General features: G+C 36.3%; 1 protein-coding gene, 1 long non-coding RNA gene and 1 other non-coding gene across 4 annotated transcripts; 2 read left to right on the plus strand and 1 right to left on the minus strand.

Annotated features, from left to right (window-relative positions):
- Window positions 1-16,038: 16,038 nt before the first annotated feature.
- AHR (aryl hydrocarbon receptor) lies at window positions 16,039-64,282 on the minus strand. Its single transcript, XM_077122347.1, has 11 exons — window positions 64,003-64,282; window positions 52,646-52,833; window positions 35,981-36,084; window positions 31,763-31,852; window positions 29,564-29,687; window positions 27,985-28,115; window positions 26,360-26,562; window positions 25,441-25,550; window positions 24,637-24,778; window positions 20,651-21,887; window positions 16,039-18,160 (listed from the first exon to the last, which is right to left on the minus strand). Exons 1-11 carry the CDS (start codon window positions 64,065-64,067, stop codon window positions 18,017-18,019), a joined length of 2,538 nt encoding a protein of 845 aa, XP_076978462.1. The 5' UTR covers window positions 64,068-64,282; the 3' UTR covers window positions 16,039-18,016.
- On the plus strand, window positions 19,526-51,764 carry LOC143651557 (uncharacterized). Of its 2 annotated transcripts, none has more exons than XR_013160039.1 (5): window positions 19,526-19,613; window positions 31,965-32,045; window positions 32,543-32,629; window positions 33,455-33,533; window positions 51,512-51,764. It is a non-coding gene; the product is annotated as an uncharacterized LOC143651557 (long non-coding RNA). The 2 variants fall into 2 exon arrangements; XR_013160040.1 differs by lacking the exon at window positions 51,512-51,764 and adding an exon at window positions 49,405-49,583.
- A 10,272-nt stretch (window positions 64,283-74,554) lies between the features above and the next one.
- On the plus strand, window positions 74,555-74,687 carry LOC143653750 (U11 spliceosomal RNA). Its single transcript, XR_013161515.1, has one exon. It is a non-coding gene; the product is annotated as a U11 spliceosomal RNA (small nuclear RNA).
- The last annotated feature ends 69,492 nt before the right edge of the window (window positions 74,688-144,179 follow it).

Raw genomic sequence — 144,179 nt, forward strand, 5'->3', positions numbered from 1 at the left:
GATGGTGACTTTTCAGATGAAATATATTTCTCTTGTTACTCAGGCTTCCAGAGGAAGGAGGAATGCTCTTAGCCTCTTGTTTTGCTCCCCATGGTAGCAAGCAATGTTAGTGACAGGTAGAGTCTACACTGCTCAAACATGTGGACACATCTGTCAATGGTCCTAGGTAGGCTGAATTTTGGTCCCTTTGTTACTTTTTCTCTATCTGGAACCATAGGAGACAGTGACCTGGAGAAGTGGGATGGCTCTTCCCTCTCGAACTTCCCCAGAAGAGGCTATTCTGAGGTCTAAACTGGAGACTGGAGGAATACAGTGGGCAAGACCAATTTGGCTCTTATACTAAGCTATAGTCTCCAATAATGATATGTGTTTTTCCTCTATTTGCTTATACTTTTGTCTTATTTCTCAACAGCACCAAAATTCAGGTGACAAAGAGAAAACATTCCCCATGCTCTTTCTCTTTGACAGCACTCACAGTTATTTGTAATATCCATATAATTCTTAGTTTTCTTGGCCTCTATAATATTTCCAATCACAGTTTCCTACAGCTGCTACTATTTCCTATCTTATATATTTTTCTATTTCTTTTACTTTTTTATTGGGCCCTTTTAGCTGTTTACCAAAATCTTTCTTCTTTTTTTCCATAGAGTTAGAATGTGGCTGGACATGAAGTGGCCCAGGTAGAGCTCAGCTCCCAGACTTCCTTGTGGTTAGGTGTGACCACGTGACTAAGCTCATGGCTGCAGAATGTGAGCAAAAGCGATATGTCAATTTATGGTTTAACACTCAAAGATCCTTGGCCTGGATATGCTCCTCCCTTTCCTTCCTCTTGGTTGGAAAGGGCAGTGTTGGGAACATATGAAGTTAAAAGAGTGACCCTACTAGCCTGGGCACCTTTGAGGAGCAGCACCCACTTAAATGGCACAAATCAACTTCTGTCTTCTTTGAAACACTGCATTGTGGTCTCTTTATTACAGCAGCTTAATCTTATCCTAATACAGACTCCACAAATAATAAGAGTTAACAATTCTTTAGCACTTATTATTTGCCAATCACTGTGCTGAGCATTTTACATGCATTATCTCATCTGGTTTTCATATAGACCCTAATTGGTAGGGTCATTATATTGTCTTCTTTTCATAGAGGATAAAGAGGCACAAAGGTCAGATACCCTCCCCAATCCACACATCTATTAAGGGAGCAGAGCCAGAATTCAAACTCAGTGAATTGTACCCTGTATCTTATATACCATGCCATATTCCCTTTAATAAAACGTGGAACAGAGTGTTAAGCCAGAATTTCAGAGATATTTCCACAAGAATGAGATAAAATTCTTCATCCCTGAATTATATTACCAGGTTCACTATACTCTCCCTTGCAAGTTGTTCTGGTCATCAAGAAGAGGGAGGCAGTCAAGAGAGGGATAAAGGCTGGCAATTTGAGATGAGAGAGTTGTAATAAGTGCTGGAAGACAATTTTCCATGTGTCTCTTGTGTTTCTGCACATTTTGCAAAGGCATTGCCACATTTGTTCTGAACTGTTTTTTTCCAGGATGCTTGAGTGGTGACCAGCAGCCTTAGAAGACAGAGCTAGTGCCTCCCTTCAGTGCGAGGGTCAGGTATGTTTACTGCCTGTGTTTGCCAGGGCTGCTATGACAAATATCACATAATGAGTTGGCTTAAGCAATGGGAATTTATTGGCTCACAGTTCTGGAGGCTAGAGGTCTAAAATCAATATCTGGCCCAGACTTTTCTCGGAGTCTGTGGCATTCTGATGTTTACTTGATGTAATCCTTCAGGTTCCTTGCCGTCCATCTCTGCCTCTGTCATGTGGTACTCTATTTCACTTTCTGGCTCCTTCTGACTTCTAGCTTCTACTGACTATGTCCACATTTCCTCTGCCTTATACGGACTCCAGTAATATGGGTCAAGTCCTACCTAATTCAGTTTGGCCTCACCTAAATAGGATCTTCAAAGTTCATACCTTAACTATCATAACATCTCCAAGGTCCTATTTTACAAAAGAGTTCATGTCCACAGGAATGCAGAATAAGAGTTGAATATGATTTTTGTGGGAGACATGATTCAATCCCCTACCCTGCCCATTATAAAATCTTTGGGTTCCTCGAGCTCAGGGTTCCTGCCCTATAACTGCATATGCAGATATCACCTGGTGCTCTTTGCGATCTGGTGGAGAACCAACAAAAATGCTGGTGCTCTGCCAACTGCTACTGCTATCAGTTAAAAACTGCACTTTGTCTCTGACTAAAGAGTCTCTTATCTTTGCCAACATCCATGAAATTATGGCAGGCTAAGTTCTTAGCTTGAAAGCAGGGTAAAATCTTAGACTCTTCACAGTTTCTTTCATTTAAACAAGCAAACAAACATAAGATTGGGTCACTTTATTATCTCTGCATTAGTGCACTGAGTTTTGGTGATAAGGTGCAAATCTGGTTCGTTATAATTCTGTGACTTCTTTTGCTAATGGATTTCTTTAAAAATCAATTTCTAAAATGGATATATTTTAAAGATGAAAGTGGTAAATTGCACTTAAAAAATTGGAAAGATGCATTTTCAATGACGTTTTCTAACTGTTATTTGGTAAAAAAAAAATTGTTCATTTTTGAAAGTAAGCAATACTCCCCCTTTGTGCACATATTCAACCCATATTTGAAAAAAACCAGGTGATTATCTTTTGACCTAATTGTAAAATATTAAAGAAATGCAATTTCTACAAATTAAAGATAATCTGAATAGAGGAGAGGTAAATGGTACTCCCTCACAGCTTTATTCATCTGCAAAAATTGGCCACTCATGATACATTTTCCAGAAAATCCACTGTATCCTATGAATACCTTTGCTATTTCAAAAAATGCTAATATTCGAAGCTTTAAAAGTGGATTATTATAACTAGCTCTGTCACTTAGTAAATATGTTGACTTCAAAACTTCTTTTAGATAAATTTAGTTAACTCCTATTATTTTGTGCTTGCTCAGTTTTTTTAAGGAACTGAATTTTTAATTTTTATATCTTATACGATAAGTTGTGAGTTTGCAGAAAAAGCATGCATAAAGTACAGGGTTCCCCTATACTACATTGTATTAACACTTTGCATTAGCATGGAATAGGTGTTACAATTGATAGAGCACATTTTTATAACTGCACTATTAATTATGGCCTATGGTTTATCTTAAGGTTCACTATGTTCTACAGTCGCATGGATTTTTTTGAATTTATTTTAGTAACAAACATACAACCTAATATTTCCCCTTTTAAACCACATTCAAATATGTAACAGTCCTGTTAATTAGATTCACAATGTTGTGCTACCATCACCACCATCAATTACCAAAACATTTCCATCATCACAAACAGAAATTCTGTACAATTTAAGCATTAACTCTCTATTCCCTACCACCACCCTATATCCCCTGGTAACCTGTATTCTAGATTCTAACCCTATGAATTTGCTTATTTTAATTAATTCGTATCAGTAAGATCATACAATATTTGTCCTTTTGTGTTTGGCTTATTTCATTCTACATGATGTCTTCAAGATTCACCCATAGTTTTGTATGTATCAGAACTTCATTCCTTTTTATGACTAAATAATATTCCATTGTGTATATCTACCACATTTTGATTTTCCATTCATCAGCTGATGGGTACTTGAATTGCTTCCATCTTTTGGGGATTGAGAATGATGCTGCTATGAACATAGGTGTGCAAATGTCTGTTCAAGTCCCTGCTTTCAATTACTATGACATCATGATATACTTAGAGTGGGTTTGTCAGGTCATGTGGTCATTCCATACTAAACTTCTGAGGAATTGGAAAACTGCCTTCCAAGTGCCTATACCACTTTACATTTCCACTAATAGTGAACCAGTGTTCCTTTATCATTATATCCTCTCCAACAACGGGAATTTTCTGTTTTTTGAATTGTAGCCATTTGAGTGGGTGCACAATGATGTTTTGACTTGCATTTCCCTGTTTGTATATATTCTTTGGAGAAATGGCTATTCAAGTCTTTTGCCCATTTTAAAATTAGGCTGTTTGTGTATTTTGTTGTTGAGTTATAGGATTTCTTTATATCTTCCAGATATTAAACCCAGGTATGTGATTTCCAAATATTTTCTCCCATTCTATAGGGTGCCACTTTACTTTTGTGATAAAGTTCTTTGTTCAAAAGAATTTAATTTTGATGAGGGCCATTTATCTATTTTTTTCTTTTGTTGTTTGTGCTTTGTGAGTAAAATCTAAGAAGTAATTGCCTAACACAAGGGACTGAAGATGCTTTCCTATGTTTTCTTTTCTAGGAGTTTTATAGTCCTGGTTCTTACATTTAGATCTTTGATCCATTTTGAGTTAATTTTTGTATATTGTGTGAGGTAGGTTTCCGCCGTTCTTTTGCATATGGGCATTCAGTTTTCTCAGCAGCGTTTTTTGTAGAGACTATTCTTTCCCAGCTGAGTGGACCTGGCAACCTTTTCAAAAATCAATTGCCCATAAATGTGAGGATTGATTTTTGTACATATAATTTGATGCCATTGATCGATATGTTAGTCCTTGTGCCAGTACCATGATGTTTTGATTACTGTGGCTTTATAATAAGTTTTAAGATCAGAAAGTATGAGTCCTCCAACTTAATTCTTCTTTTTGAGATGGCTTTGGCTCTGTAAGGGTGCCTTACCCTTCCATATACGTTTGATGATTCATTCTTACATTCAGCAAAGAAAGGTTTTGGAATTTTGATTAGGGTTGCATTGAATCTATAAATTGCCTTGGGTAGAACTGACATCTTCGTATTTAATCTTCTATTCCATGAACACGGAACATTCTTTCATTTATTTAGGTCTTATTTCATTTTTTTTAGCAATTTTTTATACTTTCTGTGTGCAAGTTCTTTATATTCTAGATTAGATTTATTCCTAGATATTTGGTTCTTTTAGTTGCCATTGTAAAGGGAATTTTTCGCTTGATTTCTTTTTCTGATTGTTCATTACTAGTGTATGGAAATACTACTGATGTTTTGGTGTTAATCTTGTATTCTGCCACTTTGCTGAATATGTTTCTTAGCTCTAGGAGCTTTATTGTGGATGTTTGAGGATTTTCTGCGTATAGGATCATGTCATCTGCAAATATGGAAAGTTTTACTTCTTCCTTTCCAGTTTGGGCGCCCTTTATTTCTTTTTCTTGGCTAATTGCTCTGGCTAGAACTTCTAGTACAAAGCTGAATAAGAGTGGTGACAATGTGCATCCTTGTCTTGTTCCAGATCTTAGAGGGAAAGCTTTCAGTCTTTCCCCATTGAGGATGATGCTAGCTATGGGTTTTTTATATATACTCTTTATCATGTTGAGGAAGTTTCCTTCTGTTCCTAGTTTTCTAAGTGTTTCTATCAAGAAGAGGTGCTGGATTTTGTTATATGCTGTCTCTGCATCAATAGAGATGATCATGTGGGTTTTCTTGTTGAACTTGTTAATGTGCTGTATTACATTAATTTATTTTCTGGTGTTGAGCAATGCTGGAATACCTAGGATAACTCCCACTTGATATGGTGTATAATCTTTTAATGTGCTGTTGGATTCAATTCGCTAGGATTTTATTGAGGATTTTTGCATCTATATTCATAGGAGATACTTGTGTGCAATTTTATTTTCTGTTGTATCTTTGTGTCTTTGGTATGACGGTTATGTTCACCTCATGGAATGAATTAGGGAGTATTGCCTTCACAAATTTTGGAAAAGTTTAGCAGGATTGAGGTTAAGTCTTCTCGGAATGTTTGTTAAAATTCTCTTTGTAGCCATCTGGTCCTGGCTTTTCTTTTTTGAGAGGTTTTTGAGTACTGATTCCATTTCTTTACTAGTTATTGTTTTTATCATATCTAATATTTCTTCTTAAGTCAGTAGATAGTTCATTCCTAGGGATTTCTCCATTCCATGTAGCTTATCTAATTTGTTGGCATATGGTTTTTCATGGTCTTATAGTTCCTTTTACTTCTGTAGGGTTGTAGTAACGTCCCTCTCTTCACTTGTTATTTTGGTTATTTGCATTCTTTCTGTTTTTTCTCAGTCTGGCGAAAGGTTTTACAATTTCATTGAAAACCAATTTTTGGTTTTGTTAGTTCTCTCTAATTTTTAATCCTCTATTTCATTTATATCCACTCTAATCTTTGTTTCCTTCCTTCTGACTGTTTTGGGTTTAGTTTGTTTTTCTTTTTCTAGGTCCTCCAGTTTTGCGGTCAAGTCTCTGATTTGAAATCTTTCTTCTTTTTAATGTAAGCATTTACAGCCATAAATTTTCCTATCAGCACTGCCTTTGCTGTATCCCATAAATTTTGGTACGTTGTGTTTTCATTTTCGTTTACTTCAAGATTATTTCTAATTTCCCTTGTGATTTCCTCTTTAACCCATTGTTTGCTTAAGTGTATGTGGCTTGGATGTACATATTCTTGTCTTTTACAATGTTTGGAAGGTTTTCTGTCATTACTTCTTTGAATGATCTTGAAGTAAATGAAAATGAAAGAGGCAGAATGAATAAGATATAATTTGTAGCAAATACAAAAGCGGTGGGGGCAGAGAGGCCTCTTGCCTTCTTGCTGGTGGCCTAGGTGTTCCACTGTGCACAGGAATTTGAATGTCCCCTTTACTTCCCTGGAAACAGACCTGTTTTCTTTCCCTGGTGTTCCCCTGGAGGACTTAAAATAGGTAAGCCTTTGCCTAGGTGGCCTGACCCAAGCGTTGCTTCCTCTGCCTTCCTATCTCAGGGTGCTGTTTCCTGAGGGGCAAATTCTGGGAGGAATTTCCTAGCTGGAAGCAAGCCAGGGACCCAAAAGGGAGCACAACACAGCCCCGAATTGCTCTGGGGAGGAGCTGACGGTGGGACCAGGAAAGCTACCAGGAGCTTCCCCCGTGTTTCTGCATAGCTGCACTTTCTTGTCTTGGCACCTGTCCTGCAAATGCAGCCCTTCAACTGTCCTCATGGTTTGAGGAAACATACCATTTGTAAATCTCTTCCACCTTTTGGAGAGGGTTGGAACAATGACCACCCTCAGAGTCTGGCCCCAATGATCTCAAGTAGCTAATCCAAAGCAGTGATCAATTCCATAACCTTGGGATTCTTGCAAGTAGGTCTCCATATCTGACTTTAGCACCAGCAACCTATGCCAGTGCTTTGGTGCTATCTGCTCTGAGGCTGGGGCTGGGCAATGGTTATTGCTGCATGGAGAGAGTGCAGTTTCGTGGTATTTACTGAATTTATCAGCCTCTTCCTCTTGCTCTTCACTTGATGCTGCACAGTGTTTACTGGACTCTGGCATTGCAAGGTGGTTGATTCAGTGGGTTCCTGACTGTTTAATAGTAGCTCTGGTAGAGGGACTGATTCCTGGAGCTCCCTACTCTGCCATCTTCCCGTATTCCTCCCCCACTGTTCTTGATAAGGTCATTTCTATTGTCTTTTTAATGCAATGAATCACACACAATTCAAAATAGCTAATCTGGATTTCCTAAGTGTTAGCTGATTCAAGTATCTTCAAAGATATTTGAAATGAATACATTTCAAAACAGATATGCATTTAGTCAGAATTTAAGTTAACCTAGTTCTGAAGCACAAGTTTTAGTGTCAGTTCCAAATCTTTATGCCAAATCTCTAAATTGGATAAACTTCAAGGCCTCAAAAAAGTCTAGAACCATGTATTTAAAAATTTTTAAAGAGCATAAACTTCCTTTTATTAGAAAACATTAAGTAACCAAACAGCACTGTAAGGAGATGGAATTGAAAATAAATGTGAAGACTTTCTACAAGCATTGGAGTGTCCCTTTGTATATGAAAGAGGGGTGTAGTAATAATTCTGAATAAAATGAAAACAAAAATGTCATTTATCAAGTTTAGAAAATAAAACTGAGTATTTTGTTTTCCCAAAGAGAAAAATATAGCCAACTTCTTGGTTTTGGGAATGAATACTGGACGAAAACTCAGGATGCGTGAGATCATTTAATCACTAACTCTGAGGCTTTTAGAGGACATTTTCTAGGCCTTTGTTTATTTTCAAACATAAAACAGGGGCCTGAAATATATCATCTCAAAGACCACATCTAACATGGATGTTAGTGGAATTATAGACACAAGTGGGTGGAAACTTTGTACAAAATTCAGCACACCTCAGAATTTTGAATTTTCTTAGAATATATTCAATGTGGTAATTTGTAGAGACAGGAAGATAATTATATCTCAAAGGAGCCTATTAAATTTTCAGGCATCTCTCAATAATAGAGTCTTCTTTATATTAGTATAAAATCTGTTAACTTACAACTTTTATCATTGAACCTACCCTAAATACTGGGCTGTAAATAAGAAATCTTTCTTTTTCATGCTAATGATGAGTTCCTTGGAGGGGGTAAACATATCTACCATTTTTTAATTTTCTAAGTTATTAATCCCTACTTCCTATAAATTCTTCTAGGTATGAGACTGTGCTCCCTAACAACTCTGGCTATTCTCTCGTGAGCTGTTTCAGGCACAACTATACACTCAGATATCAGAGTTCTGTCCATCCCAATTCCTGGAAAAGTCTGCTGGAGGGGAGGAGCTGAAGTCAGAAACTGAGCCCCAGGGGCTGTGCATCTCATTTAACATGGGGAGAGCCTGAGTGGGGTGGGAAGTGGGTGTGACAGGTGCTACATGGGGTAGAGGTTTAAAAGTCGAAACCCACCAGCACTGGTTGCTATCTAAGTCAATATTCCATTCACTACTTAAAGTGGTTTTCTTCGCAGGTGGGAGTAAGAGAGCACATCAGGGTCACGGGTTGAGCAGGCCAGGAGTGGGGGAAGGCCCTTGAGTCTAATAAGTATGCCATAATTGTTTTTTAATTTTAATGTACAGAAAACCAGCAGAGCAGCTTATTAAACATAATATTGTTAGGCCTACCCATTTTGATTCAGTGAACATGGGTGTCTGAAGGAATCTAATTTTTAATAGTCCTCCCCAGATGATCTAGATGCAGATGGTTCATGAAACACAGTGAGAAACACTGTTTCTGGTTCCTTTCAGAGGTTGGAGATGTGAGGTGACCAGCCAGGGACACAGGCCGGCTCCACCAGGAGGGAGTCAGGTAGAAGCCGTTCAGCAGGACACTTGAACTTGAGCCTAGAACTGTTCCCCTGCAGGACTGGTTAGCTGAATGTTTGTAGAATGAACGACTCCCTGCTTCCCCTTTTTAACTCTCTGACATCACTGCTTGCTAAAACCATGTTTGTTTTAACTTTGAAACTTCTCTCAATCCCTTCAACTGTGACTTTTCAACAAGTTCCTGTCCTATCTCCTATCGCTGCCTTTTCTTGCTGTAAGCAGGCAGACCAGTCTAGCTGAGTTCCTAATTATAACTTCATTCTAAAATTTCTCGGGCTGTAAATACAGAAAAAAAATGATTCTTCATTGTCCAGGGGAATGGACCATAGTGGTAATGGAGAGGGACAGATGTGAGGATTTTGATTTGGGCCACTGGAGCCTGGAGGTGAAGGAGTTGAAAACAAGAGAAGAATCACTAGACTTGGGGAGGAAATGATTTTGTTCCATGACAATTTAAGGTGCTGTTGGACTTTAAAAAGAGATGAACATTAGTAAATATTCTACAAAATATTTGAAAATCTGAGCCAAGAAGTATAGATTAGATACCAAGTTACACATAGAGGCAGGATTGGGTGTGATTATTAAGTGGCAGAGAAACAGAGACGAAAGGTAAGGCAATGCAAAATCTTTAAAATGTCTATTCATAGAGTTATAAAAGAAAGATGAGGGCCTAAGTAATAAAAAAATCAGGAAAATGATTAAAAGAGTACAATGTGATGATAGCCATGGTAGAAACAAATCCAGGAAGGAAGATTTCAAGACTTTATAGACCATTTATATGCAAGATTCACAACAGTGAAAATACAACAAGTCTTGACCAGCTGCTTTATTTAAAGAATGAGAGGAGAAAGACTGAATTGGTAGTTTGATTTATTTCTCTTTTAAAAGAAAATTAATTACGTTACGTCGAAGAAACCAATATATTCAATAATTAAAGATGCGAGAATAAGATGGGCTTAAGGCAGCTAGCTGCTTTGGAAGCAGTTTGGCAGTTTCTCGGGAAGCTGAGTATAGAACTGCCATGTGATCTGACAATCCCACCACTAGGTATTTACACAGAAGAACTGAAAGCCTGGATGTGAACAGACATCTGTACGCTGATGTTCACAGTTGCAGTATTCACAATTGTCAAAAGATGGAAATAAGCCAAGTGTCCATCAACAGACAAATGGATAAACAAAATGTAGTGTATACATACACTCATATTACTCAGCAGTAAGAAGGCACGAAGTCCTGAAGCATGTGACAACACGGATAAACCTTTAGTTATGAGTCATTATGAGTGAAATAAGTCAGACACAAAAGGACAAATATTTTATGATCTGACTGATACGAGCTAATTATAATAAATAAATTCATAGAGTTGAAATCTAAAATATAGGTTACCAGGAAATAGAATGAGGGCAGAGGATGGGGAGTGGATACTTATTGAGTGCAGAATTTTTAACTAGATTGAATGGAAATGCTTGGATATAGACAGAGGTGATGGTGGTGCCATACACTGAGTGTGAGAGAAGCACTGAATTATGTGTGTGATTGTAATTGAAAGGGGAGGATTAAAGTTAGGCCAGTAGAAGGAAAGCTAGAGGATAAAACAGGACTTTGTTATACAATGAACCCCATGGTGAACAATGACTGTGATTAATGGCACAAATATAAAAATGCTCCTTCATGAACTAGAACAAATGTATGTTTTATTATAAGGAGTTAATAATAGTGGTAAATGGGGAAAATGCACTTATTGCATGTACCTACTATAGCTAACAGTAGTTTTAAAATATTTTTTCACCATCAGCAACAGATGTACCACACCAATGCTAAAGGTTAATAATAGTGGATGTTTTAGTCTGCCAAAGCTGCCAGACAGAATGCAACACACCAGAGATGGATTGGGTTTTTTTTTTTTGCATGGGCAGGCACCAGGAAACAAATGGATTGGCTTTTAATAAAAGGGGATTTATTTAAAAATGTATAGTTCTCAGAGCAAAAGCAGCTCACTTTCAACCAGGGTTCTTTCTTATATGGGAAGGCATGGGGTGATCTCTGCTGGCCTTCTCTTCAGGCCTCTGGGTTCCAACAACTTTCCCCTGTGTGATTCCTTTCTGCATATCCAAAGGCCTAGGCTGAACTGCAAGTGCTGAGATGAGGTATGCTGAGCTGCTTGGGCTGTGCTATGTTGAACTCTCTCATTTAAGCACCAGCTAATTAAATCAAATATCATTTATTGCAGCAGATATGCCTCCTAGCACTGTGGATGTAATCATGACAGATGAGCTTCACATGCCACTGGCTCATGTCCACAGCAACAGAACTAGGCAGCCTCACCTGCCCAAGTTGATGCCTGACCCTAACTACCCCAGTGGAGGATAAGGGATTTGGAGTGGGTTTTTTTTTTTTTAATAGTGATGAATGCGCAACTATGTGATGATACTGTGAACCACTGATTGCACAGTTTGGATGGATTGTGTGATATGTGAAGATATTTCAAAAAATTGTAACCTCAAGAAACATTGGGGTTATAGAAAACCTAAGGATAGTTGATAGGAAAAAATGCCACAGTAAAAAAATGCAAAATTGGAGAAAATTGTCAGACTGTCTGTTTTCAGTCAAGATGGAGATTATGTCACTGAAGAGAATGAGAAGATGAGGATATTGTGGGGTGGCAGTGAAGAGAAAGTGGGTTAAACAGACCTCTATTTATCTCATATAAAAGAGGCTCAGTGCAGGTGGACCAGAGTTCCTTTTTGTTTCACCTTTCTAATTCATGACTTCTACGTTCATGGCCCAAGACAGCTTCTGGATCTCTACCCATAATATCCACATGTGCTGAGGAGAAAGAGAGAAAGCAGAAGGACAAACAAGGTTGCTTCCAAGTTAGGTCTTCTTGAGCAACTTTCCTGGAAGCATCACCCACAACTTTTGCTTTCATATAAATGGCCAGAGCTTACTTAAATAGCTACACCTATCCACAAAGGAGGTTTGAAAATGTACTTTTTTTTTTTTTCTCTTCCTACACTTCAAAATGACCAGTGAAAAGTCAGGTTCTGTCACTAGTGAGGAAGGTATTGGTGATATTGAAGGCAACTGTCAGTCTCTGCCATAGACAGATGGTTAAAGTTTATGGTGAGGTCAATTATTTGTTTTGTGATTTTCTCCAGTAAGACTGGATATTAGGCAAAGAAAATGTTCTGGTTAGGGCTGTGGATTGGAGTGGCAGTTGCCAATAAGTAAGTGAGCAAATCCAGGATACATGCAAGAATGCTGCATAGGGGCCGGCCACGGCGGCTCAGCAGGCAAGAATGCTCGCCTGCCATGCCAGAGGACCCCAGGTTCGATTCCCGGTACCTGCCCATGTAAAAAAAAAGAAAAAAAAAAAGAATGCTGCGTAGATCCTGATGATAAAGTCCAGGCTGATGGATTGATTAGCAACAAGGTGGGCTGAAGGGTCTATAGATCACGAGGGTCAACAGCTAGTTGAACAAAGAATAAAGTACTGGGAAAGGTAGAAACAGGAGGCTGTGATTAGAAGAGAAAACTTCAGATTGACAGAGGTCAGGCGGTTACAAATGCCGAGTCTGAGGTGTGGTTATACCTGGACAGCTGAAGAGGAAAATGTATAGCTAATGCGTGCGATCGCTTAAACCACAGTTAGAGGGGTCACTGATAAGGATGATGTCAGGCATTAAATTGGAAAGAACAGTGACCTGGAGACTAAAACCCAAGATACTCACCAAATAAAAAAATCAGCAGAATAAGGATTGGTGTCCATGTACAGATTCAACTCCAAGTAACGAGATAATATAGGGAACAAGTAATGGCTGACATTTACTGAGAACTTGCTGTATGGCAAGCAACAAAATAGGTGGCTTTTCTTTTTATGAAAATGTTTTCAAATAAAATTTTAATTTTACTTTTAGATTTATAGAGAAGTTGAAAAGATAGTAAAGAGAGTCCCTTTATACCCTTAATTCAGGTTTCTCTAAGCAATATCTTTTATCACCATGAGGCACTGATCAAAACTAAGTTAACATGGGTATGGTACTGTAACTAAATTATTTTTCCACTAATGCCTTTTTTTTTTTTTATTGCAAGACCCCACCAAGATACCACACTGTATTTAGTCCTTCTGCGTACTTGGTCTTATCTGCGACAGTTTCATGGTCCCTTTGTTTTTCATGACTTGACACTTTCAAAGAATACTAGTATTTTGAGGAATGTCCTAAAAGAAACTCCAGTTTGCATGTGTCTGATGTTTTCTCATGATTATACTGGGGAATGGATTTGGAGGAAGAATACTAAAGAGCTGAAATGCGCTTCTCATTCTGTCATTTCAGGAAATACATGCTATGAATAAGACTAACCAACAACCTGATCACTTAGGATAGTGTTCCCCAGGTTTCTCCAGTGTGAAGTTACTATTTTTAGCTTTCCATACTCTGGTTTTTAGAAGCAGGTCATTGAAGCAGCTCGCAGTGGGAGGGGAATCAAATTCCATTTATTGGAGGGTTTAGTATTGACAAATATTTGAGATTCTTCTAGAAGGATGATTTGTCCCTTCTCTCCCATTTATCTGCTCATTCAGTCACTTATTTAGGTCAGGATGTACTCACATATTTCTTTTATTCTGGTGGATTGTAATCCAATGCCAGTATAATTTTTCATTGCTCAAATTGTTTGATTTTGGCCACTGAGAACTTAGTGTTTTTCTATGAATTAACTTATTAAATTCGCCAAATACAAGCATATTAGGTATTACTGTTATCCCTATTTTTTAGAAAAGGAAACTCAGGCTCAGATAAGATTAAATCCTCCCAGTAATTCATTGGGAAGTGAAGCCAGAATTTATGCTTACTAGTCTGACTCCAGAGCCTCTGGGCTTAGCTTTGCTATGCTGTTGCTCAAGGGAAAGAATACCCTACAAATGTCAATTGGTGGTAAGGCATCTAATCAACTCTTCTTAGAGGTGAGGTTACATGCATCAGAAAGGTAGTAGTTACAGACTACAAGAGCTTCCAAAAGACGAAAATAGAAAGAAAAAAAAACACACACACAGATAGTAAGAAGTAAGCCTGTGACTAGGTGGGAAAATGTTGAAGAAAGAGAAGGAATGACAGAAGCATAGGACAACTAATGTCATGGAAGATAATGGAAGAAGAAAGTTTACTGAGAGTGAAGTTGATTTGGTTGGAGAATCTTAAGAGAGAATTAGTCTCTGATAAGAGGGGAGTTGTCAAGGTAATCTTAGCAAAGCAGTATTTTGGAAGGGTGGGAAACAAACCAAATTTCAAGAGTTCAAAATGTGACAGGAAGTATGGAAGTGATTTGATATCTAACAGGTATACTGGATCAAATGATTTTATTTTCTTTCCAGGATACAGGGAGTCCTGTGCATAGGGAAGCCTATGGAAAAGGAGAGAAAAGACTCTAGAATCGGGAAATGTAGAAGTGATGTGTGTAAGTTGGGAGAGAAACGGTGTAAACTTCAGAGAGTAGAGGAACCTCTCCTTCTCAAATACTGGAAGTAAGCCAGAGACCAAGGCAGGTACAACTGTTGAGTTAAATTAGACATTTAGGATGTGTTACAAGTTTTTGATGGGTCAATTTTTAGTAAAAGCTGGGAGAAATATCAACTGCAGAAAGTGGGAGAATTGTAAAGCTATCATCCAATCCTGTAAGTAAGCTAATATGCCTGGGTCAGTGATTGGCAGGGTTGGTGCAAAGGGGTGAGCTGAAGTCATTCATGGGATGCTGACAGAAGCCAGCAGACTGAATGCAAGCAGAGATCAGGAAAAAGATTAGATTCTTATTTTTTTCAGATCAAAAAGCTAAAACTGAGTATTTTGTGTAATTCTTAAACAAAAGACTCAGAATTGGTCTGTCAGATGTTCAGAATTAAGTGCTAACTTGCTTTTTTTGTAGCAGGTTGTTGAGAAAAATATCTGACAGTTGTAGAAGACAAACATAAAACTAATATAAAAGTGATTGCTACAAGAATGAAAACTTTGTTTTCCTTAGGAATTTTTCTTTAAACAATCCTAACTGGAGAACTACTGGTGAATACTGAAACTTAAGAATTTAAGACTAAAGGGTTAAAGAAATGTAATAATGTAATATTTCTTTAACACTATGGACAATATTGTTAGGACAATAAGTTTTCTAATCTAAGCAAAAAAATTGACAGATCTGGGTTCTTTTCAAAATTCCTCACAAATATTCTTAAAATATTAGTCTATTAAAGTGGTCATGATTGAAGATACTAATGCCACTAAATTTATAATACAGATGATACAAGATGTAAAAGACCAGCCCATTTCAGAAACATTTTGGTCTATTGTACCTGAAGTTTTTATACTCAGGTAACAGTCAAGATATGTAGGAGCAGAACTGTTACAAGAAGCTGATAAATTATTGACTTAATGTATCATCTTAAATATTACAGATTGTCTTCAACATAGTTATTATTACACTGTGCTCTAAATGGGCATTTCCTTTGTATGGACCAGAAAGAATTTACATTAAAATAGTATTCACTTGGTGATTATTTTATTACCGTATATTATTGTATACAATTTCATTTGATAATAAGGACATTATATTTTAAACAAAAATGTATGCATAGCATATATAGGTAGTAACATTTTGAAGGAAAGAGATAAACCATGAAAACATTTTACCTAACATTTAGCAATACTGCAAAACACTAGTTTGTGCATAGTAACCAATTAAATGCTTCATAATAAATTGGAGCAATGGTTAACGTTCAGGTACTGTAAGAACAATCTGGTATAGGAAAAGTTCTAATGAAACATGCCCACATCCTTAGAAGGGCTCATCATCTAAAAATAAACCCCCCAGTACAGCAGTACACAAAGCATGATTTCTTTGGCACTTAGCAATACAGACAAAGGTGTATTCGGCTTAATGTGATTTTTATTATTCAGGTAAATCCTAGTTATTTTATATAAAAATAAACAATATTGCTTTAAAAACTTAATTTTAGAAGTGTGTAATTCATATTTGTCATCTACAATTTAAAAAGCTTATGTTTTTTCATAAACCAATTCATCCAATAACATGCAGAAGAGACTAACAAGAATGGTTTATATGGATAGGTTTATATGAAGATTTGTTTAAACGTTAAAATGGAATATTAATCTAAAGCTTTAGTGATACCTCCATATGCTGGAAACAAATTGTGAAATGTTTTAGACAATTTTTTTCTTCAATACTTGATTCTGTATCTTGATAATTTTGACTAAAAAAGGCATAGTTCTGGCATAGCTATTTTGTCTGAAGCCACCTGGCTCTGTATTAATATACTAAAAAGAAAACTAAATGAAAAACATTTTTCTACTACAACTCAGTTTGGAAGTCCATCAGATTTTTTTAATAATACATGCAAAACAGGTTTATGCCCTTCAGAGGTTATATTTAAATAAAAGAATGGCAGATGGTGGCATTTTTCTGTTACATAACTGGAGGCTACTAAAATTGGTATAGTGATTAATTTGCCTTATTGATAAGAAAGGTCATTATATCATGGAAACAACCTACCATTTGAAGTTAAAGGAAATGTGTGGCTGTCTTTTTCAACTTGGAGTAGGTGGATTTATTTGATTTCTTAAAAAGACACTGATAAAATATGTAAAACTCAAACATTATTTATATGCATATATAAGGTATGACTATTTTTAAATGCAAGACTCAAAATATTTTATAAATAATTTTGTTCATTACAAACCATACAATGCACCATCCATTTCACTCAAAAAACAATACTTTGCACAAAAGGTTGGTATGTTCAATCTTAACACTTCTCAAATAAGAGAAGAGGTTTCCTCAGAAGTGAAATTTAGAAGGTCACCAAATATCTCAAGTAAAAGATCTACAACAGTTTTTAAAGACAATTTATATACATTGAAATAGGTGCTTTAATTTAATTAAAAACATAGAAACAAAGTTGCTTCTCTTCATTGCAATTTAATAAACATGGTTCCATTTAACAGATTTTTCACACTGTAAAATCGAACTATCATTCTGGAGATTTCATTAAAGGTAAGCAGTGCTATATCTCCTTCTGAAAATACTGATGAAATTTAAGTGCTACTGTCTTATTATTTAAATAATTACCTAGAAATAATTTGGAAAGACATTTTAGTTTGATTTTTTTAATATAAGGCACACAGCAACATTCTAGAAGCAACAAGATTATGTAATATCTTTTAAATCATTTATCATTTACTTGAAAAAAAATGGGTGAGTAGTGCAGTTAAAACATGCCTGAATTAATAAAAAGTAACTGGATTTAGGAAATACAAATAATATTTGTGTATAGAAAGAATGTTATTAATTTAATTAAAAAAGAAAAGTATACTTTTATAAAATATACATCTTACAGTGTTATATGTAGAAAAAATTGTGAGGCACTTAATCTTTTTGTAGAAACACCAAACCACTTATTTGAACATCCAAGATAAAAACAGAAGCTAAAAATATAGAGAAATGGTTTAGTTTTGTCATTTTTTGTATTCGCTATTTTAAAGAATTCAGAAGTTCAAAAATCAAAATATTTCATTTTTATTCTGACACAAATCAAATAGAGAAAAGCTGTATTCCTTATTTTAAAAAGTGTTTAAAGTTCCCTTGCATAAGGTTTTGTATATTTTGTGGTGTTCAGAATGATGTGGTAAGATATCACATTATTGTGGCAGCAGTTTCTATTTTGATAGAACTCTTCCCAAAAACACATTGAAATTTTGCATGGCAGGACAGTGTGAAGGATGTGCATCCATGCCTCCGTGTCACGTGCTGGGGTCCGAGACTCTGCGATCCTTTACAAACTAACTTAAGCAGCACCCCACACACACCAAGGGGAAAACTGGGCTTGAAATTACAGGAAGCCTTGGGACGTCCAATCCGGGAAAGGGCTGGCTTCTGAGGGATGGTGAAGGGGCTGCAGATGAGTGGCAGTCTCGGTGTTCTTTATGTTACTTAATTCAACTGGGTATGTTTCATTTAAAATTCCATTTGGAAACTGAAAAATTAAAAATAGAATTTATCAGCATAGGTCTTTCAAAGATCTGAAGTCATAATATAATTAAAATATAACTTTACCAGTAAAATATAACCAATAAAATATAACTTGTTAGTAAGATTTACTAATAATCTTAGTTCTATACATTGTTAAACTTCAAATTCCTTCACTGCTGCTAAATTTTAAATCTTATTGAGAATCTATGATGTATTTAACTGCCTTTATATTTATAACCTTGTGGTTTATCCAAAAAGGAAAAGAACTCTCGTAGATGATACAGATAACTGATAAACTGTTTCACTGCAGATGTGGCACTCCACATGCTGGAATAGTATTTGAATGAGTTGTCTTTGGGACAAATAGGCACCGATGGGTCAAAGAGTCCCAGACACAAATCCTGTCAAAAGCCGGTTTGCTTTGATCAGAACTCATCTTAGTCAAGTTCTGAGCACTGATGAATTGATTATGTTCAAGATTATTACAGGCTTGGTATAGAAGCCAACTTTCCAAACTCACCCTAACATGCGGAACCTAAAACTACAGCCTGATAAAATGCATAGACCACAATGGACAACCTGGGACTTTTCTAAGAGCCCAGTTTTCTTAGTGTTTCTGAAATATTACACCATGGATATGATTTCCTTAATCAATTTCTTACTTGCAATAAACTGTTAGTTAATGCATACCACTAAAAATATTGTTCTAATTGCAGAATCAAATCCCCAAGAGAAAGTGTTCTTTCTTGCCTTCCTATACTGCAAATAGTCTGATTTCTTCTATAAATGCTGTTTAAAAAAAGCAATAGAAGGACATAGTGATACACGACAGTCACTGAAGTACAAAATTCTGTAGGCGTTTATAGATTTTAGTATTTAGTGTGTTTTAAATAGATTAAAGTCATACCCTTAACTGCTTCAGATAAAATCTACCTTTCTAAGTCTATGTAACATTAGGCTTCAATAATCACTGCATGACCCAGTCATAATATAATATAAAAATGTTAGATTTTTTCAAATACATTGTTTACAGCAGTGCTGTCTGATAAAAAAAAGTAATATGTAATGTGCATATGGCTCACATTATATTTCTAAGTGTGGTTACTATAAAATTTAAAACAGGTGGAATTTTAATAATTAATTTAACTTAATATAGTCAAACTATCATTTTTACATATAAAAATTTAAAAAATTAGTTTCCAGTCTTTGGAAAAATAAGGACTAGAAACTAAGTCTTCAAAACCCAATGTGTCGTTTTAAGCACATCTCAACTGAGGTGAGCCCTATTTCTAGTGCATATGTGGCTACCCTAGTGGAATGTACACATCTACAGAATTCTTAATTATTATTCACAAAGAATGGGGGGGAGTGAAGCCACTGTCCAGAATTCATGTGGTACTGGTGTTAAATCTCACACTCAAGCGATGCTAGGAAACAGACTGAAACTGAATGTAAATGTGAGTATTACTGAAGGATGCCGGAAATGTAAATAAGAAAAACTGTCACCATCATTTTCTATTAAAAAGCTCATAAATAATCAGATAACCCAAACTAGAAAAAGCCAGAAAAAATTAGGAATTAAGAGTTAAGTCACATTATTAATTGCTATACTCTAATATAGAGTAAACAGACAACTATTAATTTAATTTTAATCAGGATATGCTTCACAAGTAAATTTAAATATACTCTAAAATGAACAGCATTTTCCAATGAAAAACCATAAAAGCAAGCATAACATTCCTAGAAGGCTATGGAAAGCTTTCTTTATATTAACTCTCTTTAAAATATGTTTTTAGATTTAAAGTGTGCTCCTATTAGAAAGATCCTGATACATTCAAACAATATCAAGCTTGAGTGACATGAAAGAAAGTCAGCGGAGTTCCCTTTTTCAAAGAATGACTCCCATCCCCAAAATATTCCACCTTAAAGAATAAAATGAGGATCTGAGAGATATACCATGGAGAGAATTCAAGAGAACACTAAGGAGCACATGACTGAACTCCAGGGATAACCTAGGACAAAGGCATTCTGAAAAAAGATTATCTACATTTTATTTTAATCCAACTTTGCACACACATAAAAAACTGAACTTTAAAAAATACATTTGTTTTTAAAATCAATTTCTTTAAAGTATGAAAAGGCCATATAGTTTTTAAAGCATCAAGAAAGAGAAACCAATTTCTCTATTCTAAGTAAGATACTTTTTCACTAATTTCATTGGTAACTTAGGTCATTTTACATTAAGGACATTTTCGTGTGGCTTTAACACTTGATTTCTTTCTCCTTTTATGGTTTAGGTAAATATGATATATTAACACTGGACAAAGTACTGGCTTATCAAAAAAAAGCCACAGACAATTAGAAATGTTCTATCACAGAAATGTCAGGGATAACAGATTAAAATCTAGCCACCAACAAATGATTTATAACTGTCTATTTATAAGGCAGAAAGAATCACCAAAAGAGTTTATTCAGGTCTATAAAAGGCCCTTACCTTGTTAGGAAATACGTGCGGGCCTGGAACTGAAGGTTGGTACTGCATCGGCTCCGCAGGGCGGGGCTGGGTTTCCAGCTGGCACTGGTACATTGCTACAGCTCCAGCATAACACGTCTGAGGAGTCAGTGTACCTGGCTGTGGACTTACTCCATGCTTTTGGTTTTCAGGAACTTGTAAACAACTGACAAAGTCTAAATTCGAAGTAGGAGGGTATAGGGATGGTTCAAAACTCTCTATGGGAAAGTCCGACTGAGCACACGTGGAATGTTGTGGAAACACATACTGATGACAGGGAATAAAGCTCTGTGTGTAAGGCATATTATTAATCTCGGGTTTGTAGGGGAACCCTTGAGTGGTTCCAGGTAAGTCTGAAAAGATGTTATACTGCTGCAGGTCTTGCTGAGGACAGCTCAAAGGCACAGATGGGTTAGAGTTCCAGTTCGCAAACATGCTGTTCACTTGCATATGCTTCATCTTCTGACACAGCTGCTGCTGCTGCTCCACTGCCTGCTTCTGACAGTGCTGCAGCTGGTGGTGTTCTAGGTGCAGGTGTTTCTGGGCCAAGCAGCTTGGGTTCAGAGCCACAGACTGCTGCTGCGGGTAATCTGAACACACTAAGGTAGACTTATTTAAAGAATCCTGGACAAACGTCAGGATTTCATCAGTTATGTCAATGTCTCTGAAGTCATCCTCGCCAGAAAGGTCAGTTTTGAAAAATTCCTCATTCTGCTGCATGTGTTTGATATCTTCGAAATCGATTCCTAGGTTTTTCATAATGTTGTACAAGTCACTATTTTTAGTATCTGGAGCAAGCCCTGCATAACCTCCTGAGAGTGTCATGTTCATTTCCTGAGACTGACCAACTTGATCATGTTTCAGGATATTATCATTTCCCATTGGTGCAGAATTATCTTGCCAATTTCTGCATCCATTCCCAGATTCATGAAAAAAATTTCTTTCAAAGGGTACAGTATTTGAAGCTGGATAGAGATAAATAGATTCATCTTGTTGTGCCAGAGCAGCCAGGAGGGAGCTGGGGTTGAGAGAATCCTTATTTAGAGTTGATTTGGCAGCAGCATCTGTCCCACTCGCATGGCTTTTACTCCCTGTGGGTACGGCGTCCATCACAGGAAGATAGGGGCTGACCATCTCATATAGCACAGCTTCCCCAGTGGTAAACATAAAAGGCAATTTCGTACTTCGTTTTCGTAAATGCTCTGTTCCTTCTTCATCTCTAAAATTGTGTAGAAGAGAGTATGCATATATTAGGAAGAATTCTATCATTTTAAAATAAAATATTAAAAAAAATCACAAGCAAGAATACAATGTAATTCAGCTGCCTTGGCAGTACATGGAGGCATTTTATTTTTACCTAAATTATTACTCTGATGACTGCTATAATTGTTTTTCTTTTAAACAACAACACAAAACACAGACCAAATTTAAATGGTTAAGAACCTGTCCAAAGCTTAGCAGTTAATTCCACACTCAGGTTACATCCCTACATGATCTAAGTTAAAAAAGAAAGCTATAAAAACTTAGGACTCTGAACAAAAGAGGCATATCTAAATAAAATATAAAACCCAAAACTCTAAAGGAATAACTGACAATATGAAAAGTGAACTTTTGCACAACATAAGAGCTCATAAATCAAGTTAGACATGGAGAAAATAAAGCACATATACAATTTCGTATCTATAACAGAGAGGCACACAACTAAAATAATTGAAACAAAATATGTCCTGCCTCATTAATAAGAAAATGTAAACATTTCAACTCCCTCAGTAACTGACAGAACAAGCATACACAAACATCAAAGGCATAAGGATATGAACAACACACTTACCAAACTGGACTACTGATATATAATGAACATCACAAACTTATAAACATTGACCTTATATTAAATCATAAAAGAACCTACTGCAACCTTTCTAAGACTGAAATTAATCAGTGCATGTTTTCTGACTACAGAAGGATTTAGCTAAAAATAAAAACACACATGCTCCCTAATATTAGAAAGTTGTGACATTATATTTCTAAATAATCCATGGATTAAGTAATTCAACATGAAAACTGGCAAACATTTTAAACTGAATGATAAAAAAGCTATAAAGAAAAAAAAGCTACGAGGAATCTGAAAAATCTTGTATGTACACAATTAATTGAATCCATAATAATTCAAAAAGGATCATAAATTTCCTGGCTTGTAGTTTCACTGGGGAATTTTTCTAAACATTTTTATAAGCAATGACACCAATTTCAGATAAAACCTTCAGAAACATATGAGCGAATGAATTCTTCCCCAAATTGTTCTATGAGGCTAGGACATTAATGCCAAAACCTGAGAAGGACATTATAAGAAAGGAAAACAACAGGCCAAACATTTTTATGAACATAACACAAATATCCCACATAAATATTAGCAAAATGAATACAATAAATAAAAATCACAAGCTTTAGGAAGTTTAACATTTGAAAACAAATCTATATAATTTACCATATTAACAAAAAAAAATCATTTCAAATGCAAAGCAAGGATGAGATAAAACTCACCCATACATGATAACTTTTAGTAAACCATTATAAAGCTCTACATACAAACATCATACTTAATGGTAAAATATCTAAGGTTTTCCCCTAAGACTGGGAACAAGACAATGAAGCCTAAAATCATCATTTCTGTTACACTGTATGTGGTTTTAGCCTGTCTAGTAAAGCAAGAAGAAAGAACTAAAGAATTCAGGACTGAAAGGAAGAAAAATCATCCAAACATCCAAAATTTCCTACATCTAAATAGCTTAGATGTAGGAAATTTTGAGGAATTCATAGATATATTACTAGAATTAAGGTCACTAGATACAAGTCAATATTAAAAAAACAACTCTTTCTATACCAGCAAAAAATAACTAGAAATGAAAAATACATACCATTTAAAAGACCATCAAAAACATCAAATACCTAGGAGTAAATTTAATGAAAGATGTACAAAACTCAGATAAGAAAAAAATACAACCAATTATTTATTTATTTATTTTTAACATGGGCAGGCACTGGAAATCGAACCCAGGTCCTCTGGCATGGCAGGCAAGCATTCTTGCCTGCTGAGCCACCGTGGCCTGCCCTACAACCAATTATTGAGTGATATTAAGGAAACTCAAGTACTCATATGTATGTAAGTTTCCACTTGGCACAGTCTCACTAAAATAAAAATTAAAAAATTATCAAATCTAAAAAGTCAAGTGTCAATCTTAATGGAGAACAGCAGCAAAAAAAGCTAAACAAACAAAACAGAGGACGTATCTTCAGATATCAAGACACTGTAAAGCTAGAGTAACCAGAACAATGTGACACTGGTGCAAGAATGGACAGCTAGACCAGTGTAATGTAACAAAGTCCAGAAAGAGGCGCAGAGACACAACCCCTGATCAAAATGCAGTGCAGTAGTGGGGGGAAATGGCTTTTTCTTTACAGTTACTGGTCAACTGGACCTCCAGAGAAAGCGAAAAGATCCATCATGATCTTTACTCTCTAGCCATATATAAAAAGTAGTTCTCGAGAGTGGAAGAATACTTGCAATACAAATATTTGACAAAGGATTCATTTCTAGAACATATAAGAAGCTCTTACATATCACTGTTGTGCTTAAAATATATATTCTACAAAAAACATTTATATTTTACACACAGCATTAGCTTTTCATCTTTCTTTCATATACCAAGATAAAACCCTGGTGAGGACTTTGCTTATTTTACTCCGTAGCTCTGCATATTTAGTTGCTCAATAAAGTCTTGTCAATTTTATCTTCTCAGTGTCTCTCATCTATGGCCTCTCCTTTCTATACATATTATCTTAAATGTTGAAATTCTATTTCCAGAATAAATTCTCATAGAATATATTTTGTTTTCATTAAGACAGATTTATAAATCAAACTATTATTAAAAAAAATGAAAATCTGAAACATTTTAAGTCTTTATGCTTACGTTAAAGGTCTTTGAGTTGCAATGATATAATCTGGTCTTCCATTTTTAAAAACTAAGCGTGCATTAGACTGAACCCAGGCCCATCGGTTTCCTTTGGTAAGAAGTCTGAACACTATCATGCCACTCTCTCCAGTCTTAATCACTAAAATAAAAAATACATGTCAAGTGAAAATCAAAATATTGAAGAAAACTCTAAAACAAAGCTTCTGACATATTCCTGGATATATTTCATTTATCACTGAAAAAGATAAATAACTTGACAACTTTTAACCATAGTACATTAAAATACATGGAAACAGTTCTAAAAAGTTGATTTTTTTTCCTATTTTAGACTAAATTTGTTACTTAAAAGATTAAAAAGACGATAAGTACCACTCAGACAATTTTAGTAACACATAAGAAACTATCAAGAGGGTAAATGTTTGGGGGGGGAGATGTTTTCTCATTTTAAACAGAGAACTTTTCCTACAGCCTAATATTTTAGCATAAAATTTTAAAGATTAAATCTATGGTAATGTAGACTTATGTAATATTCTACAGTAGTATTGCCATGAAAAAATACCAGAGCAAAAACTAAAGCTTCATGGCCCAAAATAGTCATTTTCAGAGTAAATAAGCTACTATCTTCCTGTTTGGCACCTGTAAAACAGCATAGAATAAAAAAGCCTAACTCTGGCTTGATGATGCTAAGCAAGTTTATCCAAGTAGATTCCTTAAACACATTACCAAATGTTATCATTTGAAACGTACTAGAGTATATGCTCTTTTTTCTGGCAGGTTTGTTCATAAGGGACTACAACTTACTCCGAATATGGTACTCAGCACAGTAAAGTATGTCAGCAGCATGAATAAATTGATATCCTGTTCCTCTTTGGCACAGCTCTGCTTCAGTGTATCCTAAAACAATTCTTCCTCTGTTTAATTAAAAAAAAAAAAAGGTAGACTAGGAATGAAATTAAAGTTTAACATCAATAAAGTAACCAGAATGAATCCTTTGGTTATATGTTACCGCACTGCTTTACTTGACATTCCCATTAGTAGGTAGAAAAGATTTAACCACATCTATGTAAACTGCTCTCTTTTGCTTATGGCTGCAAATTATAGTTTTAGCCTATTTTTTTCTCCTGAATAAAGGCCATGAAAAAAATGAATCTAACAAATATCTTTTAATACAAATTCATAATGATTATACCCCATTTAGTTTGGGGACAGGGCTTTTTCAAAAACCTCTGGGCATTCCCATATTAGAAAGGAGAAGAACACTGGTATGTTTTAATATATTATAAATGTTTAACATCAGGCTCTACACTTCACACTTTTCCAAAAGTGACCAAACTTCTAAAGCTCAAAATAAAATAAAGTTCATACAATTAAAAAATGTGACACAAACAATAAGTATCAACTGGAGACCAAATTTTACTGACCGTATAAGAAAACTCTGGAAAATATTATAAAAAATTACAAAAATAATATGATTTGTGAGTGTGACAAAATTATTTTACTTTAAATTATATACAGTATATAGTAGTACATATAGTAAAATATATTATACTGTATATACTGTATATTTATGTATAAAAGTACAAAAAATATTATCCTGGAAGAAAAGGAACAATAGTAATATAACAATAACCAATAACATAATCTATATACTATATGTTTTATACACTAAGAGAGCCTTACTGGGACAAAACATATATATGATTAAATAAGTTTCACTTACTTGGCATCACAAGCAGTAGGTGTAAAATCTAGTTTGTGTTTAGTTCTAAAGATGAAATTTTTGGTTCGAATTTCAAGAATGGATGGTGGCTGAAGCGGAGTCGCTACTGCAAACAAGGCCAACTGTGGTGGAAGTATTGATCCATCTTTCCCTTTCTTGTTCTGTCCATGAAGATACTTTAATCTGCCTTGGAAATTCATTGCCTTAAAAAAATAAAAACCATTCATTACAATTTATATTTAAAAATAGTTCCTCCTTAAAAGGATCAATCATGGCCATTTCCAAGGTTCTTGATAATTCCATGAAAAGTCCCTGAGGCTGACAAACTGCTACATTCTTTCATTCCTCACCCCACAGCAAGTCCATGAAAACTACCTGAAAAGGTAGTATGAGAAAGACCCTAAAGACATTGAAAAGAAATGAGAACTATTTCTTGCTTCTCTTCGATACCGTCATAACAGGAATACTAGTTTCCTTTTGTGAGCCTGCAGTTGACCTATTGTTAATACCTGGCCTTGCACACTGTGCACACTCTATATTTCCTAAATGAATGATTTCTGATAAAGTCATCAAATAAATATTAACCTTCAAATATGAGATATCTGTGTGCCAATCTTTCATACAGAAACAAAATACAATTTTATTAAAAGACCAAAATCAGTCTTATGAAATCACATAAAGAATGCAGAATTCTATTAGAGTAAAAGTAAAATCTAACTTTAGAAGACAGAGGATATGAAGACAATTCATAGATAACCACAATCATTTTAACTGGTTAAAACAGCAGTAATCAGGCCAAGGGATGTTTCTGACATTAATTTGATAGCAGCACAAGGAGGTAAAAATCCAACTACATGCAGAAATTCCATCTCAGAAATCCATTAATAACTGATCACCAGTATTAGGAAAACTCTTAATTCTACCTCTGCGTCAGCAAAATTAACTTCAGAAAACAAATAAATTCATTGTTTGCTAATTTTAAGATTTAATTATCCATTTCAAATTTCTGATAATCCACAAAAAAATATGAAACAAGCTTTGTATTTTCCTCTCCTATAACTGGTGGGTGATATCATCAAGATACAGACAACTGAGAGGACAAACAACCTACACTTGGCGTTTCCTGTCCAAGCCACTCCCTACATTATTCCACCAAGTAGCTCAGATTACACAACAGGAAACAGTATATCATAACCTGGTAATTCTGCAACCATGGATATAAACCAGTTCTATACAGCAGTTATTTCGGAAATATGGGAAAGGGCATGGTAACTTTTCTGTCCAGTGGGTATTACATCCCAAATATATACACATCTTGCTATCACAGAAGATTAGGTTATTCTCGTGTATCTAAAAAGTCCTTAAAATAGGCAAAATAAAAGAGTCCCTGTTAGTTCACTCAGTCTTTGTTATGCATCTTAAAGCACAGGGTTTTTGAGTGATGGAAGATTTTCAAAAATCTTTCTGAAATGACAAAGTTATTCCCAATTATTGAATTATTTAATAGTGAATTTTTAAATCTGAACTCAAATATAACCAAAGAAAACTGGAGTCATGAGTTCACTTAACTTTTCTTTTTTGTTTTCTATAATTCTAATGCCAATACCATAAGAGTTGCAACTTACCAGAAAACCAGAGGAATTATCCAGTAAACACCTTAGCCGACATACGAAGGACCTCTCCAGAAAAGAAGAGTTTTCTGGAGGAAGCTGGTCTGGGTTATAATAGACTGTGGGCTGTAAGAGCCCATTAGTTTCTGTAGAAATAACAGCAACACAAATTTATTTTTCATTTCGCTTTAAAATTGAGTGCCTGAATGGCTGAAATTGCTCTTAATTCCTAAACCAGAGCCTGTATTCTGAATATATATAAAAAAAAAAAATTTTCAGAAGAGGAGCTAGTAATGAAAAGAAATGAAAACTTAATGAATATCACTTTTGCCACATATAATTTTACCTAGTTTTTATTTTTATTTTATTTTTTACTGAATACTGTATGGTGGGATCACATTTCATTATTTTTCCATGTGAGTATCCAGTTACTGCAGCATCATTTGGTGAATTTTTGTTTGCTTTTTGGGACGTGCATGGACCGGGAATCAAACCCAGGTCTCCGCATGGCAGGCAAGAATTCTACCACTGAACTACCCTTGCACCTCCTATTCTATTAGAGTAAAAGTAAAGCCTAACATTTATCACTGTTAACTTCCATCTTTTTTTTTTTTTACTTTTTTACAGTGTACTGTAAACACATTGATTTGCACACATGCCAGTATTAACCTTCGTGCTGGTTTGAATCTGTTGTATACTCTAGAAGAACCAAGGTCTTTAATCCTCATTCAATACTGCCTAGTAGGAGCTTTTTGATTATTTCCTTGGAGATGTGACCCACACAATTATAGATGGATTGTGGATGGTAACTTTTGATTAGAGGTTTCCACGGAGATGTGTCTCCACCCATTCAAGGTGGGGTTGCTTACTGGAACCCTTTAAAAGGTAGCCATTTAGGAAAAAGCTGTTGGAAATGAAGAAAGAAAACGCCCCGCCCTAGGGAAGCCGCTGGAGAAACCTGGAGAGAAAGCTAGTAAATATTGCCATGTGCCTTTTCAATTGAGAGAGAAACCTTGAACATCATCAGCCTTCTCGAATCAAGGTATCTTTTCCTGGTTGCCTTAATTTAGACACTCTCACATCCTTGCCTTAATTTGGACATTTTCATGGCCTTAGAACTGCAAACTTGCAACTTATTAAATTCCCCCTTTTAAAAGTCATTCTGTTTCTGGTATATCGCATTCTAGCAGCTTTCAAACTAGAACAAACTTATACATTCCTTCCATCTTTGACAGTGGTACCAGTCAAAAAGTAAAATGTACAACTGCTTATGGCAACACTCGTTTGAAATGCATCAATGGCTTGCATTTGCTAAACATTTCTTAGCTCATCGGGCTCTTTCAGCTCTGGCCTAAGCTTCAGACTTCTATCTCTGCTTTTTCCTTACTTTTACCATGGATTTTTATGACCTTAAAGGTTTACAGCCTCCCTTCAAAGAACCATGTTAAAAAAAATCACCAACACTATCTGTTTTTTTTTTGCATGGGCAGACACTGGGAATCAAACCTGGGTCTCCCACATGGCAGGCAAGAACTCTGCCTCCTGAGCCACTGCGGACCGCCCACCAACACCACCTTTTGATAAATATTCTTACCGTCAATCCTTTGTCCAGAGTCTGCACACTGTGCAGGGTCAAATGCCCAGTGTAGCTGATGCTGGAACTCAGCTCGGTCTTCAGTATGGATAAGTTCATATACACTCTGATGAATGACATCAGACTAAAGAAAGAAGATGAAAGGAAAGAAAATTAAAGTACTGATACATTAAAAAAAAAAAAAAACTTACCAAAGTAACTTCAAAAAACCTGTCTAGATTAACAGGTACCATTAATAGGTACCATTAACAGATGATGAATATAAATAGAATGACTGTAAAATTCTCCCATAATCCAACACAAGAAAACCTAGAGAGACTAGCACTATAATTGATAAGCCAAATGTTATTTGTCATTTCCCAACATAAATGCTTTTGTTTAGCCAAATAAGTCACTTCTCTATTCCCTAAATGCAGCATACTAAGTTCTGCTTAAGTTTTTATCCATTTCCATGAAACCCTCCCCAAATACCCACCCTCTTTGACTTCTCTAAGCTCAACAGTATTCATTATGCATTTCACTGTTCTGTGATTTTCCTTTTATTAAATTTTCAGTCCAAATAGACTTCATAAGGAATCAAGTCTTTATGATGTCAGAAACCCTCCCTCTATCTTGCCTCTCCAAATTCATGACAGTGCTCAGTCCTCAGACGTACACGAGTGTTTTCCTAACCTTTTTTTTTCAATTGCAATGCATGCTAAGGAGTGCATTTCCCATCCATCACAGGTGTGTGCACGCACGCGCGCGCACACACACACACAGAAACGTTTTACAAAATTTCAGAACTTCATGATGGGTGATGATGATATTGTGTACATTATTTTATTTTATACTAGCCTAAGTAACTAAAAAAAAATGCTTGATATAGTGATGATGATATACTATATCAAATTCATTACCTACTAAGGGGTCATAAGTTGCAGTTTTAAAATGATGCCTTAAACTACAATTTTTTTCTTGAAAGATATCCAGGCTATATGTTGTGTATATGCAAGGAAAAAGATAAACTAGACAGTGTTAATCTCTGTATTTTCGTAACCAATTTGAATCACAATATCAAATCAGGATTAATATAGTTGTATAATTCATTAAGTTTCAAATAAGCTTTTCTAAGGTCATGAATATGTTTAATTTAAAATGCAAGAACACCAAACTTTAGGCTCCATAGCCAGATTCCTGTCAGTCTAGTTATTTAGACTTAAATTTCCTTAACAACTCAATCTTTCAGCATGAAACTTATCTATTCCATTCATTACACAACTGTCAAAATTAGCATATGGCATTCCCTTTTACAAAACTTTCAGAGGTTTCCATTATTTTAATAGAGTCTAAACTTCAGTCTATTTAGGAGTGTTGTACAGAGAGTACTATTCAAGTGAGCCATGCTGGCACCTGCTGTGAATTTGTTAGAAATCAAATTCATGGGCCCACTTGGCCTACTTATCAGAATCTCTGGGAATGGGTCCAGCAATTTATCAAGGCCCATCAAGTGATCTCAAATCTCATCAGATGTTCTTGTCCCTCAAATATGCCAAACCTTGACAACTCCATTTATTCAGTAACATTAAATAGGCCAACATATATGCATTCTTCCACTTCCAGTCTACTGCTGTAGGACTTGCATTTTCCCTCCCTCTGTTCCCTGCACAAATGTCCACCCATCTGAATCCTACTCTCTCATAAGGTCAGCTCAAATACCATTTTCGTCAAGACATGTTCCTTATTCCATTGAATTCAGAATTAAAAGTATAAGGGGTAGGATTTTGCTTGTATCTTTACATAGCACCTCATTCATTTTATAGTTGCCACATGTCCGCCATTGTACATATTTTATTTGATGGCAAATATTCTTTTTTCTCCCCCCAATCCTAAGGCCCTTTGCCTAAAGTTTCTTTATATATATATATATATATATATATATATATATAAACATAAGACCCTTAAATAAGGAAAGGAGAAACACAATATTCATGAATCATATAAACATTTAAAGAAATCATAGTGCAGAAAATTATAAATACTAGTTAAAAATAGTTTATGAAATTAAGAATGTGATTTCTCTTATAAAGCATATATTTTAATTGATACTTCATATATTGAAAATTGTCAACTGTGTCCCTAAGGTAAAAAATACATAAAAATGAGAAAGTTCATATCCTACAAAATTATTTTTTAATGATGTAAGAAAAGTATATTTACCTGCTGAAACCCCAGGTAATCTTGTATAGTAGAAGAAGCATAAAAAACCAAAGCATCTGTAGTGACAACTAATACAAAGCCATTCAGAGCCTATGGTAAAAAAGTTATAAAATTAGTAATGTGATTTGACAACAATATTGCTACTTGTAAGTACTGGCTGTCAGTTATTTTTTTTTCCCCTCTAAAAAATATTCTTTTACAGATGGTTGAAATTATACTGCACAGAGACACTATACACCACTGAAGTGAGAAGAATCTATTCATACCTTTTGATTTGGTTAAGGTAAAACTTAACCTAAAATTTAATGCTGAGTCATAATAATTTTAATGGGATATTTTATTCCTTCTCCTCATGCTTCAGATTTTCCCTTTTAAATATATTATACACATTTTTTAGACGTAAACTGCAAAGACATCACTTACTGTAATGTGCCAGAATGCTATTTAGAAAATGATAATGTGTCAAGATGCTGGTTAGATCCTTAGGAAAGGGAATTCAGATGGGAGAAAATCCTTTTGTACAAAGACATTTAAGCACTGATGCAATTTGAAGTTTGGCTACTCTTAAAATAAGAAACATTTAAATGGAAATTATAATATACATATATGTAACTCACATAACCACATATTATATGTGATACAAATACGACAATAAAACAAACATAAATAAAATTTTGTCTATTTAAATTTAATATAACTATTACATTTAGGTTTAAATCTATTTAACAGCTAGACTTTACTATCTCTGTGGCTTTAGTTATTTATCCCTTAATGCTTTAGTGTCATCATTTGAAAAACAAGTACTATGAGCAGACAGGATGGCCGCAACTCATCTAATTCAATGTCTGGCACAGAAATGGCATGCAGGTAATGTAAGGTGTATTTATTGTAATGTAAAGATTGTAGAAATAAACAAATAAGGATTTATGTGAACATGCTTTGAGAACAATAAAGAGTTATATAAATGGTAGTAATTAGTTTATTCAACATTTAATAAACTATTACATGTCATATTGGACATATGCTAAATATTTGGGATTAAGAGTTAACAAGATATTTTTCCTGTATAGTCTAGTGAATACTCTTATTTTCACATGAAGTAAATTAAAAAGAGTGACTGTCTCCCTTTTCACTCCAATTCTTTTCACTTTCAAGATCCCTGGTCTTTGTTATACTTCGGAAAACTTGATTTTAAAAACTACAGCACTTACTATATTTAACTGCCACTTTCATTATGTCTTTATATATTCAAGTGGGTTAATTCTTACAACAACCTACAGATGCCTTATACAGTTTTACAGTCAAGGAAATTGAGGTTAAGAACTATAAGGTAACTTGCTCAAGGTCATACATCAAGAAAAAACCTGAGCCAGGAGGTAAACTCATTATGGCCCCAAAGCCTGACCACTTAAACTATCACAATATGTTGCCTTTACATGTTAGTGATTGCCAATTGAATTAAAATCCTTAATTGCAGAGATTATACATTATATGTCACTGGTAATTTCCCTGGGACCAAAAATATTGATGATAACTACCAAGAACTTAAACATTTAATGATTATATCATACCATCACAATAAAATGTTCTTAAAAATTTTAGTTGTCAGTAACATCATTCCATTTTTACATCCTGAAAATATTTTCTTTCGAGAGAATACTATCTATTGATCATATCTGTATTATTTTGCAGTGGACCAAGTTTTTTCCAACAGTGAAACAAACTTAGTGCATGCCAATAAGCTCAACTGGTACATACCAGAAGATACAAGGTAATCAAAGATACAATGTCTCACCTCTTTAGACAAGTGCTAATTGTCAGAAATGCAGTCAAAAGCTAAAAATATTACAGATTTTTTTTATATACCTCAAACAACCTTAAACACCGTGGGGAAGAAGGTTATTACTTATTTTGAACTATCATGGTAAATTAACAGAAGGCATTAATATGGTAACTATATATATTAACAAAAGAGATTATTACCCTTTAGTCTCAGTTACATGGTTGGCATGACCTGTATTAAACCATGTTGCAGTTCACTTAGTATTTAATATAAGTAAACTGCTGTTAACCAAAATAAAGCTGCAGCATTGTAATAAGCACAATATTAAATTGCACCAGAGAGAACATGTTTCAAAAATGAAAATAAACATCTCAAGTAAATAGTTGAAAATGAAAAGATACAATTTTTAATTTCATGTTTATTCCTTAAAAGTAGCTATAAATTTAAGATAATCCAGAAAGTCTAACTATTCTAAATTTTTGCTAATAAAATATTTTTTTAAATCTTATGTGCTTCCTTTATTAAAACTAAAGGGGAAAAAAAACTAAAGGAAATGCTTTCTCATCAAAAGTTGTTAAGACATATGGTATATGCACCTCCAGAAATATTCTTAATTACTACATTTCCATGGTAACTGCTTAATAACTGTATCTTGAAAGTTTAGTCAGATGATATTATGGCAAGTATATCATGAAATAGGTCATTTTCACATTTCTATAATATTTTTAATCATCTTTCATGAAGAGAAAAGAGACAAGCATAGTCCTAAGCAAATCATACAGTATGTGTGATCCTTCCTATTGGAGAGTAATCCACAATTAGTATACAATGTAATCCCTAACAGCTGGTTCATTTTGATTACCTAAAAGTTTCCAAGTTTCAGATAATTTAACAAAAATAGAACACTGGTTTTGCATTAATTTTATTCTTACTATGTCCTTGATGCAGTATATGTTCATTATTTGACTAAACATTATAAGGGGGAAAAAAAAACAATGGCCAATAATTTTTAACTAATTTACCAAGTGTCACATCAATTAGTCCGTATTTGTTTATTTCCACTTGAAGGAAAAGAATCTCTTTATCACCATGCACCATAACCCAAGATGTGTGCTTAATCACATTAAGCAGTCATTTTTAGAAAGTTATCCTATGGCTTGATCAGGAAATCTTTATGTTTCATCTAATATATGCATAAAGATCCTCAGCCAAGGCTAGGGGAAGGACGCATGCTTGAATATATTCAATTTATTTAACATAATGGAAGTAAAAGATAATTTTTACTATCCAGCATTTGTACATGACTACAGGTTTTATAATACAAAGTAGGGGCAAAAGAATGCTATGAATTTGGCTGCACTTAAGTATTTACTAAATGAAATCATGGCATCATTAAAACTTATGGCTCCTTTTTGTTACAATGACAAACTAACTTCTTCCACTCAGTCTGTTCACTAAATAGCAATGAAATAATCATGTAATTGTGATAGCACAGATTATAACACACATCTTCATTCTATATTTTTTCAACAAAATAAATATCTGAAAATTTTAACTGAGAATGAAGTACAGTACCAGTTCCAAAAAAAAGATAAATGATAAATAATCTAAAATGCTATTACAGACAAATCTATTAGAAGTTTTCCAAGTTGAAAAACATAAAATGGGGTTTACAATTGTTGCGAAAATCTATAGTACATTGACAAATCACAAAAGCTGCTAAAGTAAAATATAAGTTACAAGATAACATTTTAAAAAAAGTAAAATTCAGGTTAAAAATCTGTTAAAGAAATGCAGTTGTAACTTACTTTAATAGGGCTATAATACTGATAATGTATATATATACATATATATGTATATGTATATATGTATATATCTGATGTCTTAAATGAGAACCTTCAAAATAATCTAGGAGTTCTTGCTATTTGAAAAAAAAACAAAAAGGGGAATTCTTCTTAAGTAATTACTTCACAGAATTACATTTTTTCACTTACTAGTGTTATATCACTATTGCAGTTTGGATAAATAATGTATGAAATGCTGGGTGAGTCCTAAATAAACTGGAGATAATTACTAGATTTATTAATTTTCCACTTGCAATTAAGCAATACCAATATAAGAGATCCAAACGAAATACTTTCCCTTATCAGAAGTTGTAAATAGTTCAGGATTCAAACACAATTAACTCTGTAATAAAAAAGACTATGGACTTCAAATGGTGAACTAAGAAGGTATGTAATTGTTATTGTACTTTTTCATATTCTTCAAATTTTCTAAAAAAAAGATTAATTTAATGAAGATTAATTAAAAAACAAAGTAATCAATGATTTGAAGAAACTGACAACTATGACACTATAATTAGGAATAGAAAAAAAATCTGATGTGTCAAATATATTTCTCCTTATTACAAGAACTATATATTTACTAAAATTTACTTGTAGTAAGAATTCTCCTTCTTCCAAGTTCAGGCCGTCTCTGAGCTTTGTTCTACAGCTATCTTGGCCTCCACTTCTGTCAGCTGAGGAGGATTTTAATGCAACTGTAGGAAAAAAGAGAAAAAAAAACCCTACAGTAAGTAGTTTTTAAGATAAGCAATTCTAAAAGATTATAACGAAAAGCCTCCATACACTAAATAAAGAGACAATGTGAAATACTGATATCAGCTTGTACTATAATGACTATGTAAATAACCCTTCTGCCAAATGTGTGGCTCCACACTCTATGTAAAAGCTAGAATGAAGAAGGACCTAATTGAGTTATCAACTGACAGCTTGTTAAAAGTAATTTTTGGTAACAGTTCACTATATGATTTTCTTTTTTTTTTCTGCATGGGCAGGAATGGGAAAGAACCCGGGTCTCCAGCATGGCAGGCGAGAACTCTGCCTGCTAAACTACCGTGGCCCACCCTACTGTATGATTTTTAACATAAGTGTGTCAAAGAATTGTATGACAGTGCCATAAACATCCTCCCATTCCTATCTACTTATTTATGAGAGTAAGGCTCCTCACAACCTACATTTAAAAAATGATTTTAAATCAATATCTATTTATCTAAATATCAATGAACAAGTAGGAGCAAGGGAAAGGGAAAGAACCAACAATATGTCTTATTAATAGATATATTTACAGTACATTTAGAATCCTCTTGTCTAGTTTTAGAGAAAAATGGTGGGTTTTTTATTAGGATCATACTAAATTTATGAATCAACTCAGGAATAACTGACATCTTTACAATGTTGAATTGTCCCATCCCAAAACATTTATGTCTTTCCATTTGTTCAAGTCTTTTCTTTTCCCTCTTTCGGTCACAGTAGTGTTCTAAAGTTGTCTGCAAAAAAGATTTGCACATTTTCATTAATGTTTTTTCCTATTCTTAAAGGTGGCCTCTCCAGCATGTTCTAATTGCTTGTGCAATATATATCTGAAAAAAAAAAATCTGATGGGATGGTAGGATGCTTCTGTTAGCTTTTTTTTATGCTTACAATTGGAAGCAGCATGCTGAAAGCAACAGACTGACCAACATACAGCCTAGGATGTAGCAGAGTTGAAGGGAAAAAATAAAAATAGCTACCATTTATTTGGCATTTTATAAATCACCAACAAATAATAGCTCACTTAAAATCATGTGGATATTAGATTTGACAGAATTGGGTCCAAATCTCAGTTCTGCCATTTAATAAATGTGTGCATGGTGAGCTCTTTGAGCGTGTTTCCTAATAATGTGAAGATTTAAGGGGGAAAAAGCCCATTCTGCAGGGTTGTGTTATTCATGTAGAGTAAGAATATATGTGAAGTTTGTGACACACAGCAGCTCCAAAGTTTGAAAAATGGTAGCAGTATTATTAGCACTATATCCCAGAGGGTATATTGGAATATAACTGCCTTGTCATAAAGACAAATCCTTCTAGATACTGTTGCAAAATCTTTCCATTTTTCTGATCCCTTTCTACCTGTGATGTTTACATAAGAGCCATCCTTAAACAAACCTCATTTTAGCATTCCTTTTAAGACTCCTTATTTCTTTTTCTTTTAAATTTTTATTAATTAAAAAAATTACAACAAACACAAACATTCCCAACACACACTCAGCAATTCACAATATCATCACATAGTTGCATATTCATCATCATGATCATTTCCCAGACATTAGCATCAATTCAGAAAAATAAATAAAAAGACTACAGAAAAATATAACAAACAGAAAAAAAAATTTTACAGGCCATACCCCTTACTGATCCCTTTCATTTCAAACTAAATCTAATTTTAACATTTGTTCCCCCTATTATTTATTTTTATTCCATATATTTCTCTCATCTGTTGACAAGGTAGATAAAAGGAGCATCAGACACAAGGTTTTCACCATCACACAGTCACATTGTGAAAGCTATATCATTACACAATCATCATCAAGAAACATGGCTACTGGAACACAGCTCTACATTTTCAGGCAGTTCCCTCCAGCCTCTCCATTACATCTTGGATAACAAGGTGATACCTACTTAATGCGTAAGAATAACTTCCAGGATAAGACTCCTTATTTCTTTATATATTTTTTTGTGCCAAAGTTAATCTGATTCAGTGAATAGCCACAGATTTAATAACCAGATATTCTTTCAGTTCGAACAAAGCACCATATAAAAACTGCTTAACGTTTGCTGTGTATTCGCTAGCAAATCATCAGAGTTTTCCCAACGTAGGGAGTGAAATTCAGAATGTGCTAAACAACTAGAACATTATGCCAAGTTTTTGCCTTTACAGAACTGGAAACCTATCACTTTGAAAGAAGCGGCCAAAAGCCTGACCTCTAAATATAACAATTTTAAAAGGCCAGAGAACAGATTTCCTAATGCCAAAAAATAGTTTGGGCTAAATTAATTGATCTAATAGTTTAATCAAGTCCAAAGGAAATGCTTAGTCTCTTCTTGTTGAAAGATAAAAGAGAGAAAGCCCTTTTCTCCCTTTCTATTTAGGTTTTTTTGTTGTGACTGTTGTTTCTTGCCTTGTAATGGCCGAATTTGCTAAAATATACTAAAGTCCCACAAAATCAGAGTTAATGATACTCTGCTACCTTCCCAAAAGCTACAGTATGAAGCACAATTTGAGTTATTCCAAATATCAATCAGATTTGCTATTGAAAAAAAAAAAACCAAATCCTTACATAATGAAAAAAGCAATGTGAGCCTAAAAAAAAATTTTTTTTTCTGTTTGTTGTATTTTTCTGTTGTCTTTTTATTTCTTTTTCTGAATTGATGCTAATGTTCTGGGAAATGATCATGATGATGAATATGCAACTATGTGATGATATTGTGAATTGCTGAGTGTGTGTTGGGAATGTTTGTGTTTCTTGTAATTTTTTTAATTAATAAAAAATTAAAAAAAAAAGAAATAAGGAGCCTTAAAAGGAATGCTAAAATGAGGTTTGTTTAAGGATGGCTCTTATGTAAACGTCACAGGTAGAAAGGGATCAGAAAAATGGAAAGATTTTGCAACAGTATCTAGAAGGATTTGTCTTTATGACAAGGCAGTTATATTCCAATATAGGTATTTAGGCTGGTAGGTAATTAACTGTTGAATTTAAAATTTCTATTTTATATTTTAAAATTAATTTTTAACCAGGGGGATTGATGTCCATTCCAACTGGAATAACTGGTAAGAGAAAAACACAGATAAACATTAAGAAAGAACTGTCTGACCAGTGTAAAGATGAATAAGAAATGAAAGAGACCACTCATCTCAGAATGATTCAGGATTTGTCCCTGGGCTTATATTGGGGGTATTAGACAATGATATTAGACAGGAGACAGACCCTGCCTTTGAGTAGGGCATATAAGATAGGGAAATAAAGAACTAGAAAAGAACGTCAAAAACAATTAAGTACTAAATTGGGATTTCATTAAGTATTATGGAAATCTAAAGGGGAGGAAAAATAAAAAGCATAAATTGTCTATAAACAATGCTTATATAACTCTAAATGTTGGAAGGACAATATTTAATAAATGTAACTATTGCCTAAGTAGGAAAAATGGCAAGTGCTTTTTGGGGAATGATCACTGGAGGGTTCTACTGACATTAAACTACAAATATTCCTGTTATTCTTCTATTTAAGATTAAAGATAATCAGTAGTAAAAGATTTAAGTAATTATCCTGCAAAGGAAGTATGCATTTCTTTCCCATCTCCACTGGAAAAATACTAATACTAATGTGACTTTTTATAAAACTTATTTTATGTCCTGACCTCTACTCAATGTTTGTGATTCTCACCTATCAATGAAGCTTTTCCTCTATTTCTTTATCTCATACCTACCACCTCTTCCTTGTTCTTAAAATTACCGGAAGCTGTGTTAATTAGTACTACTTGGCATTCATGTATACATTGCTTGTCTTGACCAGGAAGCAATGTAAGAAGTGAGTAAAAAGGTGACGGAATACTGTCACAAGCACTACTTCCTACCATCTGAGTGGTCCTGAATAAGTTACTTAGTAATAAAATATGCTACCAACTGAGCACACACTGTATGTCAAACACTTTCCATGTATTTTATCTTATTTAATCTTCACAATAGACCTGTGAGACTGGCATTATTGACCTTTTAATAGATTAGGAAACTGAGACTTAGGGAAGTCCAGAAACTTTCCCAAGTGGTAGCGCCTCAATTAAAAAGGCAGGCAGTCTGACCCCAGAGTAAGAGCTATTATTACTAACCACCTCTTAGACCTCTACCACTGTTAACCACCTTTGGCCTTTAATTACCTTATATGTAAAATGAGGACAATAATACCTATTGAGACAAGTTCTTATGAGAATTACTATAATAACATGCAGGGTAATATGGGCAATACTTGGAGTTTATCACTGAGCAAAGACAGATATAAGGAGCTAGACCCTGAGTTTACATCTGCCCAAACCATTAGGGAAAGTTTACATAAAAGTGCACACAAGGGTTAACTGAGTGTGTTCTCACCTCTGTATGCCTGAAGAATGACTATCTAGCAAACTGCTATGATGACTCTATTGGCAAAGCTCTGAAAGTACCTCAAAACTGTGAATTGTTATATAAATTACATGCATAATCATATACATAGGCCATCAGAAATATTACATCACAGAATTAAATAGGATAGTTCACACAAAAGAGACTCCTACCTGAAAATAAGTTTCCAGCTAACTCTGCTACTTGGGGAGCATCTGCTATGACAGACCTTGGGTTAAAATCCTCCCCCATCTGTTGAATTCACCAGAACTCCAAAAGTGTAAGCATCTGGCTTTGAGCATCACATGGACTATTAAACCATCACAATATTTCAACTATTTCTCATTAAAAGATCCATGAAGAAATTATTCAGTAAGAAAGAAATTAAATTAATGATGGAGTTTAGAGTGTAAATATATAATGGCATAAACAAATTGTAATATTCAAAAAAAGATTTGAGTCTTATTTCCACATGAATTTAACCATATTCATGTTTCCTAACATGATACATTCCTTCCTTAAACATCTGAGCCCAGATTTCCATTTCTCCTTACAATTTAAGTATTTTCTCTTCAAAAAGCATGCTCTGAATTGTCCGAGAGACAATTCAGGAGGAAGAAATATTGGCACGTGAGAAATTATATTTTGTGTATTTTTAAATAAAAAAAAATTCTAGTAATACATATAGAACCTAAGATTTCCCCCTTTTAACCACATTCAACGTTTCAGTGCTATTATGTTCACAATGTTACACAACCATCACAATCCAATACCAAAATTTTTCCATCATCCCAAATAGAAACTGTACAATTTAAGCGTCAATTTCCCATTTCACACCCACTCCTCGGCCCCAAATAATCTATGTTAGTTTCTGACTCGATGAATTTTCTTGTTCTAATTATTTCCTATGTGAGCTCATAAAATATTTGTCTGACTTATTTCATTAAATACAACGTCTTCTAAGTTCATCCAAGTTGTTGCATGTGTCACAACTAAATTCCTCTCATGACTGACTAACATTCTGATGTGTGTATATACCACATTTTGCCTATCCAGTCATCAACTGATGGATATTTGGGTTGCTTCCATCTTTTGGCTATTGTGAATAGTGCCACTACGACCACGGGTGTGCAAATATCAGCTTGAGTACCCAATTTCAATTCTTTGGAGTATATACCTAGAACGGACTGCCAGGTCATATGGTGGTTATGTATTGAATTTTTTGAGGAACTGCCAAACTGTTTGCCACAACAGTTGACTTGAAACTCTAGTTATTTACAATTAGAAAACTACTTGCTACTCTCGAAGAATGTTCATTAAGATTAAGATTTGATACAGACTGAAGAAGGCTGCTTTATTAAATAACTCACATATCTTTGTAATATGCTATTATCCTAAAAGAAATGTATATAGTTGCCATGGGCAGGCTCTGGGAATTGAATCTGGCTCTCCAGCACAAAGAATTACATTCTTTTTTTTCCTTTTAGTATTTTTATTGAAAAATCTTCACATACATAGAGTCCATACACAGTGTATAACCAATGGCTCACAATATCATCACATAGTTGTGTATTCATCACCATGATCATTTTTAGAACATTTGCATCACTCCAGAAATAGAAATATAAACTTGTACATCCTATACCCCTTACCCCTCCCCCTCTCATCAACCACTAGTATTTCCATCTACCCAACTTATCTTACCACTTATTTATTTTTTATCCATTTTTTTTTACTCATCTGTCCATACCCTAGATAAAAGGAGCTTCAGAGACAAAGTTTTCACAATCACACAGTCACATTGTAAAAGTTATCTCTTTATGCAATCATCTTCAAGAATCAAGGCTATAGGAACACAGCTCAATAGTTTCAGGTACTTCCCTCCAGCCACTCCAATGCATCATAAACTAAACAGATATCTATGTAATGCATAAGGATAACCTCCAGAATAACTTCTCAACTCTGTTTGAAATCTCTCAGCCACTGAAACTTTATATTTTCTCATTTCTCTCTTCCCCCTTTTGGCCAAAAAAACTTTCTCAATCCCATGATGCTGGGTCCTGGTGAATCCTGGAAGTTCTGTCCTATGTTGCCAGGGAGATTTACACCCCTGGGAGTCATGTCACACATAGAAGGGGGGAAGGGCAGCGAGTTCACCTGCTGAGTTGGCTTAGAGAGAGACCACATCTGGGCAACAAAAGAGGTTCTCCGGGAGTGATTCTTAGGCATAATTTTAAGTAGGCTTAACCTGTCCTTTGCATGAATAAATTTCACAAGGGCAAATCCCAATTGAGGGCTCAGACTATTGATTTGATTGTCCCACTGCTTGCAAAAGTATCAGAAATTCTCCAAACAGGGAAACTGAGTATTTCCTCCTTTCTCCCCAGTTCCCCAAGGGGACTTTGCAGATAATTTTTTAATCTCTGGGAAGAATCAGGGCATCACACTAACCTGGACAAATCAACAAGATCTCCCACACTATTCAAGATTCCATGGGGTACTGCTAACATTCATTCACCATTCTCTCTTCATAGTAAAGGCTACAGGTTATACTCTAATAAATCAAAGAACTTGAAACTCTAGTTACTTACAATTAGAAAACTACTTGCTACTCTAGAAGAATGTTAAGATTAAAATTTGATAGAGACTGATGAGGGCTGCTTTATTAAGTAACTCACATATCTTTGTAATATGCTATGATCCTAAAAGAAAACTATAATCCATCCTAAATAAATTGATAATGCCATAGGTTTAGTATCATCTGGTATTATTCAGGATTGCTGTCATTACCTGATCATTATAAACTCTGCCACTACCTAGACGCTTCATTAGAAGAATAATCCTTTATTTAGTTAATGTTCCGGACTTTCTCTTTTTACAGGAAGAAAACTATGACTAGTGTCTGAAAGCGAATATCAGATTATCACACTCTAGATAGTTGCAACAATAGCTCTCCAAAAACCAGTTAAACAATACATTTTCTTACTCCCTTTAAAATAGTAAAGTCAAATGAAAATGGTTAATACAAAATCTATACATGCAAAGAAAAGGAGTGTTTGTAAGTAATTAATAATGCATGTATCTACTAGTCAAGAGAAATTCTGAGTCAGAGGTTTTGTGAGAATGGATGCATCTTTTATTGCTTACTTCTTAAAAGCCTATAATGGCTTAAGTTTGTAAATACCTAGTCATACATAACATGTCTAAATTGTTCAATTACTATGTCTTAATGAAAAGAATGGCAGTGGGGAATACACTGCATTTCTGCTTCACACATTGTCAAGATGAAATTCAAAATGCACTTTGAGTAGTGGTATTTAACTTATTAATTAGAAAAATGGCTTAAAACCCTAACAGAGACTATAATCACCTGGAAGGCTGAATAAAACATACTGCTGTGTCCCACTGCTCAATTTCTGATTCAGTGGTACAGAGGCAGCTGCACAGCTTGCACTGCTGAAAGTTCCCAGGTGGTGCTCAGGCGCAGATGCCACATCTTGAGAATAAATGACTTAGAACATCCGGATTTGGGGAATGACTTACAAATAGAATACCATCATATTTTCTGAAATCATCATTTCCATACTTAAAGAGCGTATTATTAGAATGATGTCTTCTGGAAATAACAAATCTAATCCCAATAACTGAAACACAGGGCAATAATGAAAATTCCATATGTACACAAATACAGCAAGCAACACATAGTATCCATAATTTATAGGCTCAGAAAAGAAAACTGTCACTTTTCCCTGATCAAAATGCCTTGATTGGAATGAATGTGTGTCATTTCTGATAAAAGAAACCAATATGAGGAAGTAAATTATTACATATTATACCAAAAAGCTGAAAAGAATTTATTAGCAAATTTCCTTCTCTAAATCAAAACACAGAATTAATTCAGCCTTAAGATTCTCAGATGATATTTAATGTCAAGTCCCTAAAGCCCCTTTGCATATTTAACAATAACAACAAATGTTCTCCAGTAAAAAAAATAAAATGTCTGTGCTCTGCAAAAAATAACCATTAACAGTTTTAAGTCTAAAATATACTTCACTGGTCTCTTACCTAGTTTAATCCACTACAAACCTAAAATATTAGGACAAGCACACATTATTATAGACCATGCTGAGAAGACAAAACTTTACGGTACAGTAAGTTTAAGGCCACAAGATGAGCAAGGATCTATGTTTCCTGACTGCCAATGGTTTCACTATATGACACCATTTCGCTTTACCTGGCTGAGAGGGAATGTCGCCTCTACAATACATAAAGTAAGCCTGTAACTAGACACTATCAAGAATCCAGTTGATGAAAGACTACCCTAAACACTGGCAATGATAGACAACCTCGTGTGGGTAAATTTCAGGCTAGGCATAGCAGGAAAAACACTATACAGACAACTTGAGTTCACTAAGCTGACCAATCCCCTTGGACACACTCCTCCACTGCAGCCCCCCACTGTGAACACCCGAGAGGCTTCATGGTTTTTATGGACAATCAAGTACCAGAAATTACCTTCTCCAGTATTATTTTTCTGTATGGACTTTAATTTTATTTCGGTTTACATTTTATGTACAATTTCCTCTTTGGACTCTAATTTAAGAACATGAAACCCCACATGAAGTTATCTTTAAGGGAAACTCATTATCACCTTAGTGTAGTTTCATATACCACAGATTTGCTCTCCTCCACCTGTGCCCATCCTTAAAAGCATCTTATCCCTTCTCTGGTGTTTTCTCTTTTACACGTGCTTTCCCCCTGGAATATTTTATCCACTTCCATGGCTTAAAATATTATCCCATCTAAAAAGGACCCCCAAATTTAAATCTCCAATATGAGCAAATAAATGAGTTTGAGCTCCTGATTAAAGTACTGATTAATCAAAAAAGTAAAAGTCTGTAACAGCAAGATTTGAAAATAATACATAAATATGATTACTTAGTAAAAATGGTTAGTGGCAATGACACCGTTTCTTTACAGACCTTAAAGCAATTCATTTATTTTGCTATATATGTGAATATACAGTTTTAAAACTCTATAGCATGAAAATGTTATATATTCCATTAACCAGATCATGAAGTCTAACAAAAGATTAAAAGATTTAACACACAAGATTTATAAGTCTATATTTGAAAATTAAAAGAAGGGAAATTTGCTGTGAGTTGACTAGCTTTAATATTAATTTAATGATAGTCTTCTTAAAATAAATAAATAGGGCAGGCAATGGTGGCTCAGTGGCAGAGTTCTCACCTGCCATGCTGGACATCCAGGTTCGATTCCTGGTGCCTGCCTATGTGAAAAAAAATAAATAAATAAAAGCTAAAGGCACAAAGTGACAAACAACTAGATCTGTCCATGGGCAAGCACTAAAGACCACAGAACCATGGAACTCTAGGTAACAATCAAAGAGAAAACCCATTAAATCAATAAGTTTAACAGACAGGAAAGAAACAAAATACACAATCAATCTTGCAATAAGCTTAGGTTCAGCCTGAATTTCGGATAGACATCACTACATTGTTGTAAATACTTAAGGCAAACAAAAACACTCAAAGATGAAAAGTGTTCAATTATAAAACCATACCTTAAATATAAATTTATTCATTGAATCTAATGAATTTTATGTTGGAAGTTAAGATATCTGCAACTTTTGTAAATTATTTGGCATATAGCAATTTGAGAATTATTGCAAAGCAAATGAAATCAGTTCCAGAATTCTCAAGAATGAAAAAGCAGACATACAAATACATTAACCTTTATAAAACATCAACTCTTAAAAGGCCTTTACTTATTTTTTACTGCTTGATCAAGCTGATTCTTGTTATATACACACACACTTTTTTTTCAAGACTAATGAATGTTCTGGCTAATGGACACCAAAAGAAGATCGAAATCTAGAGAAATGTACAGCTGAAGATGAATAAACACAAAAGCTCTCTTTTGAAAAACCTGATGAACTGGAGATGAATTGTTAAAAGCATTGCAAAAGGAAGCCCAGGAAAAAAGCACATAAAATTTTTAATTTAAAACAAAGTCAACAAAGATCCATGATTAACCATGAGATCAAACAAATGTTAGATTATCTCAATATGCCGTAAATTCCTCTCACAGCTTTTTAGACTTACTGGATTTAAAATATTCCAACATGTAAATAATATTTCACTTAAAAAACAGTGATTATTTTAAGCATACACAGTGATTCAAGGTTCAGAATCCCCCTATATTACCTAGTTTTAAACGTTACCAGAAAAGTAATCCCTATGACAGCTGCAAATGCAGGAATTTGGAATTAGGAACTCAGACCGTTAAACTCAGTTCTCTTAGACTTTCTGATAACCTAGATAAAATCAGCTTTCCCTTGTTTCCAAATCTCCCTGTCCACAAACTAAATTTCATCTCAATGATAAAGTGGTCATATGAAGTAACCCATAACTGAGGAACTAATGGAGGATGTACAACAGTCGATGATTTTTTTAAAGGTACAATATTTATTGTAGATGTTTTAATTAATAAATGCTTCATGTATATGAACCTTACTATTTTCTCCCAGAAAACTATTTATGGTCTTTTTTTTACCTCATTAGATATTTTTAACTAAATGAATAAAAAATTGGATAGTCATTTCCAAATTTTTAATTTTGGGGATTGCTGTCAAGAGGCAGACTGATTGCAACACAAAATTTAATATGGTACTTCAAGAAGTGATAAGGAAATCTAATTCATATGATACGCTGAAAATTATCCTTACTATGAATAAAACTTTAGCACATTGGTCAGATTTGTCAACAAACTCAATGTTCACTGCCTTATCCTGACATTAAGAGAGACAAATGTAAGACACAGTTAAGGAAAAACTTATTTTCCTTAACTTCAACTATTTCAAAGATTAAAAATACAACCATCCAAATCCTCGTCTCCTACTGATCATAGTCACTAAGTTATTTAAGCTTTTTCAAAAATTTCAATCTCAAATGTAATATTTGAGTCTAACACTCATTCTGTGATTAGGTTCTATCCTTTACATCCTTTAAAAAAAATTTCAGTGGGAGAGTTTAATCTTAACATTCTGGAATTCGGTGAAAAGCTGTGAACATAAAGCTCAAAGATTTTAGGGACTCTGAGCAAAGGTGTTCAGCCTTTGTATTTCTAGGACATAAGTCAACACTGACTTGTCAGATCCTAGCTCTACCGGATCACTCCACTTGTTCCCAGGCTTCCCTTTACTTTGATTTAAGCCATACTGAGAGGCAAAAAGAGTACTTTACTAGGTTTAATTGTAGGCATTACACAGCAATTTTGGATTTTTTTTTGTGTTATTGATTTACTAAAAACAGAATAGACTATACAGAAATATTTTATGGATTCTTAATTTAGAGAAGTGCTTAAAAATAAAAATAAGCCTGGAAGGAATAGAAGGTAACACACTAAAGCAATATTACTGAGGAAACTGAATATAAAAAAAAATCTATTGTTTTTACTCTGTTATTGTTACCAATATATTATAGTATATTATTAATACTGAAACATGTCAAAAATGTGTCCATTTTGCAGAATACCCAAAATAAAGTATCACTTCACTCTGAATTTTTTAAATTTATTACATTTACAGAGTCAGTGATTTTTCCATCCAGAGTCCGTCTATACATCCCACCTACACTGACAAAAATAAAACACGTAACAAGAACGCCAGACTGCTGGGAAGTACAAACTGAACAAGTTTCCTATATCCTTTTATATCCTCTGAATACCAATGGCCCAGGAACAAGATAATAAAATGTAAAGGGATGGCAAAGGAGCAAAAAGTTTGGCTAGAGGACTTAAAGGGCAGTACTGAAAGGATTGAGAAAAGGTATAGTTGATACAAGGTGACTCAAAAAAGTTGGATATAGCTCTGACATTTGAGTCCTTCAACACTATGATCCAACCAATGAATCAGAGACTACTTAATGTATCTTACTGCTGTGATTCAATCAAACAAAAACTTAACAGCTATATATTTATACACACTGTAAAAAAAATTGACAAATAGCTGTTAACTGAAAGATTTATCAGTAAAAAGCAAAATATTGCTCAATCTTAAACCTAGCTCTAGAATCACATTTCTAAACATAATCTAGAATATTAAACATGAATTTTATATTATTTTCCAGATATAAGTTAATGAAACCAGTTCAATACATATTTATTGAATGCCTACTATGTAACAGGCTTTGTTCTAGGTACTTGACATATAGCAGTAAACAAAATTATTCCTAAGGAGTTTCCATCCTAGTGAGAAAAATAAGCAATACTTGGCACAGATAAGAACCATAAAGAAAAATAAAACACTATAAAAGCTAAAATTTTTGTAATGCTCACTTCGGCTGTAGCATGAACGCAGAATTCAAAATGAAAATTCTCTCAGCTTTATTACTCATAACATTCTACAGCGCAAGAGTTTCCAAGATTAAGAATTCACACAAAATTCCTCATTTCTTCAGTTGAAATCAAAATTAATAGTAAAACTGCCCATCTTCCTACTCCCTTGAAAATTCTCATTAAGTCTGTATTATAAACATTTAATAGGTACTTTTCTTTAAGGATTTCACATCCTCTACTTGACACAGATCCGAGTCTAGCTCTCTCACTAGACCTTGTGCAATTAGAGGGCAGAAACTTTCCTTCTTCCTTGTGTATTCTGTACCTGAACAAGTTTAAAATAAAGCATAATCTTTAATTACAAAAGTTTTTATAAAATAATGAAATTGAAATTGAAAAGAAACTGCTTCTAACTTTACTATAACTAAAATAAGACTAAACCCTATTCATTTATATTTAAAAATGTTTGGATTAATAAGAAATGGAAAAATATTAACATGGTACTTTAAAAACTTGTGTTGCCTTTCAGATAGTCAAAGGAGTATATTCATTCTTCCAAAGTTTAAGAAGATCCACCAAATTAGATTATTTAAACTTGCAATGAATAGATGTATTTTCTTGGAAAAATATCTATTGTTACAGTAAAACTTGAGTTTCCTTTCTAACGAGATTGTATGATTACTCGTTTATATTGTTCTTTCCGCAGGAATTCACACACCCCCTGTTTGCATCCTGTTATTCACTCAGCGCTTCCCTTCACTCCACTATACTGTTTTCCTAATAGTGGGAGAGTGGTTCTAACTGCACACAAAAATCCTAATTACTGTCATCATGCTCCGTGGCTCCTCTTTTGCATCTAACAATTGTTTAGGTTATTTAAGGGTTACCTTCAAAATTTTATTCTGTGTTCTCAAAACGTTGTATTGCCTTCCAGACCAAAGATCATTTCCTTCACCTTTATTCTAACACTATGTTTCTGTACTGAACAACCTGAGAAGGTCTAGAGTACAAGTACTCTACAAAAATCCAAGCAAAGACACCTATAATTTTCTTAAAATTTTGTGCATTTTGATTTATCCTGAAAGGCCAGGAAAACAATCCTTTATAAATAATTCAGGGAATAATCACAGCCAGATTAAATTACTACCTCTGATTCCTCTAGAATGCCTGTTAAAATACAGATTCTTAGATTCTACATAGAACCTACAGAATCAGCATACGAGGGTGTGCCCCGGAATATGCACTTTAACAAGTTTTCCATGTAATTCTTATGCATGTTGAAGTTTAAAAAGCAGTTATATATTAAGGATCAAAAATTAATTAAAGATAACATAACTGAGGGACAATACACATTGTCAACTACACTAAACTAAAATAAAAAAAAGATATAATTCACTAATGATGAGCTGAGAAAAAAATTTTAACAAGTAAAAATACCTTGATGAGCCTTGCTAAACTATGACATTTTTTATAAGGTAGGCTATGAAGTATTGAGTAATAGGATACATAGGTACAAAATATGTATTTATATACATATAAATACGTACTAAATATCCATATTAAGCAGATATTATATGTGTGTGTATGAAAACGTTTGTACATACATATGTATTTCTGCTTAGAAGACAATAATTACAGCTAGTGCTTACGACCACACTAGCTACTCTCTAAGCAGCTTTGGTTCTACTCCACTACGTCTAAACAGAGGACAACTTAAACATTTTTCTACTTTTAAGCACATAGAGTTTCATTTCCCAGGACAGAGGGGCAGGAAATGGAAAGGTAAAATGACTCAAGTCAATAAATATTTACCCGAATCAGGGAATAATGCCTCCCTGGCTTCTGGAATGTAAACTGTCCAAAGGCAGAGACCTTGTCTTATAGTCAGGGAATCCACCGCCATGGCACATAAATAAATAAGAGTCTCCTGAGGACCAGGGTAGCATTCCATAAAGCTGAGCATGAGATCAAGGTTATTACAATCCACAGCAATTCCCAAACTTCAGTATGTACTGAGCCCCACAACCAGGATGTTTGACACCAAGGTATGAGGTAGGGACCCAGGCACTGCTAATGTGTCTGTCTGGGAACCAGATTTTAAGAACCGCTGATTTAGCACTCAGGGCTCTGCAATACAAGCATTCCCAGAAAAGAGAAATAATTGAGATAAGTTCAGGAAAAACGATATACGTAATTCAGAAACCAAGGTTCCAGTTGTAGATACATCAAAAAATGACTATATAATACACACACACACAAACACTGAGTACTGCATAACTCATCTCCAAGATGAAGGGGTTGGTATAGATGAAAACTGAAAATTCAAAGACTTTAAAAATATATCAGAAAATGTAGTCTCCTGTAAAACCTTTAAATACATAATTTTCCCTGAAATTACTACCCTTAAATCAATGCATACAGATTTAATCTATAGAGAATATTAAGCTGTAACTTTTGTCCAAAATGAATGTACAAGCAAGCAAATAATCAAATATAATGATGGTCAGCCTATACATATTGAATCGTTTAAAGATAAGCCTAAAGATTTATATATAAAAATATTTATATTTATTATATATTTATAAATAATCTAAACACAAATGACAAATTCAGGCATCTGCAAATGTGTTTTCCAGGTTGTTCCTAGGGTCTAGGTCAGCAGAATCAGCATCAACTGAGAGCTTGTTAGAAAGGGAAAAACCTCTGGTTACACCCAAACCTTCTGAATAAGAGTCTGCATCTTCACAAGATCTCTATGTGATCTGTAAGCACGTTCAAGGTTGAGAAGAACTGATATAAGGCACTAAGATTGTTATCATCAATACCTTTACTATGGTTTGTAAAATAGAACATTTTTAAAAGACTGAGCATTTCCTTGAAAAGTCTATTCCTGACCTATAAATAGATAAAAGATAAATCAAAGAATTATTTTACATGAGAAATCATTTTCAAACAATAACGTCCATTTAAAATAGTTCATGATTTTGAATTACTATATGAATAAAAGGTGACAAATCCTTAACTTTACAGCTGAGTGAACTGAGGTACAAAGATACGAAATGGTTTGGTTGAGGCCACACAGTTTGTCAATGCCACCACGGAGGCTGAAATCCAGTTCTACTGACTCCTATACTGCAGTGCTCTTTCCCAGAAAAAATGTTTTGATGACATTTTCCTGGAGTAAATATATAGTAAATATGAAAGACTAGAAAAGCACAGGTTTTTGAAAGGATAAATGAAATGACCTATCTATATGAGCATGTTGAAGTAAATTCAGCAATGATATATCTATCTTAGCAGTTAACATATTTTATTCTTTCCCCCTGGTAGTATCCTATAAAAGAGAGAGGTGGGGGGATGGGGAGGGAAGGGGGAGGGGGAAGCAGAGAGGAGAGGGAAGGGGGTCAGGGGTAGAGGAAGAGAGGGAGAGGTGGGGTAAGGAGGAGGGGGGAGACTAAAATTTTGATATGGAAGGAGAAAGAAAACTGTAATTCAGCATACTTACCATGAGCATAGCTTCCAAGTACATTATTTTCAAAGAAAGACACCTTATTTAAGTGGCTGCATTTGTTTTGATGAATGAACTGGAAAACTTGTTTTAAGAATCGTTATAAATTTAGCTTGCCACTTAAGTGTTACTACATAGCAATAAACTTAAAAACTTCTTATTCTGTATATAGCTAATTTTTGCAATTTTCAACATAGAAACAGCTATATTTGTATAAGTATTTTAAAATTCATGGTAGGAAAATAAAATTCTTATGTCTTACCATCAAAGAAATTCTTGGCTCTCAGGTAACTAACACTGAGCCTAAGAACTGACAGTTTGTCCAGCTTATTAATAATATCTTGTGGAAAAGGCAGCAGGCTAGCCAAACGGTCCAATTCTGTGTTAAGTCGGTCTCTGTGTCTCTTGGAAGGGTTTGATTTAATTCCTTCAGCTGGGACTGGTTTTATTCTGAAAAGCAAAAAAAATCATAAAAATCCATCAAAACATATAAAGTAAAAATTTCTATTGCATTAAAAGGTCACTTCAAATACTTCTCTAGTAAAACAAACATTTAAAATCTACTTCAAGTATACTTAAACCCTTCAAAATCTCCCTTTCATATATCAAGAAAAAAGGAAGGGAAAGAATTCTTCATAATGGTTTTAATAAAAAGCTTATAAACATGTCATAGGAAAATGTTGACTACATCTTATGAAAATGCTTACTTTTTCATTTGTACATTTATAGTATAGAAATTCCCAATTTAAAAAATCTTCTAGGATTCTTTATTCCTCAAATACAGGTAGTCATTGCTAGGGGAAGTTTAAAAAAATCTGAAATAAAATATGTGAAAATTATGCTTCCTTTGCCATCTTTGACAAGAAGCATCTCAGCCTCATTTATGTTAACAAGATAAATAAAAACAACCCTAAATAAAAGTATATCTCCATCGCCTCCAGCCTCCTATATTTATATACTTTCATCCCATCAGTGATGAATTCCCAAAACTCTTCTGACTCCTGGATCCCCCAGCCATCTAATGCCTTCCTCCAACATTAAAATAAGAATGAATCTGACTTTATTTTTTTGTTGATTGATAAATATCAGAGTAAATTGTGATTACTGGCAAATTTTGCTTTTATGATTGGGTAGTAATATTGCTTTAATTATTAGCTTTCATACTTTCTATCTCAATCAGAAAGCTCATGAAACCCCCAAATTTAGAATGCTTTTCATCTACCTGATAGAAAAGGCATGTATATAGGAAAACATGAGTTCAGTAATGAGAAACTGGGCAACTTGACATAAACATGTTAGCCAGGACTCAAAGGAGAAAAATCCTTATTTAATGTAATTTTACAGATCATCATATACTCTGCTAAACTGTAAATGGGGAAGATATTTGAAAGTCAAAGTAATTTTTACACCATGCCTCTCCATCTTTACAACAGCCAGAAAAATCGTTATCCAAAGTATTCTTAACATAGACATTTTTGACAATTCAAATTAAATTTTATAAAGTAGAAATTGGCTTGGCTATAATTTCATTAATTTATTTCAATGAAAGCATTTCTAGATAATTGATGTTCTCAATTTATATGTGGAAAAGTAATATTTTATACAAAAAGGTGAAAAAATGTGGAATTTCAATATGCTTTTTATACAGTCCCTAAAAAGCATTTTCTTTAGAACTTATCTATGTCTACTCTTCTCTACAACAGTTCATGTTCCTTATGTGCACACACAAATAAGAGTAGTAAACTGGTAAAGTGACATATACACAAAATTAAATTCAACAGATACTTTCTCCAAATCATTTATATAATGTGCACTTAAGAGATACTGGTGGCTGTTTCTCCAGCTATTTCTCCCAATAATCAAATACAACTCACACCTAACTCATTTCTCCAACTGTCCAACTGAATTTCCACTTTTCCCTATAATGCCTGCCTGCCACACTAATTCACTATGGTAGCACAGACACTTATTTGCATCCATCATGTCCTAGACAGCCCAGGTAAATACTCTTCTACTAAATATTTAAAAACAGGTATGGAAGGTAAGTAGAGGGAGCAATTATTGAAAAAAATATTTTACTAAAAAGATGATATCTGAGATGGATCTTGAAAGATGACCAGGATTTCAAGAGGAATGATGGGAAATGAACCGATGAGAAGTCCCCTGTCTGCAGGGCAAAGCGCAAGCTAAAAGTGGGAGGAGATGGGCAAAGTCTGCCCTCTCAATAAATATTTACTAAATATCTACCATGTGCCTGGCACAAAATATTTATCAGTGAACCCAACAACATACAAAGTCCCTGCTTTCATGGAGCTTACATCCCAGTTAGAGGATACAGAAATAAAACTTCTCAAGGTTAGTGAGTGATAAGAGAAAAAATCAAGCAAAGCAAGGAACTAAAGAGTGGCAGGGATGCTGGCTTTGATATGGGAGCCAGGGAAGGTCTCTCTGATGATATGTGACACTACAGACATGAATAAAATGAAGGAGTGAAACATATGGGTGTCTGAAGAAAAAATGTTCAAGATAGAAGGAACACCAATTTCCTTAACAAAATGGTTAGAAAAAAGATTGGACTTTGGTATCTGGACGTCATCTTAAGTTTTGAGCTGGGACTTTCCACGATCAGTCTGTGTTTTACTAAGCTGACAGTGATGAAGAGGCTGGAATGAAGGCCAGATCACACTAAGTTAGGATTCCACCCCCAGTGACTTCTTTCTAAAATATACACCTATGTTACTCCTCTGATTAAAACCTTTCAGTAGCTCCCAATAGTTCACATTCCTTAGCCCAGCACACAAAACCCTTCATGGTGTTTTTAACCCCTATTTACTCCTCATTTCCTCCACTCAAAGTCCTCCTTGTCCTTTCTACTCCAAAGCTAAGAAATTATTTAAGAGTTATCGCCATATACTATGGCTTTTTCATAAAGGTTACTGCCTAGTACTGCCTTGTCCTGCCCACTCCCTTCAAAGCCCTGCACAAGTAGTTATTCCTTCCATGTCATGACTTTCCCATCATAGTTTCAGTATATTGCATGTTGGCATAAGAAATTAGATAGGAATTTGGGGCGGGGGGTGTTTCAGAAGCTACCATTACAGCATTAATGAGTCTTCCATAAGGTGCATCAGGATAAAAGAGGTTAAATCCATGAAGCCACTGCTGCACGTATAGCTCAACTGCAAAACATTTGTATAAACCACAAAATCCACATCTCTCAGGCTGAAAGTGCAACATTCTTTTGGGTGCAGGATTGTTATATAAAAAACATTTCCTATAGACTCTGGCATCATACAAGAAAAGGCTAAGTCCTTAAAGAAGTTCCTAAAGGAAAATGAACATGAAGGGTGTACCCCTACAGATATTCAGGCCAGTAAAGGCTGGTTTGAAAATTTTTTAAAAAGCTTTAGCCTACGTAATATAAAAGTAACGGGTGAGGCAGCTAGGGAATTCCCTGAAATACACACACACACAATTTTGTGCAATTTTCAAGATGGCAGGGGCACCATGTCCCTAGCCCCAGTGATGTGGAAGGGATAATTGTAGATCCTATTGGTAAAGCCTTACTATTTATCTCACAATGAATTAAATACTCCCTCCTCTATACTACTTCTGTATCTTATACAAATGTCCTATACAAGCATTCTATTATGGACTATTCTATGCAAATAATATTATGCATAAATTTAAAATGCATTTACAATTGGCCCTTCAGTCTTGATAGCTTTTCAACAATGATTATACAGCACTGGAGAGAAGGCAGTACCATAAACACTGAAACAAAAGTTATGACACAAAGAAAAGATAACCATAACAAACCCGAGAAAGAAGGCTTAAAGGAATTTCTGCATTCCTTCTTGCGGCATTGCTACCTGTCTGTGCCACGGTTCTTTGCAAAATGTACCTTGGCACTAGATGACAATGTTTCTTTACATAATGCAAAACTGTTCACATCTCTAATGCAATTACTATGTACTTATGGAATATTTAACATGAGATCAAATTTCCATAAGTCAAGCGCATTATGTAACCTATATTGCATATACCTGTCTCTTTTATCACTATGTAAACTTTACCATCTTTGTAACCCCAGCGCAATACTCAGCACAGTGTGGACTCGCAGTATTTGCTGATAAGGAGCATCCAGAAAAGGACTGATGAGAGCCTGACCAAAGGGAGAAGTAGTAAGGACAGTAAGAAAGGGCTGGCTGGAAGAGCTATTTAAGCATAGTACCTTAGTGCTCATCAAATGTCTTGGTAAATAGCCAGACCCAAATGTTCACTGAACTAAACTGACTTGGCAACTGACTGGATATAGGAAGTAAGGAAGAGGGAAATGTTGAGTAAGGAGAGGCTGCAAATGACTCTGAGGTTTGTAGCCTAGGATAACAACTAAATTTCCTGATAGAAGGTACATTAAACAGGGAGAAAAGCGGCTTGACAACAGACACCAGTAATAATATTTAGGTTGAGGAAGAGGCATGCAAAGATAACAGAGGCGAAATGGTCACATAGACAAGAAAAGAACTAGGGCAGAACACTTCAGAAGTCACCAGAGAAAGTCAGAGGGATTAAATAAAAGTCAGGCCTAACAAGTACCCACTGCACATGGCAATTCAAATCTATCATGTATTTCCATTGGACATGAAGCTTTTAAAATGCCAGATTGTTTAAGCTTAAACTGACAGATTTGACTCTGTGTGAAATTAATTTAAATTTTAAATTTAAAGTAATTTAAAATTACTTTATGAAAATATTTCATACATATCCATACATATTGAAGATGTGCAGAATAATTAAAAATAAAGAATAATTCCACATCAATTACACCTGACTTGGATTATGCTAGCACTTTTACTTTTATGTTATCTTTAAATCTATGCTAAAATACACTGAAAAACTTCTATTAAATAAATACATTAGAAATATAAATAAATATCCTTGTAAGATTGAATTTGGGAGATCTGGAGTTCAGACATCTCCTGAAATAGAGAGAATGTAAGATGTTGATCAAGCAAAGGAGCTATTTGTTTGTATTTTAAACCTTATCCTCAAAAGTCCTGTCTCAACCTGCAAATAAAAACTGTTGTGAAACCAAGGCTCTAGCCGACTGCATGCCATACCTCTGTTTTAGAGGCCCTGCACGCTTAAGTACTGGTGGTAACAGGCCCAAGAGCATGTCCAATGCAGGTCTGAATGCAATCTTTAAAGCCATTCTAATATCTCTGTCTAAAATTCTGTTAGGCTCATCAGTTGTGCCCAATGTTTTGAAGCAAAGTTGAAGAAATTAACAATCCATATTAATTACAAATTAACATACTTGTAAATGTTTATATTTTATATATTTATCATGAAAGCTCAAAACCACATGCAGATATAGCTTCAGTAATTCTGTGAGACTAAAGTGACATTTTCTAAAAAGATTACTATCACAGTACTGCGTCTGCTTGGGAGCCTTTTTCCTCTGGATGACTTAATCTACTCACACTGACTCAACCTTTCTACCAATGATAAGACAGACTTCCCTCCAGCCACTGTACCGGGTATTCCTCCAGGCACATGAAGCTCAACATGTCCCAGACTCAATCATTCTTATTTCCAGGATCCAATTAAGCCCAACTTTTAAACCTATTCCTACTTTGTCTGGGAAGACCCCTTGCTCCAGTGCACACCTCATTTATCTCTGAATATGAACGCTTGAAAGTTTCAAGACATAAACTATATGCTTAATGTAATATTTGGAGAGGTAATACACGGTGAAAATGAGATCAGATTTCATTATGAGGCTGAATATAGCTGGCACTTATATTTTCCTGTATGAGGCAAAAGGGGAATACAAAAATCTCTGAGAACTCTGATTGGAAGTTACTCTTAAGGAGTCAGAATTCTTCTGCCACTCTCCTGCTGATGCTCCACAGTTGTGATCGCTTCTTTTTTCATGTTTACCTAAGGATTTACCGTGGAGCTGCTTACACAAGAAATTAACAGTGAAAACCAGAAAAATAAAATATGCCCTAGAAATCACTGCTATTTCCATAATCCTGGGAAGATCATCAAGAGTCTCCCGTTTTCCCCTCTTGTGCATGCACTTTTTTTTTTTGGTATTTCCCCTTAAACTCGCACACGGTTTAGCTGCTATACCAAAATCACTAAAACATTACCAGGAAAATTTTAAGCTTTGGTCAACTGCTAACTTAATAAATATTTCTCAAATACCTTCCATGTGCAAGGCACTAGGAAGCTCATGTGGCTACAAAGGCAAAAGATCGTCTCATCTTTAAAGAACTGATCTTTCGTACTAGGGGGAGATATTTTCTATAACAAGACAAAATCAAGCATAATGAACTGCTCTATAATGTACATGCTAGAAAAGTGATTTAATCAAAATGCTTGAGTAAGGAAAGAAAGGACTAAATGTATAGGTCAGGTCATGAGGGAAGGTGTCATGGAGATGTGGCATCTATATCAGTTCTAGACAAGTAGTTCTGTTTTCAAGATAGTAATCACTTTCTGCAAACACACGCCTCTTCCAGAAAATCACCTGAAAACAAAGAAACCAAAGACAGAAACACAAACTCTGCCTTCAACTGATCTAGGAGATGGTTAACCCTAGAGGAGCAAAGAAATATGAAGATGGATAGCAGGTAGAAAAGAAATCAGCAACTTAGCAGAGAAAAGGAAGGAAAGTATAATCACTGTATTACTTTACATAGTTAAAAATAATAAAACATTGAATTTGAATTTAATCCAAAATTGTGTTAAAATTGTATTTAGAGGATGGAAAAAGGTGAAGAGAAAAAAGAGAGTTAAAATCCTTTACCAAAATAAGATAGCAGATAATTCCTAGTATGCTAAATTCAAGACAGTACTATGTACATACTACTTAAAAGTTAGAAAACATAGCTGACAGTGAATAGAAGAATTGAGCTGGGTGAGGGTGCCTCCTTTATTGAGAGCTCCTTTGTATACTTTGACTTTTTTTAGTGTGCATATATTATGTAATAGGGATACACTTTTTAAACAATATACCAATCAAAAATGGGGGAAAAAAAACCTAAAGAAAGATTGAAAAATAGAAGGCACAGCAATACGTAAAGAACACCTCAACTAGGAAAATCTGCAAACACACATACTACTGCCACACACACACTCCCAGTATACTAATTCAATTAGCTACTCTGTGGTTTTCCCTCTATGAAATTAACATTTAATGATTTCTTTCGTGCAAAACTACAAGGACATAGGCACTTCTGCAGACCATGAATGGGAATGTAAGTTGGCAAATTTGGTATAGGGCAATCTGAACACCATGCCTCAGAGCATAATATATATAACATATATATAATATATATTAGCCTAAAATATATATATATACACACACACAAACAGAATGGAATACTATGTAGTCATTAAGAACAATATTCTAAAGGAGGTGAGCAAGTACAAATCATGCATGGGGAATGGGAAAATTTATTTTAGCAAGAGCATTAACTATTTGAGAGGAAATGGTGGACCATACGGACCATAATGTGTGTGCAGCACACACTCTGCTAAAACGTGTTCCCCGGGGGGCAACTGTGGATCCCAAGAGACTGAGGATCAAATGCCCAATCTCAGCTTTTTCATTTGTTAACGGAGCAATTTTGAAACTGAGCCACAAGTCTCTATGCATAAAGCTCAAGTATTAATTTTAGAAGTAATGAAATAAACTGATGTCTGCAAAGTACTGGACATGATGCTTGCATCCAAGTACTAAGGAATGCTAGCTTTTGTTATATTAAACCACGATGTAATAAATCAATTTTTAAAAGTATGGAAGCAGAAAAAAAAAAGTATAGAAACAGAAAGGTAATGTTGGTAAGTTTAAGATTTGCGCGGTATTTATTTCTAAGAAAGTGTTTTAATTAAATAGATCAATATTAGGAAACATGTGCTATGTAAATTTATTCATCACTGAAGTAGCACATTTCAGCATACTCGTGGTTGAGAACATAATCATATACTGCCTCTTACTGTCTCACAGGAGAATTGGTTGTTTCTGCAATAAGATAAGCTAAAAGTATTTAAAGAATAGAATTTGTGCTTCTGATGCATTTATATCTTTAGCAGTCTTTACAGGTTTTATAATACTTTAGTGTTACTAATTTTACCTGTGAGATTGACAGTGCTGAACTGCTTTACTGATTCAGGGACTGGCCGAGAGCTACCAAGAGCCCAGACAGGAAAGCTCACCTCTTAGTACAGACCCAGGGCTCTTTCAATTTACACTTCACCATTTCCTCGTTTTGCCACTTATTTCTCGTAAGTGTTACCTATAATTAAATAACGCCTTCAGATTTACTTCATTTCAAAGTTCCAATAGGCAGGAATGTCCATAGCCACTGTATCTATTTTAAAAATACTATTTGAAAGAAAAATGATAATTATATAACTGAAAAGACGTATCCTTTTAGTTTCTAGCTTTAAAATGTCATCATACTGCATTTATATGAAACATTTTTCAGTAAAACACAACATAATTTTAATTTACTGAGTTAGTATTATACATATGAAATTCATGATATTTAAAGAGAATGGACAGCAATTTAGTAAGAATGGCAAGAAAAGCAAAGCTTTTACATTATTATGTTAACAAAGTAAAAGTTTTCATCACTTTGCATTTTAGTAAAGGATCAGCTAAAGTTCAGAAGTTATTTCCAGTTCTGGTACTTCATGATGGCTATCCTGGATAGTACTGCTAATACTCATTTTTTGTGTAGATGCAGTATAGATGTCATTATTGAACACCTATTATTTGTGAATATTCAGGACTAACTTTCTAGAAATATGGTAGTTTGAAGTACCACTAAAACTTTTCCTGTATTAATAAATCTTCAGAAATTCAGAAATATGTCCTGAGTTAATATCACAGTAGAAAAGCTGGTTCTATTTATATTCAATAGTGGACTTCATGAAACAAAATAAACAATAAATAAATAACACCTTTATCTCCAAACTCAATAAAACAAGCAAGGTTATTAGTATTGGAATAATGTTCTACGGAAAGCTACAGGACAATCTATTACTGAGGTTCTCTTTGAAAATTTCTTTGTGAAGGCAGGAACATGAATCAGATGCTTTCTTCAACTTTGCTTCTGACCCTTCAATTCCCTAATTACCACTACTCCAAAGAGAAAAGAAACATTTATTGAATATCTACAACGTAAAAGATACTTTAATAGGATTAAATTAAACACACTTAAAATGTATTTCCTACTAATAAAGGTAATTGTCCATGTTAGACCTGCCACTAGGGGGAGTTTATTTTGTTTAATAAATTGAATTGAAGGCTGGAAGAGCTTCAGGATAAAATTATGTCTCTTACTCTATCCCCAAATTTTATGGAACTGTAAATTTAAATAACTGTTTTTCAACAGTCTTATAATTGTGCTAAACAACATATTTTCTATGCAAGAAAAGTAAAATGGTTATCACTTAAGGAGTCAAAGCTAAGAAGATCTGGAGAGTATTGTCAGCCGAACAAGATGGATTTTTTCTGTGGGAATGCTGACACGTTTTACACCCCATTAGCCACAAACTAATAATTTAACTAAAAAAATTACATTAAACTTAGGATTAGGTTTAATGGCCTCACTCCTAAATCAAAGTTCCCTTTGATTAACTCCATTATAAAGTTAACTTTTTCATCTAGGTAGAAGTTTGCAAACCATTTCACTTGAGCATGTAAATGCTAGCACTAGGCTTTCCTTAATAAATGATATTTTAAGGCATTCATATGATTAGAAGTAATGCATGATGTTCAGTAAAGATCTGACAGCCATCTATACTAACTAAATGAGGGTGAATGAGGAAAAATGCTTTAGTTATACTGAATTACAAGAAATTACTAAATAAGGTATAGTAAAGTCTTAGGAAGTATGTTAAATATTAGGAGATTATAATAAAGCGTCCATATTATACAAGTAAAAGGAAAAATTAATACAAAAGGAAAACTAATAAAATATTAACTATAAATTAATAACGTTGCCTTCCATAATGAATATAAAATTAAGGCATTTAATAACAATAATAATAAGCCAGGTGTGTCATTCTGTAACACACTGACTGAAATTCATATCTTAAAAATCCATCAGGGAGTCTGTCAGATTTTCTGATCACACACATAAAACTCATGATACTCTATTATATGATAAGCTAAGGATGGTATTATATTAGCAGCCTCATGGACAGGCATTTTGGATATTTCCAAACTTAATCATCAAGAACAAAGTTAAATTGGACAAATAATTTTACATAAGAAGCTATTTCACAAAATGCGCTGTTCTGTAACCCAGACAGTAACTGCTGACTCAGCAATATACCTAATGTCAGACACAGAGGATAAATAAGACTTTTGGATTTTAATCAGTCTATTTATAGACGGTCCAATATCCTTTGTTAATGCCAATTTCTTTGTCTAGATTTGAGGCACTAAGATCACAGAAAATCTAAGAGGAAATTAAAACTTTAGAATGATGAAATCTTCAACCAATAATTAGTTTCAAATGCAAATCTTAAACTGTTATTTCTCTATTGGCATTACCAACTAAAGTTTTAAACAAAATACATATTTTTGATGTACTGAACAGACGTTTAATGGGCTTTTAAAATAGTTTATAAAAAATTTTAAAATATAGATGAATTAAAGTAACTCAGATTATAATTAGGAATCGACACTGGAAACTGATAAAAGGAAATCTGTCGCAATTTTTTTTTAAACACTATTTTAAAGTACTTGCCATCTCATACAAATATGCCGCTTCCCATGACTCCCATCCAAGTCTGGAATCACTCTACTAGAATTGAAAAAGCTTGGAGGTAGGGAAGAAAGGGAACTAGAGGAAGGTACTAAGAATGAAAACGACTCTCTTAAATACAGCTCCATATATTTCACTTTACAGACTGCAAATGCACCTCACAAGTGATGGCAAAGCTTCCCAAAAACGTGACTACGAATTCAATTCCCCATTGCACCACTCACACCTGACACCAAACCTTACTACTCTCTTTACCTATCTATAGGCACGCTGGACGCTACAAAATGACAATCAAATAAATAAAACTGCTCAACAGAAACCCAGACGCTCTAGCCCCCTAAAATCAGCTTCAAAACGGCACGTTTTAAGCTCTTTAAAACTCCTCGCCCTACCCAGATGTCTGTCTTTTCCAAGATTGGGAATTATGACAGTCGTCTTCTCTAACCGATGCGGACATTAAAATAAGAAGAGGATTTCGAGCAGATTTATGCTAGCTAATCCACCAGCAGCACAGGGAAGGCCAGAGCTGTCCACAAATTGGGACCGCAGAAGGGAGAATAGAGCTGTGAAGGGGTGGGGTGTGGGTGGGCTCGGCACTGGTGTCAGAAGGGACAATTTCTTAACTTAATTAAAAATTTAAAAAGTCCGAGTCTCTCGACCGACCTTCAAATCTGGATTCTATCGGCTGTGTTGGAAATACCACCTAACGCCCGAAACGCGGGGGTGTGGGGGCGGGCCCCTCCCAGAGGTGCCAGCCGGACCCCACGCGCCTTCCAGCCCCCTCCACCCCCACTCCCCCGAGGATGCCGCCCCGAACACTCACGTTTTCTGCACCGGTTTTCGCCGCTTGCGACTGGCATAGGTGATGTTGGCGCTGTTGCCGTTCATGGTGCCCGGCCAGCGGCGGCCCTCCGACGTCCTTGCGCCCCGCGTTGCTCCGGGCGAGCCGGCCGCCCGCGCTGGATTCCGAGAAGACGCGCCGGCTCCACCTGCGTCCTCCCGCGCGGAAGCTGGGGCCTCGGCTCCCGCAGCCCCGGCGCTTCCAGGTGTGCGGCGGCTCCAGCAGCCCAGACCCTTCCAGGTGCGCCTCGGCTCCCGCAGCCCGGGCCCTTCTAGGTGCGCCGCGACTCCAGCAGCCCGGACCCTTCCAAGTGCGCCTCGGCTCCCGCAGCCCGGGAGCTTCCAGGTGAGCCGCGGCTCCCGCAGCCCAGGCCCTTCCAGGCGAGCCGCGGCTCCCACAGCCCCGGCCTTTCCAGGTGCCCCGCGGCTCCCGCAGCCCTGGCGCTTCCAGGTGCGCCGCGGCAGCGCGGGGCGCCCGGGCCTGGCGCGCGGGGCGAGGGGCGCAGGTGCCGCCTATACCGGCGTGGGCGGGGCGGCCGCAGGTGAGACAGCCCGGGCGCAGGAGGAGCCCGGGCCAGCTGCTTGGGTGCCTGGCCTGGGTCGTGCGCGGTGCCGCCGCGCCCCGTGACCGGCTCCGCGCCCCCGCGGGTGAGAACAGGCGCCGCCGCGCTGCTCCGGGGCTTCCCCGCCCGCGGAATCCGGCGCCAGCCGCCAGTCCCGGTGGTCACCAGCTTCCGCTCGGCCGCTCGGCTGCCCCTACCTTCAGCTCGCGGGTCTGGGCTCGCCGTCGGTACCAAGCGTCCAGCGCACTCTGCCCGCGCCGCTTCCAGTGGCGCGCGCTGGCAGGAGAGCAGAAGGCCTGAGACCCCTCACGGCCGCCGCCCCTCCCATCGCGGTCCCGCCCTGCCAGCCTCGACTCCTCCCTGTCAGGCTCTTTCCCTGGAGGGTCCCCACCCTCCTGAGCGTAATGACGTCAGACGCAATGACGCCCTTCAGTTGCCATTTTGGTGAGGTCAAGAAGAGGTTTCCTCTGTGGACCTATTTCCAGGTGGGGAAAGGGTGTGACAACAAGTTACGTGTAGCCAAGCTTTCTGTAGCTACACGATATCAAATAGTGAGTTTAACTTCACCTGTTTGAGAAAGAGTAACTTTTGACTGAGAATTACAGTGAATTGAAAGATAACCAGTAGGACTGCTTAAATTGTTCTACTTGGGAAGACTTTAGAAGGTCACTTCTGAGTTTAGACTTGAAGGCTAGGAATTTTTGCAGCAGGTTTTTTTTTTTTTTTTTTTTTTTTTTGTCGTCTTCGTTGTTTTTTTTTTTTTTTAACAATTTGTCTCCACACTTCTCAGTATAATATCAGGATAACTTATTCCAAGGTCAGGTTTCAGTAAGGTTAGTGGAAGAAAGGAAATGGGGAAGCACTTAGGGCAGGAAGTGTTGGGAATAAGTAGCAGTCTGTTCTAATTGGGACAGAGGGAGAGAGGAGCTGGGCATGCTGTTCAGAGATTTGGGGATTAATTCATAAAGCTTTGATGAAGAGTTTAAAATTTATTTTGTAGGCAATGGAATCTTTTAAAATATATTTAGCAAGGGATTGCATTCTGGTGTTTTAGAAAACTGCTCTGGGATGAAGATGAAAGCTGGATTATAAAGATTAGAATCAAAGAGAGTAGTTGGGTAGTTGTTGAAATAGTTGAAGTAAAAGTCCAGGCAAGTAGCAGGTGGGATGGAGAGAAGAGAAAAAACACAGATGAAGATAGAAAGGATAAAGAAATAGGGGGTAAGAGCGCACTCGAGGCTGGCATCCACAATTTCTGTAGGTGCTGCTAGCCAAGATAGTGGGCACAGAGAAGGGTATGCAGATTAGGATGCCTAAATGGCATCTCACATATCTATTCCTATAGTTCAAATGCCTTCAAGCCATTTCGACAAGTAAATTTGTAACCTCAAACTGAGTGCATCAAAAAATTGAAAGCATTTCTTTTAGCTAAAAGTATGGTTTGTAGCCATCCCCTAAGATTTTTGAAGTTTCCATAGGCAGTTTTTGGATAGTAATATGATTTTTTCTTATAATGAGTAATTTGCTTAAAAGACTTCATGAATATTTGACTGCCTTATCCAAAGCAACGCCATCCTTCTAATTAGTTTTGTGATTATTTTCTGAGGTTTCAGATACAGATTATGTTTGGGTTCCATTTTCCTGTTAGACTGAGAAAAAGAAGTAAATTTCAGGAATACTTTTATAGATAACAGTTGTTTTAGAATAAAGGGGGTAAAAAAGAATGTGAAACCTGTTTTATCACAGTACTTTGATTTCATTCAGCAAGGTGTCCAGTGCCAGATGCTGTGGGATACAATGGAAATATCAGAGATAACCCTCTCAGTGTTATATTCTAATCGGAGAAACTAGAATTGATCAAATAATACACAAATAAATGCGTAATTGCAATAATAATAAGTGTTGTACGAGCACGATAAGAATGTGTAATTGGGAGATATGACTTAGGGGAAGCTGCCTAGAAGAGGATTGAGCTGAGATCCGAAGCATAATGAGACATCTTGTGGGAGTAGTGGGCAGGGGAAGAGATTCATGCAATCAGGACGCTAAGTAGAATTTTCACTTCCTCTTCATTCCTGCAGCTCTTTATTCCAGGCCTTCAGAATTATCTTTTTTACTTATATTCTGTGGTGTATAACGTACTTTAGAGAGCATAACCCCATGCTTCCCAAACCGTACCCAGTGCCCTGGGAGTACCATCTTGGAATATTTTAAATTTTCAAGGGAAACTCAGTGATACTGAGCAACAATTGGATACCATGTAAACCCCTGGCAAGAGGTGGTTCACAGCTCCAACGTTAAATGGTTCCTCATTCCTCTCGATGAAATCATATCTAGATGGGCTGTTGTAACTAGCTGTGATAAAATGCAAGGACTGGAAAAATCAATGTGGGACAGAAAATGAAGATGTTGATTTCCAACCTGACTGCAGGGTTTTGGAAGATATGTAGTACCCATCAGACACACACATCCCGTTAAGACTAAAATAAAATATTGTTTTTTTAAAAGGGTACATATATTTCTTCAAATAGCCACTAAGTTATTAGGAGAAACATATGTAATCTTGAACTTAACTTGCACTTAAGTGCAATTGTTGAGTCTGATTTCTTTTAGTCTGTGACAACATGGAAGAATTACTGAGACACCAAACTGAGAAAGCTATAGAAATTTAGGCATAGCTAAACCTTTCATTTAACAGATGAGAAATGTCAGGCCCAGATGGGTGTAGTGGCCTGTGGATCACACCCAGAATAGAATCCAGTTCTTGTAAACTCCTGTTTCAATCTAAAATATATATCTTATCTCAGCTGGAACTATCTTATTTCTTTAAAATAATTTCATTTATTCATCACTTTTTTTTCTACTCTAGCACTGAAGAACAGACTAGGGGCTGTTTCTAAAGGCTATTTTTAAATGCATAATGCCTTCCTGAGTTACTTGACTAGTCTACAAAAATGTCCTACTCAAAAGAACCAAACAAGTAATTAACAGGTGTGAAGAACTTTGGAAATACCTTTTAGACTAATGTCAATGCTAAAACTGACAAGGAAACCTCAATAAAAAATAGGGATATTTTGTTACTAGTCAAAGTAAAATTTATCAAGGATAACACTTTGTCATAAGAAACATCAAGACTAACACATAAAAGAACACTCTATTAAAGTTAATACAATTTAGGCTTACTTAGATTTTGATTTTTGCTTTCTGGACTTTCTGTTCTTATAAATGTGAAATTTCATTAAGGGAAAGATTATGAAAAAAATGAAGCTAAAAGTCCTATCTCATTTATTAAACATTTTATTAAATAATTTATGTCTCTCATATATATATATGTCTTTTTTTATTTAAAGCCATGTAGCAATTGGGATAAATACAATTAGGATCTACATAACACTATATACATAAATTTTTTCACTTTAAATCATAAGCAGAATAAACTGTAATGAAGATTAAATGCATTTAGATTAAGGAAAAACTATTGAGAAAAAGAGAAAATTACGACTTTATAAGAAAAGCCTAAAGAAATGTAAATTTTTGTGAAACTCTGACCTAAAGTATGTAATTTAGATTTGCTAAACTTTAAAAGACTACATGATTTTATGCATATTTAAAAAGCAAAATCAATGTATTCTTTCTTGAAAATATTGAAGTTGAATTTAATCAATCTGTAGACAGTGGTTCTCAACTTTTCTTACACATTATAATCACCTAAAGAATGTTAAAACATGGACATCTGGCTCTCTGGTCTAGAATTGTTATTTAATTGATCCGGATTGTGGCCTGATCATTAGGATTTTTAGAGACAATATTGGTATTATATTTATGAAGGAGAGAATCCTTATTCTTAGGAAAAGCATGCTGCAACATTTAGGGGTAAGGTGTCTTAACGTCTGCAACTTAAAAATGGTTCAGTCAAGTGAATACAGATATATAGAGCCATAAATAGATGTATATTCATATATACACATGCAATTGTGAAGGACGTACCAGTATTCATTCTATTATTCTTTCAAAATTTCCATATGTTGAAAATTTTCACAATAAAAAGTTGGAGGAAAAAACAAGAGCAAAAACAACCATTTAACTTCAAGTTTAAAATTCAGAGGCAAAAGGATTATTTGAGTCTGATAACTGTTTCAGTGGAAGGTGAGGCCAGGATTGATATATTAAACACCCAGCTCTTATGTAAAACAAAGCTTTAGAACTTGCTCTAACCCTTGATATTACAGGAAACAGATGGAAGATACATGAAAGAGTTGAATGAAGTTTCTGTATTTCTCCAGTTACAGAACCAATTTAGAAGCCCAAATTCCCATTTTGCTTCTTCTGTGGGCTGAGAAGTATAGGTGCAGTTGTGCCTTTCAAGGGTTTAGCTGGACTCTGAAAACCACAATTATTCATTTTGCTGTATTGACCGGTCAGCTTTCTAATACCATACACATACTTCTTCATTGTTCTTATATTATAAACTTTCATTTTTTTCTTTAATCACTTCATCTCTGACTTTTCTAAGGCTTTATAATACATCAATAGTTAGTGTTTATATCTGTAAGGCTTACATGCTAAAATAATAATTTTGGGGAAAAATGTTCATTTGTACCCTACATTAAATCTTTTCACATTAATGCTTATGCAAAAAATGTCCCATAAATACTTTTCCTTCTCAACCAAACTTCATAATATACATAACATTGGAAATATGTGCTATTACCAGATTAGAAAATTGATAATGATAAAGGAAATTATGTAATAATTAATTAATGAAGGGGATGTAGCAGAGGGTGGAGTGTACTGTGATACAGTACATTCTCCACCCTTCCCTCCTAAGGCAGGGTATAAGAATTTCCCTTGTAAAACTTTAAACTTTAGTTGCGTTGCTTTCCTGCCTGAACATTGATGAAGTTCCCATCTGACTTTACAGAAGATAGGAGTCCTGGTGAAATGGGGTCAGAAGAATTCAATTTACTGCCAGTTCTTGGGCGTCTCTTAAATTCTTTCAGTTCCTGCTTTGGGTTGAATCCATTCCAGTTACCTGACCCAATAAATAAAGAGTTTCATAAAGTCAATGTGTCTCTGAAAAATGCATGGAAATCAAAGAATTATTTTGGAATACATTGATAGTTAAAGAAATGGCAAGTAGATTATTTTTAACATAAATAATTCATATATAAACTGCCTAGAATCCAGGATTTTCAGAAATCTAATTTATTAGATAATTGTGTTTGTGCGTTTTCATATTATTTACTATTTTAATCTAGGATTTTTGTGAGTGGTCATATTCATGCCTACTTTTATATAGTCCTTTAAAGCAAATCACTACCACCACTACCACCAAAAAAATCAACATACACTCATATCAGTAAAAACATCAACCTGAATTTTGCTAGTAACATTGATATGGTGGATTAGATATTACTGCATCTCTAACTCATGCTTTCAATGAACAGGAGAGTACATGAAAAACATAACATGTTAACTTTTTAGTTCAGAGTGATGAGAAAAGTGGATGTGATAAGTAGAAGCTAGTATAGGATAAGTCAATCCCAGCAACCATTTTGCATTGATTATGGTATATGTCTATTTTAGAGGATAAAAAGGTTGACATTTCGATAGCTGTTTCAAATATATATGAACATGCCTTCCGTGAAACATTAATGAACGAAATAGCCTCAGATACAGCAGATAATACTTAAAAAGTAAGTTTGTTCATGGTAAAGGTATTAATGAATCATAAAGTAGTCTGAGTGTTTAGGCACACAAGCTCTCAATTCTTCCAAAAGAAATTTCATTATTATCTGTCAATCCAAATTTTTTTCAGTGATAACAATCATTAGTACTTAATAGCTGTAACCAAATAGCCCTTTTCTTGCCTTTTAACATCCTTTCAGAGAAATGAGCAAAATATATCAGTTCTCAAGTGAAATGTCATACTTTTTATAAACCATTATATCTTAAAGGTAAAGATTCTAAATGGCAATTTGCTTAAATTTTATTGGAAAACTGTATAACTTAATAAATGAGTAGAATAATAATGGTTACTTTGGTAATAAGCAATAGCATTAACTTGTCTAAGCCAGTAATTTCTGAGTTCTGTATCAATCAACATATTATCAGGCTCAGAAAATAGATAGTAAATATGTTTCACCATGGAATTATTTTACCTAAAGTTTAATGAAAAATTAAGTCTTTTCTCATTGAATTATGAGATGGACTTATAGCAAGTTTACCAAAAATATATATATAATCATTAAATTTCCTTTTATCGATATATACTTATGATCTTTAATCATTTTTTATAAGCCACTATATATTTTGGATAACTGAGATAGTGTCCTAATTTTTAAGTGATACTTTCTAACTTACCTATCAAATAACACAGCAGACTGTAATGTGGAAGATTATTTTAAAACAATAAATCGTATAGTATTTCAATTAATTTGCTTTTTTGTACATTTTCTAATCCAAATGAAATTAAAAGTTAAATTGATTTAGGATTTTAATTACCCATGTAAAAAGCAAAGGGAAAACCCTCTACCATGATCTTACTCTAATATACACATACTCATATTTATATGTAAATATGAATTTAAAAATATATATATTATAGTGTACTTCAGTGGTGAAAACTTCAGTCTTTCAAAAATGGTACCAGATTCCAACACCAAATAGAAATGTTTAGATTTTCCTCTGGATCAATGAATTTTCTTTAGTGAGTCCCCAAAACTTCTCCCTATAGTAATCACAGTCTTCTCCCTATAGTAATCACAATCTTCACTATTTGTATGCTGAATACAAGAGCTTTTTATGACTCACAAATTGTTCTAATTATTAATTAGATTAATATGTTGAGAAAAGCAACCTGTGATTTTCATGCAGCCTAATCTACTCAAGACATCTATGTAACTTCAGCTTCATTTGAACTTGCAACTGCATTTACAGTTCCTTTACTACGCTCTGTATACTCTCAATACAAAACTACTAGGTCCACTTCCTCCAACAACTTGTGGCCAATGGTATTATTTATTTCCTTGTTTGAAGAAAGCAAACAAGTCAGTTACTACTAATTGTGTTTACTGCAAATGCCCTCTAATTCCTTCACATGAACTTAACCCCCTTTTTAATTTTAGCACAGTTTAGTACTTAAGTCTAAACAGAAATGTATCTAGTAACTTACATTTATCCTATCTTTAAGTATGCATGTAAAAATATTCCCAAAGTTACTTTAAAAGGATTTGAAATGAAAAGTTATTATTTAATTCAGTACGAATCAGACATTACTGATATATTATGCATAAATAATTTCTCTTATCAAAATATTTTATAGTTTAAATAATTGTAATATTAAAATACATACCTAGAAAGATTTATTTAAGAGAGCTTCCATTTTTCTATTTCTCTTTTATATATGATTAAAATTCAAGAGGTTTTAACATCCCGAAGTTTTCTTTTTTAATATCTTTCTCGATGATCAGCAGAGAACACAAATTACAGCAAAGACAATATACAAATATTACCATATTGGCAGAATTTACCCGGCACAAAGAAAGGCACTAATGCAGTCCCTGCTAATGTCCTTTTCCCCATTTTAATAAGAGAGTCTGTATTGTTCTGACATTAAATGGATTAAGCAGCAAGCCTGCTGAGAAAAATACTCAAAGGTATTAAACTCTGGCATTGTTGGTTTAACTGTAAGTACTGTAAAATGAGATTAAGTCTGAGTTTGGAAGAGGAACTAGATTTGACATAAGACGAAAAAGTAGCAATATTCACAGATGCCTGAATTAATGCTTCAGTGAAAAATATTATTAGCACAAATTTGAAAATATGTCTCCTTTGGCAAATGTCTTCAGAGAGCAATCAGTGCTGTAGAGTGATGTAGTAGAAAGAGTCCTGGGCAAGTAGCCAAAATCCTTGAATTCAATTTTTTTCCTCTAGCATTCACTAGTCTGTGACCTCAGAGAAGAAATTTCTTAATGTCTTTGAATCTCAGTATGGTTGAAAGTGGCCAATTTGCAACTATTCTTCACTTCCTTAGTGTGCATTTCTATACTGCAGAGGCTGGAAAGCTAAAATGTGCATTTCCCAAATTCCCAGGCAATTCAAGTTCCAGATGCAAATTAGGTTCAGCCAGTGTGATGCACTTGTTGAGATGTGGAAGGCAGGAGGGAGTGCAGGTCATCCTCCTGCCCTTTCCAGTGTTTTCTGACAACAAGCAAGAATGTGGAGCATGATTTTTCTGTGATAGTTTCCAACACTCAAATTCTAGTTTCATCAGTTTCACAAGGCTATTGTGGTGGCAGCAGGGGCTTCCTGGTGTCTTCACTGTAGCTACAGTGGTTCGTCTTTGAGCTCTAAATTCTGTAGTGACTTCTGGATTCCTCTGCTTCCTGATCGAAGCAGAAGTAGTAGTTCCCCTAGAGGGTCAGTTCTGTGAGGTTCTGGAAACTACTAGATACCTAGGTATTATATTACTAGATACCTAGATACTATACTACTAGTACCTATACTACTATACTAGTAGCTAAGCTCCTAGAAACCTAGATACCTAGATATTATACTACAAGTACCCATACTACTACCAGATAGATACCTAGACACTTTAAATCTCCAGTTCCTAAGGAAGTCCCTGAATATGTATGATGGCTTCCTTATAACTGAAGTGATGTTTTCAATTCACCTTCATATTTTTCCTACTATTGTTGCTACAGTTGAATAAAGGTAATCGTTAGAAATACAATGGCTAATTCTGTAAATGGAAGTAGACTGACATAACTCCATGTCTGTCAAGATTTTGAGCAATTTTTCTCCATGTTCTCCACTGACTTCATACTTTCTAAAGGGATAAAATAATCTTTTTTTTATTCAATTATTTTCAGAAAGATGTGTGGTCGCCTCTTGTGGAATCAAGAGGCTTTTGACCCTTAAATCGGCCCACATGCCCAAGCACCAATAGAATGCTGATAAAGGCAGATGTGTCCCACTCTTCATTTCTAATCACCTACCTTACCTCGTTGCTCTCCAGTTTTGGCCTAACTCTGGACTCCCTGGTCCGTTTTTTTTTTTTATATATATAGCTTTTTCTGAGCCCTTTGACTTGTAATGAGTCTCTCATTCTGCCTCTCCTAAAATGGCTCATGCCATTGGCTTTCTCCCTTTGAGGTTCTCTTGGGTAATATATAGACTTTAATATACATATACACATACATACACCCACACTAGGAAAGCATATATGTGACTCAGATTCACTTGGACCTTAACTATGGAGACACACTCCACTCTCAATAGGGAATTAAAAAATGGGAAAATTATACTGAGTAATTCTCATTACCCATTACTTTCTCATATAACTAAAAATATTAGGCAGAATAATTTCATACTTCTCTCTTCATGTTTATTCCATCCTATTTAAGTGGAAAGCCTACTCTCAGCTTACTCAAACAGAACCCATTCAACAAGATTCATCTCATAAAGTGCTTGCTTATACATGTCTTGTCATATTAACATATTTTATCTTGCATTGCTTATGATTTTTTTGCATCTATAACCCATGTTTACGAACCATATTTGAATTGAATTAACATACTGTATATAGCATAGACTGAACATTTTATTGTTGAAGCTAGACATCCTAAAACTTATGCTGTTTTTATATTGTTGGCTTGATCACTATGATTGCTAAGTATATATGTCAACTTGGCTAGATTATGGTGTCTAGTTTTTTGGTCCAACAAGCATTGGCCTGTTATTGTGAGGATATTTTGTGGATTTAAGTCATCAGTAAATTGATTGCATCTGTGGCTAATGACATCTACAGTTGACTAAGGAGATTGCCATTAGGAAAGAGAGAAGTCTCATCCAATTAGTTGAAGGCTATAAAGGGAGAATTGATGTTTTCAGCAGTCAGGAGAATTTCCATTTCTACTTCAGTCAGCCAGCTTCTCTCGGGTAATTCATCAAAAACTTTCATGAGAGAAAAAGGGCTTCTGTCGTGAGTGGCACACGTAGGGCACCTCGGTTGTTCTTCGTGCGGAATCGACATCAAGAGATTTCGGAAGCATAATTTTTGTTGCCAGGGCAGCTGGTGATCGTTGGTCCCGGCGCAAAAAAAAAAACCTTCATGAGATTTCCCAGCTTGTGACCTGCCCTGTTGAATTTGGACTTGCCCATCCCCACAACCACATAAGCTAATTCCGATTATAAATCTCATCATGTTTACATGTTATATGTATATATATATATTGTTTGTGTTTATATGTATCCTGTTGGTTCTGTTTCCCTGGGGAACCCTGACCAATACAGTCGTCTTCAAGTTTTACCAGCTAGTGTCTCTTTTTCAGTTATCAATAACAAATCAGATCTATTATTTGTAATTTAAGATGGTGTCAGGAATTGAACTGTATCCTCCAAAAGAATATGCTCAAGTCCTGTAATGGGATCCTATTTGAAAATAAAATCTTTGAAGTATTACTAATTGAGGCCAAACTGACTTAGTGTGGGTCCCAACCCAATATGACTGGTATCTTTATAGGAAAGAAAGAACTGAACACAGACAGGGAGAGGCAGATGGCCAGGTGATGGAGGCAGGGTTGAGCCATGCCACAGACCTCTGGCCAGGTACTGCCCGAACCCCACAGACTTCAGAGGGAGCATGGTCCCTTTGACATCTTGATTTCAGACTTCTGGCATCCGAAACGAAGATGCTAAATTGTTGTTTTAAACCACTCTGTTTGTAGTATTTTATTATAGCAACACTAAGGAAACTAAGACAATTGTGAAGACACTTCCATTCTTTGACCCATGTAATTTAGTTTATATGCTAAAGCCAGCACATTTCCTTCACTGTACATAATATATAAATCATAGACATAAAGGAGTCATCATTCAACACGTTTTTAAGTACACTGCAAATGTGCAGTGTCCCTTGAGTAGGGGAATAACAATAAATAAGACATGGTCCTTGCCTCAACTTCAGAAAATGTACAGGACAAGTCATTTATGGGGGCAGGGGCACATACAGGCAATCACCATTGAAAGATGATCCTGGGAATTATGGTTAAGTACAAGATGTTCTGAAAACACTTAACCTCCAAGGGTCTGAAGCAACAAGCCAAACTCTGAGCAGTATGACTTACCCCAGCAAACAAGACTTAAGGAAGTCAGAGAAACCTGGGGAAAAGTCTAGGGAAGCAATGAAAGCCTGCATTGGCATGGGAGAAGATTAAAGGTATAGGAAAAATTATTTAATTACCTAAAATTTTCTCCAGGTATACTCAGTTCTAATTCAGATTTCTAGTGATTCTTGCTTACATCTTAATATCTAGCAACAGTATCTCAAATCAACAATATGCTAGTAATCTGTTTTCAAAATAATGATTTCAGAGACAATGGTCGTTCTTAAAATGTTTGCAAGGGGAAAATTGTTATGTTGTAGGTCAGGTTCCTGAGTGCTCTTTACTGAGAAGTGTTCTCAGGAGAAGGGAAGCAAGGGAAGCAGGTGGGGCCTGAAGGAGAAAACCCAGAGTGGGCTCAGCTGGAGTCTAGCATTAGCTTAGGCCCAGAGGGAGTCTGGAGTGTGCATGAGTTACATCAGAGTCGCTCCCACCTTGAGGCAAGAAAACCGATGTATATTAGAGAGGAGGGAAGGGCCCATAACATCTCTGTTAGGGGTATCCAATCCAGCAGAGGGCAATTCTAAGAAAAAGAAGGCAGCAGTGAGCTTTTTCAGTGAACACTCATAGTATCTGAGGCAGCTTGTGAAAGTGATAAGGACCCTCTAAATCTTATTTCTGAAATTTTACAGATTTTGAGTTTCGCCACAAAAAAATGCATTTTCAAATATTCAGTATACTCTCAAGTACCATGAAATAAAGTCTTTTTGCTTGATGTTTATCACATCAAGCCTCTAGTAATTTAGAGAATAAGGAAGTTATGTCCTATATTTATCCTAAGGCACGTCTGTATGACACAATAAATTCAGGCTGGTGAGATTATAGTCATTTTTCCTCAGCTTTATTAAATGATAAAAACCTGGCCAAAGAGAACTAACCATTAGGTTAAAAAGTTGCACGTGAACTGTTTTATAGGTTGTTGTTTTTTTCTGTTCGTTTTTAAGATAACACCTCAGTCTACTTCCTTTAGTTTCTCCTCCCCTGGTATTTTTCTTTCTTTTCATTTCTTCCTTTCTCTTTTCTTGTTCTTTTTTTTAATCCCCCTTTACTTTCTTTTTTTCTTCCCCCTTTCTGTCTTCCTTCCTTTTTTCCTTTTCTCCTTTTTTAAAAAATTTCTTTCTCTTCCTAGAGTTATGAACTGCTTATTGTAGGATAAGCAAAGCAAAACCTGGAAACTCAGAATAAACTGTTTCAAGAAATTGAAAGCATTTTTAATTTTTCATTCTTCACTCAATTTAAAACTTTGTGAGCCATTTCATGACTGTGGTCCACTCTGAATTTTAATGTTTGCCATGCATTTCCCAAGTAGTCTTAATAAATTGACTACATTTTATTGCTTTTCCTCATTAAACTTCAATGAAGTTATAGAATGTTCGTTAAAATGACATTCTCAAGGAAGAAAAACGTCCTTAGAAAAACAATAAACTAGGAAGCAAGATTTCCTAAAACTGTTGTACCAAGCTAAGCTGCTTACCTGTTTTCATATGGAGTCAACTTGTCACCAAAACAAAAACTATTATTGTATTCTTCATTGGTCAAGAACTCCTTAATCATTTCACTGTAGCACACATCTTTCAGGAATGCAGAGCCATAAACAATTAGTTACATCTGTTTCATATGACAAGATGATTTTTATGATGTGCTGTGCTATTATTTAAAATGAAATGCCTGCCACAACAAATTTCACCCATAAAGCATACAGAATGGCATAATTTAGCTCTAACAATTTTAGACCTTTTGCTACAGGTAGTAGCTTTCGTTAATGATAATAGGAAAGTCTGATATCATTGTGATTACATTAGCATTTTATATCTATCATACAATGTAGAAACCAGCATCTTAGTTATAATGCTAATTTGCTAATTGTTTCACGTAGTAGAGCAATTGTTGGATGGGGCACTGGGTGTCTCTAGGCCTGTGGTCCACCTTGTTATTGTAGTGATATGCACACACTCAGCATGCTGTGCCCACATTAGCCCAGATTTCACTGTTTGGAAATAAGTGGATAAAGTGGTCCAGTGTCTTCTTTCTGGTTCACTAGCTCCACGAGAAGAATTTTGAGAATGCTTTAAAACGTTTACATTCACTTTCCATATATCTTATGTAAATTGCAAATACCTTTTATTCTTAAAAAATGGATAATAAAAGTATATTTATCCATTCTCCCCGAAATCCTTTTTTAAAATAAGTGTGCTATTTATTGATTATAAACATTGTGCATCCTATATACTTTCTTTCATTGTGTCCAAAACAACCCTATGAAATACATACTTTAAAAAAATGAGATAAAATTCACATAACATAAAATTCACCTCTCATAAAAGTCATCATTTTAAAGTGTGTAATTCAGTGGTTTTTAGTTTATTTGCAAAATTGTGAACTCATCACCACTGTCTAATTCCAGAGCATTTTCAGTAGCCCAAAAGGAAAATCCATACACATCAACCCCCAGCCGCTGGCAACTATTAAAGTTTTCCAGAGCTGCTAAAACAAATACCACAAACTGGTTTGGGCTTAATAAGAGGAATTCACTGGTTAACAGTTTTGAGGCTAGAAGAAGTCCAAAATTAAGATATCAGCAAGGCTTCCTTTTTCCCTGAGTCTGTAGCATGCTGGTACTGGTTGCCAAAAATTCTTGCGTTTCCTTTGGTTCCTGTACTGGTTAGGGTTCTCTAGAGAAACAGAATCAACAGGAAATATCTGTAAATATAAAGTTTATAAAAGTGTCTCACATAACCATGAGAATGTAGAGTCCAAAATCCCTAGGCAAGGCTATGAAGCTGATGACTCCAATGAAGGGTCTGGATGAACTGCACAGGAGAGGCTTGCCAGCCAAATCAGGAAGAGAGCCTGTCTTTTCTGAATCCTCCTTAAAAGGCTTCCAGTGATTAGATTAAGCATCACTCATTGCAGAAGAGACTCCCCTTGCTGATTACAAATGGATGTAGCTGATGTGATCATGATTTAATTCTATGAAATGTCCTCATTGCAACAGACAGGCCAGCACTTGTCCAACCAGACAACTAGGTACCACCACCTGGCCAAGTTGACACATGAACCTGACCATGACAGTCCACCCTTGTCAACTTGGCAGCTATACACATCACCTTAAACCATACCTAATTTCTAAATAGAAAACATTAAAAAAAAAAAACATTTTTTCCCTCACCTAGCAATATTCAACTGTTCTGCATATAACTGGAAACATATTAAATCTCCCCAGAATAGGGTGCAAGTCCTTGGGTAATATCCATTCTTAAACTTGATATCTTACAACTTAAATAGTATAACATGAAATAAACAGATTTACAGTCCTGGTTTCTGTAACTGATCATGTGGTCATACTTCTTCCACAATCTTTACCCTCAGCAAGCATTTCAGCTGGCTGTGATTCTTTGCCTGGTAGGGTGACCCAAACCTTCATTCCTGAGGTTTCAGAGTCATTGGGAGTCCTTCATGAATTGGATTGTTGCAGATTTTCATTGATTTTAATCACAGGACATGGTAGTACTAAAAGACACCCTAGGGGAGCTCCTATATTCCAGGAAAACTCTTATTTACCTCCATTGTGTAGTTGCAGTCCTGTTTCCCCATGAGAGTCAGGCTCAATCACCCCAGCCAGTAATGTAATCCCCTTCTTGGCTTGTTGATCCAGGGGCATGAATAGCTCAAAGTGACCAGGTGGCAGTCTTAGATTCTACTTCAATGGAATCATTGTGGTTTCTCCTGGTGGAAGCACTCCCCCTTTGAAACTAAAACCTGTAGACCAGCAGAGCTCAAGGTCGCAGGGACAGGAAGCAAAAGTTTTCCCTAGTAGATCACTAGGGGTAATAGTGAGTGGTGCTACTCCCATTTCCACCCCTTGATTCCTGGACCAATGGATCCTGGCTATGGGAGAAACACCATCATGCAGTAGATGCTGACTCAGAGCATACACAGCTTCCTGGAGAACATTACCCCAGCCCTTCAAGGTATTGCCACCTAGTTGGTACTGTAATTGAATTTTCAAAAGACCATTCCACCGTTCCATCAAACTAGCTGCTCCTGGATGATGGGGAACATGGCAAAACAGAGAATTCCATGAGCATGTGCCCATTCTCACACTTCATTTGCTGTGAAGTGTGTTCCCTGATCAGAAGCAATGCTGTGTGGAATACCATGATGATGGATAAGGCATTCTCTAAGCCCACGGATGGTAGTTTTGAGAGAAGCATTGCGTGCAGGGAAAGCAAACCTATATAGAGAGCATGTGTCTATTCCAGTTCAAACAAATCACTGTGCCTTCCGTGAAGGGAGTGGTCTGATGTAATCAACCTGCCGCCATGTAGCGAGGGGAAATCCTCCTGGTGGGCAGAACTTTGAGCAGTGCACCTGGTTGTGTCATATTGGTCACCTCGGGGGATGGTGCCATATCGGGGGCTGAGTGTGGGTCTCTGCTGCTGGCAGATTGGGCACTCAGCAGTGGCTGTAGCCAGGTCAGCCTTGGTGAGTGGAAGTCCATGTTGCTGAGCCCATGCGTAACGTCCATCCCTACCACCATGACCACTTTGTTCATGAGCCCATTGGGCAATAACAGGAGTTGCTGGGGAAAGAGGCTGACTGGTATCCACAGAACGGGTCATCTTATCCACTTGATTATTAAAATCTTCCTCTGCTGAAGTCACCCTCTGGTGTGCATTCACATGGGACACAAATATCTTCATGTTTTTAGCCCACTCAGAAAGGTCTATCCACATACTTCTTCCCCCGACCTCTTTGTCACCAATTTTCCAATTATGGTCTTTCCAAGTCCCTGACCATCCAGCCAAACCATTAGCAACAGCCCATGAGTCAGTATACAAATGCACCTCTGGCCAGTTTTCCTTCCAAGGAAAATGAACAACCAGGTGCACTGCTCAAAGTTCTGCCCACTGGGAGGATTTCCCCTCACCACTGTCCTTCAAGGACACCCCAAAAAGGGGTTGTAATGCTGCAGCTGTCCACTTTCAGGTGGTACCTGCATATTGTGCTGAACCATCTGTAAACCAGGCCCGAGTTTTCTCTTCCTCAGTCAATTCACTGTAAGGAACTCGCCAAGAGGCCATAGCTCTGGTCTGGGAAAGAGAAGGTAATGTGGCAGCAGGAGTGGAAACCATGGGCATTTGTGCCACTTCTTCATGTAACTTACTTGTGCCTTCAGGAACTGCTCTGGTTCTATCTCATATATACCATTTCCATTTTACAATAGAGTGCTGCTGTGCACGCCCAACTTTGTGGCTTGGTGGGTCAGACAACACCCAACTCATGATAGGCAACTCAGGTCTCATGGTAACTTGGTGGCCCTTGGTTAAGCATTCAGTCTCTACTAAGGCCCAGTAGCAGGCCAAAAGCTGTTTCTCAAAAGGAGAGTAGTTATCTGCAGCAGATGGTAAGGCTTTGCTCCAAAATCCTAAGGGTCTGCATTGTGATTCTCCTATAGGGGCCTGCCAAAGGCTCCAGACAGCATCTCTATTTGCCACTGACACTTCCAGCACCATTGGATCTGCTGGATCATACGGCCCAAGTGGCAGAGCAGCTTGCACAGCAGCCTGGACCTGTCACAGAGCCTCCTCTTGTTCAGGTGCCCACTCAAAATTAGCAGCTTTTCTGGTCACTCGATAAATGGGCCGGAGTAGCACACCCAAATGAGGAATATGTTGTCGCCAAAATCCAAAAAGACCAACTAGGCGTTGTGCCTCTTTTTTGGTTGTGGGAGGGGCCAGATGCAGCAATTTATCCTTCACCTTAGAAGGGATGTCTCGACATGCCCCATACCACTGGACCCCTAGAAATTTTACTGAGGTGGAAGGCCCCTGTATTTTTGTTGGATTTATCTCCCATCCTCTGACACACAAATGCCTTACCAGTAAATCTAGAGTAGTTGCTACTTCTTGCTCACTAGGTCCAATCAACATGATATCATCAATATAATGGACCAGTGTGATGTCTTGTGGGAGGCAGAAACGATCAAGTTCTCTGCGAACAAGATTATGACATAGGGCTGGAGAGTTGATATACCCCTGAGGTAGGACAATGAAAGTATATTGCTGATCTTGCCAGCTGAAAGCAAACTGTTTCTGGTGGTCCTTACTAATAGCTATTGAGAAAAAAGCATTTGCCAGATCCATAGCTGCATACCAGGTACCAGGGGATGTATTGATTTGCTCAAGCAATGATACTACATCTGGAACAGCAGCTGCAATTGGAGTTACCACCTGGTTGAGTTTACGATAATCCACTGTCATTCTCCAAGACCCATCTGTTTTCTGCACAGGCCAAATAGGAGAGTTGAACGGGGATGTGGTAGGAATCACCACCCCTGCCTCTTTCAAATCCTTAAGAGTGGCAGTAATCTCTGCAATCCCTCCAGGAATACGGTATTGCTTCTGATTTACTATTTTGCTTGGTACGGGCAGTTCTAGTGGCTTCCACTTGGCCTTTCCCACCATAATAGCCCTTATTGCATGAGTTAGAGAACCAACGTGGGGATTCTGCCAGTTGCTCAGTATGTCTATGCCAATTATATATTCCGGAACTGGGGAAATAATTACAGGATGGGTCCGGGGGCCCACTGGACCCACTGTGAGATGGACCTGAGCTAAAACTCCATTGATCACCTGGCCTCCATAAGCCCCCACTCTGACTGGTGGTCCAGAGTGACATTTGGGGTCCCCTGGAATTAATGTCACTTCTGAACCAGTGTCTAATAATCCCTGAAATATCTGATCATTTCCTTTTCCCCAATGCACAGTTACCCTGGTAAAAGGCCATCGGTCTCCTTGGGGAAGACTTAGAGGAAGGTTAACAGTATAAATTTGTGGAAGTGTAACAGGTTTCTCCCCCATAGGGACCCGGCCTCCCCTTCATTCAAGGGGCTCAGGGTCTGTAAACTGTTTCAAGTCTGGAAATTGATTAAGGGGCCGTGACTCTGTGTTTTTGTAACTCAGGTTAGATTTCTGTTCCCTTGACCTAGAACTCTTTTGTTTATACAGCTTGAACAAGGATTTAGTAGACTGCCCTTCTATTTTATTTCTAGGCACCCCATGATTTACTAGCCAATGCCACAAATTTCTGCGTGTCATATAATTTTGATGCCTCCTTTGGGTTTGTTGTCTATTATAATAGCCGCGTCTACCCTGTCTTTGGTGATTAAGTGCTGCCACCTGGCTTCTGCCAACTCGGGATCCTGTTATCCCTATTGTGTTTAAGGATTCCAGCTCAGTGACAGCAGTTCCTACAGTAATATCTGACCTACAGAGAAGTGCAACCACAGAGCTCTTGAGGGATGATGGTGCTAGTCTCACAAACTTATTTCTCACTGTTCTGGTAAAAGGTGCATCCTCTGGACATTCCAGGGGTGTAAGAGCAGGCTTTGCATGATAAATCCACTCTAACATTCCAATCTCTCTAAGCCTCTGGATCCCTCATCTACATTATACCAGGGCAGTTCTGGCATTTCAACCTCAGGTAATGTTGGCCACCTTTTGATCCATGTTTCAACCAACCACCCAAACAAGCTGTTAACACCTTTTCTAACCGCTTGAGCTATTACATTGAATGCAGAATCTCTGCTTAGTGGGCCCATATCAATAAATTCAGCCTGATCTAGCCTTATATTCCTCCCACCATTATCCCACACTCTTAAAATCCATCACCACACATATTCCCCTGATTTCTGTCTATATAAATTGGAAAACTCACACAGTTCTTTTGGAGTATAACATATCTCCTCATGTGTGATACTTTGTACCTCACCTTTAGGGGTCTGTTGGGACTTTAGTCTAGTTATAGGTCTAGAAGAAATGAGGGGTGGTGGGGGTGGGTCATGAAAAGAATTAGAAATATCTTCCAAGCCATTTGCTTCAGGGCCTTCATTTGCAGTTCCATCTGGTGAAACAGGATTAATCACTCTAGGACTAATCCCTTCAGGAGGAGGTTGGGTGGCCAATTCCTCAAGGCAGGCTGGAGGTGGGGTGGCTATGTCCTCAGGGCAGACTATTACAGGGTTATCTAGAGAAGGCTCAGCATGGTCTAGGGTTTCAACCTCACCCCCAACATCATTATCAATCCATATGTCACCATCCCATTTTTCAGGGTCCCACTCTTTTCCAATCAATGCCCTCACTTTAACGGCAGACACCATGCAACACTGAGATTTCAGTTTACGTTGTAAAGTTGCTACTCTAACAATAAAATTCTGAGTCTGATTTTCAGAGATCTCAAGTCTACGGCTACAGGAAATAAGATTTTCCTTCAGGATACTCATAGAAATGTCTACATCTTTCAGATGGCGCTTAAGCCTCTCGCTTGAAGCCTTAAGCCCATCCCTTTCACCCCTTAATGTAGACAGTGTATCTAACAACAACCAACCAACATCTCTATAACTCTTATTTCTACAAAACTCTGTAAAGGTGTCAAAAGCATTATCCCTCAGAGTCTGGCTTCGTACAAGCGAAGAATTAGGAGAATCGAATGATGATATTTTGACTATCTCCTTTGCCAACTCACTCCATGGATTGGGAGTGTCATTCTGATTATGGAAATCAGAGTCCTTAGTGTCTCTGAGTCCAGTCAGAGTAGAAAACCATTCATAAAAACCCATTTTTAAGATTCTGTTCCTTAAGAACCACTCCTGGTACCAAGATGTATTAGTTAGGGTTCTCTAGAGAAACAGAATCAACAGGGAACACTTGCAAATATAAAATTTATGAAAGTGTCCCACATGACCGTAGGAACACAGAGTCCAAAATCCACAGGGCAGGCTGCGAAGCCGATGACTCCGATGGATGGCCTGGATGAACTCCACAGGAGAGGCTCACCAGCCAAAGCAGGAATGGAACCTGTCTTCTCTAAGTCCTCCTTAAAAGGCTTCCCATGATTACATTTAGCATCACTAATTGCAGAAGACACTTCCCTTTGGCTGATTACAAATGGAATCAGCTGTTGATGTAGCTGACGTGATCATGACCTAATTCTATGAAATGTCATCATTGCAACAGACAGGCCAGTGCTTGCCCAATCAGATAAACAGGTACCACAACTTGGCCAAGTTGACACCTGTCCCTAACCATGACAATGGGTCTGCCTATTCTGGATATTTTGTATAACCAGAATCATATAATATATGGCCTTTTGTGACTACATCTTTCACTTAGCATAATGTTTTCAAGGTTCATCCATATTTTAGCATGTGTCAGTAACTCATTCCTTTTTATGTCTAAATAATCTTTCAGTGTATGGTCAGACCACACTTTGTTTATCCATTCATCAGTTGATGGACAGTTTCCACTTTGGAGCTATTATGAATAATGCTGTTATGAAAATTCATGTACTTTTTTGTGTGGACATTTTCATTTTTCTTGGGTCTATGCTAAGAGTGAATTTCTCAGTCATATGGTAAACTCAATGTTTAACTTTTGGGGGAACTGCTAAACTGTGGTCCAAAGCAGCTGTACAATTTTACATTCCCACCAGCAATGTATGAAAGTTCCAGGTTCTCCATGTCCTCACCAGCACTTCTTATTGTATGTATTTTTTTTTTTATTGTAGTCATCTTAGTGGGTATGAAGGGGTGTCTCTCTGTGGTTTTGATTTGCATTTCTGTAATGACTAATGATATTGAGCATCTTTTCACGGGTGTTTTTTTTAGTTTTTTGGCAATTTGTATCATCATCTTTGGAGTAATGTGGATGCAAATCCTTTATCCAGTTTTAAATTGAATTGTTTTACTGTGCATTTGTAAGAGTTCCTTATACATTCTGGATACTAGACCCTTATCAGTATATGATCTGCAAATATTTTCTTCCGTTCTGTGTTTTTTCACTTTCTTTTCTTATTTCTTGAGGCAATAATTGCTTTATTATAATGTCTGGTGCTTTTCCTTAGAGGAACATTGTAAAAATAGCATGGCTCAGGAACATAAAATTCTCCCAATCCACCAAATTCACATATATTGTAAACCAACACATTTCAAACAATTTGTTTCATGAAAAAGGAAACATTTTCAATTAAGCATTGCTTTTACTATGGGATTTTGTAAAACATTAGAATTTGGTAAATAATTCATATTGTACAAAATGTGTTAGGAATATATATATATATACATATATATAGTACTAACATAACCAAAACTTAATGGCAAGATACTCTGTACATCACAGAGTTAGGTCTTTCCATATTGAGGAGAACTTTCTAGCTGAATCCACCACACTGTTTGGCAGTGACTAACAGCTCAGTCGTATTTCAAAGTGATACTAAAACAGAATAGGATAAAATGTCCTCATAACAAATTTACTAGTTGTTCTAGTTTGCTAGTTGCTGGAATGCACTATACCAGAAACAGAATGGCATTTAAAAAGGGGGATTTAATAAGTTGCAAGTTAATCGTTTTTAGGCTGTGAAAATGTTGCAATAAAGCAAGTGTATAGAAATGTACAATCTAAGGCATCCAGGGGAAGATACCTTGATTTAAGAAGGCCGATCAAGTTCAGGATTTCTCTCTCAAGGGAACAGGCACTTGGCGAACACAGGGTTTCTCTTTCAGTTGAAAGGGCGCATGGCGAACATGGCATCATCTGCCAGGTTCCTCCTCTCCAGCTCCCCGGGAGGTGTTTTCCTTCTTCATCTACAAAAGTCACTGGCTGGTTGACTCTCTTCTTCTTGGTTCTGCGGCATTCTCTGTTGTGGCTTTCTCGTGGCTCTGTCGTTCTTCTTTGCTCTCTCCGAATCTCCTGGCTTTCTCTCTTGTTGTTCTGTAGCTTTTTACAAAGTGCTTCTTCTTTTAAAGGATTTCAGTAAAAACAATCAAGACCCACCTGGAATGTGTGGATACATTTCTCCATCTATCTAGTTTAATACCCGCACTGATTGAGTCACATCTCCATGGAGATAAACTAATTAGTTGCCAACATACAGTACTGAATAAGTATTAGAAGACACGGCTGCCTTAACAAAATAGGATTAGGATTAAAACATGGCTTTTCTAGGAAACATACATCCTTTCAAACCTGCATACTAGTCAAGTTCATAAAATCAAGTTTAAACAAAACATCTGTTTGACAGTTGCAACCAAATTCCATGTATCAAAGAATTTGGGCACTGAGTGTGTTATAAGGTTGGTCTCATTTATATTCAGTTACACATGAAGTTCATGGCATTGCCCACATAAGTATAAGGAGAATGATCTAGTACCCCTTTCCTGGCAAAACCTTTTCATAGTTATTGCATCTTACTCCAGAAAACACATAAATGGAGGAATTCAGACCTGGAATAGGACACCCTGGAGCAATCAAACCTAGCTAGCTAGAGAACAATGGAAGAGCTGGGAAAGTGAATGAATCTGAATACTATATTCAGCATAAAGGGTCCTTACTTAGCTTCACTTCTAAATATATTTGAATATGCTAAATTTAGATTTAAAATGGATTGTTAGGGATTTGGCTCATTTTGTTCATACTATAGGTGGGATCTAACATGAACAATATTACGATTGGCTTCATATCATTTTTTAAACCTGGAAGGTATTCAAAATGCAGTTTTAAAAAGTCCCTGATCACCACAACCTTGACCCAAGCTTTTCCACAGCCTCCAGCACATTCAGAACAGTACTGGGATTTAACATCTGGAACACACTCCCCTTCACATCTAAATTCTGACAGTGACCATGGTGAGGTATGGAGTAGGGGAAGGGTGCTGCAGGGTATAGAAGTAAAAAGAAGGATTTATACACACAGAGGTTTTAAATTACTGAGTTACTAAGATTAGATTATTAGGACAAAGGATTATAAATAATGAAATTATTTTAAACAAATTTGAAACTAGGATTTTCTTTCTTTTTAGTTGAAAACAATTTATTACTTTATGTCATATTTCAGAGCTTGTAAGTTATCATCATCATTATCATCTCTTTACATATAAAAGAGGAAGATGAAATGGATGAATTAGCTCAAAAACAAAGACTATCTCAGAAATAAATAATAAATCCAGTTTACTTGCTCTTAAAATTCATGAAAATTCAAGCAAGATGCATTTTAAACACTATAGTTCTTAGCAAAACACTGTAGGTACTATTATTAATAGAGTTATTTTTTTAAAACAGTTTTATTCACCCACCATGCAATCCTTCCTAAGCATACACTCAATGACTCTTGGTATAATCACATATAATCATATATGCATTCACCACAGTCAATATGAAAACATTCTCATTTCTTCTGAAAAATGATTCTATATCCCTGGTTTCTAACCATTTGGTACAGTGCCATTGTTACAATTAATGAAAGAACATTACAGTGTTAAATATGGACCTTAGTTTGTATTAATTGTATTTTTCTCAAATATCACCCTATCATTAACACACACATTTGTTGCAGTTCATGTAAGAAATTTCTTATATTTGTACAATTAACCACCAAAATCACCCACTGAAACTAAGGTTTTCTTGTTAAAGAATTTACTTATAAATACTCCCACTTCTTAATATACAGACTATTGTGACTAAATTTTAAGTTTTAACATTACTCTAAAACAAGATACAATTTATAAACAATTAAAAGAAGGTACTTAGTTGTGAAGAGGGGGGGTATTTGCAGAAAAGTGCTTCGGTATTATGATATGAAGACTACATATGTTTAAGTTTATAATAATCTATTAAGTATAAAACATTAAAGTTGTGTTGAATTTTTGTTTGAAATTTATACCAGTCATGCTTGATCTCTTCTTCCAATTGTTAATTCCTAATATCTAGAAATGCTACTGATTCAGGTACTGCTCTTTTACCCCACCACATTCCTGAATATAATATATTAGGTCTATGAGCTCTGTTGTGGATTTTTCAGGATTTTCTGTGTATAGGTATATTTTGGAGGTACTACAGTGTTGGTTCCAGACCACCACAATAAAGTGAATATAGTAAACAAGGGAGTCAGATGACTGTTTTGTTTTCCAGTGCAAAAAAAAAGTTATGTTTACCCTTTAGTGTAGTCTATTAAATGTGCAATAGCATTATGCATAAAAAACAATGCACATCCTTGAATTTAAAACTATATTGCTAAATATTATAACCATCATCTGAGCCAGAGTGAGTCTTAATCTTTTTGCTGGTGGAGGATTTTGCCTTGATGTTGTTAGCCACTGACTGATCAGAGTAGTGGCTGCTGAAGGTTGGGGTGGCTGTGGAAATTTCTTAAAACGAGACAACAATGAACTTTGCAATATCAATTGACTCTTCCTTTCATGAACTATTTCTCTGTATCAAGTAAGGCTATTTGATAGCATTTTATACACAGTAGAACTTCTTTCAAGATTGGAGTCAATCCTCTCAAATCCTGCCACTGCTTTATGAACTAAGTCTATAGAATATTATAAAGCCTTTATTGTCATTTCAACATCTTCAGTATCTTCACCAGGAGTAAATTCCATCTCAAGAAACCACTTTCATTAATCATCCATAAGAAGCAAAGCCCCATCCATTCAAGTTTGATCATGAGATTACAGTAATTCAGTAAGGTCTTCAGCCCTTGTTTCTAATTCTAGTTCTCTTGCTATGTCTACCACATCTATAGTTACTTCCTTCTCTGCAGTTGAACCCTTCAACGTCACACATGAGGGTTGGAATTAGCTTCCTCCAAACTTCTGGTAATGTTATTTTGACCTTCTTCCATTTATCACAAATGTTATTAATGGCATCTAGAATGGTGAATCCTTTCCAGAAGGTTTCCCAGATCCATCAGAGGAATCACTATGACAGCTACAGCCTTATAGAATGTATTTCTTAAATAATATTACTTGAAAATTGAAATAACTCCTTGATCCATGGGCTTCAGAATGGGATGTTGTGGTAGGCATGAAAACATAAATCTCGTACATTATGAAAAGCTTTTGGGTTACCAGGTGCAATGTCAATGAATAGCACTATTTCGAAAGGAATCCTTTTTTTCTGAGCATTAAGTCTTAATAGTGGGCTTCAAATATTCAGACAACCATGTTGTAAGCATATGAGGTGTCATCCAGGCTTTGTTGTTCCATTTATAGAGCACAGTAGATTAAGCATAATTCTTAAGGCCTGAGGATTTTCAGAATGGTAAATGAACATTGGCTCCTACTTCGGGACAGCAGTTGCATTAGCCCCTAACATGACAGTCAGTCTGTCCTTTGAAACTCTGAAGCCATTAATTGACTTCTCCTTTCTAGCTATGAAAGTCCTATATGGCATCTTCTTCAAATTGAAGGCTGTTTCATCTACATTGAAAATCTGTTGTTTAATGTAGCCATGTTCATCAATTATGTTAGCTAGATCTTCTGGGGAGAACTTCCTGCAGCTTCTACATAAGCACTTGCTGCTTCACTGTGCAATATGATGCTATGGAGATGGCTTCTCTCCTTAAACCTCAGGACCAACATCTACTAGCTCCAAGTTTATCTCTTCTGCTTCCTTACCTCTCTCAGAATTCATAGAATTGAAGAGAATTAGGGCCTTATTCTGAATTAGGCTTTGGTTTAAAGGAATGTCTGAAAGGCTGATTTGATATTCTATTCAGAGCACTAAAACTTTCTCCATATCAGCAAGAAAGCTGGTTCACTTTAGTATCATTCATGCATTCACTGGAGCAGCACTTTTAATTTCCTCCAAGACCTTTCCTTTGCATTCACAACTTTGCTAACTGTTTGGCACAAGAGGCCTAATTTGGGCCCATCTCAGCTTTTGATGTGCCTTCCTCACTAAGCTTAATTATCTCTAGCTTTTAATTTAAAGTGAAAGGATGCAACTCTTCCTTTCACTTAACACTTAGGGGCCATTGTAGTGTTATTAACTGGCCTAATTTCAATACTGTTCTATCTTAGGAAATAGGGAGACCTATGGAGGAGAGAAATGAGGGAACTGCTGATAAGCGGAGCAGTGAGAACACACACAATATTTACTGACTAAGTTCACTGTCTTATATGGGTGCAGTTTGTGGCACCCCAAGAAAAGATAGGAGTAAAATCAGAGATCAAAAATCACCATAACAGAGAGATAATAATAATGAAAGAGTTTAAAATGTTGGAGAATCAATAATATCTGACACAGAGATATGAAGTGAGCATATGCTGTCAAAAAATGTCACCAACAGACTTGCTCAACATGGGTTTGCCACCAACCTTCACTTTTTAAAAAACACAGTGTCTGCAAAATATAATAAAGAGAAGTGCAATAAGGCAAAGTATGCCTGTACAGGACGATGCCATCAATGCAAATTGGGAAAGTTTTACTTCTTCCTTTCCAGTTTGATGCCTTCTATTTCTTTTTCTTGCCTAATTGTTCTGGCTAGAACTTCCAGTACAATGTGGAATAACAATGGTGATAATGGGTATCTTTGGTTTGTTCCTGATCTTAAAGAGAAAGCTTTCAGTCTTTCACCATTAAGTTTGATGTTAGCTGTAGGTTTTTCATGCATTTCCTTTATCATGTTTTATTCCTAGTTTTCTAAGTGTTTTTTATCAAGATGTGCTGGATTTTGTCAAATGCCTTTTCTGCATCAATTGAAATCATCTTGTTTTTTTTTCCTTCCTTCTGTTAACATGGTGTGTTACATTAATTACACTTCTTATGGTGAATCATGGTGTAAAATTGATCATGCTGTGTAATTATTTTATTGCGGTCTTAGATTGGTTAGCTAGTATTTTGATGAGCATTTTTGAATTTCATTTTCATGATAGTGTTCTTTGATGTAAAAAAAAAGAGGTTTTCATTTTGCTGAAGTCCCATTTATCTCTTTTTTGTTGTTATTACTTGTGCTTTTGGTGCCATATCCAGGAACTACTGCAAATTCAAGGTCATGAAGTTTTACTCTTATTTTTTCTATGAGTTTTATGGTTTTAGTTCTTACATTTGGGTCTTTGATCCACTATTAGTTACTTTTTGTAAATGGTATTAGGTAAAGATCAAACATTCTTTGGCATGGGCACTGGAGACAGAAGTAAGTTCAAATGAATTTCCCCAACTATACTGTTGTGTAGTTTTGAGTAGATTATATGATCTCTCTAAGTCTCAGTTTCCTCATCTGTAAACCTTCCATATTTTTTATGAGAATTAAATGAGGTAATAGAGGAAAAGTCCTTAACACAGTTCCGAGAACATACTAAGTCCTCAGTTAATGGTAGGTAGATAGAAATATCTTTGAAGACAAAGAATGTCCTGTCTTGCCAGTGCCAAGTACGGTGAGATAGCCATCTCACAGTATTTTGGAATGGCATAATGAGTTTAAAGGGTTAGTTAGTCCAGGAGCAATGGGGATTACATGTCTAGAATCTAATAACGAGAGGGGGGTGGTAGCCACGGGCTATGAATCAGGACATAATCCAAATATAAACAGGAACTGAAGCTCTGGCAATTATAGAGCTTGTTCAGAGAAAGCAGATAATAGAAACAGAGTACTGCTCAGTAAGGAGTTTTGAGAGGAAGAAAGCTTTTAATGGAGCAGTTCATCATATTTGTTTTTTTTAGCACACCTTTATAAAAATGATTTTTTAAAAATAATTCATGTCTTCTGAGGAAAATATGCTCATATTTACAATGCTTTGCATGTAGTTTAAGGGTTCACAGACACCATAAACTCACCTCAAGAACTCCTGATTTAAGAAGTGAGGAAATAATAAAAATGTGAGACTTGGAAATAGAAGGTAAATAAAAAAATCCATTCTGAAATATACATAAACTCAGATTCTATCTGTAGTGACTATATATGAACCCAGGCTCATTGTGATATAGAAACTAAGGACTCAGCATTTAGATGAAGTCCTTATTTCTCCCTATAATTGAGATTAAGCCCAGTATCTTATAACCTTAAATTGGGCAAGGAAAACCCATTTCTAGTGTTAAAAACTTTATGATCAAACAGTTCATGGATTTCCTCCAAGTATACTAGTCACATATTGAGAGCAGACATTAGCAAAACATATTAAATCATATTGTTTTTCAAATACATGTTTTTTAATCACCATTACAATGGCAACTTAATAGAATTCTCAGAAAATGATGTTTCCTCATTTTCATTTCTCAAATTTATGAGAAAATCCTATTTGTTTTAGACCTAGTGGTATAAAAAATTTTCCTGAAGTGTGCATGTTCCTTTCCTGATTTTAAAACTACAACTTATTGAAAATAATTGAATGCTACTTTGATGATTCAGGCTTTTCAAATGTCTCAAGGTTGGGGCAATAAGTATCAATAGTTCTTGTAAAGACTGGCACATAATCAAGAAGGATAGGATATTTAAGTTAGTCTGAATTTGAGTATATTTGCTTTTAAAAATTATTACTATTGTATATTGTTTATTTTAAACATTGTTTTTAAAAGTGGAAAATTCTATTTTGCAAAAGTTATGATTCTCTGACATCTGATTTAAAAGGTTTTACCACATTTTATTGTCTTAACTTTTTAAAAGTAAAATAAAAGGATTAGAAAGTCCTTAAAGTTATATTTCTACTTAGTTCCTATCGATGGAGTGAGGGTTAGTCTTGTTGATTTAATGTATTCCACTACAAAAGACAGAGGCTTTTGTAATTAACAAGTTTCATTCATTGACAGAAGTGCTGAAGTATTCATCTTATATTAACTGGAAGTAAGGTTGCACGATGACTAAGATTAAACCTGATTTTTGTTCTGTACTTTGAGCATATGAAAAAGTAATCAGGTCTGCCCTATGAAGTTGACAGAGAAGCTTTGGGACTTAGACCCCATTTCCCACAGAAGCTTTGGAAACCAGCAGAAACTGATAAGAATATCTTTGCAAAAGGTCCAGAAAACAGTTAAAAGTTTGCAGTAACAGGATGAGTGCTGAATCAAGAAAAAGACCACATGAAAGCAGTGGGCTCTCCTGGTGTAGGGCTGGCTTCCCCCCACTGCCCACTGTCCACTCTCATCACAAATCCCCAGGTCCAGTTCTAGAGGGAGCAGAATAACCCTTGTGCATGAACTGAAGCATGCATGTCTGGCACAAACTACTGGTGGTGGCCTCAGGGACTTGCCATCTCAGAACTTGCCATATGTGCAGAAAGGGTCCCTGGAATGTAGCTACAGTGGTCTCAGCAGGACACATTTTGAAGAACAGTGACCTATATGGAGAGGCACCATTCCCAAACTACTACTGAGAGCACTGTCATTGTTACTAAAATTCTCCAGTTCTCAAACCTCAGGGTCTCCTGCGGGGGTGTGCTGGAGTCAGATTGTGAGAGTCAGTTGTGCCCATTGTTCCCAACTTTGTGTTCTGTTACATCATGACAATAGGGCCCAGTGGCAGTATTTACACCACACAAATCAACAAGAGCTACAAATCTGGGCTTTATCCCCCCTAGAGAGCTGTTGTTAAACATTTACCAACACACACAGATCCATGATCATTCTCTCCACCCACCCACTTCCCCCTTACCCTGAACTTCTTGCAAACACAGGACTAATAGCAAACTTGTATCTCCATGATCTTGGTTTGACCATGTTTTCTCTAGATTCATTGTTTTGCTTGGGTAGCTACTACCACCAGTTAAATTACAATGAAGTCTTGCTCTATCTGCTTTAGAGCTAGGAGAAATTCTGCCTTTCATTAAGTTCTGCTGATGGCTAATCTCATTCATGTGCTGATTTGCTTGAATGACAATCAGTTCATGGGAATACATGAAGGATGTATGAAAGGAGCAGAGAGAGCCCAACAGATTGTCTAAATTTGGGAAAATAGACTAGATTACAATTGTGTAGCAAAACATACAGTAACACTCTTCACTTCTATATATGCCTAGAATTTTTGTCTTTCTCTATATATATAGATGTGTGAATGTATGTATCTGTGTGTATGTAAGATTTTTTTGAAGGATGATAAGGCAACTTCTTTTTTTTTTGCTCATCTCCTGTTTCTATGCTGAAGGAGCACCATCTGAGCAACACTCCAGGCCTCTCGCTTTACCTCTTTCTCACTCTCTCTGTGCCAGATAAAAATGAGATGCATGATAATATGTGATAACTATTCATTCATGTTTGTTAGTTAGGTGAAGTGCTGGGAAATCCCACTCTTTTTCCCTCTTCTCTGCCCTGGACCAACAAAAGTCAGCATCACATCCAAATTCTGGCTCTTGTAGGTTATCCTAACAACCAGACTAGGGAAACAGGTAGTAGGGAAGAGAGTTTGCAAACTGTTTTGCTGCAGAGATAAAGCTATGTCCTCTGATTGATTTATTGATCATATGATTGACATTTAGATATCCATTCATCTGTTTCCAATGACTTAATCTCAATAGTTCTAAACATAGGAAGGAAAGAATTAAAATTTAAAAATAGATCCTTAAAAGTACAACAATTTTCACATACTACAAGATTAGCTCAAATGTCATCATATATCATCTTAGTTAGGCATGCATGCATCCTACAAATATATCCAATGTTTACTCTCATACCTCTAAAAGGGTACATTAGAAACTAGTAAAACTGGTTGTGTCGAGAAAAGCAAGGGACACTGTGGGAAGAGAGACTTACTTTTCAGCAACTCTTTTGTAGATTTTGGATTTTGTCCCATGCATTATCTTTTCCGTTTGTTTGTTTAAAATGCCAATGCACATTTTATTAATAAAAACTAACAGTGCCAAGTTAAACAAGTCAAACAATTAATGTCTCTTTATATTCCATAAAATATTACAGAAAAGTATGCTTGGGCTTCAATTAAAAGACTATCATTTTAGAACAGGCAGCTAAACTGTACAGTTGATTTGTTTTGTGAATATATTTTGAAAGAGACTATAGCCTGTCTTGAAATCCCTTTTTCTTTTTATAAGAAAAGAACTATTTAGCTCTATGCATGCACACAAAGGGCCCCATGCCTTAGACCAGCACATACCAGGGTTATGCCCCCCAGACTGGTGCACCCACACAGCTATATCTTCCTGGCCACTGGGTGCCCATGTTCACAAGCATCAGAGTAGTATCCCCAACCTGCACCCATACCTGCCCTGCAACAAATCACTGCACTGAGTGCTCCACCCCATCCCCTGCTTCCTGCTGTATAACCATTCCACAAACACAAGGCCCTTAGACTACTGAAAGAAATCAACTCCCAAAGTAAATCCATCAAGATATTTAGGTGTGATGAAGACAGCAGAAGATCACTAAGCATATCACAATGCAGACAGATATAGCCCTGCATAATGTCCAAATTAAAACACCAGAGGAGACACAGATGTTGGAACAACTAATCAAAGATGTTCACACAACTCTACTTGATCAAATAAATGGGATAGCAAATGACATAAAGGAGATCAAGAAGACAATAGAAGTGCACAAAGAGGAATTTGAAAGAATAAATAGAAAAATAGAGGAAATCACAGAGATTAAAGACTCTGTTGGCCAAATAAAAAAATGTACAAGAGGCACACAACACCAGATTTGAAGAGACAGAAGAAAGAATAAGTGATATAGAGGACAGGATAATTGACTTCAAAGACTCAAAACAGCAAATCAGGCAAAAAAAAGATGGAAAAAATTGAATGGGAACTCAGGAGAATGATAGACAAAACAAAGTGCACAAATATAAGAATCACTGGTGTCCCAGAAAGAGGAGAGTGGAGTAAAGGGCTAGGAAGAATAGTTGAGGATGTAATGGGGGAAAACTTCCCAACCCTCATAAAGGACACAAATAGACAAGTCAAAGAAGCCCAAAGAACTCCAAAAAAGAATAAATCCAAATAGTCTTTCCCCAAGACACATACTAATCAGTCTCTCAAATGTTGAAGAGAAGCAGAAAATCCTAAAAGCAGCAAGAGAAAAACAATCTACTACATACAAAGGAAATCAAATAAGACTGAGTTCAAACTACTCAACTAGCACCCTGGGAATGAGAAGGCAGTAGTATGATATATTCAAGATCCTGAAAGAGAAAGACTTCCAGCCAAGAATTCTGTACCCAGCCAAACTGTCCTTCAAAATTGAGGGAGAGATTAAAGTTTTCACAGACAAAGAAGTCCTGAAAGAATCTGTCAACAAGAGACCAGCCCTATCAGAAATATTAAAAGGAGATCTGCCAGCTGAAAAAAAAGACAGGAGAGGGAGGTCTGGAGGAGGACACAGAATTGAAGAGTACTACTGAGGGTAATTTAAAGAATACAAAGAGAAAGAGGGAAAGAATATATAAATCTGACAAGTAAAATTTGAAAAGATAAAATGGAGGATTCAAGAAATGCCTTTCAGTAATAACTTTGAATTTTAACAGACTAAAATTGGTATTCTTTATTTACCAATTAAAAGATACAGACTGGCAGAATGGATTAAGAAACATAATCCAGCTATATACTGCTTACAAGAGACTCATCTTAGACACAAGGATGCAAATAGATTGAAAGTGAAAGGATGGAAAAAGATTTTCCCTGCAAGTTGTAACCAAATGAAAGCAGGAGTAACTACACTAATATCAGACAAAATATACTTTAAATGAAAAGACATCATAAGAGACAAAGAAAGACACTATATATGAATTAAAGGGTCAATTCACCAAAAGATACAATAATCATAAATGTTTATGCTCCCAATCAAGGAGCTCCAAAGTACATGAGACAGACATTGGCAAAACTGAAGGGAGCAATAGATGTTTCAACAATAACAGTAGGAGACTTCAATACACCAGTCTCCTCTATAGACAGAACAACCAGACAAAAGAGTTACAAGGAAATAAAGAAGTTAAACAACTTGATGAATGAATTAGACCTAACAGACATATATAGGTCATTACATCCCAAAACACATGGATATACATTCTTCTCTAGTGCTCACAGAACATTCTCTGGGATAGATCATATGCTGGAGCACAAAACAGATCTTTATAAATTTTAAAACATTAAAATTATTCAAAGCATGTTCTCTGATCACAATGGGATGAAGCTGGATCTCAATAACCACCAAAGAATGAGAACATTCACAAATAGATGGAGATTAAATAACACACTCTTAAACAACCAGTGGGTCAAAGAAGAAATTGTTAGAGAAATGAGTAGTTATCTGGAGATGAATGAAAATGAGAGTAAAACTTATCAGAACTTATGGGATGCACCAAAGGCTGTGCTAAGAGGGAACTTTATTGCCCTAAATGCCTATATTAAAAAACAAGAAAGTGGAAAAATCAAATACTTAACTACTCACCTGGAGGAACTTGAGAAAGAACAGCAAACTAACCCCAAAGGAAATAGTAGAAGAGAAATAGCAAAGATTAAAGCAGAGATAAATGAATGGGAGAACAAAAGAACAATAGAAAGAATCAATAAAAACAAAAGTTGGTTCTTTGAGAAAATCAATAAAATTGATGGGCCACTAGCAACACTGACAAAGGAAAAAAGAGAGAGGATGCAAACAAACAAAATCAGAAATGAGAAGGGGTACATTACCACAGACCCTGAAGAAATAAAAGAAATCATGTGAGGAATCTATGAACAACTACATAAACAAACTAGACAACTTAGATGAAATGGACAAATTCCTGGAGACACACAAATGAGCTACACTGATTCAGGAGGAAATAGAAGATCTCAACAAACCCATCACAAGTAAAGAAATTCAATCAGTCATCAAAATACTTCCTACAAAGAAAAGCTCAGGGCCAGATGGCTTCACAGGGGAATTTCATCAAACATTCCAAAAAGAACTAACACCAAGCCTGCTCAAACTTTTCAAAAAATTGAGGAAAAAGGAACTCTACCTAACTCATTTTATGAAACTAATATCATTTTAATACCAAAATCAGGTAAAAATGCTATAAGATAGGAAAACTATAGGCCAATCTCCCTAATGAACACAGATGTAAAAATTCTCAATAAAATATTAGCAAATTAAATCCAACACATTAAAAGAATTATACACCATGACCAAGTGGGGTTTATATCAAGAATGCAAGGATGGTTCAACTCAAGAAAATCAACAAATACAGCACATTAGCAAATCAAAAGGGAAAAAATCACATAATCATCTTGACTGATGCTGAAAAAGCATTCAACAAAATTCAGCATCCTTTTCTGATAAAAACAGGAATCAAAGGTAACTACCTCAATATGATAAAGGGAATATATGAAAAACCAATAGCCAGCATCGTAGTCAATGGAGAGAGACTAAAAACTTCCCTCCTAAGATCAGGAACGAGACAAGGATGCCCACTGTCACCACTATTATTCAACATTGTGCGAGAAGTTCTAGCTACAACAATTGGGAGGACAAAGAAATGAAAGGCATCAAATTGGCAAGGAAGAAGTAAAACTCGCATTATGTGCAGATGATATGATACTATACTTGGAAGATCCTGAGGAATCTACAGCAAAGTTGCTTGAGCTAATAAACAAATTCAACAGGGGGACGGATATAAAATTAATGTGGAAAATTCAGTAACATTTCTATGCACAAGCAATGACCTAGCTGAGCTGTCAGTTAAGAAAACAATTCCATTCAAATAGTAACTGAAAGAATCAAGTACTTAGGAATGAACTTAATGAGGGATGTAAAGGATTTGTACACAGAAAACTACATAACATTGCTAAAATAAATCAAAGGAGATCTAAATAGGTGGAAAGACATTCCTTGCTCATGGATAGGAAGACTAAATATAGTTAAGACGTCAATACTTCCCAAATTGATCTACAGATTCAACACAGTACAAAGCAAAATTCCACAATGTATTTTGAAGATTTGGTAAAGCTAATTACCAAATTCATCTGGAAGGGGAAAGACACCCCAAACAGTTAAAAGCATCCTAAAAAAAGTAGAATGAAGTGGGAATATTAACACTCCCTGACTTTAAAAACTACTATAAAGCCACAGTGTCAAAACAGCATGGTACTGGCACAAAGACAGAAGCATTGACCAATGGAATCAAATCGAGAGTGCAGAAATAGACCACCAAATCTATGGTCAACTGATTTTTGACAAGGCCCCCAAATCCTATGAACTGGGACAAATAGTCTTTTCAATAATTGGGCATGGAAAAACTGGATATCAATAGCCAAGAGAATGAAAGAGGATCCCTATCTTATACCCTATACAACAACTAACTCAAAGTGAATCAAACACCTAAATATAAGAACTAGCACCATGAAGCTTCTAGAATAAAATGTAGGGAAACATCTTCAGGACCTAGTAATAGGAGGTAACTTCCTAAACTTTACACCAAAGCACAAGCAACAAAAGAAAAAATAGATAAATGGGAACTCCTCAAAATCAAATGCTTCTGCACCTCAAAAGACTTTCTCAAAAAGGTGAAGAGGCAGCCAACTCAATGGAAGAAAATATTTGGAAACCACATATTGGATAAAGGTTTGTTATCCTGTATATACAAAGAAATCCTACAACTCAACAACAAAAGAACAAACAACTCAATTATAAAATGGGCTAAAGATATGAATAGGCATTTTTCTGAAAAGCAAATACAGATGGCTCAAAAGCACATGAAGAGATGCTTATTTTCATTGACTATAAGGGAAATGCAGACCAAAACTACAATGAGATACCACCTCACACCTATAACAATGGCTGCTATTAAACAAATAGGAAACTGTAAATGTTGGAGAGGATGTGGAGAAACTGGGACACTTATGCACTGGTGGTAGGAATGTAGAATGGTGCAGCCACTATGCAAGACTGTTTGGCGGTTCCTTAGGAAACTAAATATCAAGTTGCCCTATGACCCAGCAATAGCACTACTCAGTATATTCACAGAAGAGCTAAAAGGAAGGACACAAACAGACATTTGCATACCAATGTCATAGCAGCATTATTCACAATTGTCAAAAGATGGAAACAAACCAAATGCATATCAACAGACATGTTGGCTATAAGGGTATATACATATGATGTGGTATATACATACAATAGATATTATTTAGCAGTAAGACAGAATGATGTCCTGAAGCATGCGACAAGATGGATGAGCCTTGAGAACATAATGCTGAGTGAAATTAGCCAGACAGAAAAGAATAGATACTGTATGATTCTATTTTTATGACCAGCATAAAGGTATAATCAGAGGCTTATAATGCAGAATATAGGGGACTTAGAGATACATAGAAGGTAGAGATGGGTGAACTGTTAGCTAATGAGGTTGAACTCCAATGTAAGGGAATAAGTAGGAGTGAAGGTGGTTCTCTAGTGGGTCTGTAAGTAATATTACCATATTGAAGATGTACAGGATTGAAAGGGGTTGTATAGACCTATGTGTCCTGCTGATTAACACTAGAAATATGAACTTATTCTTGCAAGAATTACTTCAATGATATGATTCTTGTACAAGGAGTGTTTAAGTCCAGAATACAGGGGGAAAACTGCTATTGCATGCTATGAGCTATGTTCAAAAGAAAACCATCAGTACTACCACAGCAGAGGTAAATAATGGGAGGAGGGACAAGAGTTAAGAGGAGATTTAGTTTTCCTTTTTGGCAACGGTGTGTTTACTGATTTTCTATCTCTCGAGAACAGTGAAATTATCTAAAGTTGAGAATGTTGATGGACTGTGGGCTTTGGGTCCTATACATGATACCTAATAAATGCAGGTGGCTGAAGGATGCCTTGGCAGAGAAGTAAATTGGCAAATGATGGTGTATACTTATGAATGAAGCATACACTTCGTGTACTGCTACGAAAAGGAACAAAATTGTGAGGCATGCAATGATGTAAATGAACATGTGGGACATTTGGTGAGATTAAATAAGCCAGAAACAAAGAACAAGAATGGTATAGTAACCTTTAGAAAATGCCTATAAGAAAATAGGAGCCTAGACTATAAGCTTTTAGAGCAAACACATTAAGTCCGGAGTGCTGATTATCATTAGTGGATTTTGAAAGGTTGCTTCATATATATAACTTGATATTTAGAGATAGGAAAGAAGCCAAATAGGCTGGGGCTAAAGTAATTCAAAACATAGGGATAAGGAAGACAGTGTCTACATTGTAGAACCACACAAACTCTTTGAGACCAATGGAAGAAAGATTTATTTGGTTTGAAACTGAAATTTTCTGTAGTGCATCATCTGATTCAACCTATTTGTTTAGTGCATTTGAAAACTGAAACACAGGGACCCCAGAAGAAGAGGTCCTTTAATCCTGTATAGATTATTGTGATGCCTGGATACATCCTATAGTATATTAAGCAGATAATCAAAAAGGATTGGCAAAGTCCCCTGAGGAATGGGAGAAAGAATATGGAACTATTAAACCTTAACATCAGGGAATCATCTGATACTGTGTCAAACTTTATGGACACCCAAAATAATAGGCCATGTCCTCAATCATGAGGCCTATTCTTGTGTAGCTTATGTATGTAGTGGAGAAGCTTAGACTACCTATACGTGTGTCTAAGAGTTACTTTTGAGGAACCTTTTTTGTTGCTCAGATGTGGCCTCAGTCTCTCTAAGCCCAACTCTGCAAGCGAAATTATTGCTCTCCTCCCTATGTGGGACACGACATCCAGGGGTGAAAGTCTCCCTGGCAAAGTGGGAGGTGACTACCAGGGATCAATCCAGACCTGGCACCATGGGATCAACAATTCCATCCTGATCAAAAAGGGGGAAAGAAGTGTAATTAATAAAATAATAATGGCAGAGAGAGTTCAAATAGAGTCATGAGGTTACTCTGGAGGTTGCTCTTTGCAAGCTTCAGGTAGATCTTGTTTCCTATCATAACCTGCCAACCCCCAAACAGGACCATTCCAGCCAATCCTAAAGAACACTTAGGGCAATATATAAGTTTCCACAAGGGTTCCATACACTAGAGTAACTTTCCAGAAACCTACAATTTCCAAATGGATCCCTGGTCCAGATAAATCCTGAAACCTAGCTCAGCCTCTCCAGAATATCAGATAGTTCCATCTCCCTACCTCATGTTAGTGACAGACCCTTCCAATATGAAAAATTTAGAATTGCCATAGCCCAAACACCCCTAAAAGAGAGGGATGGAAAGATCAAAGGTGATGTTGGAGTTATACAAAGAAGACAGGATTTAACAAATGAGTATGGGTGCTGAATCATTAAACTGATGTTGCTTTCAGTCTCCCCTATTTTAGAGCAGCTAGAAGTAAAAACCTAAAATTGTGGAATTGTAACACGTCATACTCTGAAATATGTTCTACAACTAATTGTGGTGCTATGCTTTGAAATTTATAGCCTTTTGAATATATGTTATTTTTTGCATAAAAAAAGAAGGCAAAAAGTTTATTGTGATGATAAAAAAAATATTTAAGCTCTCTAGTCTCCTATATTCTGGAGTATCTAGAAGTCTAGAAGGAAAAATCTGAAAGGATGGTATGGTAGCCCATGACAAACTCTGGGATCTGCCGTGTAACTACTTGTTGAAGAGTGCTTTGAAAACTATTGCTTTTTATTTCTTTGCTTTGTATATATGTTATACTATACAATTAAAAAGTTAGAAATCAAAAAACAAAAAAACAAGCAAGCAAACAAAGGCATACACACTATGTTCCATCTAAAGCCTGGGTATTAGCCCAACGTGGAAAACAGGTGAGTGTGGATCTGCTCTGATTGACTCAGAGCTAAGAGCCCAGGTTCTGCTGCCATGCCTTTAGCCTTCCTCACAGGAGTCCTCTAAGGAAACCATTAAGCATCACTAATTAGGGAGTACTATTTTGGAAATCATTGTTCTAAATAATGAGAGCAAAGAAACCTTCATGATTCTCCTTTTCCTTTGTGAACTAGAAAGCACAGAGCTCAGGATTTTGTCTTTTCTTATACATTTCCTTGGGCAGGATCTTTTACTAGTTTGTGCCTCTCCTTTCCATTATTTCCTGTCATTATTTCAGGTTAGCGTATCTGTGCTTACAGTGTATGCTGTTTCAAATCCATTTGGTTGATGGTACTTACATTAATCCACCAATATCTTGGTCTATCAATTTATTGGAAACAGACCCTCAGTTATACTTTCCCGAATGGAGAGCCTTTCCCAGCCCTCCACAGGAGCTCTCCATAGGCACATGCTTAGAAGCAACCACAGAACAGTTTAGGACAATTGGAACCCTATACATCTCTAAAAGTTTCAGGAGGATTCTGGCATCAGGATGATATATATAATATATATATCATTATGCTATATTAATGTGATGGATTATGTATTTGAAATACAAAAAAAAAAACTGGATTCTGAATTTGTGGAATGTGCCAGTTTGAAAATATTAGATATGCCAAATAGGCCTTGTTTTAATCCTGATCCAATAGCAGTTGTTTCTTTTAATTCTGATTTAATATTGCAGGTTGGAAATTTTCGATTAGAATATCTCCATGGAGATGTGACACTCATTTGTGGGTGTGATCTTTTGATTAGATGGAGACGTGACTCCACCCATTTCAGGTTGGTCTTCATTAGTTTACTGGAATATTTTAAAAGAGGAAACATTTTGGAGAGAGGCAGAAATGACAGAGCTGACAGACCGAGCAGATGTAAATGCTTGAACAGTTGCTTCAGAGACAGAGACACAGAAGTTTGGAGATGCTTGGAGCCTAGCAGACATTGCCATGAGATGTTTAGCAAGCCAGAACCTGGAGAGAGCTAGGTAAGCCAAGAGATGAAAGCCAGCCCTGGAGAAGCAAAGTGAGGAACCCCCATAGGGACAGAGGCTGAAGGCTATGGAGCCCACCAGCAAGGGACCAGCAGATGCCAGCCACCCAGCTGACAGAGGTGTTCCTGACCCATCGACCTTTCTTGAATTAAAGTATCTTTCTTTGGATGCTTTAGTTCGGATAATTTTGTAGGCTTAGAACTGTTATCTTATAACTCATTAAATTCCCTTTTTAAAAAGCTGTTCCAGGTCTAGTATATTGCATTCCAGGAGCTTGTAAACAACTACATGGAACATCAATGAATATCTAGATTATTGCATGTTTTTTTAAACGTGCAATTTGAGAAAAACAAAAACACATTTGCCCACACCAGTTCCTACACACAAAACCATAGATGAGGCATATAACCAGTAGCAATATTGCTGAGGACAGATACATCTATTTACATCTGGATTGTAACTCTCAGACAATGGGAGAATGATTTATTGAAACAGTTGCTAAACACAGTAGCTCACTTTTTGTTTCAGCATTACAACAGTTGGCAATAACTAAGTCCATACCAAAACATGAGCTCAGGAAACTGGCAAGGTCAAGTCCCAAAGCAATATTTGTAAAGGATATATAAGTGGACTGACCGAATGAATGCCAGCCTGAAAATTCATCTGTGTGACAACTAACTCTAGAACGTTCCACTTTTCTTAACCATACATTTGCAATAAGCACTGATTTGAAAGAAGAAAAATAGAGTATAAAAATAAATCTCTTTAGCATTAAGTAATATTCAATTCAACAATTTTGGTTAAGAATCTCACATTTGCTAAGTACCATAATAAAAGATTTAAGATTGACAAGATGAGCAAGACATTGATATGTTATGTAGAACTTCCATGGGAAGAACAAGGCAAACAAATAAACAAGTATCAGAATTTCACCACGTAATTTAGCATGTTTCTCCTTCTATACCATCTGTGATGCTGTCGCCCTTGGCACAGAGCTAAATGGTCACATCTGTGGTTTTTCTCTCATCTTGACACTCCTGTCTCAAAGCTGCCATTATTTAAGCACCTATAATATCACAGTTATTAAATTATGAACTTTTTAGTTATTTTAGGAAGTAATAGAAATAAAAAGGCTACACATTTACAAGATTCAAAGGGCAGATTGCTTGTAACTAGTTCAACCGTACTTGAGAAACCATATTCCCCGGTTTCCTGCTTGTGGGATACGGAAAACACGAAAGCATTGTTAGCCAAATCAATTTCAAGAATTAAAATTCAAGTGCCCCCAAACAGATTGATCATAATCCCTGAATGAACACACACTTCAGCATTTGCCCCTGTGGTTCAGTTAACAGAATACAATATTAGTCATTCCTGATGTCAGCTGTACGGTGGTATCAAGTAAATGGGGGACAATCCTATGGGCCTGCAAGCTGCCTTCTACATATTTGAATTCGGGCTCACCAACCACTGCTGTTTGTCTGGACCTGTCCCACAGTGGCCCTGAAAATCCTGGGTCAGGTGGTCACTCTAAATCACATTTTATTACTAATATTTTGGGGTTCTTAATATGTCCTGATTTTTTTTCACTGGCAAAACAAATGTGCATTGTAGCTTCTATGGCTAGATTGAAACAGAATAGTTTATTTCTAATGCTAACACAGAGTATTTGGCATAACTAGCATTTTAAAGAACATGATGATGTTTAAACTGTCATTATTTGTATAATGTAACCTCTTTAAAAATTGTAATAAATATTGGTGTTTTCTCCACTACCTCATAGAGCAAGGAAGAAGACAGTTATTGGAAATACAATATTCTAGGTTTTAAGCTTAATTTTTATTTTTTTGTGTATTTCATTATCAGGGGCTCAAAGGAGCCATGACATTTCCATGATATTGGGACTAGTTTATTCCAATTTGACAGCATGAGACTTGTTTGCCTTTTGCTCTGATAAAGACCATTATCCTTTTTATTTAAATATATTTATGCACAGACCAAGACAATTTGTAATCCTGTACTTCATGTGATGATTTAATTCCCCTCTCTTTCTGTAAATTGTAGACTCCATTGGGGCAAGGATCCTCTTTATTGTGCCCAGCATTTTATTATCAGTACCTGGCACAGTGTCTGGTACACAGTTGGCACCCAATAGATATGTGTTAAATGAAAGAGTGCCTGAAGAACTGAATAAATAGAGAAGCATTTGGAAGAATTATGAGCACTGAGTCAGAAGAAAAAAAATAGGGGTTGAGAATGAAAGAAAAATGAATTTTAAATTGTGAATTTAAAATAGTTTAAGTTATAGGAATGAAAATTACTGCAATAAAATGATGTAATACAAAATTAATGTTTCATTATTTTTATTATTTAATTTAAACATTTACTGGATGTTTACTATGCACCAAACACCATACTAAGTGCTTTTTAAAAATTTTAATCTTCATAACAAATCTGTGAAGCAGGTATTTTTATTGGCCACAATTTTACAGATGAGGAAATGCACCTTTAAGAGGTTAAACAACTTTATTATGATCTCACTGCCAATAGGGAGCGGAACTGGGGTGGTGATACTAGCACCACATGCTTCCACAGACTCCGTACTTCCTCTATTTTGGTACCTCTTAAACTTCTTTGTAGTTCCTGTTTAGTATCTGTCCTCCCCACTTTATGAAGGCAGAGACTGTCTGTCTTAACAGTTTATTCCTAGAACTAAGAAAATTACATGAAGTCCAGCAATAGCTCAACAATATTTGTCAAGTGAGTGAACCCATAAATCAAAAGAATGAAACAATGGGGCCTAAAACTTGGCAGAAAAAAATAATAGATAGCAAACTTTCTTTGAGTGCTTCAAGATATATCTATGTCTGGGATGACTGTCCGCGCTTGACTTTTTTTTTTAAATTTTTTTATTAATTAAAAAAAAGAAAAGAAATTAACACAACATTTAGAAATCATTCCATTCTACACATGCACTCAGTAATTCTTAGTATCATCACAGATGTATGATCATCATTTCTTAGTACATTTGCATCGATTTAGGAAAAGAACTAGCAAAACAGCAGAAAAAGATATAGAATGTTAACATAGAGAAGAGAATTAAAATAATAATACTAATAAAAAATATATATATATAAAAAGGAAAAAGAAAAAAAACAAAAACAAAAGATACAAACACACAAACAAACAAACAAAAAACCATATTTCAGGTGCAGCTGCATTCAGTGTTCCAACCTAGTTACATTACACTTAGGTATTATTGTGCTGTCCATTTTTGAGTTTTGTATCTAGTCCTGTTGCACAGTCTGTATCCCTTCAGCTCCAATTACCCATTATCTTACCCTGTTTCTAACTCCTGCTGGTCTCTGTTACCAATGATATATTCCAAGCTGATTCTCAAATGTCGGTTCACATCAGTGGGACCATACAGTATTTGTCCTTTAGTTTTTGGCTAGACTCACTCAGCATAATGTTCTCTAGGTCCATCCATGTTATTACATGCTTCATAAGTTTAGTCTGTCTTAAAGCTGCATAATATTCTATCGTAGGTATACGCCACAGTTTGTTTAGCCACTCTTCTGTTGATGGACATTTTGGCTGTTTCCATCTCTTTGCAATTGTAGATAATGCTGCTATAAACACTGGTGTGCAAATGTCCGTCTGTGTCTTTGCCCTTAAGTCCTTTGAGTAGATACCTAGCAGTGGTATTGCTGGGTCGTAATCCATTCTGCCATTCTATGTCTTTTGATTGGGAAATTCAGTCCATTAACTTTTAGTGTTATTACTGTTTGGATAATATTTTCCTCTACCATTTTGGCTTTTGTATTATATATATCATATCTGATTTTCCTTCTTTCTACACTTTACTCCATACCTCTCTCTTCTGTCTTTTCGTATCTGACTCTAGTGCTCCCTTTAGTATTTCTTGCAGAGCTGGTCTCTTGGTCACAAATTCTCTCAGTGACTTTTTGTCTATAAATGTTTTAATTTCTCCTTCATTTTTGAAGGGCAATTTTGCTGGATATAGGAGTCTTGGTTGGCAGTTTTTCTCTTTTAGTAATTTAAATATATCATCCCACTGTCTTCTAGCTTCCATGGTTTCTGCTGAGAAATCTACACATAGTCTTATTGGGTTTCCCTTGTATGTGACAGATTGTTTTTCTCTTGCTGCTTTCAAGATCCTCTCTTTCTCTTTGACCTCTGACATTCTAACTAGTAAATGTCTTGGAGAACGCCTATTTGGGTCTATTTTCTTTGGGGTGCGCTGCACTTCTTGGATCTGTATATTTAGGTCTTTCATAAGAGTTGGGAAATTTTCAGTGATAATTTCTTCCATTAGTTTTTCTCCTCCTTTTCCCTTCTCTTCTCCTTCTGGGACACCCACAACACGTATATTTGTGCGCATCATATTGTCATTCAGTTCCCTGATCCCCTGCTCAAGTTTTTCCATTCTTTTCCCTATAGTTTCTGTTTCTTTTTGGAATTCAGATGTTCCATCCTCCAGTTCACTAATTGTAGCTTCTGTCTCTTTAGATCTACCATTGTAGGTATCCATTGTTTTTTCCATTTTTTCTTCTTTGTCCTTCACTCCCATAAGTTCTGTGATTTGTTTTTTCAGATTTTCTATTTCTTCTTTTTGTTCAGCCCATGTCTTCTTCATGTCCTCCCTCAATTTATTGATTTGGTTTTTGAAGAGTTTTTCCATTTCTGTTCGTATATTCAGCATTAGTTGTCTCAGCTCCTGTATCTCATTTGAACTATTGGTTTGTTCCTTTGACTGGGCCATATCTTCAATTTTCCGAGCATCATCCATTATTTTCTGCTGGTGTCTGGGCATTTGATCAGATTTCCCTGGGTGTGGGACCCAGCTGGTTGAAAGGTTTTTCTGTGGAATCTCTGGGCTCTGTTTTTCTTTTCCTGCCCAGTAGGTGGCGCTTGTGGTGGTCGTCTGTCGGCCCGGGAAACTGCGCGTGGAGGCGGGGGTCGCTGGCTGCCGTGGCTTGGGGGAGTGCCGGTCCAAATTGCCCAGCTGGCCTTAGACACCAAGCCTGACGGGAGGGCCCCGCTATCCAACGTTCCCAGTCAGACCGGGGAGCCACGTGCGTGGAGGGGACCCCAGTCGCCAGCCGCCCCGGCCGGGAAAACGTGCGCCTCTCGGGTATCTCACCACAGCAGATTCTCCCTGCCCTTTCAGCCATTCCAGAATGGGGTACGCTGTCTTTTTGGTCTCTGTCGTGACTCCGGGAGCTGTTTCGTATTGTTTCTGTTTCTTTAGTTGCTTTTCTGGAGGAGGAACTAAGACCCGCGCGTCTTACTAAGCCGCCATCTTCTCCGGAAGTGCCCGCGCTTGACTTTTAAAGGATACTGCATCTCTGAAGTCCTCAGAATGATAATTGCATGTGGCCCAGACGTTAGCATCTTGAAGAGCAGCCAAGTGTTCTATACTGTTGGAAGTTGTGCAATATGGAGGGAAGTGGCTTCTTTAGCAAAATCTAGAAATGACTACTAGAGCATATGAACTAATACTTAAGAGTGAAGATGACCTTAGCATGAGGACATTATTAAATAAACTGTCATTGTGGTGGGATGTTTTTCTCCACTTTCTTTATTTCTCATGGAGTTTCTCCCAACCAAATAAGTACAAATAAGGATTCCATGTCCCTGGCTTAGGCAGCACTGCCCCCATCATTCTGTAACAAAGCACAGTCCCAGGTGCATGATGCTTAATTTAGACTGAAGGCAGGCAGAAACTAGCAAATTTATCAGAGAGAAACACAATATAATCAATCAAGTGAAAATTTTTGCTAAGGTTTTCTTTTACAGACCATTTATAAATAGCCTTGCCAAGAAGGAGAGTAACTAGGAGATCATGATAGATGGATGCATGGATGGATGGGTGGGTGGGTGGATGGATAGGTGGAATCAGTTGATGACAATAGGCATAGAAATGAAGACATTCACAAAGAAATTACAACATGTGGTAAAATTTCAATAGCTCTGCAAATGTATTTTTAAAGAAGGAACAAAAATGACTAAGTTTGGAGTGTAAAAAACTATAAATTTGTAGTTTAATTTTTTAAAATGGTGCTATAAAGGGGCAAATATTTAGCTAGCATGATGATGAGTTTGTTTTTAGATGTGTGAAGTTAGCATATGGCAGAAGGGAACAGCTGGAATTATAACACCAGAATGCTCATGAGAGACTCGGACTAGAGACCAAGATTGAGAACCATCGACACAGCATGCTCATCAATGCCATAAGCATAGGTGAATTTTCTGAAAGGACAGAAGGAAGACCAGTGAAGCTTAGGAATACCCACAGAAAAGGGGCAGCAGGATATAATGTACATAAAGAGGCGATAAAGAGAGTTCAGAAAGTTTAGTGTTCATATTATAGAAGTCAAGTAATGAAAGGTTTTCAAGAAGAGAAGCAGTCAATTGGCTTAATATGGCAAAGCAATCAAGGAAGAGAGGATTAAGAAAAGACAACTGGATTCATCTAGAAGAAAGTCCCTGACATACAGGACACTGGCATTATGGAAAGAAGGTTAAAAACCGGGGATTAAAGGGTGAGAGATAATTCAAAGGGAGGTGGTAAGCATACGATACTTATTTAAGAACTTTCAGTATAAGAGGAAGGAAAGAAATATAATAGCAGGAAATGTCAGGGGCATGGTTAACAAAATAAAAGGATAGTGATATGATGAAGCAGAATCTAATCTTCCTGAATTCTAAGCTACCCCCCTAGTAAATTAGTAGCCTTGGGAGGCTCACTCTGTGAGGGAACTAGGGACTTGTTGCATGCATTGTAATGATAGTGCCTGTCAAAGCATAGAAGCTATTAGTCATAGCTTTAGGGAAAGCACTTCCTGTCACATTGGAACGACTCCCTAGGAAATGAAGACATGATTATAAGAAACAGAAGCAGCAGTGTCTGCTTTTCTATAAGAAAGATAAATTCAGAGATGACTGTTAAATCCTTTACCAAAAAGTCCCCTTGCTATTAACAGGTTTTAAGCCACCAGGCTATTCCGTATCTTTTTTATGCCTCAGTTTCTTCATTTGCAAAATAAGGAGGTTAAGGTTGGTGATCTGTAAGCAAATTTTTAGCTCGCAAAATCTATCTGCTCTGACATTCTCTTCTCAGACACCATCACTTGGAAAGAAAGGAAGGATAACCATAATAAAAGATGCAATGATGTAATGAAGAACAAACAGAGGAAGCTTCCCCTTTTTCTCTGTCTCCATTTTCCTTCATATTTTCCCTTTCAGTTAAAAGTGCATTTTGAAAACATCGTCATGTATTATGGACCTTATGATGCTAAAAGTATGAAAACATCTACAAAGCAGTCACTGCCTGTGCTGATTTGAATCTGTGATGTACTTGAGAAAAGACAAGTTATTTAATCCTCATTCAATATTGCTGGGCTGAGCTCTTTGATTGTTTCCATGGAGATGTGACTCACCCAATTATGGGTGGTAATTTTGATTAAAAGGTTTCCATGGAGATGTGTCTCCACCAATTGAAGGTGGGTTGCTTACTGGAGCCCTTTAAGAGGGAACCATTTTGGAAAGAACCAACAGAACCAAAAAAGCCCACACAGCCAGGGATCTTTGAAGATGTGGAAGGAAGGCACGCCAGGCCTTCCTTATGAAATGAGGAGAGAGAGCTAGCAGATGTTGCCACATGCCTTTCCAGCTGAGACAGGTGTCCAGAATCCAAAGACCTCAGCAGGTGCCAGCCATGTGCCTTCCCAGCTGACAGAGCTGTTCTAGATGGCATCAGCCTTTCTTAGTGAAAGTAGCCTCTTATTGGTGCCTTAATTTGGACATTTCCATGGCCTTAGAGCTGTAAACTTGCAACTTAAGAAATTGCCTTTTTAACAGCCATTCCATTTCCGATATATTGCATTTTGGCAGTTCATAAGCTTAAACAGATTTTGGTACCAGAGAAGTGGGGAACTATGGTTTGCAAATACCAAACGTGTTGGATCAGCTTTTTAAATGGATAAGGGGAAGATTCTGGAAAAGTTGTGAAGAACTTGATAGAGAAAGCCTAGAATGCTTTGAAAAGACTGTTCACAGAAATGTGGGCTCTAAAGACACTTCTGATAAGACCTTAGACAGAAATCATGCACATGGTAGTGCAAACTGGAAGGAAGATGACCTTTGTTTTAAAATGGCAGATAATCTGGCAAACTTGACTACTGGTTCTGAATGGAAGGTAGATTTTCAAAGCCATGAACTTGGATATTTAGTAGAAGAGATTTCCAAATTAAATGTAACACATGCAGCCTGGTTTCTTCTTGCAGCTTATAGTGAAATGCAACTGGAAAGAGAGAAGCTGACAACTGAAGTCTTGGATATAAAGAAACCAAAAACAGATGGTCTGGAAAATTCTGGGTTTCCAAAAAGGAAAACCCAGAGAATAGTCCCCCATGTGAGGATTTAGCCAAACATAGAACCAGTCAGCCATTTCAGAAAAAGTCAGGATTGGAGATGGAGTTATCCAGGAAGGATCCATGAAAAGTCCTATTGTCTGATGGTTATGATTCCTATATACTACATAGAAAACCAACAGGGGTGCTATGGGATCTGTATAAATGGAAACACTGCCAGTCTGGACCAAAAGGGACAGAAAAGGGACAAATTGAAGGGAAAAATAACTTCAGAGGCAGAACCATGGAAGCTAAGATCTAAAGCCAAGAAACCTCAGGCCAGGAGAACAGGCCCACCCAAGTACTTGGAGAGGATGCGTTTGCCCCAAAAGCAGAGGGTGGGCCTTCCACCTGGATGCTCTGGAAGGCTGTGCCCCAGGCCTTGGAGAGGGTGGAGCACATTCCTGGGGGGTCGGGAAGAACATGGCTGCTTGTTCTGGAAGGGTTGAGCATGTACCCAGGAGATGGTAGAGAGCATTGGTGAGACACCAATGGTTGGAGAGGGTAAAGCAAAAAAAAAAAATGTGCTCTCCCCAATGTCCCCCAATATTGCATTTGGAGATAGCTGGCTCTCTGCATAAGTCCTCAGAAAGGGCAGGACTGCTGCTTTCCAAAGCCCTGGGGATAAATGACTGTCAGATTTTGTAATCTGATGGAGTTTGTCCTGTAGGTTTTCAGACTGTTTGGGTCCAGTAACCCTTGTGTTCCTTCCAATTTCTCCCTAAGAAAATGGGAAACTCTATCCTATGGCTGTCCTATTTTGTATGTTGTCAGCAGATAACTTGTTCTGAGTTTTACAGATCAAGAGCCAGAGGAAAATTTTGCCTTAGTACAGACCATGACTGTAGCTGATTCTGTTGAGATTTTGTACTGTTTTGGACTTTGCATTGTATTTGTATTGTTACTGAAATGGTTTAGGCTTTGTATTTAATGGGATGAATGTATATTGCATTTTGAAAGAACATGTCTTTTGGGGGTTCAAAAGGTGGGATGTGCTGGTTTGAATTTTTTGTGTACCCCAAAAAAGTCAAGTTCTTTAATTCTCATTCAATATTGCTGGATGGAAGCTCTTTGTTTCCATGAAGATATGACCCACCCAATTATGGGTGGTAACTTTTGATTAGATGATTTCCATGGATATGTGTCTCCACGCATTCAACATAGGGTTGCTTACTAGAGCCCTTTAAGAGGGAACCATTTTGGGAAGAGCCTCAGAGCCAACAGAGCCCACACAGCCAGAAACCTTTGGAGATGCAGAAGGAAGGCACCCCTGGGTAAGCCTGATGAAACGAGGAGAGTAAGCTAGCAGATGTCACCATGTACCTTCCCAGCTTAGACCCCAGCAGATGCCAGCCACATGCCTTCCCAGCTGACTGAGCTGTTCTAGATGGCATCAGCCTTTCTTAAGTGAAAGTAACTTCTTGTTGGTACCTTAATTTGGACATTTTCATGGCCTTAGAAATGTAAACTTGCAACTTACTAAATTCCCTTTGTAAAAGCCATTCCATTTCTGGCATATTGCATTCTGGCAGCTTACAAACTAAAACTTTTATGTATTTTACCTAGCAAATAGCTCCCAGAATCTTTATAAATAGTATTTTTATTAGCAATAATATTAGAAAAGTAGTAACCACAAAATTTACCATCACAATGTTAAATCCTTTGAGCTAATTAAATTTTGAAAACAGAATGTATATCACTGAAATAGATTATCTTATCTGTGGGCTTATCTGTGAATAAGATTGAAAGGGGTTGTTTAAAGTCATGTATCTCATTGATTAACACTACAAATATAAATAAGTTATTGCATGAACAACTTCAAAGGTATGACTACTACAAAAAGTTAATAATAGAGTGATGTTCTAGTTTGCTAACTGCCAGAATGTGATACACCAAAAATGGAATGGCTTTTTAAAGGGGGAATCTGTTAAGTTGCTAGTTTACAGTTCTAAACCATGAAAATGTCCCAATTAAAGCAGATCTATAATGATGTCCAAATTAAGGTACCAACAAGAGGTTACATTCATTCAGGAAAGGGTGATGAAGTTCAGAGTTTCTCAAATGGAAAGGCATATGGGGAACATGGTGATGTTTGCTAGCTTTCTTTCCAGGCTTCTTGTTTCATGAAGTTCCCTCTGGGGTATTTTCCTTCTTCATCTCCAAAGGTCTCTGGCTGCATGGGCTTTCATGATTCTTGTCACTCTCTACTTCTGGGCACTGTCTCCAAAATGTTTCCTCTTTTAAAGGATTCCAGTACACTAATCAAGACCCACCTGAAATGGGTCGAATCACATCTCCATTAATCAAAGGTTAATATCCACAATGGGTAAGGCACATCTCTGTGGAGATAATCTAATCAAGTTTCCAAACTAAAACTTGAATTAGTTTCTGTTGAATAGGGATTAAAAGAAACAGTGCCTCCAAGAGATGGATTAGGATTAAAACTTGGCTTTTCTGGGGTACATAGTCCTTTCAAACCAGCACAAGTGGTTTGAAAAATACCTATTGCATACTATGGATTATATTTAACAGGAATATGTCACTTGTACCACAATGTTTCTAGAGCTAAATCATTAGGGCTGGATAAGAGTTATTGGGTGTTTTGGGCTTCACTTCAGGGTGGGTATGTCTGTTACTCTTCTCTTTGGAACAATGAAAATTGTCTAAAGTTGAGAGAGATGATGATTGTACAACTAAATGAGGATACTGTAAGACATTGATGATTTATTTTGAATAAAATATACACTCTGTGAATATATCTCCACAAAATCTGCAGTTCTGAAATAAATAAACAAATAAACAGAAAGATTCAAGAGCTAGAGAAAATGTGGAGAGAGAGGTATATCTATTCAATGTTGGTAGCATAGCAGAATGGTGCAGCTGCTCCAGAGGGTTATGTAGCAGGTCCACAGGAGGCTAAATAAAGGGCTACCATATGACTAGGCAATCCCATTACTGTGAATACACTCAGAAGAACTGAAAATAGGCACTCGAATAAGCCTTTACATACTAATGTTTATGATCACATTATTCATGATACCCAATGGATGGAGGGGACCAAAGGGTACCTCGACTGAGAAGCAGAAGGGTAAACTGTGGTGTAGACATACGTTGGAATTTTGTGTGACTATAGAAAGGAACTAAATCATGAGGCATACAACAAGATGAATGAAATTTGAGGGCATTATGTTGAGCAAAATAAGCCAGAAACAAAAGGATGAATATAGTATGGTCTCTTTTAGAAAATACCAATAAGGAAATTGGAGCCTAGAACACAAGTTCTTACAACACTCATATTTATTCCTGAGCTTTAAAAAATATATTTTATCTGTAAATTCTGAGATGTTAAGCTTTTATGTGTATAAACTGTTATACAAAAAACGATAACTTTCAAAGTACATTTAATAAGTAGTTTTAGAACTGGAGCTGGAGTTCTGTAGCTCTGAAAGTCAGCATTGCTCCATATAGCAACTGTTAAAGAAGCTAAGACAGAGATCAGACTTCAATTAGAGATATGAATAAAACTGATCTGGTTGAGACTAAGATAAATCAGAATACAAGATAAAGGATGATATTGTGGGGTGTTTTAGAACTTCATCTTCTGAATGAGATCAAAGGAAGAGATGTTTATTTTGTCAAAACATAAATTTTCTGTAGCACACAAACTAACTTAACTTGTCTGGCCAGTTCATTTAAACAACCTAAAAACATGCAGCCTAGAATTGGGAATGAGATCTTAGATATATTCAAGAGTATGTTGTGCAGATAATTCAGAAGTTTTGGCAAACCAACTATTCCTAAAGAGTGGGAGAAGGATCAAAGGAGTAGGAGGATTTATAACAAAGAAGATAGGATTTAACAAATGAGTATGACTACTAAATTATTATATTGTTATTCTTTTTAGTCTCCACTGTCTTAAAAAGCTATAAGGAAACACCTGAAATGGTAGAACTATAACCTTTGCCATCTGTTCTAGTTTGCTAGCTGCCGGAATGCAATATACTAGAAACGGAATGGCTTTCTAAAAAGGAGAATTTATTAAGTTGCAAGTTTACAGGTCTAAGGCCATGGAAATATCCAAATTAAGGCAAAGCTATTAAAATGTCCAAAATAAGGCACCAATAGGAGGTTATCTTCACTCAAGAAAAGCCAATGAAGTTCAGGGTTTCTTTCTCAGCTGGGAGGGCACATGGTGAAATCTGCTAGCTTTCTCTCCTGGCTTCCTGTTTCATGAAGCTCCCCCAGGGGCATTTTCCTTCTTCATCTCTAAAGGTCTCTGGCTGTGTGGGTTCTGTAGGTTTTTCCAAAATGGCTCCCTCTTAAAGGGCTCCAGTAAGCAAACCCACCTTGAATGGGTGGAGGCACATCTCCAAGGAAACCATCTAATCAAAAGTTACCACCTACAATTGGGTAGGTCACATCTCAGAAACAATTAAAAAGACCCCACCCAGCAATATTGAATGAGGATTAAAGGACAAAGCTTTTCTGGGGTACACCACAGATTCAAACCAGCATATCAGCCTTTGAAATTTGTTCTAAAACCCTTGTTAAAATGAACTTTGAAAGTTATTGTTTTTTGCATATATATTTCACAATAAAACAAACAAAGCCAAGCACAAAGTTTAAGTAAAACATAAAACCATCCTAGAAATGATTATGGGAGTTCAAGTTGATTGTAAGTGTCTTTGTTCCTGATACATTAGGTAATAAAACTGAAAGTTTTTGTTGCATTTGTAATTTACTTAGTTATAATTTCTTCTTTGACCCATGAGTTACTTCAAACCATGTTTACTGATTTCCAAATATATGGGATTTTCTAGTTATTTTTTTTATTGATTTCCTAATTAATGGCACTATGGGCAGAGTACATAATTTCAACCATTTGAACTTTGTTGAAAACTTACTTTAAAGCCTATGATATAGCCATTTTTGAAAAGTGAATTCTGCATTTGTTTAGTACAGTATTTCATGAAGTCAATATTAATTAAGCCTTTAAATCTTGCTGATTTTTAAATTTGCCTATTTTACTATTATGGAGATGTGTTACAATCCAACTATAACATGAATTATCTGTTTCTTTTCAAATTTTGTTTTGTATAACTTGAGAATGTGTTACTAGGCAGATGCAAATTAAAAACTTATTATGATTCTGAAAAAAAAATATCGGTAAATATTTTTGCCAGTCCCCCCTTGAGGGACTGGAGAAAAAATATGGAACTGTTAATATGTCCCCAACTGGGAAATCCCTGATATGCTCTCTAACATAAGGGACTCCCAATTTAATAGGCCAAGCAACTTCATTTTGAGGCTTGCTCTTATGAAACTTATTTGTAATGCAGAAGCTAATCCTACCTATAATTATGTTTAAGAGTCACTTCCAGAGAACCTATTTTTTGCCTCAGATGTGGCTTTTCTTTATCTAAGCCCAACTCTGAAAGTAAAATCATAACCCTCCCCCCTACATGGAACATGAGTTGCAGGGGTGTTAGTTTCTCTGGCAATGTGGGACATGACTCCCAGGGATGAGCGTGGCCCTGGCAATGTGGGATTGACAATGCCCACCTGACCAAAAGAGGGAAAAGAAATGTAACAAACTAAAATATCGGTGGCTAAGAGAGTTCACATAGAGTTGAGAGACTATTCTGGAGGCTGCTTTTATGCAAGCTTCAGCTAGATATTGCTAATTGCCATGGTATGCCAACCCACAACCAACAGCATTCCTGAAAACCCTAAAGAATACCCAGGGCTCTATCTAAGACTTCATAAAATTTTTACTTATTAAGTTTATTTTTCAGAAACTTAAAACCTCTAGATGGTTCCTAGGCCAGGTAAGTCCTGAAACCCAGAGGGGCCAGCCTTTGCAAGAACACCAACTAGTTGTATCTCCTACCCCATAATGTCAACACCCCTTTTCCACATGAAGAAGTGAGAATGGTCATTGTCCAAATATCCTTGAAGTTTGGGAGAAGGATCAAATGAGAGGGAGGGGGTTTAACAGATAAGATAGGATTTAATAAGTGATCGTGACTATTGAATCACTATATTGATATTTCTTGTTGGTCTCTAGTGTATTAGAACATTTAGAAGGAAATACCTGAAATTGTGGAACTGTTACCCATACCACCCTCTGAAATTTGTTCTACAACTACATGTTAATCTGTATTTTTAAATTTATCATTTATCTGCATATATGTTATATTTCACAATTAAAAATGTTAAGCAATAAAAGTCAACTGTTCAATGCAGGGCACTTAAGGATCACATCCTGTTACTAGAATCTTCCTAGTGCTGAGTAATTAATTTGCTCAGCAAGACTTTGTGAGACTTTATTCCTAAATTTTGCTTCCTGATGGTCATATCAAACACTCTCTAAACCAGGCATAAATAAATTTTGCCTGCTGGTTTGATTTTTCAAGATTTCTAATTCCAGTTTACTGGTTTGTCCAAAGCAGAAGTGACTTTTTTTGGAGTCTATATCCATTTCCTTTCTGGTAGCACTATCAGCATAAGTACTCCAAACACCATTTAGCTCAATTATAGGGTATGTAATAAAGATGCACATTGCACTGTTCATAATAACTCACTTATATCTCTCCCACAGGATGACTAATACCTGCAACTTACTAGACTGTGAACCACAAAATAAATTTACATTTTCTGTAAATACCCAAATTAGAATTGCTTAAACCTCCATTGATTGAATATAGGAAATTAGCCCCCTCCCCAACATTCCCATCCCAAGTATCCCACTCAGATATCTGTCATGACTCCTAAGGTACACTTAGCATACCAAGAAGCAGATCCTTCAGCCTCTTCTACCCTGGACTCTTGACAGTGAAACTTCAGCTTCATTGGACATAGCAGTCCTCAGCTGGGAACCATCCTGCTGCCATCACTTGGGTCTTCATGTGCTCCTCTGTTGCTTCTCTGTTTAGGTCACCAGAGAGGCCCCTTTCTGATTCTCCACATCTGAGAGACTGGACTGTGACACTCAACTTGAAGCATCAAGACAATGGGAGAGAAAATGGTTCTGTTTACAACTGTTGCTTCTGAGCACAGCAAAGTTCAGAGATGCATCCGGTCCAGGTGCCCCCATAGACACAGCTCACCCTGGCTTCTCAGGAAGGGCTCAGCTGAGTCTCACTAATCATGGGGCAGTAAACCTGCTGGATGCTGAGAATGGGAACTGGGCCAAAAGGCTGCACTTCTCTCTCAAGAAGTTTGGCTTTCACTTTATGACTGACAGAGTATAAGAGTTTCATATTTGCTGCTGTGTGTCAAAGTCTGTATCACCCTGTCAGTTTTCTTAGTAGCTTAAAAAGCATTTGTGCATGAAAACTCAGGCTGAAGACTAAAAAGTAATGCAAATTTCTCTCAAACTGAAAGGAAGTTGAGGGGGAGAGTTTTCTTCTTTCTTGGCTCCAGATAAGTAGCTTAGGAGAGTTATATCAGTAGGTAGCATAAGCTTTTTTTGGTTTATTTCTTGGGGGAGAGGAAGGATAGTTTCTATTTTCTATGACGTTTGAATCAAATTACCACAAATGTAATGACTTAAATAATATAGATTTATTATCTTATAGTTATACAGGGTAGAAGTCCAACTTGGGTTTCACTGCACTAAAACAAATAGGGCTGTGTTCCTTTTTGGTGGCTCAAGGGAAGAATTCATTTCCTGGCCTTTCTCAACTTCAAAAGGCTGCCCTCAATCCTTGGCTCATAGTCCCTTCCTCCTTCTTCAAAGCCAGAAATAGTAGCAAGACTCCTTCTCATGTTGCATCTCTCTGACCTTCCTCCATCTTCACAGCTCTCTCTCTGACCACAGTTGAGAAAGGTTATCTGCTTTTTAGGACTTGTGATTCTTTTAGCTCACTTAAAAATCTTCCTATTTCAAGGTCAATTGATTTAGTAAACAATTCCATCTGAAAAGCGAGTTTCCTTTTGCCATGTAATATACATATTCACATGTTATGGAGATTAGGAAACAGATATCTTCAAGTGGCATTACAGGCATACCTTGGACATATTGTGGGTTCAGTTCCAGCAACCACAAAAGAAGTGGATATCTCAATAAAGAGAGTCACATGAATTTTTTTGGTTATAAAAGTTATGTTTACAATATACTGTTGTCTATTAAGTGTGAATAGCATTATGTTTTTATATATATATGCATATACATATACTTTAATTTAAAAATATTTTATTGCCAAGAAATGATAACCATCATCTAAGCCTTCAGCAAATTGTAGTCTTTTTTGCTGGGAAAGAGGGAGCAAGATGGGAGACTGGTGAGTCAGTGGAGAAGTCAGACACACAAAAAAACATTTATAGATTAAGTCTGCCATTTTATATGGGCATGGTTCATGTTATTCCAAAACAATTTCAATAGTGACACCAAAGATCAGTGATCACAAATCACCATAACAGGGATAATAATAATGAAAAAGTTTGAAATATTGTGAGACTAAACAAAATGTGACATGGAGACATGATGTGAGCATATGCTGTTGGAAAAATGGCACCAATAGACTTACCTGATGCAGGGTTGCCACAAACCTTCAATTTGTAAAACTACAGTAGCTGCAAAGTGTAATAAAATGAGATATATCTGTATTCTGCCTACCACAGTTGGCTAAAGACAAAGGGCTAAGAATCTAGAAGATACAAATGTTATGGTGGAAAACTGAATTTAAAAAATTAAAGTTTCTTGGACCATAAATCAGGAGGAAAGTTGATAGATGTTAAAATAAAGAGGGTGGGGCAAAAAAGTTTCCCCCAAATGAGAACATGTTATTTGTTTTTCAATATTTTGTTTAAGTTTGTGGGATCTGAACATGATCATCCTGTCACTGGAATGTCCTTCTATAGTTCAAGAAGAAATAGTGTGTCTTAATTGTCCACAGTTTACTGATGACTATTTGATAGGACAGCCCTGTCTTGATTGTTCCTATCTCATTGCACTGACTGCTGAAAGAAGGCTCTGGTGGGTGAGTACAACTTGACTTTGGCAAGTTGTGGGCAAAGTCACCAGGAGTATTTACTCTTAGATGTGGATAGACATATCCCCAGCACCAAAAGTGGTAGAAACGCTCCTGGAGGGTGAGCTACCTCAGCCATTAAGGGGAATATTTTTCTACCCCATCTTGCCTCATGGATATGATGTGTAGAGCTTAGGACTTGGCTGTGGTGGACCACGGCCAGGCCATTGAGTGGGTGCTCCAAACATGACAGTCATGTTTGAGGAACTGGTAGCAGTCAAATCCCTCTGGCAGAGAACTGGAGTTGTGAGGGGTGAAGCTGTCCTTAGGACTGGGCCTTGGCATTGTGGCCACAACTGGGCCCTCTGCTCTGCTGGCTGCCTTCAGTACTAGACCTGAACACTCATCAGAGGTGCACCATTAAGGGAATTCTACCATATGACGCTTGATAGGCCTAAGCTCAAAGTGCTACAATTATGGGTATATAGGCTCAGATCAATCAGAACTGGAGCAAGCCTTGTACTGCAGAAAGTTTCTAAGGATTCCTTTAGCTGCAGGGCATTAATCACTTAGTTGTTGGATTGTTAGAAGGTGTGCTGGTTTGAAAGGATGTATGGACCCTAGAAAAGCCGAGGGAGAAACCAGGATTGTGTTCACCATGTGCCTTCTTGGATGAGAGAGAAACTCTGAACTTCATTGGCCTTCTTGAACCAAGGCATCTTTCCCTGGATGCCTTAGATTGGACATTTCTATAGACTTATTTTAATTGGGACATTTTCTCAGCCTTAGAACTGTAAACTAGCAACTCATTAAATTCCCCTTTTTAAAAACCATTCTGTTTTTGGTATATTGCATTCCAGGAGCTAGCAAACTAGAACAGGAGTCTACTGTTTCCATGAAAAGAAATGGGTCATATAAAGTAGGGAGGCAACTATATACCAACCAACATAAAAATATCTTTCTATTTTTAACAACTGATAAAGGCAAATCAGCTGCACGGCACCCTGATTTTGGCTCAACCAAAGCAGTGGGGCAGTTTTTTATTTCAATTCTCAAAACCCAAAGGCTACTCTTATACTTCTTTCACCAGGAGAATAGTGTTTCTCATCCTATATCTAAATTCTAAAGGATGTTATCCTTGGTGATTCTAAAAGAATGTTCTGTTCTTATCCTGTGAAGAGCTAGCATTTCCCTCACTAAAGAGAAAAAAATATATACATATAATCTTCAGCAGGATAAGCCTTTCATATACTTTCTTTATATCAAGCTCATCACAATATTTCATGAGAGATATACTAGATTCATAATTTTTCCCCAATTGGTTCCAAACTCTTAAAAATATCTCCTGAAGTTTAGGGCCCAAAGGAATAGCATGAAGTAAAAGTTACACCTAATTTGCCAAACCTTCTGTTTAAATTTCTATGCTCATCACTAGCAGATCATTGAAACTGGTGATAAAAAAAATGGTGGGATGGGAAGATTTAGCAGAGGAAATGAGTAAGTAAGGTTTTGTAGGTGTAGGCATAGTATTTGCATTTGCACAGAACCATTTACACCTACATCCTCTTTCTAATGATATATAATCTTAGCTAAGGCTGGGTATATCAGTTGTTAAGATTGAAATGTCTAGACTAGACCAATATTCTCAAGGTTTTTGGCTGCATGACTCATTTGAGTATGAAACCACATATACACAAAATAATCACACGTTGGAGTCCCAAAGTGATAGTCTGGCATTTCTCGACATTTACAATCTTGTAAGTGATAACCACAAAATGGCAAGTTCCTATACATGGTAATCTGGTAAGATAGCAAAGAAAGGTACACAGAAATTAAAATGAATTTATGTCTAGTACAAACACCCATTCTCACTGATATGACTGATATTTGCAGTTGAAACAGTGCCCACAACTTTTAAAGTGATGAAATCACATAGCTGAATTTTAGTTGCTCTGAAGTGTCTAGTGTATAACCTCAAATTTATACTTTTTCTTTTGCTAAAAATACATCTGTATTGAAAGTGTTTAAAAACAACTGAGTAGACCCACCAACTCTACTGAAAGGAGTTCTAAAAAAATGAAGCACACATACTATAAACATCCATAAGGTTTGTCTTACAATCAAAAATTCAACAAGTAAATAGAATCAAGAGCCACCAGAAAAACAAAGGGCATCCTATTTAAGTTTGCAACTAACACTAAGTAGCAGTCTATGAAGACCCTCATGCAGAAACCAAACAAACTACTTTTCTTCTCTTGGAGGAAATTGCAAAGCACATAGAAATATAATTTAGATATTTTTCCTGTTAGAGAAAGATTGAGCATAGTCTTTTTGTGAAAAGGAGATTGGAGTCAAAGAGGAAGAGGAAAAGGGACAGTCCTGCACTTTCAACCTCGAGGGTTTATTGGAAGAGAAAAGGAGGGCAGGTAGAGAAACCAGAGAGACACTTAAGTCCAGGCTGAAGTCCTAGTGGGAGCAGATGTGTGACATGGGATGAGGAGCCCTTAAAGGCTCTTATAGTGACTTGGGGAGGGCAGATAAGATAAACTTGGGAAATGATGAGTAATTAGGCAAAGAGAAGACCAGAATTTGGTTTCCTAATAAGATCTTCTTTCTGTGAGTCACAGATTAGACCTTGAAGTGCCTGAGTGTCCTGAAGGGGAAGATGGAAATTTGTTGAGAGGCAGGCTGTTCCAGCAAGGTCGGAAGTCAAAGCCAAACACCTGTGAGACTTAAGGTGGGACTGAGTCAGCAGGAAGGTGACTGTGTCATGACCAAGTCTAGAGCATCTAGGTCCTGTGTCTCACCATCTCAGGCTTCCAGAGCGGATGGCTGGACACTACTCAGATGCTTCAGGTGCCCTTCCATTGCCACTAGGCCCAGCAGCAGATCAAGATGTCATGGCCCCTTCATAATAGAGGCCAGTGAGGATCCTGAGATGATGTCATCCCACCACCTAAATGATCAAATCACACAGTCCAAAATGGCAGAAACCTACTTGGGAAAAGGATGAAGAAGAGGCAGTAAAATTACTGCTCATTTTAACAGAGATGAATATAGCAGATTAGGTTTTGGATGGACTGAATTTTAGGTTTTCATTTTTTTCTCTATCTAGTAAGTGTGAATTGTGTGGATGATCTGATGGTTATGGAGAAATAAAGAGGCTACATTTATGTTTTCCTATGTCCTAGGGAAGATATGAGTCCATTTGCAACTTGCATTTGCCATTATTCACTTCTTCAAAACTTTCTAATCTTTTCTGGATTTACTGATCATCTTTGCTCACTTCCTAAATAAGATTCTCCTGCTTTGACTTCCATGATTCTGGCTCTCATTTGTCTTTTTCCCATCTGTTCAGGCTGTCCTATTTCATTTCTCTAGAGTTTTAACTCCATCCATTTCTTAAGGCTCATTCTTTGGCACTGCAGGCTGATTTATTTGTAATAGGCTGGAAATATTTGCTGGTTGTTGTCTAACAGGACTCTTACATTTTGTTTCAAGGGAAATCATTTGCTATACAACATAGAAGAATGCTTTTTATAAATAATTTTATTATAACTGGCTTACTGTATGACATGTAATTTTGCATTGGATAATTGTCTTACCATTGTTCTCGAGTGATTTCCTGTGTATATGGTTGAGCTATATTGTTTAGATCTAAGTCTTCTAAGAGCAGTGATTACCATTAACAAGATATTGATCAATGTCCTACGTACAGTAGGTATTGATTAGAAAATTAGACTTCCTACATCACAATAAGTAGAACAAGGATACATACAAAAGAAGTCAGAAAATGTTTTTGTTTTCAGATATGAAACAAATGATTAGAAGCTTATCTCAAAGTAAAACAATATAAAATACATGATTTTTAGGAAAGATACTGGACAAATAAAGAAATATTTATCCAACCACTTAGCTTTTATGTGACTTCATGTGTAGCCAGATCCAATTTTAAGTTTCCATGTCCAAATGAATGGAGCACTTGAGACAAAAAATTACAATGAAATAATGTTTTTGCAAAAAGCAAGGATCAACAAAAATATTCAAATGAATTTCAGTGTAAACAGTACTGACTTGACATGTACTGTGAGATGGTTCCATGCAAAAAGGAAGAAACCATAACCCATTCTATGGGGCTAGCAGGGGAAACACACATTTATAGCTAGGCAGAACCTAAGTGCTCCAACAGAGGTACAAAAAGAGGGAAACTTTTCATTCTAGGTGATGAGGAAAATATTGATAAGAAAATGGCAAATGAGTTGGACCTTGAAAGATGGACAGACTGGAAAGAGAAGTCTATAGGCAAAGGCATTTCCAGAAAGCTTATTTCCTGTTTCTATACTTTTATGAATAATTAAATAGGATCAATTTAACCCTTTTAACAATAATACAAATGTATCAACAGTGCTTTCACACACGTGATTTTTGTAGTAAAAATACAATCCCTGTTAGAAGTTGAAGAAAATTTCTACCATTATAGTAGTTTTTAAAAAAGATGACAATTATATGAATGACCATATATTTATATCATTGAAGCTCATTACTATTTTGTTCCCCCAATACTAATCATTCATACTAGAAAAAAGTATAAATTTTATCTATTAGAGACTGACTAACATATGTATTTTTAGGACTCCATAACCTCAAGTTATTTCAAACAATTCAATAAAAATGCCATTTTTAGTAATTTTCTTAGATAGTATCTCCAAGCAGCTTACAATTTAAGTTACACAATGTCCATTAAAAAGTCTCACCCGGCTGATTGAAGCTAAGTTGTCCCATGAAGATGCAATGCGTAAGCATTACCACTGCCATGTGAAAACATTAGAGAAAATGTCTTCATTGTTCTATAGACTTTAGTCTTCCTGGCTGTATTTACAGCTGCTCTAATCAGCAGGAACACACCACCTTTGTGATAAGAATCAGCTCACGTGAGAATGCCATGTTCCATTAAGAGAGTGAGACATTTTTTTTACTGGAGCTTCTTGGTATAAATATCCCATCCTGAGCAAAACAGATTAGTACATCCCACCTTACTATACATCTTTGCCAATGTAAAAACAGACAGTCAAAGAAACAGCCTATGGATTTGGATATTTAAAAACATAGTTTGGAAAAGAAATAAAAGAAGACGTAAATAAATGGAAGGAAATTCTGTGTTCACAGATTAGATGACTAAATATCATTAACATGTCAATATTATCCAAAGCAATTTTTAGATTCAACTCAATCTCAATTAAAATTCCAAAACATTCTTTGCAGAAATGAAAAAGCCAATCGTTGTATTTATATGAAAGTAAAAGGGTGGTTCAGTGGTAGACTGCTCGCCTTTCATGTGGGAGACCCGGGTTTGATTCCTGGACCATGCCCACCCCACCCCACCCCCCAAAAAAAGTATATGGAAGTAAAAGGGACCCAAGAGGCATCTTGAAAAAGAAGGAAATTGGAGGGCTCATACTTTCAGATGTTAAAACTTATTACAAAAGTCACAATAATCAAAACAATATGGTGCTGGCACAAGGACAGATGTATAGAACAATGGAATTGAATTGAGAACTCAGAAATCAATCCTCATATTTATGGCCAATTTTTTTGATAAGGAGCAAAGATCACTCAGTTTGGAAAGAATAGTCTCTTCAACAAATGGTGCTGGGAAAATTGCATTTCCATTTGCAAAAGCAAGAAGGAGGACCCCTACCTCACACCTTATACAAATATCAACTCAAAATGGATCAAAGATCTAAATAGAAAATCCAGAACTATCAACTCCTAGAAGAAAAATATAGGGAGGCATCTCCAGGAACTTGGGTTATGCAATGTTTCTTAGACTTTACACCCAAAGCATAGGTAATGAAAGAAAAAATAGATAAATGGGACCTCATCAAAATTAAAAACTTTTGTGCCTCAGAGGACTTTATCATGAAAGTAAAACAACACCTACATAATGGGAGACAATATTTGGAAACCACATATCTGATAAAGGTTTAATATCCAATATATATTAAAAAAATCTTACAGTTTAACAACAAAATGACAATCTGTTTTGGTTTGCTTAAAGCTGGCAGAAGGCAATATACCAGAAATGGTTTGGCTTCTTACAGTGTGGATTTATTAGCTTACAAATTTGCAGTTCTGAGCCCATGAAAAATGTCCAGATCAAGGCATTGACAGGATGATACCTGGACTTTGAAGGCCAACTACTGGTGAGCTTGGGCTTCTCTATCACATGGGAAGGCCCATGGTGGTGTCTGCTGGTCCTTCTCTCCCAGATTTTGTTGTCTTCCAACTGATCCTTCTCTCAGCTTCTCTAGGTTCCTTCTATGAATTTCATCTTTTAGTTTCTCTGGGGTGTCTATCCTCTTATAAAGGACTCCAGTAAGAGAAGTAAGAACCATTCTGGGACACTCCTTAACTGAAATAATCTAATCAAAAGGTTCTACTCACAACAGGTCTACACCCACAGGAATGAATTGGTTGATCTTTTCTCAACATGATCTTTTCTTAGGTATCAACAACTTCAAACTACCACACAATCTATTTAAAAATGGACAAAAGACTTGAGTAGACATTTCTCCAAAGAAGATATGCAAATGACCAGAAAGCACCAGAAAAGATGCTCAACATCATTAGCCATCAGGGAAGTGTAAATCAAAACCACGATGACATTTCATTTCACACCCATTAGAATGGCTGCTATTTAAGAAAAAGGAAAATAACAAGTGTTACAGAAAATTCAGAGAAGTGGGAACACTCATTCCTTACTGGTGGCAAGGTAAAATGGTGTGGCCACTGTGGAAGACAGTTTGGTGTTTCCTCAGAAAGCTAAGGATAGAACTACCATATGACCTAGCAAACCCACTACTCAGTATATACACAAAAGAATCGAAAGCAGGAACTTGAACAGGCATTCGCACATGCATGTTCAAAGCAGCATTACTCACAATTGCCAAAAGTAGATAAATTTTGTTTATCAACTGAGAAATGGATAAATAAAATGTGGTACATCAATGCAGTGGAATATTATTCAGCCTAAAAAGGAATGAAGTGTTACACACATTCTGTGACTAAGCATGTGATCATTCTGCACATGCTCAATAATCAGATCACTTCTAATTACATTATCAGCCACTGTGCTCATTATCTTAAACCCTGCCCACCTTTTTCACTAATGAAACTATCATAATTATTGTGGTATAGGGAGACAGATTTTGGGCCTCTAGGCCCTCTACATGCCTAGTAATAAACTCTTTCTCTGTTTGAAACCCTGGTGTCTCAGAAATTGGTTATTGAGCATGTCAAGCAAAAGAATACATGGCCTTTGCCCAGTAAGAGCCCCACAATCTCTTTTTGTCCCCTTTTTCTTCTGTTCATGGACTTCTCTTCTACCCAACCCATAAATATTGGTGTAGCCAAAGTTCCCTTCCTCATATATCTTTACTTTTCCAGACACTGGATTATCTTCTACCACGTATGCTGCTTCTTCTAGCACCAGTAAACTTTTGACTCAAATCTGCATCTTTAGCCCAGGTTTCTTCCCATGTTAAACTACCAGCTGGATATCTCCACTTGAAAGTTCCACAAGTGTCCCCCATTCAGACTTTTCAAATATGAACTATTCTTTACTTTTCCCACATCTTTTTTGCTACCTTATCTTCTAAATCAGGAATTAGCAGGTATTATAAATGAGCTAAAGATGAGGAAGTCAACACAAGATACTCATATTTGACAAAATATGATTTTTTGGCCATAAGTCTGCATTATTTTTTGTACTGAACAAGCCAAAGATGTCTTTAATAATCTCATATTTCTCAGCTGTCAATTTTATATGCAGATAAAAATAAGACCTTGAAATTTCATTTCACATTCTGCCTGCAAGCTCCAGATTGGCATAATTGACTTATGTGTTTTCCTAAGCACTAAGCCATTTTGCATTTCAATGAGAATGTGATAGGAAGTAATTAGATAAATATGGTCTGTGCATGGGCTCTGTCTATCCTTGTGTTGACAGTAAACTAAAGTGATAGTTGGATACTGACACATAGTCATTGGTAGAAATTTTAGATATAAATCTGCCCCAGGAAAAGATTTATGAGTCTGAATTTTAAATAGCAGAGCTTTATCTTTAGAAGACATTTGCCTAAAAGAAATATCACCAAATACAATCAGGAAAAATAGATATTACTATTTATGCTGTAATGTTGAATATAACATGTTTATCATGTGTTTAATATGACTTTCCCTCTGTACTTTAGATAATGTTTAGAAAGAGTGACCAGCTTGCTATGGTAAGCATCTTGACCTGTGGCCAGTATGATTCGATTCTCTAAGGTCTCAAGTAAAAATTTTAAATGACATGTCGATCTTTAGCCTGCAAAGCATGAGTGAATTGTTCGGAATCTTAGTCCTCAACAAACTCAGTCTCATTAAACACCTGACCTGACACATGAAAGGCAAGGTCAGATTTGTAATTAGCTGAAAAGCAAACATTGGCAGACTAATATTAAGTTCCCACACCATTATCTTTTCACTCTATTTTGAATTTGTGTTTTGAAAGTAGCCTTTAGGCTTTGAACTCACCTGCTCTTGTCATGAGTAGTGGATACGTTTGGCATGGAATGTTGAAAACTTCTCACCAAACAAGTGTGGGGGGTTCATGCAGAATTAGCTAAAAGGCATAATGCTGGAAGGAGATCTTGAACCACTCATTTGCTGTCATAAAAAATGAGGAAATGCATGTAAGCAATAGCTGAAGTGTACTTCTGAGTATAAGAAGTTCACTGAGTTGGCAGTGAAGAGTTTCTTGTTTCTGTTGCTAGTTGTAAGAAATATTTATCCTCAAAGATTTCCAATAGGCAATGCACGATGAGAAGGGCATCACTCTCATGCTTTCTAAATATCTTTCATTACTGTAATTATTATACTTAATACCTATTCCAAATTATGGCCTTGGTGTTTATATAGACCTTGATAAGTGCTCTTTTATTTATAATAGATTATATCCCTAACCTAACACTGCAAATAAGTCAAATACTTAATAATTATACAACAAAATAGAAATGGAAAATAATAAACTTGTTTCTTCTATGAAAGAGTAGACTGTAAAAATCATGTCAAGATTTAAAAGTCATTGTGGAAAAATGATATTTCTTTGTTGGTCTAAGAAATTAAGGTAGGGAAATATTAGCATGGACTCAGCATCCTTATCTCTAACCTTTTATGACATGAGAACTAGGCTATCGAGGAACAAAAAATCAGCATTTTAATGTTTTTATTACACTAAAATATTTCTCTAATGTAATTTTTTTATTTGGATTTAGGTGAATGGGCTTTGAGTCAGATAATTTGCTGTCTCCTCTGCTCCTACCTAGACCAATCTGCTGCTAACCTCACCTAGGCTATTTCAATTGCACCCTAACTGGTCTCCCTGACACACTAATGTCTGTTCTCTACCATGACAGCTAGAGAAATTATTTTTTAAACCCAGTTGAGATCCTGTAACTCCAGGGCTCAACATTTCCAGTGGTTTTGCATATCATTCAGAGTAAAACTCAAAATCCTTACAATGTTGTAGAAACCCCGGGGTAAGGTGGCCCACCACTGCTGCTCTACTAACCTCCTCTGTGGCCCCTCCGGGTCTTTGCCCTGACTGACTCCCCGCTTTGCCCCCGAACATCTACCTGCCTAGGCACACGGCCAGATCTCAAGTCTTCGTACAGATAAATGCCGCCCTCTCAGTGACCCTTCTTGGGCCAGCACCCCCCACCCTGTCCCCCCCCCCCCCGCCCCCCATCACTACCCCCAGGTTCTCTAGCCCTCTAGTCTGCTCTATTTTCCTTCATACCAATTTTCACCCCCTGGCATTTTCTGTTCTTATTTGCTTTTTTTTTTTTTTCATTTACTACATCTCTCCAGTTGAAAGTGAGGAACATGAGAACAAGGATTTAGCCTGTTATTTTCAGTTCTGTCCCCACGGCCAAAAATGTCCTGACCCATTGTAGGTGCTCAATGCATATTTGTGGAATGAATAAACACAAGAAAGAATTAAAGAAGTAAAATAATTAGGAAAAGTACTGATTTCTACTAAAACTGATTCTATATAGTTAATGTACCTCCTAATGTTTTATTAGGAATGCCACTTTGTTCCATGAATTTCTAGTTTTCCATTTAATTCCAGGTATAAGCATATTGTCAGGGAAAAAGTGACCAAGCCACATCCAGAACACATGTATGAGCTAAGGAATCTGATTAAATTCACAATTTCCTTTATCCATTCACTACAGTTCCATTTTTTCACATATGTATAAATTCATACAGAACAAATCTATCACCTAAATAACTTCCCCATACCATCTCTTTGTAGTCACTTTTCCCTCCCTCCTCAACCCCTGATAACCACCCATCTGTTCTCAATCGCTATTGTCTTTTTGAGAACATGACATAAATGTAATCCTATAGTATGCAATCTTGTGAGACCAGCTTCTTTCACTCAGCATAATTCCTCTGAGATTCAACCGAGTTGTTGCATGGATCACTAGTTCATTTCTTTTTATTGCTTTTTTTCACAACAAAAAGTATTGAAGCACAATTCCATTGTATCTATGAACTCCTGTTTATCTATTCACCCAATAAAGAGCATTTGGATTGTTTCTAGTTTTTGGCAATTTTGAAAACAGCTGCTATAAATGTCCATATTCAGGTTTTTGGGTAAACATAAGTTTTCAGTAGTGTAGGGTAAGTACCTATGAGTGGGATTGCTGAGTCAATGCTAATGTATGTTTAACTTTATAAAAAACTTCAAACTGTTTTCTAAAGTGAGTGTACCATTTTCATTCCCACCAGCAATATGAGTTGCTTGTCAGCACTTAATACTGTGAGTACTTTTTATTTTAGCGATTTTAATAGGTGTATAGTGGTAAACATAATTTTAATTTGCATTTCTCTAATGGCATTGACTATCTTTTTATGTATTTATTTGCCTTCTGAATATCTATTTCAGTGAAGTGCCTGATAAGTTTTTCTCAATTTTTAATGTGAGTTGTTTTCTTAACCACTGTATTTAGAGAATTCTTTATATATGATGGATACAAGCTCCTTATCAGATATGTGATATTTTCTCTCAGTTGGTGTTTTAGTTTGTAAGCTGCTGGAATGTAATATACCAGAATTGGAACAGCTCTTATAAAGGGAATTTAATAAGTTGCAGGATTACAGTTCTAAGGCCATGAAATTGTCCAGACTAAGGCATCCAGGGAAAAACAACTTGATTTTAAAAAGGCCAATGGGTCAGGAACACCTCTGTCAGCTGGCTAGTCACGTGGCTGGCATCTGCTGGTCCCTTGCTCCTGGGCTCCGTTGCTTTCAGCCTCGGTTCCTGTGGGGTTCCTCACTTTGCTTCTCTGGGGCTGGCCTTCATCTCGTGGCTTCTCTTGGCTCTCTCCAGGTTCTGACTTGCTTAACATCTCATGGCGATGACTGCTGGGCTCCAAGCATCTCCAAACATCCATGTCTCTGTTCTCTGCCTGTCAGCTCGGCTCTGAAGTTTCTGTCAGCTCTGTTGTTTCTGAGGTTTCTCAAAAATGTTTCCTCTTTTAAAGACTCTAGTAAACTAATCGAGGTCCACCTGGAATGAGTGGAGACACATCTCTACCTAATCAAAAGGTCACACCCATGACTGGGCATGTCACATCTCCATGAAAATAATCTAAACAAAAGTTTCTGACCTGTGGTGTTGAATCAGGATTAAAAGAAACGGCTGTCCCCACAAGGTTGAATCAGGATTACAACATTATGCCAGGGAAAAATAAAGTGCCTTTTCACATTTTATTTTCTGTGGTGGAGTTTTTGAGATACTATAAAAATACGGAGTTGGGAGGACATGTAGTTTGAGATTTGATTTTCATTATAAAGTTTCTTTGTAAGGAAAACTCCTCTATTGGTAAATTGACAGTAGAAAAGCATGAAGTGTTTGAATTAGGAAGTTAAGACTTTTAAATCCACATTTAAAAGTTTCCTAAGATACCAGAGCAAGTTTTCTCCTCAGAACAAGGCAAACTTAACAGTGATAAAGGATATGATGGTGATAGGATAATTTCCTGAAGGTTAAGACCATCACGTTCTTTGACTCGGACTAAGTATGGGCAGAAACTGTATTTTGATCTTGATCTCCAAAGCCCTGAATATCGCTTAAAGGGAAAAAATGTTTAAATAAGTGGAAATAAAAATCCTCTTCTTAACTGAGTAAGAATCAGTAATGCTTATGAATTAAAAAGTAAAAGGGGTGTCTATTTATTTACTAAAATAAGAGTAAAAGTAGACATATTAAACAATTTTTAATAAAAACTCAATAGATCGTTCCCTTCTTTTAAGTTTTACTATTTGCCCCTGATGGCTAGTACTTCTAATCTAGGATTCACTTTTTAAATGAAAGGTTTTTTATTCTTTTGGTTTTTAACATCCATTAAATGCTACAAATTAAACCTGACATTTGACTTAATTCTCATAAGTTAGCACACAAGGATTAAGTAGAGAGTTAAGCAGTTATCTAGCAAAATCAGTAAATACAGTTACAATCTACCTACACCCAAAACATTCTTTTAAGCATGATGACTTACTCACAGAATATTCTTTTTTTCTTCCTCTAGGGTCGGTGTCATAGCAACAATTTCTGTGCCATATTTACTTTGCCAGTTCTTGTTTAATAAATAAAGTTTGGTAAGTTCTAAGTGGAAAATAACCAGACTAATGTAGCTTTATAGCTAAGGTTAAAAAGTAAGTGTCCAATTATAATAAAATATAAAGATTTCTGCAGGTTCACAAACTTTTGACCCCCCCTGCAGCTTGTCAAATTTAGTTAAATTTTAATTTAAGTGTAAATATTTTTATCTTAGAAAAGAAGAATTAATCCACTTTTTAAAAGGAAGCAGAAAGCATTCTTTGTAATGTTTTATTAGATATATATATATATATATATTGGGAACAAATGCTATCCTGCCCAATAACTTCATATATTCAATGCACTTTGCTCCTTAGTGCCATTATACAGTGATCTAACAGATAATTCTCAATACTAAACGGTGAATAGGTCCTGGTGCTGACAAGATTAGATGCATAGCCAGTTGTCTTCAGAATGTGTATGAAAGGTAGGGAAACAGAAAGTCTATGTGCTGCAAAAATAGCCTTTTTATCTCTCTAAAACCCTGTGAGCTGAAGGTTGATAATCAAAACATAAAAAATACAATGACTGCAAAATTGGGTTTTTGTGAAACATAACTGTAGTCAGTTACATCAGCAGAAATCTGCATTAAGGTGGTGTAGGAAAGGATATGAGTGTGCACAAAAGTTTTAGTGGGATGCAGCTAACCTGTCGGAAATCATGAGTCTCACGGTGGCACATCACACCATTTGACTGATTCTTCCTTTTCCAGGCACTAAAAAACATTTCCTATCAGCCCAAGAAGACTCGTTATCAGTTTAGGGCTTTGGTTTGATCAGGGCTACCGAAGGGAACTGTTGATCATTTTTAAAAGTCAGCGAAATGGGCCATACTGAACCTTGAGCATATTTGGAAGCAACCTTTCTCTAGAGCAAACTGTTTGAACCCACCCCTTTGAATTCGATTCCAGTTTCAAGTGACTCCTGGTCTTTTTCTTAAAAGAATGGTGAGTCTTTGGGGGAGTGGAGAATCGAGACCATTTAATGTTTAACATCTGCTGCAGGTTAAGGAATAGTGTGCACAGGAATGAAATATCATGCGATCTCTAGACCTGTTGTGAAATGTCCTAGTCTGCACGATTTCCCCTATCCTCAGGGGATATATATTCCATCTCCTCACAGTATCCAAGGAACAAAATGGGCAGTAAGTCTTCAGAATATTAAATAATATGAAAATGAAAATGAAGCAATTAGGAAAAATTAAACAAAATGTGCTTATATTTGATTTAAAATAAAGGCATCACACATCAAAATCTGTGAAAAGTAGCCAAAACTGTACTCAGAGGAAATTTTGTCTTAAATATTAATTATTATTTATTATTAGAAATATTATTTGTTTCCTAATTTATTAGAAATCTATAAAAGCACAAGGCAATCCCTCCAGTAATCTAAAAAGAAGAACAAACATAAAGAAATAAAAAAGGAATTAAGAAAGATAAATGTAACAGTTAATGAATAAAACAAACTAATTGGTTAACTGAAGTGATTAAAAAAATAATTTATGAAAAACCAAATACAATAGATAAACCTTTGAAAAGTATGATGAAGAAAAGCCAAGGCACAGATTTTAAAAATAAGAATCAAAGAGGAATAAATATACAGAAGATTAAAAAAAACTACTAAAAATGGCCAAAGGAGAACTATAAATCGAAAAAAGACCTAAAGTAATAACAAGACACTGAAATGGTAATGAAACAACTACTTGGTCCACACCAGCCCCTTCAAAGGCTCCAGACTGGGTTTAGTTAACCAGCAGGTAATATCAAATGTTCTTAAAAGAGGAAAATTCTTTCTCAGACAGGCTTGCTATGGTTGCAAAATATTTTAAAGAAAATTGTAACACGTTAAATGCTGGAATTTACTGTGAAACTAAGACAGCATGACCAAGTAAGGATTTATGTTGGAAAAGCTAAAATTGCTCAACATTAGAAATCTTTCAGTGGAATTCACTATACTAATATAACAAAGGAGGAGAAACTATTTGACTATCTCAAGAGAGTCTGAAAAGCATCGAAAGCAATTCAATATGCTTATAATTTTAACACTTTTAATAAAGTAAATGAAAAAGTAAAAACCGTAATCCTTGGTGCCTTGATGTGATAAGAGAATATAGCCGAGCCTGCAGCACAGAATCTTTAGTGGCGAGGCATTAACAGCAGCCCCATTCTGGACAGGAACAAACTGTTCCACCTCTAACTAAGTTCCAAGCCAATGTAATAATCAAGGGAAAAAAACTCAAAGACCAAGACGGAAGTTACAAAACTGTCACAAATCACAGGTAACATTAACTGTTTTACTGGAAATGCAAAAGTAAAGAATTTTAGAAACAACAAAGGAGTTTAATCAAGATGGTCAAACACAAAGTCAACATATAATAACAAATATCAGTATGGAATGAACTAGGAGACCATTTTAATACCAGTGACATCAAAACTACTTAAAAATAGTCCAAGGGAGCTCCTGGAGCCACGACAGAGACCCATTCTGGAACGGCTGAACGGGCAGGGAGAATCCGCTGCGGTGAGATACCCGAGGGGTGTGCGTTTTCCCAGCCGGGGCAGCTGGCGACTGGGGTCCCCTCCACACACGTGGCTCCCCGGTCTGACTGGGAACGTTGGATAGCGGGGCCCTCCCGCCACGCTTGGCGTCTCGGGCCAGCTGGGCAATTTGGACCGGCACTCCCCCAAGCCGCGGCGGCCGGCGACCCCGCCTCCACGCGCGGTTTCCCGGGCCGACTGCAAGATTCGGATTGGCAAGTTAAAGGAGCCACAGCCTCTTTTACTGGTGGGACCCGCAGACAGACGACTGCCACGAGCGCCACCTACTGGGCAGGAAAAGAAAAACAGAGCCCAGAGATTTCACAGAAAAACCTTTCAACCAGCCGGGTCCCACACCCAGGGAAATCTGATCAAATGCCCAGACACCAGCAGAAAATAATGGATGACGCTCGGAAAATTGAAGATATGGCCCAGTCAAAGGAACAAACCAATAGTTCAAATGAGATACAGGAGCTGAGAAAACTAATGCTGAATATAGGAACAGAAATGGAAAAACTCTTCAAAAACCAAATCAATAAATTGAGGGAGGACATGAAGAAGACATGGGCTGAACAAAAAGAAGAAATAGAAAATCTGAAAAAACAAATCACAGAATTTATGGGAGTGAAGGACAAAGAAGAAAAAATGGAAAAAACAATGGATACCTACAATGGTAGATCTAAAGAGACAGAAGCTACAATTAGTGAACTGGAGGATGGAACATCTGAATTCCAAAAAGAAACAGAAACTATAGGGGAAAGAATGGAAAAACTTGAGCAGGGGATCAGGGAACTGAATGACAATATGAAGCGCACAAATATACACGTTGTGGGTGTCCCAGAAGGAGAAGAGAAGGGAAAAGGAGGAGAAAAACTAATGGAAGAAATTATCACTGAAAATTTCCCAACTCTTATGAAAGACCTAAATATACAGATCCAAGAAGTGCAGCGCACCCCAAAGAGAATAGACCCAAATAGGCATTCTCCAAGACACTTACTAGTTAGAATGTCAGAGGTCAAAGAGAAAGAGAGGATCTTGAAAGCAGCAAGAGAAAAACAATCTGTCACATACAAGGGAAACCCAATAAGACTATGTGTAGATTTCTCAGCAGAAACCATAGAAGCTAGAAGACAGTGGGATGATATATTTAAATTACTAAAAGAGAAAAACTGCCAACCAAGACTTCTATATCCAACAAAATTGTCCTTCAAAAATGAAGGAGAAATTAAAACATTTATAGACAAAAAGTCACTGAGAGAATTTGTGACCAAGAGACCAGCTCTGCAAGAAATACTAAAGGGAGCACTAGAGTCAGATATGAAAAGACGGAAGAGAGAGGTATGGAGTAAAGTGTAGAAAGAAGGAAAATCAGATATGATATATATAATACAAAAGCCAAAATGGTAGAGGAAAATATTATCCAAACAGTAATAACACTAAAAGTTAATGGACTGAATTTCCCAATCAAAAGACATAGACTGGCAGAATGGATTACGACCCAGCAATACCATTGCTAGGTATCTACTCAAAGGACTTAAGGGCAAAGACACAGACGGACATTTGCACACCAGTGTTTATAGTAGCATTATCTACAATTGCAAAGAGATGGAAACAGCCAAAATGTCCATCAACAGACGAGTGGCTAAACAAACTGTGGCGTATACCTACGATGGAATATTATGCAGCTTTAAGACAGACTAAACTTATGAAGCATGTAATAACATGGATGGACCTAGAGAACATTATGCTGAGTGAGTCTAGCCCAAAACTAAAGGACAAATACTGTATGGTCCCACTGATGTGAACCGACATTTGAGAATCAGCTTGGAATATATCATTGGTAACAGAGACCAGCAGGAGTTAGAAACAGGGTAAGATAATGGGTAATTGGAGCTGAAGGAATACAGACTGTGCAACAGGACTAGATACAAAAACTCAAAAATGGACAGCACAATAATACCTAAGTGTAATGTAACTATGTTGGAACACTGAATGAAGCTGCACCTGAAATATAGCTTTTTGTTTGTTTGTTTGTATCTTTTGTTTTTGTTTTTTTCTTTTTCCTTTTATATATATATAATTTTTTATTAGTATTATTATTTTAATTCTCTTCTCTATATTAACATTCTATATCTTTTTCTGCTGTTTTGCTAGTTCTTTTCCTAAATCGATGCAAATGTACTAAGAAATGATGATTATACATCTATGTGATGATACTAAGAATTGCTGAGTGCATGTGTAGAATGGAATGATTTCTAAATGTTGTGTTAATTTCTTTTCTTTTTTTTGATTAATTAAAAAAAAGATAGTCCAAGGATGACTTTACTAAGGGGCATGAGAGAAAACCTAAATATATGGGAAAATATTTTATTCATAAATGGGAATGTTCAATATTTTAAAGATTTTTTCCTTCCCCAAATAATTTATCAATTAGTACAATACTGATAAAAAAATGAGAATCATTCCTTGAAATTTAAAACCTATTATAAAATCCATAAAAAAGTAGGAAATTTGTAAAAATAGCCAAGATAAAGCTATAAAAAAAATAAAAAAGAGGTGAACTCCCTACTACATATCAACCATATTATGAAATTATAGTAATAAAAATAGCAGAGGACTAGGACAGGAAATCAGTGGAATAGAATAGGTGTCTAAAGAAAGAGTCTTATATGATAATTTAATTTATGATAAAAATAAATGGGTAAAGGGATATTATCTAACACAATTTTGGGGAATATCTATTTATTTAGGAAAGGTAGACTTGATATTGGGCAGGAGAGGTGTTCCTAAATTATTTAAATAAAAGGATAAGTAATAGACCAAGCAATTTGAGATCATCAAAAATTGAAACTCATAGTAGTAAACTATAAACAAAATCAAAAGAGCTTCAGAAGAAAATCCTTTGAAGGGGACAAAATGTCTTTGTATGGAGAGACTGATAGGTAATCTGTGGTGTAGAATATAATGTAGCTGCTATAAGGAAAGATAAGGAAAATAGCAGATGGCATCAAGGTAGATATATTAAGAAACAATTTCTGTAAAAAAGAAAGACAAAAATAACACTTAATTTTCCCTGTATTCACTTCTTTTGACAAATGCATAGGACAAACTCTAGAAGTAAACACATTAATCTGAGGATGCTGACTGGTGCTGTGAAGGGTGCATGGAATTTAGGGCTATTGTTGAAGAAATGTTGGCCTTCTCTACAATATTTAAATTTTAAATAAGGAGGATATATAAAAATAGATAAACTATGTGTGGCTACATAGGTAATGAGGGGTGGTGACTTGAAGTTATGTACCTCTAGAAAAACATGCTCTTTAATTCCTGTGGGTGAAAACAACAACAGATAAACACAAAGGTAATTCCTGTGGGTGTGGAACCATTGAAAATAGGACCTTTGGATGAGGCTGGGTCTTAATCCTATTATTGGAAGTAGTTATAGAGAAGTCCACAGAGAAAATGTCAAAGGGAAAAAGCCAGAGGCAGGAAGTCAACCGAACTCCGAGTTAAAAAGAAAAGACCCTGCCATGTGCATTGTCATGTGACAGCACAGCCAAGGACCAGAGATACACCAGCAGCCAGTCCCCATATGCCACAGTCTTCTGGGAAAAACATCGCTTTGCTGACATCTCGATTTTGCACTTCTAGCATCAAAAACGTGAGCCAATAAATCCCAACTCATTGTCTGGTACTGGTTTTAGCTGCTAGGAAAACTAAAATATCAGGTAAATAAGCATGGTAGGAAAAGTTAACAAACTATTTTACAAGATCCCTTAAGGAAAGGACAATTGCAAAAAAGAAAATGTTGTTAGAAATCAAACAAGTGTTACATTTGACAGCTATGAGGAAAAATTAGTTTTTTTTAATCAGTTCAACTGAAATTCCACAGAATGAAGACAGTTTTAACTTATTCTATATTTTAGTGCAGTGAAATGTTTCCAAAATATTTCAAAGGGTAAGTTATTTCATTTAGAAATAGTTAAATGAAATAAGCATAGTTTATATTACAAATCAAAATGCTTAAACCAAGCTAGTTCTGCATAATGGCATGGGAGAAACTCTTTAACCAAAAAGTCAAGAATGGCACTGAAGTGAGAATTTGGCATGATTTCTTTAATATATTTCAATGATGTGTGTGGAAAAGTAGTAAAAGCCTCAAACAACCAACTCTTCTTAAATTTTTATATGTAGTTTATATGGTAGCTTAAATGAATAATGGTAACCTGTACTATGGATTATTTTAAGCCTATTGGTGCTTAATGAAGTTCTAGGAATTTCTTTGCTTAAAAATAGTGAAAGTTGACCATGTAGAGGCAGAGGCAACATTAACCCAAGGTCACTGGAATGGCCCTAAGAAAACAGTCTGCCTGAAAACAAACACACAGTTAATTTTGTGTACATTTTTAGAATTACATGCTTAGTTTTCTTTTAACTGTGGCTGACCTTTTTGTGTATGTTTTAGCTCTACCAGGAATACTAGTTTAATAACCCCTACCCCCACCCCAACAGACATACACAAATGACAGAAATAAGGAAGAGGAAAGGGGAGAAAAGTGTCTCTGAGTCATACCTTAGTTTTATTAAATTAGTGCTAGCATAGATTTTTGAAAACATGATAACTAACACTGCTTAGTTCAGTGAGAAGGATCTTCTTAAACACTGCTGGCAGGAGAATAATTGGATAAAATGGGTCAAGAACCTAAAAAAAATTCAAATAATTGATCCTACTGGATATGTATCTAGGAATTTATCCTAAAATATAGCGACTGGGAAAAAAGACTGATATCCTAGGGTGTTCATTATACTATCATTTATAACATGAGAGGCAACCTAAATGTCCAGCAATAGAGCACTGCTAGTGAAATAAACTCTGAATATTATTACTCATTCAGTAAGGGGATGTTCTTGAAGATTAATTCATGAGGAGGGAAAATGTTTAGAATATACTAAGCAAAAAAGACAGGTACGGTACTGTATTACAATAATGAATACACATATACATACATATTATATACTCACATACATATATTTATGTATGTGTGTATATATATATATGTATATGTATATTTAGGTATTGTTCTAGTTTGCTAGCTGCTGGAATGCAATATACCAGAAACGGAATGGCTTTTAAAAGGGGAATTTAATTAGTTGCTGGTTTACAGATTTAAGGCCGAGAAAATGTCCCCATTACAACAAGTCTATAGTAATGTCCAATCAAAGGCATCCAGGGAAAGATACCTTGGTTCAAGAAGGCCGATGAGGTTCAGGGTTTCTCTCTCATCTGGAAAGGCACATGGTGAACACGGTTAGGGCTCCTCTCTTGGCTGGACAGGCACATGGCAAATACAGCATCATCTGCTAGCTTTCTCTCCTGGCTTCCTATTTCATGAAGCTCCCCGGGAGGCACTTTCCTTCTTCAACTCCAAAGGTTGCTGGCTTGTGGACTCACTGCTTTGTGGTGCTGCAGCATTCTCTGCTCTCTCCGAGTCTCTCTCTCTCCGAGTCTCTCATTCTCCAAAATGTTTCCTCTTTTATAGGACTTCAGAAACTAATCAAGACCCACTCAGATGGGTGGAGACATGTCATCCCCTAATCCAGTTTAACAACTGTTCTTAACTAAATCTCATCAACCAGGGAGATGATCCCATCACAGTCCCAAATACACAGCATTGAATAGAGACTATTCTACCTTTAAGAAATGGGATTTATATTAAAACATGACTTTTCTTAGGGGGCATACTTCCTTTCAAACCAGCACAGGTATCTTATACTTAAAAGGAAAGAAAATCATTTCCAAGTTACTTCTGGCATGAAAGTAACCTGACTTTAATATTCCCTAGCCTATCTCCCTGCTGCAACCTAATTTTGTTCTTTGACCCTAGGCACAGCACAAAGAGAAAAGTGGAAACATGAGAGAAAAACTTGCCATGGCCCAGTCATCACTCCCTCTAATATCCCATCCCTGGTTTGCAACAGACAATTCTAAAAACCAGCAGATTCTATTCATGGTGTATGGATGTGAATGGACACGCCCTGTTCAAAGACTTCATTGCCACTGCCTTCATGTTCAATGGTTTTCCTCCTTCTTAGGATTGGCTGAGAAGATGCTGTATGCTGAGTACCTGAAACATGCATCTCATACTGTCTAACAGGATGGGTGCTGAGGTCTGTAATATCAGAATTGCCCCTAAAAGTACGTTGCACCCTATAGGATCCTACATCTGAGAGTCAGAGGATGAAGAGATGGAGAAGGAGGGAAAGGAAGAGAGAATATGCTGTTGATGGTTATGGGAAATTGGATCTTCATGATATGAATGAGCAAAGTATCCCCCACAGTAGTCCTCCCATCCACTGGGGCTTAGCCAGGGCCAGCAGCACCACCAATTCTCCTGCCTCCACCCACCAGCTCCTGCCTACCAGAACAACGGGAATTTCTTCATGGTCCCTCTCCCCCAAGGCTCTTACTACAGAGGTGGGAGAAGGACAGGGCAGAGCTACTACTCTTTTTAACTTAGGCAGAGAAGATTGGGCAGCATTTCTCTGGCTGTATCATTCTGGCTTCGGCAACATTTTCCCTCATTAGCTGTAGCTTTTACACCCAAATTTGCTTGCTACCATCTGAATCCTACACATCAGCATGAGCTCTGCTTCTCTTTTTTATAAACTGAGTTAGCCACCTACTTTATTTAATCTCATTTCACAAATGTTAGAGGACCACAAACTCAACCTAAAAAATCATCTACTGTGGCGTCTCTCTCCCTTGAAGCCAACTCGGCGGGTGAACTCACTGCCCTCCCCACACGTGGGACACGTGGGGTGTAAATCTCCCTGGCAATCAGGGACAGAACTCCCAGGATGAGCCTGGACTTGGCATCATGAGATCAAGAAAGGCTTCTCGACCAAAAGAGGAAAGATATATGAAACAAAACAAAGTTTCAATCGCTGAGACATTTCAATAGAGTCAAGAAGTCACTCCGGAGGTCATTCTTATGTATTATATAGCTATCCCTTTTCAGGTTTTAGGGGATTAGAATAGCTAGAAGGAAACACATGAAACTGTTGAACTGTAATCCAGTAGCCTTGATTCTCAAAGATATTTGTATAACTATATAGCTTTGTGTGTGACCAAGTGGTTGTGAAAACATTGTGGCTGATACTCCTTTTATCCAGTATATGAGCAGATGAGTAAAAAAGATA

Source organism: Tamandua tetradactyla, chromosome 1, assembly GCF_023851605.1.
Source record: "Tamandua tetradactyla isolate mTamTet1 chromosome 1, mTamTet1.pri, whole genome shotgun sequence".
NCBI lineage: Eukaryota > Metazoa > Chordata > Mammalia > Pilosa > Myrmecophagidae > Tamandua > Tamandua tetradactyla.

What these genes read in the sequence shown, in the direction of transcription:
- AHR (XM_077122347.1), bottom strand. Translation starts at nt 64,067, where the DNA reads ATGAACGGCAACAGCGCCAACATCACCTATGCCAGTCGCAAGCGGCGA. An exon ending in AGCCAAGAATTTCTTTGATG is followed by an intron (nt 36,085 to 52,645) that starts GTAAGACATAAG and finishes TTTTTCCTACAG; the next exon opens with TTGCATTAAAATCCTCCTCA. An exon ending in CGCACGTATTTCCTAACAAG is followed by an intron (nt 18,161 to 20,650) that starts GTAAGGGCCTTT and finishes TTAATTTTTCAG; the next exon opens with TTTCCAAATGGAATTTTAAA.